General features: G+C 39.3%; 9 protein-coding genes and 5 long non-coding RNA genes across 30 annotated transcripts; 10 read left to right on the forward strand and 4 right to left on the reverse strand.

Annotated features, from left to right (window-relative positions):
* Positions 1-880: 880 nt before the first annotated feature.
* Positions 881-9,806, forward strand: gabpa (GA binding protein transcription factor subunit alpha). 3 transcript variants are annotated; one of them, XM_082509302.1, is made up of 10 exons: positions 881-2,390; positions 4,351-4,428; positions 4,520-4,664; positions 4,782-4,866; positions 4,959-5,183; positions 5,293-5,487; positions 5,576-5,632; positions 6,697-6,822; positions 7,216-7,408; positions 9,072-9,806. In XM_082509302.1, the coding sequence occupies exons 2-10, from the start codon at positions 4,352-4,354 to the stop codon at positions 9,292-9,294; spliced, it is 1,326 nt and encodes a 441-aa protein (XP_082365428.1). In that variant the 5' UTR covers positions 881-2,390; position 4,351; the 3' UTR covers positions 9,295-9,806. The 3 variants fall into 3 exon arrangements, with proteins under 3 accessions (XP_082365428.1, XP_082365429.1, XP_082365427.1); XM_082509303.1 differs by having other exon boundaries at positions 881-2,016; positions 4,348-4,428; XM_082509301.1 differs by having other exon boundaries at positions 882-2,016.
* Positions 9,807-9,861: 55 nt separating this feature from the next.
* appb (amyloid beta (A4) precursor protein b) lies at positions 9,862-27,548 on the reverse strand. Of its 2 annotated transcripts, XM_082509296.1 has the most exons (18): positions 27,353-27,547; positions 21,774-21,941; positions 21,556-21,685; positions 21,345-21,457; positions 20,898-21,088; positions 20,598-20,818; positions 20,249-20,416; positions 18,082-18,215; positions 17,595-17,669; positions 16,621-16,779; positions 16,297-16,425; positions 16,096-16,195; positions 14,337-14,404; positions 13,899-14,037; positions 13,745-13,798; positions 12,051-12,142; positions 11,815-11,961; positions 9,862-11,737 (listed from the first exon to the last, which is right to left on the reverse strand). In XM_082509296.1, exons 1-18 carry the CDS (start codon positions 27,410-27,412, stop codon positions 11,636-11,638), a joined length of 2,250 nt encoding a protein of 749 aa, XP_082365422.1. In that variant the 5' UTR covers positions 27,413-27,547; the 3' UTR covers positions 9,862-11,635. The 2 variants fall into 2 exon arrangements, with proteins under 2 accessions (XP_082365422.1, XP_082365423.1); XM_082509297.1 differs by lacking the exon at positions 20,249-20,416 and having other exon boundaries at positions 27,353-27,548.
* A 267-nt stretch (positions 27,549-27,815) lies between these two features.
* Positions 27,816-45,058, forward strand: LOC309691563 (uncharacterized protein). Of its 3 annotated transcripts, XR_014272051.1 has the most exons (9): positions 35,815-35,914; positions 36,410-36,623; positions 38,962-39,294; positions 39,376-39,642; positions 41,472-41,798; positions 41,880-42,146; positions 42,322-42,441; positions 42,612-43,037; positions 43,073-45,058. XR_014272051.1 is itself a non-coding variant. In XM_082509298.1 (8 exons), the coding sequence occupies exons 2-8, from the start codon at positions 36,530-36,532 to the stop codon at positions 42,680-42,682; spliced, it is 1,479 nt and encodes a 492-aa protein (XP_082365424.1). In that variant the 5' UTR covers positions 35,815-35,914; positions 36,410-36,529; the 3' UTR covers positions 42,683-45,058. The 3 variants fall into 3 exon arrangements, 2 of the variants coding, with proteins under 2 accessions (XP_082365425.1, XP_082365424.1); XM_082509298.1 differs by having other exon boundaries at positions 42,612-45,058; XM_082509299.1 differs by lacking the exons at positions 35,815-35,914; positions 36,410-36,623 and adding an exon at positions 27,816-28,051 and having other exon boundaries at positions 42,612-45,058.
* On the forward strand, positions 30,866-33,223 carry LOC309691566. The gene is made up of 4 exons (XR_014272052.1): positions 30,866-31,215; positions 31,297-31,563; positions 31,734-31,862; positions 32,035-33,223. It is a non-coding gene; the product is annotated as an uncharacterized lncRNA (long non-coding RNA).
* Positions 45,059-45,810: 752 nt separating the features above from the next.
* piga (phosphatidylinositol glycan anchor biosynthesis, class A) lies at positions 45,811-56,262 on the forward strand. The gene is made up of 7 exons (XM_082507733.1): positions 45,811-45,927; positions 47,097-47,579; positions 47,656-47,926; positions 50,407-50,539; positions 50,879-51,011; positions 54,422-54,628; positions 55,671-56,262. Exons 2-7 carry the CDS (start codon positions 47,133-47,135, stop codon positions 55,911-55,913), a joined length of 1,434 nt encoding a protein of 477 aa, XP_082363859.1. The 5' UTR covers positions 45,811-45,927; positions 47,097-47,132; the 3' UTR covers positions 55,914-56,262.
* A 106-nt stretch (positions 56,263-56,368) lies between these two features.
* On the forward strand, positions 56,369-72,696 carry asb11 (ankyrin repeat and SOCS box containing 11). Its single transcript, XM_082507734.1, has 7 exons — positions 56,369-57,134; positions 59,256-59,335; positions 59,437-59,544; positions 62,583-62,733; positions 62,815-62,949; positions 63,871-64,059; positions 71,000-72,696. The coding sequence occupies exons 1-7, from the start codon at positions 57,038-57,040 to the stop codon at positions 71,122-71,124; spliced, it is 885 nt and encodes a 294-aa protein (XP_082363860.1). The 5' UTR covers positions 56,369-57,037; the 3' UTR covers positions 71,125-72,696.
* LOC309690596 lies at positions 64,355-70,901 on the reverse strand. Of its 2 annotated transcripts, none has more exons than XR_014271763.1 (2): positions 70,193-70,901; positions 64,355-68,638 (listed from the first exon to the last, which is right to left on the reverse strand). It is a non-coding gene; the product is annotated as an uncharacterized lncRNA (long non-coding RNA). The 2 variants fall into 2 exon arrangements; XR_014271764.1 differs by lacking the exon at positions 70,193-70,901 and adding an exon at positions 69,081-69,183.
* A 297-nt stretch (positions 72,697-72,993) lies between the features above and the next one.
* Positions 72,994-78,049, forward strand: LOC309690818 (uncharacterized protein). 2 transcript variants are annotated; one of them, XM_082508196.1, is made up of 12 exons: positions 72,994-73,229; positions 73,550-73,742; positions 73,822-73,934; positions 74,487-74,796; positions 75,034-75,113; positions 75,249-75,304; positions 75,416-75,443; positions 75,531-75,550; positions 75,899-75,988; positions 76,085-76,395; positions 76,447-76,634; positions 76,972-78,049. In XM_082508196.1, exons 2-12 carry the CDS (start codon positions 73,550-73,552, stop codon positions 77,146-77,148), a joined length of 1,566 nt encoding a protein of 521 aa, XP_082364322.1. In that variant the 5' UTR covers positions 72,994-73,229; the 3' UTR covers positions 77,149-78,049. The 2 variants fall into 2 exon arrangements, with proteins under 2 accessions (XP_082364322.1, XP_082364323.1); XM_082508197.1 differs by having other exon boundaries at positions 76,337-76,395.
* A 131-nt stretch (positions 78,050-78,180) lies between these two features.
* On the reverse strand, positions 78,181-81,557 carry LOC309690819 (uncharacterized protein). Its single transcript, XM_082508198.1, has 5 exons — positions 81,344-81,557; positions 80,991-81,094; positions 79,858-80,599; positions 79,341-79,559; positions 78,181-78,694 (listed from the first exon to the last, which is right to left on the reverse strand). Exons 2-5 carry the CDS (start codon positions 81,085-81,087, stop codon positions 78,496-78,498), a joined length of 1,257 nt encoding a protein of 418 aa, XP_082364324.1. The 5' UTR covers positions 81,088-81,094; positions 81,344-81,557; the 3' UTR covers positions 78,181-78,495.
* Positions 81,558-85,254: 3,697 nt separating this feature from the next.
* Positions 85,255-90,148, reverse strand: LOC309690370 (gastrin-releasing peptide receptor-like; the record flags this gene model as incomplete). Its single annotated transcript, XM_082507412.1, has 3 exons — positions 85,255-85,929; positions 87,933-88,272; positions 89,730-90,148. The coding sequence occupies 3 exons, from the start codon at positions 90,146-90,148 to the stop codon at positions 85,615-85,617; spliced, it is 1,074 nt and encodes a 357-aa protein (XP_082363538.1). The 3' UTR covers positions 85,255-85,614.
* Positions 90,149-97,834: 7,686 nt separating this feature from the next.
* LOC309690592 lies at positions 97,835-103,046 on the forward strand. Its single transcript, XR_014271762.1, has 4 exons — positions 97,835-97,879; positions 99,871-99,902; positions 100,726-100,751; positions 101,998-103,046. It is a non-coding gene; the product is annotated as an uncharacterized lncRNA (long non-coding RNA).
* An 874-nt stretch (positions 103,047-103,920) lies between these two features.
* On the forward strand, positions 103,921-113,276 carry LOC309690591 (uncharacterized protein). Of its 10 annotated transcripts, none has more exons than XR_014271754.1 (7): positions 103,921-109,972; positions 110,103-110,219; positions 110,307-110,395; positions 110,477-110,686; positions 111,650-112,003; positions 112,185-112,321; positions 112,408-113,276. XR_014271754.1 is itself a non-coding variant. In XM_082507730.1 (3 exons), the coding sequence occupies exons 1-3, from the start codon at positions 103,943-103,945 to the stop codon at positions 110,310-110,312; spliced, it is 6,153 nt and encodes a 2,050-aa protein (XP_082363856.1). In that variant the 5' UTR covers positions 103,921-103,942; the 3' UTR covers positions 110,313-110,467. The 10 variants fall into 10 exon arrangements, 2 of the variants coding, with proteins under 2 accessions (XP_082363856.1, XP_082363855.1); XR_014271758.1 differs by having other exon boundaries at positions 103,923-109,972; positions 110,103-110,395; positions 112,408-112,630; positions 112,719-113,275; XR_014271759.1 differs by having other exon boundaries at positions 103,923-109,972; positions 110,103-110,395; positions 110,477-110,517; positions 110,588-110,686; positions 112,408-113,275.
* A 10,136-nt stretch (positions 113,277-123,412) lies between these two features.
* On the forward strand, positions 123,413-125,636 carry LOC309691319. The gene is made up of 3 exons (XR_014271955.1): positions 123,413-123,462; positions 124,451-124,479; positions 124,900-125,636. It is a non-coding gene; the product is annotated as an uncharacterized lncRNA (long non-coding RNA).
* Positions 125,637-134,051: 8,415 nt separating this feature from the next.
* On the forward strand, positions 134,052-134,973 carry LOC309691380. The gene is made up of 3 exons (XR_014271983.1): positions 134,052-134,553; positions 134,670-134,773; positions 134,878-134,973. It is a non-coding gene; the product is annotated as an uncharacterized lncRNA (long non-coding RNA).
* The last annotated feature ends 6,814 nt before the right edge of the window (positions 134,974-141,787 follow it).

Genomic DNA, 141,787 nt, shown 5'->3' on the forward strand with positions numbered 1-141,787 from the left:
ACTAATCAACTTAAACTTGTTTTAAATTCTGATAAAATAAGGTCTATATTATACACATGCTTATTTAAAAGTATCCAGCCAGTCCATATTGAAACAAAATGAAACTACTGATTCTTATGGATGTTTAAGACTCTGCCTGGATGCTAGTCTCATTTTTAAGACCTATGTGGAACACCTGTGAAGAAAATCAAAAGGAAAGATTGGATTCATATTTTGAAACAAATTCTGTTTTTCAATCATTAGTCATCACATAGCTTTACAAGTCACAATTTTGTCTCTGTGTTATTATGGTAATATTGCTAATATACATGCTTCTGCATCCATCTTCAAGTTTCTTGATTCAGTCTCACAGTTGTAATTTATCAAAGCAGAATCTTTTCTTATTCAACCTTGCTATAATATGAAAAGATGTGATGGTAGCATTGTGTGATGTTTATTTCCAAAGTTATACTGCAAAGATTGCCTGATTACCTCTACTCTTTGATTACTATTAAATCAAAAATTAGATTTAAATGGAACAAGCAACAAGTCTCTGATTTCATTGGATCTGCATCTGAATCCCTGTATTCTTTTTCTTTCTGTACACAAATGTTTTTGAAAAGGAGATCTCATTCTCAGTGCATCAACCTGTTTAAATGAAGGATTTAACAATAGTTCACATGTACGTGTGTGTATTTGTTTTCCTTAGAAATGGTTTAATAATTTACCGATTTAGCTTTCTTGATTACATTTTCATATTACATCATTAAAAAAACAAAATGATAAATTACTGCAACATCCAACGCCTTGAAATACATGAAAGTGATACACAAAACCGACTTGCAATGTTTTACAAATAAAATAAGGAAACATGAATGCTATGGACTTCATCAGAAGATATTTATTTAGTAATCTCTATATTTTACATGTCAAAACATTACAGGGAATCAAAAGGAAACATAACCACATGTTTAGTGGATAGATTGGCTGGTCCATTGCATTATGTTTGCAGCTCCTTTATGAAAAAAAAAGAAAAGCAAAAACACATGTAGGGTCTATACCCATCAAAGTAAATGGTAAATGGCCTGTATTTGTATAGCGCTTTTCTATAAAACTTTAATGATTTAGCTTTCCTATTAGTTATAATCCCATCAGTGATAATAATGCACATCAATATAGGCATGGACAAAAAACTGAAACTAGACCCTGAAAAGTTTATATATTTACTTATAATGTAGCACTTTTCACAGACAGACAGTCACAGTGTTTTGTACAAAATAAAAAGTAGGAATAACCAGAAATAAAAATATAATAGCAACTTAAAATGAAGTTTAAAGCAAAAAACCCCAACATGTTAGAAAAGAGAACACCAAAAAAAATGCGAGAATAACATAATCTTAGTAGAAATCTGCTTTTTACAGAGGTGGTGTGTGTCAAAGGCGGAAAATTCAGCCTACTCCTAAAAGGAAAAAGAAGTTGAGATAGAGGATCATGTGGGGATGCACACAGCTCATTTCTTTGCCCAGAGGAACTGTTGCAAATATTTGAAATAGCCCAGTACAAAACTTTTGCTTTTCACATGCTTTTCAGTACTGAAAACAGTCTGTAGCATACATTAAGGAGAAAAACTAAAAATCAGTTACGGGAGGGCATGGTTGCAGTAAAACTGATTAAATTTATGGTAACATTTTCAAGAGACTACCTTTATATTTACAGTTGGTCCTATTAAAAGGCAGTTTTATTTAGCCATTAATGCTATCTAGTCAGGATACATCTGGACTAGACATTTGTTCCTAAATTGCCACAAAGTTGGAGCTGAGAAAGGCACGTCCAGCTACTATTGAAACATTTAGCTGGCGGTTTTTCCACTACACAGACTTTAAGGTAACTACAGTCTCTCCGGTTAGTCTCCGCCCCTCCTCAGATTGAGTGTAGTTGGCTAAAAACTTGCATGATATCTCTCGACTGTGTGCATTTTTTTGCCGATTATCTTCCACAATAGAACATCAACATCTCTGAAGGTCTAAATTTTAAGAGGTATGATTATTTCAGAGACATATATGCTTGTTGTGAGGAAAATGTACCACACCGTCGTCACGTTTGTTGTATCTGGGGTGTTCCCGCTATTTTATGTAGCTCAAGCAGCAAAGCTAACCTAGCTAGCGTGTTGTTGATTCCTAGTCAGCCTGCTGGGAAGAGGCCGCCCACCTACGAGGCAGAAACCCACATTAGCCAACTTCCACAAAGGCTAGGCTAACGCTGGCTCCCTCGGACTTTTGCTTCCTCTTCGGCTTGAAAATAGAAATAACGTTGGTTGTTATAGCAGTCGCTAGTTAGCTGTTTTGCTAACAGCACAGTGGAGAAGCTGCGTACTGTCGCGGTGCTGATTACCGTCCAACCACAAACTCAGGGTGGGTATAATTCCATACGCGGTGAAACAGATTTTTTTAGTTCTTTCTTCTCCTTATTATCCATTTACACGTCTAAACGAGCGTTGTTTCAGTGTATCTCGGTCGCTTTCCTCTAAAACTTGTCGTTGGATCGATCATCGCTGCTCTCGGAAGTCTTGCAACGCTGTAAAACCTTAGCCAGGATTTCCGGCTCCTTTCCATTTGCCCTATGCTGTTTTGTTTCCGTTTATTCTATTTCCGTTTTAAAAGTTTTCTACGTGCAGAGTTAAAGTGTGCTTTAACAAAGATTTGCTGAAGTTACGAAGCACTCGGAGTTTATAGGATATTTTCACGGTTGTTTAGCACGCCGGGATCGATGGTTGTGTAATGCAGCTGCCTCGCCCCGCGTTGCTATATTGGAGCTAACTTGTTTTTTGTAGGCCTGCTTCACTGTACACGTGTAGCCTAACGCATAAATTTGAGTTTGGTGAATTTTTCCAACACGTTTTTTGGACGTGTAGTTATACGTGGTTACTATTTTCTGTAACTACTGGCCTACTAGTTGGCCTTTAGAAGCCACAGCCTCGCCCTCGAGTTGGCTAACGTTAGCAGTCACTGAACTGTTGTAGACGGCCAATGAGGAGTCGAGGCTGAGAGGCCTTTATGGTAGAAAACCCCCATCAAAGTGCCCTGTTTTATTTAACAGGCACAGTATGCTCTTTAAGTTACACGACAGTGAAGTCGTTATTGTTATTTACACTGTAGTATGTATTAGTTGTTTGTATTACTTCGATTAAAGAAATTACAACAGAAAGGTGTTATTGTAGTGATATTGCCCTGTTAATACCTAGTTTCATATTTATTTTTAAACTTTTTTAAAGAACGTAATTATTCGTTTAATAATTTATTAGTTTAAAAGATCTATTAAATATCGTTTTTCAAGTATGTTTTATTTTAGGAATTTATTAGAAGATTACAAGCTATATCAAAACAACCACTTTTATGTTTATTTTCACTTTATTTTTACTTAAATATTTTTAAGAAAGTAAGTTTAGAAATTTAGTAGAAGAATAAAAGATCAATTAAATATCCACTTTTATTTAGTTCTTTTTAACTTTAAATTAGTATTTTAAATGATTATTAGTTCTATCAAAAATCAACTTTTTTATTTATTTTTTTTTACAATTTTAGGTAAAAAATATTACTTGATTTATTTATTAGTTGATTAAAAAGATAAATTTTGTTTAATGATTTCATACTGTATTTGTTATAATTTTGTTTTACAAAACCAAAATTTGCTTGCACCAACTTTGGCTGTTTAATATAATTTTTGTGATTTAAAAATAAATTTAATTAATATTAGTCTTTACAAATGGGTTAATTAAATTCTGATTAAAATATATTTTTGTTTATGGATTGTCTAAAAGTAACTAAGGTAACAAAGACTCTTTCCCCATATAAATATATGTGGACCAGTCCTTCTTACATGTGTAGTGACCCCCAGAGGCCTACTTTGGAAAAAAAAATAATGGTGCATCTCATGTTATAAAGTTATTCCAAAAAACCCAAAACAAAAGCACATGCATTGATAAGTCAGTGCAGCATGGTGTTGTGTTGGTTAGCACCATCACCTGGGTTGGACTCCCGCCCAGCTGTGAACGTAAACTGGATAAGCAAGAGGAGATGGATGGATGGAATGCCATTAATAATCACTACAAACATCAATTTGATGTGCTGGATAGATTTTTGGGTTTTCTAATTAAAATTAGCTGTTTAATTTAACAGTGAGGAGGAGGATAGAAGCTAATTATAGTTTTAGTTTAATTTTAGCATTTTTTAAGTGATTAATTAGGTAGTGTGACCAGCTACCTAATTAAGAGTTTATTGGTTCTTTTCTTTTATGCTGATTATCTGGTTGACAGTAATTTTTGTTTAATGTGTCACTTTATATTCGTGTTGGTAAAACGTTATCTCCCAGCAGAATGTCTAAAAGTGAGCCAGAAGAGATGATAGAGATCGAGATAGATGAACGGGAGAAACAGGCATGCCTGGAAGAAGGGTGAGAGAGATGATTGCATAAATAAAACAATTAATTTGTTCATGCAGCAGCTGTGTTTTTACATTTCTGTCTCATGTTATTTGATTTGTAGTGTTGAGGAGCAGACCATCACTGCGTCAGACTTGATTCAGCAAGATATCGACATAAACGAACCAATTGGTAATCTGAAGAAGCTTTTGGAGCCTCGTATCCAAATCTCATTGGATGCTTATGAAATTTGTTTGCAGGACATTCAGGTAAGAATTAGATAATGACACCTTTCATAATCTGTTCATGATTAAATGATTTTTGTTTGGTCCTGGGTTGAACTGTTTCTCACTGCTGTCTCGCTTTATCTGTTCTTTTCCTCTTAGCTCCACCCTGATCACAGTCTCTTCGATCAGGGAGTAAAGACCGATGGCACAGTGCAGCTCAGCCTGCAGATAATAACCAAACCAGGTACCAAAAGCGTGACACATTTCATATCAAGTACTCAAGTTAGTAAAGAGAGAGTACATTTTAAAATGCATTGTTTTTACTTTTGTTTCTAGGAGAGGAGAGGTTGAACATCTTGGAGATTGTAAAGCCAGTAGAAACAGTTGAAGTAGTGATTGATCCAGATGCAGCAGGGGAAGAGGGTGCTCTGGTGGAGGAGGGACAGCTTATTGCTGTAGAGCGGTCTTCCCTGTCTGATGAGACCTCAGAGCAGGTTACACGTTGGGCCGCAGCTCTCGAAGGCTACCGGAAAGAGCAAGTCCGCCTGGGCATACCGTACGGTGAGGAATACTTGAATGAACTACCTTATTGTAGTGGAAAACAATCATTATTGTGCTAACAAACAAAGACACAAACACGGTTGGTAATGTGTGAGGTTTCTCTCCTCAGACCCTATGCTCTGGTCTGCTGATCAGGTGATCCACTGGGCTGTGTGGGTAATGAAAGAGTTTAACATTGATGAGATGGAAATAGGAAGCATTCACATCCAGGGGCGAGACCTCTGCACTTTCACTCAGGAGGAGTTCCTTCAGAAAGTGCCCAATGGAGAGATACTCTGGAGTCACCTGGAACTCCTTCGCAAATGTAGGTCTGACTCAAATGTTTGTTTCAGCTGATGGAATAAAATGTGTTTTCATGCCAAAATGAAACTAATATTTTGTGCTAATTTCAGACGTGTTGGCCAGCCAGGACCAGTCTGGAGGAGACGCCACCGTCACGATTGATCAGCGTAAGTGTTAGCGTGAAAAATCATCCAAAAGACAATTAAAATAACTGTTTACCTTACACTGAAGAACTCAAATGGATGAGTGATGAACAAATGTTCCCTCTAAGCTGCGCGTGTGCGCAATTGCGCACTGCTGGCACGGTCTCTGCGCACAGAAAATCTGCGTTGCGCACAAAATAAAATCTAACCTGAATTGAAATTAAAATTAATACTCTGACAATTCTCTTTTGCAGTGTTAGTCAGTAAGTGACTGTCTGCTCCCGTATGGAATTAGAACGATGTTCTGTAAATAGTTTGCAATGTTTATTTAAAAAAAAAAAAAAACCCCGCCTTGGCCGCATTTTTAGGTAAACAGCTGCAAAAAACTTTGTTTGCATAACTCTTTTTTTTGAAGAACTATATAATTAATTGCCCAACATTGGTCATTATATACTGTATTTTGCAGACAGAGTTACAGGACTCTGTCCCAGACCACTGACTCATAATACAAGTCAGCTTTATTAAAAAAAAAAAAAGAAGAAAGAAAATTTTGTTTTCAAAATTGGAGTTCCAATAGTGTTAACATACTAAACAGGTCATGGACAAGATTTATTTATTAATTTTCATTGTAAGTGGGCTAAAGCAGTTAATTAAAACCAGTCTAACATAAATGTAAATGCTGTAATTTGATTATTTTAATAAACCATGTAACTTGGATGGATTCGATGCTGGCGTGACCACAGTGTACAAGTCTGCTGTTGCTCACAGTGGTCCAAGGGACCGCTCAGGGAGTTTGTGTGTTCGCTCAGACACGTGAAAAATTAGAGGGAACATTGTGTTTTCAGTGAGAGACATTTCATCACCAACGTCCAGATAAAGATAATCAACTTTATTGTGCTATGTTTAAACTTTGTAAATTCCCTCGGTTGTTTGGGTTATCTTGTCTGATTATACATGACCATGCCCTCCACATAGTTCTGCTTGTTAAACTCTGGACAAAATCCATATATTTAACAGGAAGTTATTTATTAAATAGATTCAGATCCAAAACACATGTTAATGAAGAGTTTTCCCATCTGTTCCTCCAGCTGTGCAGATAATCCCAGCTCAAGTGAGCACACCCACTGCTATAAAGGTGTTGAAACAGAACCGTGGTCCCAGAGCACCTCGCATTTCAGGAGGGGAGGAGCGCAGCTCACCTGGGAACCGTACAGGTAGGACACACGCACACAGCCGCTCTCTAGGCAACTCACTTTTTGTAAAGTCAGAAAGTTTTCAAAAGTGTTCAGGGATAGTTTTGTCACCAATTTTAGGTTTTAGTTTTTAAATTTACAATCTGACAGTAATGTTGCTTTGCATTCAAACTGAAAATGCAACGTTTTTAGCCATTTTGTCTGACAAAACCTTCCTTAATGCGCTATTTTAGACTAAATAGTTGAATACATTTAGAATTGGCAGATTTAGTAATGGTACAAAATACTCCTATTACCATTTCTAATGTTATGTTCTAATCAGTTGTGGCTGTTAAATTGTCTTTTTATTACAGATACACACATTTTATTTGAATAATCTTTTTCAAATACTTTGTGTTGTTTTTCTGTTGTCAGGTAACAATGGTCAGATCCAGCTGTGGCAGTTTCTGCTCGAGCTGCTGACCGACAAGGACGCAAGAGACTGCATCTCCTGGGTAGGCGAGGAGGGAGAGTTCAAACTCAACCAGCCTGAGCTCGTGGCACAGAAATGGGGGCAACGCAAGAACAAGCCTACCATGAACTATGAGAAGCTCAGTCGAGCCCTCAGGTTTGTGTGTTTTTGTTTAATGGCAACTTTTTGTGGCACTCTATCTAAAGTTTGGAGCCAGACATAAGCCATTACCTCACAGGCACCGCAGACAAATGTCTGGTGCAGTGAGATTGACTTTAAACATGCTGCCAACTTTCCAGTACAAAGTCGATTTAGAGTGTAGCTGCAAGTTAGCAAGGCTTCCTCCTGCAGACGCAGACAGCAGTCTTCTTAAAACAGAATATTTCCAGTAGTAGGCCGATGATGCTGACTGTTTCCCTTATGTGGTAATAACAATAATAAAAACAATAGTACATTTTATTTTTTGGCGCCCTTCAAACACACCCTTTGCAAGCCTGAACATTACAGCTAAAAGGGGGATTTTCCTGTCAGTGTAGCTAGCCAAACAACGGAGAACCACTTACTGCTTAAGAGACAGAGTGAAAGTGGACAGTAGAGCCTTGATTTCTTAACAAAAATGTCATTGTTGCAGCCAGGGACAGCAGAAGAGTGATCCCCTTATTTTCAGTTTCAGTGCCCTTTTTTATTGAGTTATTGGGTTTTTTTGGGGTTTTTTATTAGTTAGCTAAAATAAACTACTGTAAGTCTATTAGCAGTAATTAACCAATTAACCTGGAGATGACACATTCTGTACTGACACAAGATGGCGCTCAAAACTTTAAACACTTATCTTAAATCCAGCTTCACAGACAGCGTGACATCTGTCAGGTTTTTGAGAGCAGGGCACCATGGTGTAAATGAGCCTTTATACATGTAGTGCAACATGCCCACTTTATAAATGAAATGGTCGTAGCTTAGTTATAGCAGGGTTTTGAGGTGCGATTTGAACTGTGTCAAAGAATTTAGGCGATAAAAGTGAAGTGGAAGTAAATTCCAAAGACAAAGTGCATCACACCTAAAGGCTCTGGCACTCATCGCTCAGCAGGAGAGCAGCTCAAGCTGAGCAAAGGGAAGGGGTGTAAGGATGAAGGAGGTCTGAAAGATATGGGGCTGCCAAGTCACCGAGAAGGAAAATCTTGCATTGGATATGCTGAGGAATAGGGAGCCAATGAAGCTGGATGAGAATGGCTGTAATATGGTCAGAGTTCTGTACCGTCTGGAGCTGATTAAGGAGATTTTCTGGGAGACCAGAGAGAGTGGTATTGCAGGAATCCAAATGGGAAGCAACCAGGACTTGAGTGCTGTGTTGAGAAAGAAGTCTAGAAATCTTAAGTGGGTGGTAGTAGGCCGAATGTGATGTGGACGATAAAGAGTATTGTTCAAGATGACTTTAAGACTTTTGACGCTTTGGGAAGTGTGGACCTGACAACCATCTTTAGAGACAACAAAATGGTTTATTTTGTGAAGTCAGGATAAGTTTTATTGCCATTGATATTTAGCTGATTGACTGTCACCCTAGTAGTGATGGCCTGTAGGCAGGAGTGACGATCCAAGATAGGAGGATATGAAGAGGAAGAAGAGAGGTTCTTTCTGCTACTAAGAGAACTTAGAACAAACCTGATTATTCTGATATTTTAAAATGTAAAGCTGCTGTAATATAAAAGAACGGATACACTGATGTATTGTCCATTATTCATTTGTTGAAAGCCATCTGCATATCTGTTGTCTCTCATCAGTTGATATACTTTGGTGTGATTCTGAGTTTTGTATTTTCATTCAGATACTACTACGACGGGGACATGATCTGCAAGGTGCAGGGAAAGCGCTTTGTCTACAAGTTTGTGTGTGACCTGAGGACTCTGATTGGCTACAGCGCTGCTGAGCTCAACAGCCTGGTGACCGAGTGCGAGCAGAAGAAACTGGCTCGCATGCAGATGCACGGCATCGGGCAGCCGATCACTACAGTGACCCTGGCCACCACGACGCTAGACAAGGACAGCTGAAGGTCGTCACATTATAGCGCTTGTCAGGTGTTGCGGACAAAACGTGCGCTCCACTGCTGATAAAAAAACGTCTCTCAGACACAGAAATGCAAAGCTGGTCTCTGATCAGCGTGGATTACCACCTTTATTATTGTCTTTACAGTTTGATTCAAGTTAGACTGAGACAGGTGAAGTTTTTTTTAGCTTTTCTGTTACTCTAACCAAGAGAAGAGTGTTCAGGATGAAGGGAGAATGTCTTTCTGATTACTGATTGTTGCGTGCATGTCATTGAATGCTTGAGTGTGACTGAAAAATCCAGTTAAGAGCTTTGTGTTGTGTGTTCCTTGTCTGTAGTTAGGACCATTTCCACTGTATATACCGGTATTTCATGTTTTTGATAGCCACAAGGGCAAGTGTATTTTCATATTTTCCATTTATAGAGGACCCGTTTTGTATTTTATTTAGTGTTTGTTCCCTGAATTATTGGACCCTTTTTGTCCACTGGGGGAATAAAGTGGCAAGCATTTTCTTAATAGCTGTGTGAGAAGTTTCTCTTTTTAAGACTCACATTGACAGACACCCAAATGCTTCTATGTACATTCAAAATTTTATTGATGGTATAGTGAGTGTAGAAAGCTTTTTCTAAGCAAATTGTTCATTTAACTACACACAGAGAAAGGTCACTGAATCAATGAGCAGAGGGACAAAGAGTTTGTTTCATCACTAGGCTCCAAAGATACCCAGAGTGAGCATCAATACAAATTGAAACATTTGCCTGATTAAGAGCTTCAGTCAGTGTCTATCCACGTGTGGGTGCAATGTGCAGGCGATATGTGTTGTATTTCTCATAGAAATGCACAATATGTCACATTCATGGTTAATAATTTAGAGAGAGGGCCATGTTTCCTCCTAATAAGTTACAGATTCGACAGGAGCTGAAATATTGAGCACAGGACAAACAGAAGCGCTGTACACGTATACATTGGTGATGTAGAAAAATAGAATGTGACATTTGGTGGAGGAATGTGTCCAGAGAGGAGAAAATGTCTGATTTCCCCACGCCCAAACAGTCCTATTTATGAAATGCTCACATACGACGTCCCAAAGTGCCGCAATGTACAATATTGCTGACACAGCAAGAAGGAGAGGATAAACATGAGGGAAGGGGGGTTGGGAAAGAAATGACTGGAAGTGGGAATGGAAGTGAAGGAAGGTGTCGTCATCTGAATTATTTACAGCAAAGACAGTGGAATGATAGGCTTTCATAAAAACTTTCCATCTTAAAAGGTTTGAACCTCGAGCCTCTTTCTAAGAAAAATCCAAAGTGCAGCGACAGTTGGCATCAGAGACTGTAACAGCAATATTTGGTGGCAATAATCAAAACTCCCAAAAATGACAAGAGTGCATAGAACGCAAACAAGTAACACAATCATCTTCCTTTCGGATACTATTACACTTCATATATTACATACATAGAGCTTTTTTTTCTGCCCATGCAGCTAACACAACAGTGAAGCATGGAGATGAGCAATAAAGAGCCAAGATTCAGTTAAAGCAAGTCTGTGACGACAAAGCAGACCGGATTCTGAATACTCGTTTTTTTCTTCATGTCACAAAGAAGACGCCAGAAATGTACAATCCTTCTAAAATATCTAGGGAGAGGACCCCCCCCCCCTTCCCCTCCTCGTCCTGAGGACCTTCACATACAGTATACTTTTAATCAGTCATCAATATTGCCATGCACTACATATACTTACAGCTAATCTCTGTCTTAATATATTACACGTTTAAAAAAAAAATGTTTTTCCTGCTTTTACATATTTTTGATTGTATATATTTATGTATTTTTTTCTTCATTTTTTTCTCATTTTTTGAAAAATAAACCTGAAACACTATTCGTGCGACGGGTCGATCTGAGAGCTCTCGTCGGACCGGTTTGAGGAGCAGTGAGGGAGTAATTGGTAAATTACAAGTTTCGGCTGTGGGTGTCTTACTGCCGTGATGTCGTATAAACAGTCGACGAGGGGTTTTCCAGTACAAATGCTATGAGAACTCCAGGGGCTGACTGAAATGTGTAGGTGTAACAGGATACCTTTGTCTAACTGGGCTGCTGGGTAATGCTTAGCTCTGTACAATCAAGGGATTTAAGGAGGCTTTGTTCCATATCAGTTTTCTTTGGCCCAAACCCCTGACAAAAATGTCTCCTTTCCTTACTTTCAAAGACACAAACCAGGCTATGCAGTCATCCTCGCACCCTTCACCTCCTGAACAGGGCGCTGAAGGTGCTGGGGCTGAGGGCAAAGGAGCTGAATGGAACAGAGCGCAGGCTGACACTGTGGGGGAAATGTTGTTGTGCAGCTTTTTAGTTCTGCATCTGCTCGAAGAATTTGTAGGTGGGATTCTCGTAGCCGTTCTGCTGCATCTTGGCCAGGTGACGCTCCTCTGGCGTCACAGCTGCATCCACCTTTGGACAAGAGGATGAGGAGTTACTAACACGCGAACCGTGTTTGATCTATGAGCACAAACTGGTGAGCCTTTTACCTCGATCACGCCGTGGTGAATTGAAGTGTACTGTTTCTTCCTCAGCATCACCAAGGTAATGACAATGACTGTTGCTATGACCACCCCACCAACCATCAGCCCGATAATGGCGCCTTTATTGGATCCAGCGTCATTAGCGAAAAACACCTGACATTAAAGAAAATAATAATAGTAAGTCAGTCATAAATCCCTGAAGGAGATGATATTTGATGACTGGGTTTGCTGGGTTTTCCTACCAGTTTTTCATGATAAACTTCATATCCAGCACTCTGCCTCTCTTCAGTGTCCATCCGCACTTCTGGCATCTCCTCCGGCTTCAGGGCAGACACTGAAACCACAGAATCAATCACCCAAATTAATCCCAGAAATCGAGCACATGGATTTCTGCATCTCTCCTAAAACAGAGAGAAACAGAAAATCATTTGCACCCACAGCCATCGACCTTTTAATTCTCATCCAAATAGCAGATGAGCTATTTAAGACATATGAATTTCCCTCTGGGATTTAAAAAAAAAAAAAAAAAAAAAAGATTCTTATCCTTAGTCTTATAGGAAATGAAGCAGTAGAAAGACATTTAGAGGTGAAATAAAACCCCAAACTGTCTTTTAATACACAAACAGCGGGAGGAGGTGATTTCATTTGACACTGGATTCCTGTAAAGTCCTCAGAGTACGTGGGATTATTTGCCCCCGTATTAATCTATCAAGTAGTTGAACAATTTTTGGTGGATCAAAGGACACTTAGAGTCTCATCGAAACCCAGGAGCCAACCACATCTCAAATGAATCTCGAAACTGGATATAGACCTGCCTTGTAATTTTGAGATGTTTTTTCATTTACATTTACAGGAAAGGATTACAACAGCTTTGTGCAGATGTTGCAACACTTTGATATGGACATATGCACACCACTTATTAATGTAACATTGTAGAGTATTTCAATCACTTTACTGCCCAGTATCTTGTTTGTGTGTGTTTAGTGTTATGAGAACATGTGTGCAGTAAGACTGCAAAACCACAATCAGCACCACAGCATGTGAGTCACGGTCTACTCTGTCTCACCCTCTTTATGGGAAATATGAGTTACTACCATAATGTCAGGAGTACAGGGTACCACCTTTTTTAAAATTTCTCAGATATTCTTCTCACCTCATGATCCCACCATCATTAGGTGTGAGTCTCCTGTCACACTGTGGTGCTCCGATTCTTGGTGATGATGTCGCTGCCGTTATGGAGCTCACTTAAGTTTATCTATGAGACACTTCTCTATCAAACACTAAATGGTTTTTTTCCCAAAAGGATCAAAAAGGCTACAACCTAATATTAAAGAAAGCCTGAAAGCTTTAGTGGAATTATAAAGACTCAGGAAACTGTAATAACTTATTGCTGTCTTTCAGCTCTCCAACTAACAGTTTAAAATCACTCATTTAAGGTTAGCTTTTCGCTCCTGATGCTTTTAGACGCCACTCTTCTTCCTCCTCTCATTTCCCTCATCCCTAAACCAATCGTGCCAGAACGCTTCCCCCTCCTTTAGCCTGGTTCTGCCAGAGGTCTCTTCATCATGTGTGTCCTCACAGGGGATTCTCTCTAATATATTAGGCTCTTTTTCATGTAGTATAAAGCACCTTATAATAACTGTTGTTGAACTGGTGCTTATTAAATAACAGGAATTGAGTGAAACTGAATATAGCCAGTGTTATATTATGTTCATACTCCCTGAGGTTTCTCTCTTCAGTCTCCTTCTCTCATCTGCTTAAGAGGAGCACAAGTTGCACCTGTGCTGCTGTTTCGACTGACTCTTAGCATGAGGTCTGGCAAGTGCAATGTTAGAAACGACCTGAATTTTGAAACCTGTCCTTAATATGCAGTAAATGTATACGAGTGAGGATGTAAGTATGTACTTGTGTTTCCGTTTGGACTTCACATACATACCAGGCCGTGTGGGGAGTCCTCTGTCTGGAATTGGACGAGCATCGACGGGTTCAACTACAGAAATACAGCGTGTAACAAAAATATTCAATATCAAACCACATTTTTTAAAAGTTAATAAAATTCAATTTATGTCACAAAATGTAGTGTGTGTTACCATGGTTCTCTGTGTTGGGCTGATTGAAGCTCTCAGGGTGAATGAACCCCAGCCCATCCAGGCCAGGGTCCATAGGAGCCGAGCTGTAGGCCTGATCAGGCATCAGAGCGTCGTTGCCATAACTCACCCTGCCATCCATCTGCAAACAATGAGGAATGTTAATCAGGATACGTGGCGTTTGGGTGGCTTTTTATTTATAACCCGATCAAATTATGATGTCTATGTGGAAAAGATCACTAATAAAACCTCATTTAAACAGGCGCAGTATCACAACATCATTTTCTTTGTTAATCGCTTTAATTACACTACTCCCATCACGTCAGTGGTTACAGTGACTTTGTTTTGTCATGTCAGTCTATGTGATTCCAATATTTATGCCAGAATGTCCACGTTCACAAAGAAGACTTTGCATTTGTGAGTTGGTGCAACTTGACTCACCCGACCATCGCTCTGCAGTGAAGAGACTTGCTGAAACAGCTCCGCCTGAACTCGCTGCATTATAATTGCTACAAAGAAAAGGAACAAAATGAGAATGAAGCAGATGGTTAAGTGATGACAAATCCGAGAAAGGAATGTGGCGGTTAGAGGGAAAAACAAATCAAGGCTACACAATAGCCTAAAGTGGTGAAAGTAATCATGGCGGAATGAAACTGCATTATCAGTGTTTTAGTGTCCTGTAATCAGTGGACTTCAAACACATGTTAAAAGCATCGCTTTAATTCACACTACAGGGAGTTAAAGGGTACTGAATAAGTGTGGTTTGGATGGTTGTTGCATAACACAGATTGTATAATCTCAAGTTTTCTATTTAATCAGGACAACATAAGATCTCAGAATCTCTTTTTACATATGCTGCCCAAAGTAGCAGCACATACATAACAACAGTTAAGTACATGCAATTAGAAAATAAACATACATAAAAACAGAGAAACAACCAAAATTTATAAACTTTGTTGTCAATAAAAAATGAATACCTCAGTAAAAGTAACTGGATAATGCTGGAAACAAAGGTAATAATACTCAGGCGAAACATTTGCATCCGAGGAATTTAAAAATTGCCTTAAATTCATGAAGTTAGAGCAGTCCCTCAAGTTTTAGTTGATTCTCACTTATTTCAGGAGGAAATTCCAAATTCCGCATGACCCTTTGGGACAGGTAGAGGGAATGAATCTTGGGACCTTGGGGCCTAAAAGACAAGCTTCCCACACTTTTTTTGATGAACGCAATTACACTTGTTTTCTTAATAACGGCCAAAACTGGTCTGATTCGATATGTAGCCATCTGTAGTGGACTACAACGGTGAAACAGGGGAACTGCAAAAAACCCGATGAAAGATGCAACATTTATTATCTGACTTTTCCACTCTCTTTTATGAGCTGAGACTCTGTCCGTTGAATATTACTGTCACTGTGGCTGGACTTATGCTTTGCCCTACACTAATGTTGAAAGGCATATTCACATTTCTGCCATTGTCAAATACAGGCTTTTGCAGTTACATATAATCTGTAGGAGTTGGTACACACCTCATGCTGTAACTGGCATATCTACATGAGATCTCCTCTGCTTCACCTTTCTTGGTTAAAACGCAAATCAAAACTAAGCTATCAGTCTTTCGATGAACCATGCTCGCCTTTATTTCTTTTTAATATTACATTCTGTTCCAGCATGGTCCCTTTGACCCATGCCTGAACAGCATGCCTTAGGAACGAATTGAGAAAGACTTTCTCCCAGCAGGTAAACTGCCCCGTCAAACAAACCAAACAAACAAACAACATAAAATATAAGTGAAAAACTTTAGTCATCGGCTTTCACAACAATTAAACAAACATGCTATTATGGTAATGGTAAATGGCAAATGGCCTGTATTTATATAGCGCTGGAAGGTTTTTCCCATTCTGAAGGCAACAAAACAGCCATTTAATAGGACTGTCAAAATAATCCCTTTATGTCTGCTGAGCACTTGTACCTCTTGCTGAGTGAGCAATCGCGTTTAGCATGTGAATAAAACAACAAGAATACTTTCATAGATTTCGCAACCTATGACCTAATTTTAATACCAACTGCCTAAAACCAGTGAGGCACTGGAAGCTACAAATGACATTTGGATGAATTCTCAGTAATAGATGTTTCGGGGATTTACTGTGATGAGTGTCCTCAACCTTTGACTTTTAAGAATAAGACATGAATAAACACATACCGACTTGGTTTTGGATCTCATTTGCCACACTTGGCACCTTGTAGAGCAGACCCAACGACTGATTCATCCTCTCATCAATGACACGAAGATGAGTCAACACCTGGAGATGAGAAAAAAAACCCACTTTGTGATTGTGTCTATTTTAAAAGCCGTAACTTATTTTTATGATGCTTAAAGACTTTGACTGTTTGATCCAGATACCTGAGGGCGGATCTGAGCAGCCTTCTTGGGATCGACTGTGCGGACATGCTCATAATGCTTCAGCGTGTGCTGCCTGTCCTTTTGCTCTGCGCGGATGTACTTTTTCAGCAGGCTCAAAACTTGACGGGGCTGGTGGTGGCACAGGGTTATGTAATAAGTGGAATTATAACACGTTGGATACGCTTCTTAAACATGTGCGCCTTGCTGATAAACAACCTCAAAAGACTCATTGATCGAAACTGTTTGGCACCAATTTAGAGTATTAAATCAATGTAGCGTTCCTGTTATTAGGATGTTGTTAGGTGTGTGGGGACGTGCACGTACCCGTGGAGGATTGGCCTGCAGGGCGCTTAGGTAATTTTCGAGAGCCCGGCGTCGGCGGCTGTTCAGCAGAGCTTCCACCCGGGCCATGTGGGTTTCCACCAGCTGCTGCCTCTCCCCCGCTGCCTCCTGCTCCAAAGCCTCCACCTTTATCTGGAAGTGCTGCAGATACAGTACTTTTTACACAGTCGGTATATGAACAAATACCCACACTGCATTACGGTAGAAACATGTGTTTGGAAAGAAGAGGTCTGTCTTATTTCCACCATTAAATACAATGATACACTTTCAACCTCAGGCCTGACAGATATATTGGCTAACAAGTATCACAGGCTGATATTGGCCATCATCATTTATTTATCTGAAATGTATTCTACAGGGTTAAAAATACTGACGACCTCCAATGCTACTCCTCAGCCTTCTTGAGTTATCACATTTACAAGATTTTCAGAAGACTTGACATGTGGACCTTGAGGTCAAGTATTTTAGTAGATGCACATATGGTATCAATTTTCAAATTTTACGTTGCCTCATTCTTGAATTGTCTTGTTCATAAACTTGGATGTCCATGCTGCTCGCCCAGCCACCCATCGGGATGACGACAGCACCCCATCGTCCTTTTACTGCTCAAGTGTAAGTTTAACCTCTCGCTGACCCTTTTCAGAATATCAGCTGACACATCGTCAATTACAATTATTAAATCTTATTTTTAGCTCCCCATCGCAAACTCCATGGACATTTAAATCCATTCAATTCATTAGGGTTAATTAAGATATAATAACTCACTTAACTGGCTTTAAATGTAATCTCCCTTATAAATGCACCCGTAACCAAGAAACTCTAAATTCTATTTCTCTTCAACTTTTGCCAAATTTGTCCTGGATAATATAAATCTCAGTTATGTAATGTATATGTATGTAATGTAACTCTTTTTGGCAATTAGACATTTACAGCAGACACTGTGGCCAGATTCCTACCTGGATGACTGCTTTCTTGTCTGCACGAGGCAGATTCTTGGCCTGCCTCTCAGCCTCCTCCCACTCCTTCATAACCTGAAGTGTCAGATTGAAAGAAAAAGCAAGACGTTTAAGCTTCTGTCATGGTCTACATCAGCGGTCCCCAACCCCCGGGCCTCGGACCGGTCCGTGAGTCATTTGGTACCGGGCCGCGAGAGTTGAGGCTCAGGTGTGAAATGTATGGTTTTCAGGGTTTTCAGCGTTATTTTGTTATCGTTTTTATCGTTAACTCGGTTTTCCTGGGTCTTTTTACGTGTGTCATCTTTTTTTGTTTTTCGGTACCGGTACTAGTTTTATTTTGTTGTATTTATCCGCGACACCTTAAAGGCCGGTCCGTGAAAATATTGTCGGGCATAAACTGGTCCGTGGCGCGAAAAAAGGTTGGAGACCGCTGGTCTACATCACATTGAGAGGAATGCTTACGATAAGAAAACACACAAACACACACCTGGGACATCTTTTCACGGTGTTTGGCTTCCAGGCTTTCTTTGGCCTTCTGGAAGTCTGTGTGTTCGCTGTCGTCACCGGGTGATTCCAGGTAGCGATCCACAGCGTCTGGAGGACTGGGGGCCATTGTTGGTACTGGATGAGAGTACGGGGAGATGGGAATTAAACACAGAGCAGTTGAAAGCAAACTGAGGTGCAGAACAGAGATAGACAGATGTTTAAATGCAGGAAAAACACTGAAATCGGTCAGCTGGAAACCCACAATGCATTCAGTTATAAACAATTCCACTTGTTTGATGAAAGGGTGGGTTAGGGACTTGAGAGATTAGGTACACACAGAAAATTAATGGAAATTCTATGTAAATATTTACATAAGAGATAAGCAGGATTTCAGGGGACAGAAAGTGAAGTGTTTCCCACAGTTTTGTGTGTCTGTTGAATGTGGGACCATGGAGATAAGGACTGCTCAGTCGGGATGAGGGCCGACTGTATCGCTGATGATTTCGCCGTGAGGAAACGGAAACCAGCTTAAAACTTAAAAGAGTGCATTCCCTTTTTCCACACACACCACCAACACACATCTGGTTAAGACACACCGATGGAATCTTCACTACTACAGAGCTGCAGGCACAATTTTTTTTTCTTTTACAAACACACACTGCAGTGTGAAGCATGCAGACACACACGGGTATAGAAACGCATGCAGACACAAGGTGGCATTCACCGTTGGGTCTTCACACTGTTATGACAGCGGTGCGGGTTAGAAATGATTCAATGAGTGATTAAATGGTTTGGAGGTGAACGACTGTGTCATGGCCACTCTGCACCATGGAAACTCTCCCGTTGGCCAGTAGGATTTAAAAAACTAAACTAAACAAAAAAAAACAAACAAAAAAAACAAAAACAAAACACTGCTGGCACTGAGTCACGCACTAATAAAACTGCAGTTTATCTTCATTTAATCCCTCGTTTATCATTCTAATTAAGCAGAATTAACCCTGTTTTAGTGATTTGCTTAAACCCACAGTGTCCAGAGGTTTCAGGGAGTAATCAGCCTATTTAAATAATGAAATTTATTTTTTTCATATTTCATATGTGGGTTTGACTTATAAGGGAGTTCTCATAAAGAGGTATCTGAATTGCAAAGAAGCAGTGAAATCACAGATCTGTGAAGCCTGCTGACACGTTAACAATATTACTTATATAATGTTAAAGTCACTTTTCAATGCAAATTAGTTTGATTTGTAGGATTTCACACATTAAAACTAACTAGGAAAATAGGATTTCCAAAAAAAAAAAAAAAAAAAAAAAAAAAATCTACATGCCACGTTATCTGTTGTTAACGCCAGCAAGGATGTATTTCAACATCGAGCTACCACAGGGTGAGTACACTATTGTGCAAGCTACACCTGTTAAGAACACAAAAGAATATTATTGAAAATTATGTAAACATTTGAGCTGCACTCTTAGCCAAAAACCCCACATGTGTTTGTTTAACGCTGTGTTTGAACCGTGTGTGCTACAGTGAAATCTATAACAAAGGCAGCAGCTAAACTCTCTCGAGGCAGGCGTTGCCGATTTGCAACTAACATTCTGATTACCCCACATACATATTTTATGAGTTTTTTTTACTCAGAAGTACCACTGCAGGACTTGGTTGTGCATTAGCAACAAAAGGTTTAATTTGAGCCTGAGAGGGTTAATGTTAGAGTTAGGGGGGGGGGGTTTCTCTTTTTACCTAAAAAACAAAATGAGCAATATTCCCCAGAGTGTCAGCAGTTATTTGGTACACTGTATGTGTGCCACATTTTCACTTTTGACTTTTGAAAGACTTTTTTTTCTCCGGTAGAACTAACAATGATTTGGTCCTTTTGAACTAGGTTTGCTCACAGCCTTGTAATGTTGTGGCCCTCTTTTTTCTTCTTCTTGTGTCTACTTTTGCTTTCCAATTCAAAAATACAGTTTCTATCTTGATGGAAAAAATGATGAAATGAATGAAACTACAGCCAGTTGTCAGTGCTCTGAAAGGTTAACAGGCCTCAGACGATAAGGTCAGTGAGAGACAGAAAGAACGAGCGAGCCAGAGAAACAGTCTGTAGCAGCCTGAGGACAGGAATCAGGCTCCTGATGTGGACACTTCAGGTTGTAGCTTCAGTCCCGGGACTTACACGAGCTGCTGCAGACAGCGAGGCAGTACTCCTCCGACTCAAAGTTATTCCTGTTGCCCCCACAGCCCCCAAACAAGAAGGGGGCGCAGCGGCCCGTCTCAGGCATGAAGTACCAACGCTCCAGCATGGCGTGACATGGGCCTGACTCAGCACGAGCCCAACAAACCGCTGAGACATGTACACATAGGCAAATTAAACATGAATGCAAAAGGTGAGGTTTGGAATTTTATGGGAGACAGAAGTAACTCAACATAGCGACACATGATGGAAATCAAACCATGAACAAAAAACAAACAAACAAAAAAACTTAAGGAGAGTGAGAAGAGGGCAGAACTGCTTCATTTCTCACCTCTAACGACCTCTTCAACTGACTCAGTGGTGGTGGTTGTCGTTGTTGTCATGGCGATGTTAGCGTTGGGCTCATCGCCATCTCGGTCATCCGTCATATCGACTTCCTCGTCATCTTCTTCTCCATCCCCGTTGTCATCCCTTTCAAACGTTTCCACCTCTTCTTCCACATCCTCGTCATCCTCCCTGGCGGCCAGCTGTATGTCCGTTGGGCGGGTCATGCTGCGGTCAGAACGGGTGGTTCAGCCTTTGTATCAACAGGCGTGCACAGAAACGAGTCAAAGTCCACCTGTGATCGTACCTGTTATCAGAGTATTCGCTCTCAGCTCCGCCCCACCACACATCGGATTCCTCCCCCTGAAGCTGTGCGCTGTCTGACTCCCGTTCAGCCCAGGCCGGGCAGCACACAAACTCCACCCCTCGAAAACGGTCTATACCACATGGCAGCAGCATCCCATAGTCGTGGAGATTCATGGAGCGGTCTCCGCAGTACTAATTTTAACAGCACACAGCATCCAAAATCAAACACCATAATGTTCAATCGGTTTAATCCTTATGAGAGCTAATTGCGGCAAACCCAGAAACCTGAACTATGGCTTACTGAATATAAACAGCACAGAAAAGGACAAGAATAACTCAGAAGAAAGTGCCAGGGAAGGCTGACAGCACTGAGTCATACAGTGGCGCTACCACAGAAACAGAAGGACAATGAGGGAAGCAAACAGACACAAAAAGCCACCCTCCTCACCTCTTTGGCTACAGTGTGCCAGTACAGGTGGCTCTCGCATTGATCCATACGCTCCTGGTGCAGAAACTTACACTTGTCGGGAACGAGCAGGGCGTCACTCACAAACTCTCCTACTGCAACAGAAATACACCTTTTTGCATGTATTGTACACTTTTAAAGATGCAACCATGCATAAACACACTCAGTAACAAAGGGACTAAAAAAAGCTCACCCAGACAGCGGTGTGGCACCACAATATGTGCATGACTGCGGCATTGCCTGCGGTCCTTCTTGCACCAGTTGGAGATACTGACAGGCTGGTTGGCCTCCACAACATTTGTAATCTGCAGCTCTGGGTACACCTGTGCAAACATGGGAGATTTGAATGTTATTGCTGCAATACTTCATACCTCTCTCTCTCTGCAGTGCTGTTTTACTCGGTTGAAATACCTCCTGGCAGTACTGCAGGATGCCCTCCTTGGTGCCAATGCAGCTCTTGGTACCAGAAGGGTCGGACTCCCATTTGCCGCTCTGCACATTGATGTGCATGTTGAGCTTCCCGCAGAACATGGCCACCTGGGGCTCGGTTAGCAAACCCACCGAGTCATCATCTGGCACCTGGACAGAGAAAAAGTATAAAACAGAACAATAACGAAAACTACCAAACTCCCTAAAGTATAGCTTATCCATAAATATCTCATCATGCAGCTTATACTGTATGTACCAAGTTCCTCTGAAGTCATTCTACTGCATACTTCAAATATAAAGTAGTGAGATTAGTAAGTCATAAAGATGAATGCTTTTAAATTCCTCAACAATACTACTGCCATAGAACAGCACATTTTTTGTTTTCTTAATCTGTCTGTCAAGTCTGGCTTTACTCCATTAGTTAAAGTACAATGGGAGTGTTCAGAAGGGAAAATAAAAGTAATCTACAAGGTATTAAATTCTAGCTACGAAAAAACCCCCATAAGGTATAAATAATGTCTTTCCATAGAACCGGGTTTGGCAGTCGATTTCATAGGATACTGCTATCAGCATATTTTTCCATCCTTTTTGTTTGGGACACAATTGGTGGAAGTCTCTATGTGTTTTCGCCTTTGTGAGGCCTTGATTTTCTGGCAGATAACACAAAAAAGCTGATGGTGCACACTGACAAAACGCTAGCCTCTGAGCCAACTGTTGGCAATTATTAAATGACTAATTCTGACATTATGATGCGTTTGCCTGTGAATAACAGCACATAATTAGACTCCTGTGAATATGCATGTCATAACCCATTGTTTCTAGTAGCTGTTCTGCCTGGTCTGCATTATGTTACCCAATTACTCACTTATTTATATTTCTAATTACATCTTCTTGGGGCATATCAACTGAGGATGTGTGTGGTTTAATATCTGCTGAAGGGCACATCATTCCACTCATAGCTATTCACCCCATATACTAGGTGGGTGTCTCGCTCCAAATATCTGTAGCATCAATACTAACGCTGGTACTAGTATTGGATCGATACGAGCGCAATAGGATCGATACTTTGTTTCTACCCTCCGAGTTCAGTATACAGCCCACTGAATTGTGTTAAAAAAATATTTTCTTTTGGAAATGTAAGAATAAAGCTCAAATATTAATTTTAAAAAATGTCTGAAACTTTTTGTGTTGACTGTCACATTTACTTTATTCCAGCTTATAGCACGTTTAAACAACAGAAGTTCACCCAAAGCACTTCAGAGAGGGGCAGATGTGCATTCCAGGTCTCACCCCAAAAAAGCAGTCTCAAACTACATGAAAAGCTGAAAGCTGTGAAAATCATGATTTAGTGGTCATCAAAATGTGTTCAAAAACCTTCTTGTGTCCTCTGTAGTTAAACCTAGTTTTTACCAACTAGGTCTAATCTCTAAAGCCAAGCCATACTTACCACATGAGGATCTTGAAAAACATATTCATGCCTTTGTCACATCTAGATTAGACTACTGCAACTCCCTATACACTGGTCTCCAATCTGCCCTTCTACATAGACTGCAACTTTCTCAAAATGCTGCGGCACGCCTCTTAAATGGAACTGGTAGGTTTGAGTCTATTACCCCAATTCTCTTTGACCTACAATGGCTTCCCATTAAATATCGCATTGATTTTAAAATCTTATTGCTTACTTTTAAAATAATAAAAAATATTGCACCTAGCTACCTTACTGATCTTCTCAGCCTCTATATTCCCAGGAGAGCACTGAGATCAACAGGCTTATTGCTCTTGGTGCAACCTAGGTCACAGCTAAAGACCAGAGGTGACCGTGCTTTCGCTCCAGTTGCACCTAACATCTGGAACAATCTACCTCAAGCTATTTGCGTGTCTGATTCGATCCAGACTTTTAAATCTCAATTGAAAACGTATCTATTTGGTTTAGCCTTCCTGGCTATCTAGAGTACGCTTCTTGTAAGTATACTCTCATGGAACCCCTTTTCTTCTGTTTTGTTGAACAATGTTTTGTATTGATTTTACCTTTGAAGTTTTATTTTGATATCTGCTTACCTTGTATGCTTAATTAATCAATGCTTTCTACCTGCTAGCTTATTTGCATTTGTATTTTGCTACTACCGGTACTTTTACTGGATTTTGTGAAGCACTTTGGTGTACCTCTGATTTTAAATTTGCTATACACATAAAACTGTATTGCATTGTACAATTTGCAGATTGATGATGCTTTAGATCATAAAGCAACCTCTTCTCGGTGAGAAGCCGGGGCTTGGGAGAGCCCGATTGTCCTGCGGAGACGTTTCCCATAAGGCTGGCCAACATGATAAACAATGGGCAGGGCTGTGAGTACTCAGACTGTGTTTACTGAACGCAACATGGATAAGATCTTGGAGAAGCTCATGGCTCTGCAATATGGATAAGATCTTGAGGTGACACTGCATCGGGAATTGAGAGACCTGGTGGCCAGTGATGGACATTAGACCAACTGCAAAATTGGATGCAGTTTGTTCGCACTGACCAAAACAACTACCATCTCACCTCATTCTGCCCCCTGGCACCAGCTGGATGCTCAAGGCAAAAGCTGATAGGAATAACAAAATTCTCCCTTAGATGACAAAACTGTTTTTGTGACTTTCTCCCACCTCCTTCAAGGCCACCCGTGTTGACCAAAGATTGTGGACTTTTGCCTAATCGAGTAAAGGGAGACTTCCTCTCGGCTGAACACGGAGAAAACACACACACACGCATATGGGCTCAAATTGTGGTCATAAATATTTTGTACTTTTAAATCAGGATTTGTATATGTAAAAAGAATTTGTGCGTGCGTAAAAAAGATTTGTTTCAAGTTACAAGTACGAATTTTGACCCTATTTTTCTTCCTTTCATCTGGTTGGTCAATGTCATGTCAATCACAAATTTAACTATCCAATCAGAGAATAGATGGGTTTGTCTGTCAGAGGGGCACTTTTTTGAACTGCAGGTCCTTGAAGGGTAATACAGTTGGAAGCTAGAGGATCTCTATGTAAATATCCGATAGAAGCTAGGTCCCCTAACTTTCAGTAGCTGTTGAAAGGATCAAGTTGTGGTATATCAGTGGTTAGAAATACCATTATTACTTTAGGATGAGTTTAACACAAAGTCAGGGCTGACCCGGCTGCTGAGCTCTGTGGGTTTTTGCAGCAGCTCTACCTGTACTAGATGCACCTGCTCCTTGTCGTTTCTATCTCTGACTCTGACGCTGTTGAAAAGGCTCTGGAGGTCCCTGTATTAAGCACATAAACCTGTGACACAAAACTCGGACCACCACAGACTGTTTTCCTTCGTGGTGATGAAGGAAAACGCTGTGCTGCACTGCTGGCATGTAAAAGGGCATTTATTCCCTTCAAGGACCTGAAGCTCCATAAAGCACCCCTCCAATAGCCAAACCCATCTGTTCTCTGATTGGATAGTTAAATTTGTGATTGACATGACATTGGACAAACAGAAGAAAAATAGGGTCAAAATTCATACTTGTAACTTGCAACTTGAATGCAGTTTCACACATATTTTTTTGGCTAAGCCCACACACAAATCTTTTTTTACGCACACACAAATTCTTTTTACACATACAAATCCTGATTTACAAGTACAAAATATTTCTAACCACAATTTGAGCCCATACACGCACACGTACGCATGTACACTGACACAGACCCACCCCCCGCTTCCCGCCCCCTCCCTTCTCAAACTGATTTCCTGTTGGAGCTCAGTCTGGGGGGAGTTCTCCTCCTTCTGGGTCGCTGCTCGTGTGGTCGACCGGCCAGTCAGCTGAACAGTTTTGCGTTCTTAAACGTCATGCTGCTCTGTTGTATCTTAATTGCCCCTTGGGGATAAATAAAGTCTCTCTGACTCTGATAAATCATGACACACTGCCTTCCCTGGTTAAAAGTATAGGCAACACTGGCCCTTGATTTACTTGGTATCACATTGATATCAAATTTGCGTTATCACAGCACTACCATATACTCCATTACTTATTTATGTCTTTCAAAGTGACGCTGCCTGTTTTCATATTTAAGCCTCAACCAGTTTTTCATAAAGCCGCATGTTACTAGTAAACCAATCCAAGATTACCCTAAAATAACTTAATGTATTTTGGTGCTGCAGGGCTTGTATATCATTTTCACATTACGACAAAACAAAACAAAACAAACAATAAAACAAAAATAGAGAAAGCGAAATCACTACAGCATAATAGGCTTGTGTGTGCTGGGGTAAACTAAACTGGCAAGAGAGTAAAACAATCCTCGGTATGCTTACCGTGACAAACCTCGTGGAAAATTATAATCTCTATATCGCCGGAGGCTTGGTGCGTAAAAGGCAGCACAATGCTGATTTCAACGTTACAAAACAAATGCAGCTCAAATGTCACGACAGACACGGGTATGGTGTCGATAGTGTGTACCGCATAATTTTGCTGTGGAGACATTTTCACTGCACCACACACAGGGGCTGGTGAGCCTGCAGCGTGAAAAACAACCCCTTCGCCGTGAATGTAACGTGACAATGAGGAAAAATGCACTAATTGATTTACAGGTGCCCATTCATCCTTTTTTCCAGCTGTCCTGGGCAACATATTCCTCTGTGGTCCATCAGAGGAACACCAAGCTGCAGGCGCCATCTTGCTTGTGTGAAACTAATAAGGCTGCATCCTTTTTCCATTCTCCTCAGCAGTTTCACCGCCCCGCAGCTCCGCTGGACCAGGCGGCCCAGCGCGATATTATCTACGCTATATAAAAATAAATAAATAAATAAAAGGCTGGTGTCACCGGACACAGCTGGGTTATTTACACACAACCCTTCTTGTTTTTCTAGAATGGTACTGGGTTTAAATCCGTCCAGGTATTTAACAGTGGACTTGACATTTACAGCTGTGTTGTCATTTTCTAGAAAAAAGCTAGCCACCGTTAGCTCCCTACACCCTTCTCGGTGCTATAACCCGGCGAAAGGCGTAGCGGTTAAACTGTTAATACTTCTCTTAACGTAAAAATCAAACATTAATGAGTAGTAGAAGAATGAAAAAAAAAACACTCCGTGATTAATAACATCCGACATGACAGGGCCAAGATACCAACCACTGACATCTAACGGTAGGCCGCGGTAGCATTGCTGACATTCCTGGTTTGGTGGTTTATTTTGCGCAGCGACTCTGTGTGTGTACACTGCAGGTCTGCGATTAAGGTGGATTCACAGGGCATATTTTCACCTCTGTTAAAAACAGAGGACATCCATTTATAGGATTAAAGGCTGCGTGGGCCGCTCACAAGCCCTTACATCGCGTTATCTTTGGCAGCAGCACCTTCTAATAGCTCTTATGTCATCCATTAGCAGCCACGCCGTGTTGTTATGACTCCATCTAATCTGCATATGTTATTTTTTAATAGTCGTTATGAAGATTAAACACGGTGTGTGTATGGAGAGGGGGTGTCGGGGTTAGTGTTTGACAGCTACGGTGGCATAAGAGTCTGGCCCAGGTAACGGTTAGCCGCCACAGGCTGCGGTTTCTCCGCTAAACTCACCTCGGATGAAAGCGTCAAGGTCGCCGCGAGTAACAGCAGAAACGCCGCGTGCTCCCCCATACCGTCCTCCCGGTGTCCAGCAGCGCCGTTATGTTCACGATTTGTCCGTTTGCACAAAGAGAAATGTCGGAATATGCGTCGACGCAGTCCTGATCCTGCTGATCCAGCTCCCGGTGACGGCGCGAGGCTGGAGGATGTGTTTGGATTGGTGGGAGCGGGCGGAGGGAGCGCGTGTGTGTGTGCGCACGCGCTTACATGTCATTGAGAACCTTTACAATAACAACTACAACATCACCCATTTCAAATAAGATTGTGTTGCATACATTTATGCTGCAAGTCTCTAATGTCCAAACCCACGAGTGTTTTAATATTCTTTGTCCTCAGTAGGTGGCGAGACTTTCGCCGCGTTAGTGATTGATTTCCTTTTATAGGCGTAGTGTGACGGTATTCCGGAGAGGACTTTCATTTCCCAATAACACGACGTCTAAGTGGAGTGGTTTGGCTCGAGGCGCACAGAAGTTACAGAGCTCTCGAAAATGTAGCATCAGAAAGTGTTGTCAGAAGGAGCAGATCAGGACAGCAGACTAACACAGATTATCAATCGCAATCTGGGAAGTACAGATTACCTCTAGCAGCAGTCCACCCGTGGAGGAATTATGCGTTTTTTCCTGCTCTCCGCGTTTTTTGTGGTGTCCGCAGGTAAGTCTTCATGCCAAGCAAAACATTTAAATGCAAAGAGATTTATGTCGTTCTCTTCTCATAAAAAGGGTACACATCAGAAATGCCAGTGTTGATTCTTCAATGTTAGCAAATCAGCACGACTTAGTGTTAAATTTATAACGCTAAGACCGGTGTAGAAATATTATTGGCACTGCTCAGTGTTAATCAATTAAGTAGGTCAGTCAATCTTCAACTTCAAAAGTGTTGATTTAACACAAAAAATCTTCACGATGTTTCTTGAGTGTTAATTCTGCATTATATTTGCTGTAAATGCTTAAAAGACCTTCATCTGTTAATCGGTTGTCCGTTCCCAGGTCACACTTTCATGTCAGCTTTTAACACAAAAGTAAACTCTTGAACTTAAGAAGTTAAGACTTAATGCTAGTCGTGAGTTTTATGCTTCCCTCCCTGTTTCAGCTCATAGCTGGGTTCCCTTGACCCCTCTTGGAGGTATTCAGCAACACACTCCCAGTTTGCTTGTTTATTCTGAGTCGCATCAACGGTCCATTAAGACATCTTTGGTCAAGATGTTATGAGACTTATTCTTGGGTGGAGCAATTCTATCACACTTACAATGATAGTGCTCCACATGTTTGCTTTATGTGCAAAGATCCCCAGTTTGATTGCAGGAGCTCACTCTTGGCAGCCTGGATCAGAAAATCCAGTGAAGAATTTGTGCCAAATCAAACACAGATCCGTCCACCTGGGGAGTAGCCAAAAGTACTAATGTGTGAACTAGATGAAGTTAAGACCACATTCAATGAGTAACCAAATCATAAATAGTTTAAACAATTCAATTACATGTTCTGCTACAGCAATTAAAAATACCACAGTGTAAGAGCTGTTTGAAAAGCTGTTCTTTTATAATCAAAACTGGATTAAAAAAGCTCACACACATTTTTTTTGTACACACATTATCACCTTATGAAAACTACATCATACAATTTCTAATAGTCTTATTAAGACAGTTACATAATCATGTTAATTTTCGCACAGCTCTTACCTAAAAATCAGAAAGGTGAATCACTTGCGTGGGTAGAAATGCAAAGCAATAAAATCTGTAGTGCGTGACATCCTAAAAGACGTATCAAGTCAGTTCAACCTTGACTCATTGACCCAGATTCCCAGACGTGGATTAAAACTAACTCTGAACTAAAAGACTAAAACATTTCTAGTTCATGCCTTAATCTGTGAAACTTAAGTTTTAAGACTTATGAAAGCTTTAGCTCTTCCTTTATCAAAGACATTGCAATCATTTTTTGTTTTTTTAAATCATACTTTTAGCTATGAGCTAAAGTGGGAGTAACTACTGGGCTGCTGTGGTAAAGTCTATTAGATTACTTAAGGTTCACATCTTTTAACACTCATAAAAGTTACACTTTGTTTTCCTTTTTAGCAGTGAATGTTCATAGAAAGTTTTTTCACTAATGTCACGTGATTGGAAATGTGTTCTTCTTCAACCGTAAACCACTGTTAAAACAACAAGGTCAAGTTCAGGTCTAACCTGTATAGGAAGGCAATCATTTGTTTTTAGTTCTTTCATTTTAGTATTTGTTTTAATTCAGTTTGTACGTAAGATTAAACAATCAATAATAAAAATCAAATTATGTGCTAAATGTGGTACAATTACATGTAGTTATATATATAAAACTCATACATTTTTAGTATTTAGTAATGACTAAACCTAATGCGAATCCTCAGAGATGCAATTTGAATGCACATATATACATTCTCCCCAAAAAATCTGAAACCTTTCTCATCAGAATCGAGAAATACTTTGATTAAAAGAATTTGATTATTTATAGATACAGAAACAAACACGCCTACTTTGTAAAATCCAGTAAAAAGTCACAGAAGACCTTTGCCTTGACTGTTTTAATTATTTTAGTTTATTGGAGATGACCTGAACTGTCAGGTCAGAGCTGTCTGTTTACATCGTCTGGTTATCATCAGCTCTTTCAGCTCTTTTCTTTCGATGTCTTTTCTTTATTCAATCTGAAGAAATGCAAACAAATTGAGGCTCAAATCTCTAACAAGGAGTGGTTGTGCAATCATGTATAGTTTCATGCCTAGAACATGTTGCTAAATTCCATGTAGCAATTGGCACAATAGAAGGGATTATAATTTGAATATAGAAATATTTAGGCAGTTATCACTTGAAGTGCAAAAGAACAACAGATGGAAAACATGAAACACACAAACAACTGTGCAGATGTACTGGAGATTTATCAGAAAGTGAAACAAGAGCAACAAAAGCAAACATGAGTGATTGTGTGGATGGTAAATAAAAATGTGGCGTTCCCGGGTGGATTGTTTTAAATGTACAGTTGTTAAATATGATGATTGTTAATATTTCACAGGGAGGAATGTACTCAGCTAAACATTACACAAGAACTACATGAAAACAACTAGTTTTAACTAGTAGTTAGTTATTTAGTTCGTTATACTCACTATAGCCTACATAAATATAACACTTTATTAAGCTATAGGCACTTGACTTTCTGCTCTTTTTGTACTATTGATGAACCCAAATCACTGAATTGTGTTTTTATGATTATGCCAGGTCTTTTAGAAGATAAAGCAAATCCTACATATCCTCACGAGAAATACTTTCATCTGAAAATGACTCTAACAGCAGAGCTGTAAAGCCCACAAGTTGTTCCTCAGTTTCTCTGTGATTATTGAACTTTTGAGAAGCAGCAAGTTCTGTTTTTTCCTATTTTGTCAAGTTTACTTTTGATAATTTAATGCAGCAGGAAAACTGACATTGTGATTCTCATAACTGGACTTATGATTGGTCATCTTTTCTGTTGCAGGTGAAGGCGTCACTGTTAAAGGCTTTGAGAAAGACGATGTGCTCCTGCCATGTGACTGCCCTAATAGAGATTTGAATAAGGACTTCAAGTGGCAAGTGGAAAAAGATGAGGAGAGAGGGGTGGAGGCAAAATTGATCTTCAGATATAATGATGGGACCTTAGATTTTAAAGACAACCTGTCACACCGATATGAAACATTTTTTCATAAGGACAGCAGTGATTGTTCTGTTCTATTAAAAAACATCACAAAAGAAGACCAGGGAAAATACAGTTGTCGTTTTTATTCTCCACAATACAAATATTTTTATGTGAATCTTGTGGTTTTTGGTAAGTCATCCATTGTGGATACCAACAGTATTTTAATACTCATGTAATTTCATAATTTTAACAAAAATCGTCTCTCACCAGGGACACATATTTTTCAGCACAAGAAGACTCTTCCAAATGGCGAAGACGTTTACCAATGTGTTGTAAAGCTTGACAGCTACAAAGAGCCTAACATTCAGTGGACTTTGAACAATGGAACGTGTCTGTCAAATTCAACCACGACTAACATCTCTACCACATACAGCCTGGATGAAGAAACTGACGTCCACTATTTTCACAGTAGACTCGAGACTGAAAGCAACTTCCTCTCAGAGCCTACATGTCAAGTCAATGTCACATGCCCATCTGGTAATTATTCATTTTAAATTGTTATTTCAGCAAAGATGGATCTGAGGTGTTGCCTGGTACTTTTAAAATAAAAGTGCTCTGATATTAAATGCAAAGATAGTAACACTTATTATACAGGTCACTGTGGAACATTTCATAATATCAATTATTATAATTTTTTTTATTTCCAGCGATGAGTTCAATGTCAGGACCCAAAGACCCCAACCCAGACCCCTATTTCAGGATATTGTGTAAAGGGGTCCCTGTTGTGTTGGTGCTTGGATTTTTGCTGATTTGGTGCCGTCGTGGAACGTCTCACAGTGAGTTTCGTAACGCCACGTGAACTGCATTACTGGTTAAACCAGAGTGACTCTGTTGCTCTTGCTGCAGCTTTTTTATCAGCCACTAACAGTTTTGCTAGTGTTTGTTGACATTTGGCTTTGTTACTGTGTCTCTCCAATAATTTAATCTTTCATTTTCTCTTTGTTAAAGATTTTCCGGTGAGGGAAGATGTGTAAAATAGTGACTTCTCTCAGACGAGCTCCAAAGTGAAAATGGGAGAGTACTTTCTTCTGAGCCAAAGGAGGTGATTACTCACTGCTGATGCAATAGTGGCTGTTTGCGAAATCTAGTTTTCATCTTTTGTTCCTGCTCATGGAAAGTACATCTATTTTGGAAGCTAAAGGAGGAGGAGACTATTCCATTCATCAGATTTCCTTGTAAACTCTGAATTATATATAACAGATGCTAAGTGCCATATTTACATATTTTATATATGTACCATAACTAGTTTACTCAACATTATTCTGACATTGCTGCACTAATCGGTTATGGGCTTTATTTTCCCTAAGTCTAATATTTGTACCAAAATATTTTCTCGTTGTTTATCTCAATGTACTTAAATACTAATTTGTTATGTATGAAATGTATATATTTTATTACCAAACGTAAGTTTCTGTGTAAAGGCTTCTTTTCTTTGATGACATGGAAAAATGTAATTTGTTCTTCTGTAACTGTCTTTTTGGTACATGGAGCACTGTGAATGTTTTTTTTTTTTTAATACTTGTTTTTTTTTTCACTTTTATAAACAAGTAGGTTTAGGGTAATGTGTATAATGTATAGTTAATAGAAAAAAAACCCATTCAGGTGCCATGCAAGAAATTTGTAAATGATGTTGCTTAACTCAACTGTGAAACATCACTGTACTAAGTCGCCGTGCAGCTCTTGCTTTTTGGGAATTAGTTCATCAGCCTTGAAACTGTGACCGCAGTCAGGACAGTACGCCAAAATTTGAAGAATGGAGTGTAATGAAATGTGAATGTGTGGCCTTTTTCAGCACCAAAAAGAAAAGTGTATAAACAAGAGTAAAACAAACATTTTTGTCTTGTTTTTTACAAAGTTGCTGATAATGTTTGTTTTTGTTTAACACCCTGTATAGTTTTGTATCCTGATATATTGACGTATGATTTTTAATGTCAATTCTAACATGTTTAATAACCACATACAATAAGGTTGAAGTGTTGTTCACACAATACTGACAATAGAAACTGAGTGTGATTTACATCCACACGATCTACCTGAGATCTGGTCAGATATTTTGCAACACCTTTCTATATTTTTTCAAGATTGATTTGTAAAATTAAATTCAGCAATAAAGTTTTTTAAAGTTGTTTTTTTTAAACTGCATGATGGGTAATTTTTGTCTATTTAAGAGCTTTCATTTCTCCTTTTTCTCTTTAATGAACACATGCACACCACATGCTTCAAGAAGAACACAGATCCTGTTTTTTTTTTTTGTCCGGTGTAGCACACTTTCAGAGTACTCCATCACATGAAAGTCCTGCATGGAAAACTGCAGGATCCACTGAAAATTGTTCTAGTTGTGACAAAGAAACATCATGCAGTGGATGCCTGCTGTAGCTAATGTACAGTCATGTGACACAATCACATCAGGACATAATAAAAAAAAAAGATGGTTCTAAAATGAAGTAAATAAAACCTCAGATATTAAACCGTTTCATTTTTAAGTAGACACTAAGATTCAAAAGATTGTATAACGAGTTTATCATTGTGACTTTATCAGTCTCTCACATCATGAAGAAATATTTGACCGTCTGTTTGTTGAAAATTGTTTCCATTCATTGAGGTTTGCAGGGAGTCATTCGTCCATGGCTCTTTTGAGGTCCTGCCACAGCCAGTGAGTCGAGATGAGGGCGGAACTTTCGACTGAGCCATTACAACATATTTATTCTTTTCTTTTTAAACCACTCCTTTCTAGATTTCCTCTTGTGTTTGGAATCAGATGGCCTCACATTTGACTCTAGTATATGGAGGAGTTCAAGGTGCCCAGGTTCTGTGGGTGCAAAGCAAGCTGAATTGATTGTCCCTCCATCACTGTACTTTTCACTGAGTATGAGGCGGTCAAACGTCTTCACTTTGGTCTTATCTATCCAAAGGACATTCCTCCAGAAGTCTTGTGGTTTCTTCAGGTGTGTGTCTGAGCACACCTGAATGCTCCAAACCAGCAAATTGCTCTAGTCTCTGCTCTCGCTCTCTGAGGCTCAGTTAATCTGTAGATACCACACGTCTATAGGTATCTACAGATTAACGGATAGTTGTAATGTGGGTCAGTTGTAACACTTCCAATTTCTCCAATCAGGGAAACATCAAGTTTCAAATGATGTGATTCATTCTATACATGCCCAATTCAGTTCTTCTATCACATGTGAAAAATGAGCAAATTTTGGCAAACACAGACAATTTAAGAAGAAGAAAAGTAATTTTTATGCCAAAAAGTAATTTTTAAAAAATGTATTTCAATTTCTAATAGCATTATCTACTTTGCAGTTAAACTCCATCCATTCCCTTCCGCTTGTCCTTTTCAGGGTCACAGGGGGCGCTGGAGCCTATCCCAGCTGTCATAGGGCGAGAGGCGGGGTACACCCTGGACAGGTCGCCAGTCTGTCGCAGGGCTAACACACAGAGACAGACAACCATTCGCGCTCACATTCACACCTAGTGGCAATTTGGATTAATCAATTAACCTATCCCCACAAGCTGCATGTCTTTGGACGGTGGGAGGAAGCCGGAGTACCCGGAGGGAACCCACGCAAACACGGGGAGAACATGCAAATTCTACACAGAAAACCCCAGCCTGATGATGGAATCGAACTCAGGACCTTCTATATGGTGATATATTCTGTGTAGGTCTTTAGTGCTAATGTTTTAGCAGTTGTCTGTAATATTAGTTAGTTCATGGCTATAGGAGTCTGGGTCAGCTGTAACAATAATGCAGATGTTACAACTTACCACACTATTACTTTAACTTATTTTAAACAAGTTAGGGCAATGACATCAGCAGAGAGAGGTTCACTGGTCACCTTTGTATATGCGGTTAATGCCATTGGCAACACAATTCCTCCAATGTTTGTGTTCCGACGCATACGTTATGCAGACCACTTTGTCAGAGATGGGCCAGTAGGAAGTATTGGTAGTGGAAATAAATCAGGGTGGGTGCAAGAAACAGATTTCCTCATCTTTCTGAAGCACTTTGCAAACCACACCAATGTAAGCCATGAAAAAAAGTAATTCTTCTCATGGACATTGCAATGGAATTGCACAACTACACAACTGATGCACAACTACATTTTTTCAGCTTCATTGTTATATTCAAAAGTTGGTGCAAGAGTTGTAGGTTACAATGCCCATTGAGCCAATGAGGCCAAACTCAAGGAAGACCAACCAAAATGAATGAAATATTCAATTGTTGAAAATTCCATAATTTGTCTTTTTTGGGGGTTGGAATATGTTCAAAAGCTAGATTTCTGCATTCTGACACACACACACACACACACACACACACACACACACACACACACACACACACACACAGAGAGCTACATAAATAGTTCTAAGTGTATTCTGGTGTTGAATAAAAAAGGTTAGATGTTAAGATTTTGTCAGAACCCTTATTTCATTGTGTTACATTTCATCCCAGCATATGTTACAACTAACCCAGACAATGGGGTTAGTTGTAATATTTCACTCTTTGTGTTTGAGACCACACCATGCAATAAGTAATTGTGCTGCAGAGAAAATAGCTGCACTATTTAATAGCAGAGACATGTAAATACTTTGCATTACATTTTGAATCCACTACCTTAAAAGAGCTCCAAGCTACAACCAGAAATGTCAAAAATGTTACAACTATCCCCGGTCTCTCCTAAAGATCTGGCGGTACACACCGTTAAACCACATGCCAGTTACTACGTTTCAAGTGATGTAGAGAACACCAGGAAGTAGCACAAGCGGCTAAGTGGCTAGCATGTAGAAATGAAACCACATCTGGAAAAAGACTGACTTTCCACCCTGGGTAAGGCAGTTTGGACTGGGAAAGTGGTCAGATGCTTTTTAAGGTTAAATGCGAAAGGGCGTTTGTCGCCATGATTTAAACATAACAGGTGTAAGCTTCAGTGCATTTACGCTTTAGAGGAGTTTGCTACCTCACATCAGCAAATCTGTACAAGTGTTTTGATTCGGCTGGTGTTATGGGTAGGAGTAGGAAACTTATACACATGGCAGTACTCACGGTTTGGGGTTGTCTATGAGCTGATATGGCACACTGTGCAAACATGTATGTGATGATATTCAGACTGCGCTGTAAAGGTTACTTTGGATGAATATGATAAAAGCAAAAGGTTTCTTCATATTCGAACTTTTTAAAATGTTACATAAAATGCAAAAACTCAGCTACAAATCTTCTGCAAAGTTTCCGATGTGCGGTTTTGTTGACAGTGTTTGAGAAGTGTTGACGTGTGGTGAGATTATTGGGTGTTGATAATGTTTTGGCCGCCCTATCAATGAACAGCAACCATGGTTCAGGACAGGTGGGCCCTAGCGGGGATTTGTGACCTTTCAAGTGCTTCGAGGTGCACGGAGAAGAGGATAAAAGTTAGAAGAGCAGACTAACACACATATTATAAATCACATGCTGGGAAGTACAGACTACCTCGAGCATCAGTCTACCCGTGGAGGAATCATGCGTTTTTTCCTTCTCTCCGCGTTTTTTGCGGTGTCTGCAGGTATGCACGTCTCCATGTCAGTCAAATTATTTAAATGCAAAGAGATATATGTCTTTTCCTGAAAATGTGCACAGAAATGCCAGTGTTGATTTTTCAATGTTAGAAAATCAGGACTACTTAGTGTTAAATTTCTAACCCTAACACAGTTGTAGAATATTGTTGACACTGCTCAGTATAAATCAATAAAGTCAGTCAATCTTTAAGTCAGTGTACAGTAAAAACTTGTCTTCTGTGACACGTAAATAAGAGAGGTTTGCAGAGCTGCTGGATTAAAAATATCTCACACATATTTTTTTGTACACACATTATTATCCTATGAAAACCACATCCAACCAATGTCAAATAATCTCCTATTAGTCTTATTAAGACAGTTGCATAATTATATTAACTTTGCACAGCTCTTATCTAATAGTCAAAACATTAAACACTTGAATGGGTAGAAATGCAAAGGAATACATTTTGTAACAAATGACATCCTAAAAGCCGTATCAAGGTTAGTTCAACCTTGACTCGTTCACCCAGTTTCTCAGATGTAGATTAAAGCTAACCCTGGACTAAAAGACTAACAGAGCTTCATTGCAAAACATTTCTAGTCCACGCCTTATCTGTGATAAAAAAAAATGGACTCATAAAATTTGCAAAACACAGCAGTGCACATTCTTTTCCTTTTTAGTGGCAAAACTTTCTATAGACATTTACCGCTAATGTCTCGTGATTGGAAATGTGTTCTTCATCAACCATATCATTCCACTAAACCACTGTTTAAACAGCCTAGAGTGTTTAAAAAGAAAAAGAAAAAAGGTTGAGTTCAAGTCTAACCTATATAGGAAGGCATAAAATTTGTGTTTAGTTCTTTCATTTTATTTTATTCAATTTTTTTATTAGTATTGATTGTTTAATCTTATGTGTTAAATGTGGCAAAGTTATATTCAATTCAAACTCATAGGCTTTTAGTATTCATTAATGTCCAAACTCGAGGTGTCAAACTCATTTTACACTGCAGGCCACAAAAAGCCCACTTTGGTGTCAGCGGGCTGGATCGGTGAAGTTTCCTATTCTGTCAGTGTAAAGAAGTTGCATATTTAACTGTTTTTCAATATAAAGAAAAAGCTCCTGTAACAAAGAAAGAAATCTGTCAGCATGACTCTTTGGAGTTAAATTATAAGAAATGTGTAAAATTACGTAAAGTTGTTTTTTGTTTTTGTTTTGTTTTTTTAACTGTGAGTGAATTTTGGTCTGAGAGTGACGGAACCTGCAGCTTAGGAATCTGTCAGATGTCATCTTTCAGCACCCGACGGCATGTCTGTGTACGTGCCCTCAAGTGAACGGGGGATTTGCACTTTGTGTTCACATTTAATCTGCACACAAAGAACTGTGCAGATGTACTGGAGATTTATCAGAAAGTGAAACAAGAGTAACAAACACAAACATGAGTGATTGTGTGAATGGTAAATGAAAAATGTGGAGTTGCCGGATGATTGTTTGAAATGTACAGTTGTGAAATATGCTGATTGTTAATATTTCACAGGGAGGAATGTACTAAGCTAAACATTACACAAGAACTAGGTGAAAACAACTAGTACAGCTTTAACTATTAGATACTTACTTAGTTTATTATACTCACTATAACCTACATAAATATAACAAACCAGCTCTGTAGTGTCAAAGAAATAAACTCCAGAAGTGAAACAGTAACTGGCAACTTACAGCAGACTGATGGCATTAACTCAAACACAGTTGATATGAAATCACAACAAACTTTTATTTTACTTGATTTATTATCATTTACATAACTGAATAACTTATTTCCTGCATTCTTTCATTTATTCACTCTTTCCACACTCTTCAATGAAAGAAAACAATATAAAGATATGTTTCTTGTTCTCTTTATTGGTATCTTTACTATTTTCCCCAAATGTTTCTGCCCAGATTTTTCAATAAATAAAATCGATGGTTGCAAATAAGAGGTCGGCCACTTCAGAACACTTGACTTTGTGCTGTTTTTGTACTATTGATGAACTCAAATCACTGAATTGTGTTTTTATGATTATGCCAAGTCTTTTAGAAGATACAGCAAATCCTACATATAATGCACAGTGGAGAGTCACTGGTTGGATTCCCACGAGAAATACTTTCATCTGAAAATGACTCTAACAGCAGAGCTGTAAAGCCCACAAGTTGTTCCTCAGTTTCTCTGTGATTATTGAACTTTTGAGAAGCAGCAAGTTCTGTGTTTTCCTATTTTGTCAAGTTTACTTTTGATAATTTAATGCAGCAGGAAAACTGACATTGTGATTCTTATAACTGGACTTATGATTGGTCATCTTTTCTGTTGCAGGTGAAAGGCTGTTAAAGGCTGTTAAAGGCTTTGAGAAAGACGATGTGCTCCTGCCATGTGACTGCCCTAATAGAGATTTGAATAAGGACTTCAAGTGGCAAGTGCAAGAAGATGAGGAGAGAGGGGTGGAGGCAAAATTGATCTTCAGATATAATGATGGGACCTTAGATTTTAAAGACAACCTGTCACACCGATATGAAACATTTTTTCATAAGGACAGCAGTAATTGTTCTGTTCTATTAAAAAACATCACAAAAGAAGACCAGGGAGAATATAGTTGTCGTTTTTATTCTCCACAATACAAACGTTTTTATGTGAATCTTGTGGTTTTTGGTAAGTCATCCATTGTGAATACCAACAGTATTTTAATACTCATGTAATTTCATAATTTTAACAAAAATCGTCTCTCACCAGGGACACATATTTTTCAGCACAGTGAGACTCGCCCAAATGGTGGAAACGTTTACCAATGTGTTGTAAAGCTTGACAGCTACAAAGAGCCTAACATTCAGTGGACTTTGAACAATGGAACGTGTCTGTCATATTCAACCACGACTAACATCTCTACCACATACAGCCTGGATGAAGAAACTGACGTCCACTATTTTCACAGTAGACTCGAGACTGAAAGCAACTTCCTCTCAGAGCCTAGATGTCAAGTCAATGTCACATGCCCATCTGGTAATTATTCATTTTAAATTGTTATTTCATCATCATTTCTGTCAAACGATGCTGTATGAAACGTTTCTCCCGGTTAGTATCATGGTTGCTAGGCAACCTGGGCAGCGCGACGAAGGCTAGACCGTCCCATTTCACAAGCCTCTCACTTCCGCACTTCTCGTACTTATAGTACACACCGTACTTCAAGCGTGCGGTCTCCACAGCCCTCGTCTCGGTAACAGCTTCGCCCCTTTGCTCTTTGCGGTCATCATCACTTCTGCTGTTATCAGTGTTATATCAGTGTTACCAGGCTTTCTATTTAAAGCTGGAGGCTGTGTGGGCTTAATGTGGTCAGACTTTTTATTCAAACGCTGCTACTAAATACGTTTCTATTGCAAGTCTGGTTTAAGTCGCAAATGTGGGTTTCCATGGTGACAGTGGCGCGCTACATCATCAAAGCAAAGAATTTGTGGCGATAATTTTTTTTTTTAATTATCGAATTCTTCGAAATACTCGATGAATGCTGCAGCCCTACTTTCTTTATTTAATCTGAAGAAATGCAAACAAAGTGAGGCTCAAATCTCTAACAAGGAGTGGTTGTGCAAACATATCTTAGTTTCATGCCTAAACCAGAACACGTTGCAAAATTCCATGCTGCAATTGTCACGATGGAAGGGATTATAATTTGAATATAGAAGTATTTAGGCAGTTATCACAGGAAGTGTAAAAGAATAACAGATGGAAAACATGAAGCACAAAGAACTGTGCAGATGTACTGGAGATTTATCAGAAAGTGAAACAAGAGTAACAAACACAAACATGAGTGATTGTGTGAATGGTAAATGAAAAATGTGGAGTTGCCGGATGATTGTTTGAAATGTACAGTTGTGAAATATGCTGATTGTTAATATTTCACAGGGAGGAATGTACTAAGCTAAACATTACACAAGAACTAGGTGAAAACAACTAGTACAGCTTTAACTATTAGTTACTTACTTAGTTTATTATACTCACTATAACCTACATAAATATAACAAACCACCTCTGTAGTGTCAAAGAAATAAACTCCAGAAGTGAAACAGTAACTGGCAACTTACAGCAGACTGATGGCATTAACTCAAACACAGTTGATATGAAATCACAACACACTTTTATTTTACTTGATTTATTATCATTTACATAACTGAATAACTTATTTCCTGCATTCTTTCATTTATTCACTCTTTCAACACTCTTCAATGAATGAAAACAATATAAAGATATGTTTCTTGTTCTCTTTATTGGTATCTTTACTATTTTCCCCAAATGTTTCTGCCCAGATTTTTCAATAAATAAAATCGATGGTTGCAAATAAGAGGTCAGCCACTTCAGAACACTTGACTTTGTGCTGTTTTCAAGGTTCTTTATTTGTCACATGCATAGTTATACAAGTATAACACACAGTGAAATGTAGCCTGACACGCTCCTCGACATGTGGAAAAAAATTGGGGGGGGGTGTAGGTGTAGGTGTAGTTTTTGTACTATTGATGAACTCAAATCACTGAATTGTGTTTTTATGATTATGCCAAGTCTTTTAGAAGATACAGCAAATCCTACATATAATGCACAGTGGAGAGTCACTGGTTGGATTCCCACGAGAAATACTTTCATCTGAAAATGACTCTAACAGCAGAGCTGTAAAGCCCACAAGTTGTTCCTCAGTTTCTCTGTGATTATTGAACTTTTGAGAAGCAGCAAGTTCTGTGTTTTCCTATTTTGTCAAGTTTACTTTTGATAATTTAATGCAGCAGGAAAACTGACATTGTGATTCTTATAACTGGACTTATGATTGGTCATCTTTTCTGTTGCAGGTGAAGGCGTCACTGTTAAAGGCTTTGAGAAAGACGATGTGCTCCTGCCATGTGACTGCCCTAATAGAGATTTGAATAAGGACTTCAAGTGGCAAGTGGAAAAAGATGAGGAGAGAGGGGTGGAGAGAAAATTGATCTTCAGATATAATGATGGGACCTTAGATTTTAAAGACAACCTGTCCCACCGATATGAAACATTTTTTCATAAGGACAGCAGTAATTGTTCTGTTCTATTAAAAAACATCACAAAAGAAGACCAGGGAAAATACAGTTGTCGTTTTTATTCTCCACTATACAGACGTTTTTTTGTGAATCTTGTGGTTTGTGGTAAGTTGTAATTTGTGATTACCAGCAATTTTTGAATACTCATGTAATTTCATAATTTTAACAAAAATCGTCTCTCACCAGGGACACATATTTGTCAGCACAGTGAGACTCGCCCAAATGGTGGAAACGTTTACCAATGTGTTGTAAAGCTTGACAGCTACAAAGAGCCTAACATTCAGTGGACTTTGAACAATGGAACGTGTCTGTCAAATTCAACCACGACTAACATCTCTACCACATACAGCCTGGATGAAGAAACTGACGTCCACTATTTTCACAGTAGACTCGAGACTGAAAGCAACTTCCTCTCAGAGCCTAGATGTCAAGTCAATGTCACATGCCCATCTGGTAATTATTCATTTTAAATTGTTATTTCAGCAAAGATTGATCTGAGGTGTTGCCTGGTACTTCTACTACAATAAATGTGCTGTGACATTAAATGCAAAGACGGTAATAGTCATGATACACACAACTGTGGAACATTTCATAATATCAGTTATTGTATTTTTTTTTCTTTTTCCAGGGAATTATCTATATTCATTAACCAGCCTGGACCCCCTTTTCAGGATATTATTTAAAGGGGTCCCTGTTGTGTTGGCGCTTGGATTTTTGCTGATTTGGTACTGTCGTGGAACGTCTCACAGTGAGTTTCCTTATGCTACATTTATTGCATTACTGGTCAAACCAGAGTGACTCTGTTGCTCTTGCTGCAGCTTTTTATCAGCCACTAACAGTTTTGCTAGTGTTTGTTGACATTTGACTTTGTTACTGTGTCTCTCCAATAATTTAATCTTTCATTTTCTCTTTGTGAAGGATTTCCCAGTGACAGAAATGTGCAAAATGGTGACTTCTCTCAGACAAAAACAAACTCAGACGAGCTTTAAGTGAGGATGTGAATGTACTTTATTCTGAACCAAAGGAGGTGATTAATCACTGCTGATGCAATAGTGGCTGTTTGCGAAATCTAGTTTTCATCTTTTGTTCCTGCTCATGGAAACTACATCTATTTTGGAAGCTAAAGGGGGAGGAGTCTATTCTCTGTATGCCATTTATCAGATTTCCTTGTAAAGAGTAAAGTCTGAGCTATACAGTAGCTTGCAAAAGTATTTGGCCCCCTTGAACTTTTCCACATTGTGTCACATTACAGCCACAAACATGAATCAATTTTATTGGAATTCCATGTGAAAGACCAACACAAAGTGGTGTACACGTGAGAAGTGGAACAAAAGTCATACATGAGTCCAAACATTTTTTACAAATAAATAACTGCAAAGTGGGGTGTGCGTAATTATTCAGCCCCCTGAGTCAATACTTTGTAGAACCACCTTTTGCTGCAATTACAGCTGCCAGTCTTTTAGGGTATGTCTCTACCAGCTTTGCACATCTAGAGACTGAAATCCTTGCCCATTCTTCTTTGCAAAAGCCTTGAACATCCCACGGAGCACTGTTCAAGCCATCATTCAGAAATGGAAGGAGTATGGCACAACTGTAAACCTACCAAGACAAGGCCGCCCACCTAAACTCACAGGCCGAACAAGGAGAGCGCTGATCAAAAATGCAGTCAAGAGGTCTATGGTGACTCTGGACGAGCTGCAGAGATCTACAGCTCAGGTGGGGGAATCTGTCCATAGGACAACTATTAGTCATGCACTGCACAAAGTTGGCCTTTATGGAAGAGTGGCAAGAAGAAAGCCATTGTTAACAGAAAACCATAAGAAGTCCCGTTTGCAGTTTGGCACAAGCCACGTGGGGGACACAGCAAACCTGTGGAAGACAGTGCTCTGGTCAGATGAGACCAGAATGGAACTTTTTGGCCAAAGTGCAAAACGCTATGTGTGGCGGAAAACTAACACTGCACATCACTCTGAACACACCATCCCCACTGTCAAATATGGTGGTGGCAGCATCATGCTCTGGGGGTGCTTCTCTTCAGCAGGGACAGGGAAGCTGGTCAGAGTTGATGGGAAGATGGATGGAGCCAAATACAGGGCAATCTTGGAAGAAAACCTCTTGGAGTCTGCAAAAGACTTGAGACTGGGGCGGAGGTTCACCTTCCAGCAGGACAACGACCCTAAACATAAAGCCAGAGCAACAATGGAACGGTTTAAAACAAAACATATCCATGTGTTAGAATGGCCCAGTCAAAGTCCAGATCTAAATCCAATCGAGAATCTGTGGCAAGATCTGACAACTGCTGTTCACAAATGCTGTCCATCTATTCTGACTGAGCTGGAGCTGTTTTGCAAAGAAGAATGGGCAAGGATTTCAGTCTCTAGATGTGCAAAGCTGGTAGAGACATACCCTAAAAGACTGGCAGCTGTAATTGCAGCAAAAGGTGGTTCTACAAAGTATTGACTCAGGGAGCTGAATAATTACGCACACCCCACTTTTCAGTTATTTATTTGTAAAAAATGTTTGGAATCATGTATGATTTTCATTCCACTCCTCACGTTTACACCACTTTGTACTGGTCTTTCACGTGGAATTCCAATAAAATTGACTCATGTTTGTGGCTGTAATGTGACAAAATGTGGAAAAGTTCAAGGGAGCCGAATACTTTTGCAAGCTACTGTATATATCAGATGCCAGGTTTTGTTTTTTGTTCTTGTTTTTTTTAACCTAACTTAAATAAGTAGGTTTAGGGTAATGTGTGTATAGGAAAAAACATTCAGGAGCCAAGTAAGAAATTTGCAAATGATGTTGCTTAACTGTGAAACATCACTGTACTACGTAGCCATGCAGCTCTGGTCCCTTTTTGGGAATTAGGTCAGCAGCCTTGAATCTGTGACTGCAGTCAGGACAGTATGCCAAAATTTGACGAATGGAGAAGTGTAATGAAATGTAAATGTGTGGCCCTTTTCTGCACCAAAAAGAAAATTATATCTAAAAAAAAAAAAGAGAGAGAGAGTAAAACAAACATTTTGTTCAGCAATAAAGTGTTTTTAAACTGCATGATTGGTAACTTTTATTTCCTTGTCAGATATTTCATTTCTCTTTAAAGAACCATGAACACTTGCACACCACATGCTTCAAGAAGAACACAGATCCTGTTTTTGCGTTGTTGTTGTTTTTTTGTCAAGTGTAGCACACTTTCAGTACTCCATCACATAAGAGTGATGCAAAACTGCAGTATCAACAAAAATGTTTTTGTTGTGACAAAGTAACAACATGCAGTAGATCTCTGCTGTAACTAATGTACAGTCATGCAACACAGGACATAATTTGAATGAAAAATGAAGTAAATAAAACCTCAGATATTACCTCAGTGTCATTTTTTATTGATTAAAAAATAAGCCAAATACAAAAGCATGTATATTAAATCAAGTACACACTATGATTCAAAAGATTGTATAGCCAGTTTTACTATTGTGGCTTTATCAGTCTTTCACATCACTGTGGAGAAATATTTGACCGTCTGTTTCCATTCACTGAGGTTTGCAGTCATTCGTGTGTGACTCTTTTGAGGTTCTGCCACAGCCAGTGAGTCGAGATGAGGGCTGAACTTTCTACTGTGCCATTACAACATATTTATTCTTTTCTTTTTAAGCCACTCGTTACTAGATTTTTCCTGATTCTTCACATACCAACCTGGTTTTGGATCACTGCTTCAGTCTGTCATTTGTATCAGTGTTTTGTATTTCACAGAATTTTATATATTTAAGGAAAATATTGCAAAACCTTAATTGTAAAGGCTTAGTCTATAAACAGCCGTAATTTAAGTTACCAGTTGATAATGCTGTGGAATAAAAGTGTGTAAGTAAATCGTCCCCATTACTTCACTTTATTGTGTGACTTTAACAATATTAAAACAACAACAGCAACAAAGCACAAAAAACATGCATGGTGATAATTTCTGGATTTAGCATTCGCACTTAAAGACGTTTATAACAAGTAAGTATGAAAGAAAAACGAATCTTAACCTTTGGTTTTATTTTACTTGTAAAAAAAAACAAAACCCTCAAAGTTTAAATGTCACATATAGTTTCACTTCCTTGCAGCATACGTCAGCTACCACGTTCCCAGTGACGTAGAAAACACCAGGAAGTAACACAGGCGGCTAAGTGGCTAGCTCGGGGCTAGCATGTAGAAATGAAATCAAATCTGGAAAAAGACTGACTTTCCACCCACGGTAAGGCAGGTTGGACTGTGAAAGCGGTTCGCTGCGATGCTTGTTAAGGTTAAATGCGAAGAGGTGTTTGTCTCCATGACGTTTATACATAATGCGAACAAGTGTAAAGCCTAAATGCACTGGAGCTTAGAGGAGTTTGCTACCTCACATCAGCAAATCCGTTCAAGTGTTTTATTTCGGTTTGTGTTAATGGGTAGAAGTAGGGAACTTATAGACATGGCAGTACTCTCGGTTTGGGGTTGTCTGTGAGCTGATATCGAACCTCCACACACTGTGCAAACATGTATGTGATGATATGGATACAAGCCTATTCAGACTGCGCTGCAAAGGTTACTTTGGATGACAATGACCAAGGCAAAGGGTCAAAAGGTTTCTTCTTTATTCCTACTTTTTAAATGTTAAATAAAATTGAACATCTCTGCTACAAATCGGCTGCAAAGTTTTAATGTGCGGCTTTGTTGACACTGTCAGAGAGGTGTCGACGTGTAGTGGTGAGATTTTTGTGTGTTTCTAATAAAAACAATGGAATCACATTTCAGGACAGGTGGACCCAGCAAAGTTTTCTGCCCTTACAAGTGTTTCCAAGGTGCAGGTAGAAGAGGATAAAAACTCAAGAAGTTAAAGCCACAGCAACACTTGCAGGTCAAAGACCAGTGTCAGAATGCCCATATTACTTTAGGCTTTGAACGTACCATGATTTTTAAAAAAATTATAAATATCAGTAGACTATACAATAGAATGCTTATAAAAAATATATTATCAATTGACCCCTCTATCCGTTTTCTTAACAACTTATCCAATTCAAGGTCACAGGACGCTGGTGCCCTTCATTGAGTGAGAATCTGGGTGCTCATGTAATAATATATCTATCGCCCTTTTTTTGTTAATATATTACTTTATAATACTTTTTTTCACCAACAATTCAGCTGATTCAGGTCAAATATATTTACTTTGAAAAATGATTAGCTTAAAAAGTCACTGATGGGAAGCCTCTTTTTTTTCCCAGTATTTTTTTAAATTATTAATCCTTTATTTATCCAGGTAAAAATCTCATTGAGATTCAAATCTCCTTTCCAAGACTTGGCATCATGGCAGCAAAAGTCAAAACCCATACAACACATAATCCATTAGAATTATACTTATTGTTAACTATTAACTATTTCTTTCAGCACTGATCAAGTACAGAGACACTCAAGAAGCATACCATGGGTCAGCGCCGGAAAGTGGCAGCAGGGAATAACCCTTCATCTCAGAGAAACTCTGGAGTTTCTGCACAGGCTGCCAGAGTCCACAGCAGGAAGCACAACATCTGCATGGTGTCTGACTTTTTCTATCCAAACATGGGGGGAGTAGAAAGTCACATTTACCAACTCTCCCAGTGCCTGATTGAAAAGGGGCACAAGGTGGTAATTGTCACTCACGCCTACGGCAGGAGGAAGGGTGTCCGGTACCTGACCAATGGCCTGAAGGTATACTACCTGCCCCTGCAAGTGATGTACAACCAGTCCACAGCCACCACCTGCTTCCACAGTCTCCCGCTGATGCGCTGTGTGTTTGTCAGGGAGCGCATCACCGTCGTGCATGCACACAGCTCCTTTTCTGCCATGGCCCATGATGCATTGTTCCACGCTAAGACCATGGGTCTTAACACAGTAGGTGATTCAGGTAATTTCCCGTGTTTCTAACATGATGCTGTTTAAATCGCTAAAGAGTGTTTGTCATTTGCAGGTTTTCACTGACCACTCGCTCTTTGGCTTTGCTGACCTCAGCTCTGTCCTGACCAACAAGCTCCTGACTGTGTCGCTGTGTGACACCAACCACATTGTGTGTGTGTCCTACACAAGTAAGGAGAACACAGTTCTACGCGCAGCACTCGACCCAGAGATAGTGTCCGTTATTCCCAACGCTGTCGATCCTACAGACTTCACACCAGACCCCTCCCAGCGACAAGATGACAGGATCACAATTGTTGTCATCAGCCGTCTCGTCTATCGGAAAGGTACTGAGAAATTTGTTTTAGACGCTGTTGCATCTACTTGAAGCAGCAAGGTGCTATGCTGAATAGGTCACAGTCCTTTGTTCAGGCCCTCACCCTAAAACAAGTAAAAAACACATTTTTGCTATAAATTCAGTTAATTTTAGTTCGTTTTGTGAACACTCATTACAGTTTTAGTTAGTTTTCCTTTTTTTGTTTTTATTTTTATTTCCGTTAACGAAAATGTTTTTTCACTTCTAGTTTTCGTTATTTCGTTAGTTTTCGTTAACGATAATAACCTTGGAGCCACCCAACTTTATTTTTCAAGTAGCTTAAAACTTAGGATATCTTGGTATGGTGTGTAGTGTGTCCTTACATTTGAGGAAACTGGAGAAGTGGAGGACAAAAGAATAAGTGACAGTCTTTAAAAATCTGTCTACAGCAGATGAAGAGTACCTGAAAGTGATGTGCTTAAGAAACAGGAAAAAATCCAACAGATCTGATACAGTAAGAGAGAGATGCACCTGGACCATCAGCTGATCCATGTACCTACCATTCACTGAAAACTTATCAAAAATAATGTCAGTGGAAGAGTACCAAATTACACAAGAACTGGACTGCAAATGAGTGTCAGCAGCTCTTATGGGTGAAGGATCCAAATTTGACATTTTTAGTTAAAATCATTGTTATTATGTGTGAAGACGATCGTGGCTCAAGAGTTGGGAGGTCGCCTTGTTATCGGAAGGTTGCCGGTTCGAGCCCCGGCTTGGACAGTCTCGGTCGTTGTGTCCTTGGGCAAGACACTTCACCCATTGCCTACTGGTGGTGGTCAGAGGGCCCGGTGGCGCCAGTGTCCGGCAGCCTCGCCTCTGTCAGTGCGCCCCAGGGTGGCTGTGGCTACAATGTAGCTTGCCATCACCAGTGTGTGAATGTGTGTGTGAATGGGTGGATGACTGGATATGTAAAGCGCTTTGGGGTCCTTAGGGACTAGTAAAGCGCTATATAAATACAGGCCATTTACCATTTACCAAGACGGGCAGGAGAGAGAAACAGTCATTTGTAAAACATGCTGGAAGCTCTGCTAGTTCAGGAAAAGCATCCCTGGAAAGAAAAATGTGCAATCAAACCTGGGCTTAAAGGGCACAGTATATGTAGCTCTGTTTCACTTAATAGTTTTAGAGCTACAGAAATAAAAATTCAAGTGGGGTTCCTCAAGGATCAGTTCTCGGTCCATTACTCTTTAATTCTTAGTGCTCCCACTTGGCACTTTCATAAAAAATCATAATACATCCTGTCAGTCTTGCATAGATGATACAGTTGCTCCTATCATTTACTTCTGTTCATAAACCAGTGAGCTTCGTTGATGACATTAACTTCTGGATTTCTCAAAATGTTTTAGAACTGAACAGAGACGAATCAGAATCAGGCTGCAGATGTGGCCGCGCCAAAAAGAAAACAGTGAAAGTATACACGTCAGGGACAAGGGGAGGAAAAAAAAGAACTCTACTCAAACTGGGCTCCTTACTGGGAGACCAGTTTGAGGACAGTAAAAAAACACCAGCACAAAAAAGCACATGAATATTCACATCTTACACCATGTAAAAGGACGTGACATGCAACGGGGGAGGGTATGGGGTAAGGAATGATCCGGTGCAGACAGCAGTCGTCTTGTCCTGCAGTCGCTGGACAGACCTGCTGTCTACATCAGGTGGGTAGCAAGCATCTGGGGTGTCTGGAATGGTGTAGGGTAATGAGTGTACATCTGTGTCAGTGTACGTGTGTGTGTGTGTGTGTGTGTGTGCGTATCCTGTGTTCACCCGCTTAAGCAAAAGTCAACAGTCTAAACACAGTCCCGTCATCAGGGAAGAATTTGTTGTTCCGGAGCGGCATGAGTGAGGCAGATGGTTGTTTGGGTTAATGTGAACAACTGCATCCAATTTTAATGCAGAATTACCTGAAAAATCCTTTTATTGGTTCATAAAACTCACACTGGTTTGGCCTCCCAGTGCAATAAGTTACACTACACCTAGACCTCTCAGGTTATCAGGCGTAGATCTTTTAACTGTTCTCAGAAGAAGATCAAAGCATGCCAAGAAAACTTACCGTTACTGTAGATGTGTTCTTTGGAACATTGGAACAAGGTGCCTGCTGACCCAAGATGGCTTGCATCTGTGCCGACAAACAAAAGCACGGGCTTATTGTGTGTGTGTGTGTGTGTGTGTGTGTGTGTGTGTGTGTGTGTGTGTGTGTGTGTGTGTGTGTGTGTGAGAAACTTGGACTTTATCTCTTTGTAAAGTTTGTTGTTTTCACTGTCTTAAGACATTATAGACTTACTCTTATTTTGATGTATTTACCTTCTATGTTAAGAACCTCAAGGTTACATGTAATGAAATGTACTATGTAACTAAAATAGCCATTGCCTTTGCTTTCCATATGAAGTTCAGTAGAGAACTGCATCACTCTAATAGTGGAAGGAAGTCTTCACTTTCTTTCCTTCTTTGCAGGAATTGATCTTCTTGGTGGAATAATCCCGGAGCTTTGTCTCAAACATCCTTACCTCCACTTCCTGATTGGCGGAGAGGGACCAAAGAGAATTGTTCTGGAGGAAGTGAGGGAGAAATACCAACTACATGACAGGTACTGCTGGATGCGCTTATTTCCTGAGATAATGATGTCGGCATCTTTCAGGATCTATTAAAGCATGTCTAAGTATTTGTATATTAAATCGTGTCTGTGTTACAGCTTTAGTTTACTTTTCTTACCACAGGAGCAAATCTCATATAAAGAAACTTTCTGTAGTATATTAAAGAACCAACACTGTTATAGAATTTAATTAACTGGAATTTACTGCCATTGTTTTGTGTTTCCTTTACGTTTATTCAACACCTGGAAATGATTGTAGATTAGTAGATAAACCCAGGGTCAATCACTGGGTTCCTGAGTAAAGGTGCTACCACTGTGTTTTGATCTGCACAGGGTACGTCTGCTGGGCGCTCTGGAGCACAAAGATGTGCGTGGGGTTTTGGTTCAAGGCCACATCTTCCTCAACACGTCGCTCACTGAAGCGTTCTGCATGGCCATTGTGGAAGGAGCCAGCTGTGGACTGCAGGTTTGCTGCAGTTTCTGTTCCTCCAGCCATAAACCACGTTAAGTTCCACTGTGATGGGGTTAGCTGCTGTCTGACAGATCTGTCATTGATACACAAGGTCAATGATATGAAGTCCGGTAGCAGTGACTCTCGGTGTCAGGATTTCCTTATTTCACTTTAAGTGAAACAGCTTTTTTGAGATAAACACACCAAACATTTGAGAATATTTCTTTAATACAAATGGGAGAGGGCACATCTTGCTGCTACAAACATGCCACAACCTGAAGGATGGTTTAACCAGATTAGCTACATGATGTTATTAGATTGTGGGGGTAAACTTGTACATGCTTGTCATTACATGGTGCAATATTTCCCTCTAGCTTTATCATAGTATCAATTTTAACATCTTGTTTACTTACCATTTAGCGTGCCAATCTCTTAAGATAATGACATCTTCTGATGCACAACCAGTCATTTTATTGGAAACAGGCCAATATTTGACCTAAGTTGCCCCCAGTAGTCATCCGAGGGGCGACAGATCTAACACTGAATCTTTAGACCTTAAGCTCAGTTCATGTCACAAATCTAAGCAAAGAAAATGCAGATAAACTTTTAGTTTTTTATAGAATATATAATAATGTAATAATGAAAATTAGACTTTATCAAGACGAGGCACTTTCAGATCACAGAAGCAGCTCTGTGAAAGCCCATTCGGCCAAGCGGAGCCGGCACAACTCAGTTGAAGATGCTGAAGTGTTCTTGTGGCAGATTCGCCGTGGGCGTGTGCAGCTCATCTCATACCGCTGCTTAAAAAAAACTGAAGTACATGAGGGAGACGTGGGAGAGGGAGGATAGACCTTTATGTAAGAGCGGCAAATGCCAGACAGCAGCTAACCGCATCACAGTGGAACTTAATGTGGTTTATCGCTGGAGGAACAGAAACTGGAAATGTCATTCTTGTTATTTCGTGACGTTAGACCTACAGATGGAAAAAAGTAACCTGAGAATCCATGAGAGAATCCTCTTACCTCCAGGTTATTTCCAAAAGAAATTACATTGGGAGCTTAATTTCTTTTGGGATGAAAATGCCTTCGAGCTAACAAACAGGCCCGTTTGTTATTCTTTCCTACTAGAGGGAATCCTCAGGTTTCATAACTATGGGGAAAAAAACGGGGAAACACACGCAGGTGGCATTTAATAACGTAATTTCTTCTTACTTTCTTAGTCAGACTGTATGATGAGTTATACCCTTTTCTGCAGATTCTTACACAGATATGCGTACAGAGATTACACAAAAAATAATTGCTTATGGGAAGACGCAATGAGTAACCACTCTTTATCTGTGATTTATTGGGACACGTAGGTTGGACATAAAGTTGAACATAAGTTGAACTGTGCCATAACACAGGGCAAGAAAGGAGACAAGCACAATGCAGCAACTTATAGTGTAAAGTGTGAATGCTGTTGGAAGAAGAAGACCAGACACCAGCGAGGGAGGATAAGAAGGACAGACGCAACAACATTGTCATCCCCTATGTAGCCGGTGTATCAGAAAAACTCAGGAGAGTTTTCTCCAAGCATGACATCCCGGTGCATTTCAGACCCAGCAACACGCTCAGACAGAAACTGGTTCACCCGAAAGACAAAACGCCAAAACACAGACTTAACAATGTGGTGTATGCTGTACAGTGCAGCGAGGAATGCCCAGACCTCTACATTGGAGAGACCAAACAGCCACTTCACAAGCGCATGGCACAACACAGAAGAGCCACCTCCACGGGACAAGACTCAGCAGTCCATCTGCATCTTAAGGATAAAGGACACTCTTTCGAGGATGCCAATGTTCACATTTTGGACAGAGAGGACAGATGGTTTGAAAGAGGAGTGAAAGAAGCCATCTATGTCCACTGTGAGCGACCATCTTTGAACAGAGGCGGGGGTTTACGACACCAACTCTCTGCCATCTATAATCCAGTTTTGAGATCCCTTCCCAGACGCCTTAACGCCCACTCACATCCTGGGCCATCTGATCTCAGGAATTCGCATGATAAGGTGGGGCCAGGTTTCACAATGAACACACCCGAAACTCTGGCTGGGACCCACACCCAGTTTCACACCTTGGCTCAGGCGATTAGAGGATCATCAGGGGGTCCTTTTGTCCCTCTGTGGGGGGTTACTCCCACTAGGTTTATATCTGGGACTCTCCACCATTTGACCTTAGAACTGAAGAAGCCTCTCGGATGAGAGGTGAAACGTCTTCAAGCAACTTAAAGAAGTCCAGACGCTTTTCTTTGCAAGGTCCTTTGACTACGATGACCTGGATGACTGAGAACCTTCACAGACAATGCTGTTGGATGTGTATATTTACAAAAATACCTATATACACATTTATCTTTAACACCTTGAGCTCAATCAATAATTAATCTATCAATAAAAATGTTTTTAAAGACAATTCAGATTGTAAACATGGAATTCTTTACTCTAACTTTATTTTGTTAGTAATATTCCAGTAAAGTGGAGTTTATTTGGGAAGCTTTTGGATGTTGATTGCTGTCATATAAACTTACCAGACACTTTATTAGGTACACCTCGCAGGTACAGGGTTAGACACTGTTTTGCCTTCAGAACTGCCTAAATTCTTCATGGCACAGAAATGGATGGTGGACGTGCAGCTGTCATGATAGCATCACACAGCTGGACATCCACAACGGGAACCTCCCTTTTCTTCAAATCTCAAAGCTCAGTCCACTTGAGCTAATTGTGATGTTCAAGAAACCAGTTCGAGATGATTTGAGCTTTGTGATACTGTGTGTTATCCTACTGGAAGCACCCATGATAAGGTGGGCATGCTGTGGTCATGAAGTAATTGACATGATTACCAACAGTACTCAGTTAAGATCAGTGCTCAGCTGGTCCTCAGGGGCCAAGAAAATACCCCGACATTAGTCTGCACTGTTGATGCAAGGCAGGATACAGGTTCTCTGACCTCTGGCATCAACAAGGCATTTTCTCCCGGAGAACTCCAGAGCACGGAATATTTTCCTCTTTTTGGCTGATCAGATATTTGCTATAACAAGCAGCTGAACAGGTGTACCTAATAAAGTGGCTAGCATTTCATTTTCCATGACTCCTAATCTTTATAACTTTGTACATCTTTGACTGAAATTGTCACGTTACCATAGTGATATGAAAGTGGGTACACCCTGACATCACTGTTTGAGGTTCCAGGTACAGCAGAGCTTCCTTTTTCAGGTGTCCACAGAGCTGTGGTGCTAGTTTTAGCTTGAGGCCAAACACACACAGTGGAATTTTGCTAATAATCATTCCATGACATATTTTATACTTCAGGAAAACTTCTGTTTTTCTGTTCTCTCTTTTTTGCGTGTGTGTATGTGTTTGTCAGCATCTGTTTTTTGTCTCTGTTTTCTTAGGTGGTTAGCACTCGTGTGGGAGGCATTCCAGAGGTGTTACCTGAGGGTTTGATTACCCTGTGTGAACCCACCGTCCGTTCATTGTGCGCCGGTCTGGAAGCGGTCATCGCTCGGCAACGATTGGGCAACGTCCCGTCGCCTGCTTCCAATCACATGCGCGTGCGAAACCTCTACACCTGGAGGAATGTTGCGGAGAGGACCGAGAAAGTAGGTTCCCCAAAGACACCCACACTGGACCGTGTGCATGTAACAGCTTGTTTTACATTTTTGAAGAAAATGCTATCAAAGCATAACATTTTATTGTGGAAAATAAGAGACACAGGTGTGCCCTTTCATCACAAGGACATTTTCATAAATTGAAAACAGCAACTACTCTGAATCTTGATCAGATAACTCATTGGACGACTGCACCATCAGATAAGGCGTCCAGATTACCAGACTTTGCGTAAACATGTTTTCTCTAAACATTTCCCACAGTATCTGATTTCCAAAAAACTCTCTCTCTTGCATCGTGCTTAGAAACTTGTGAGGTAAGAGATAAAAAGCTGAGGCACATCAAATTTATCTTGAGTGTCCTTTTTTTCTTTAATTGTACAACATGCTCAAACACATCTAACCTGGAGACGAGCTTTGCTCATTCATTATTTCTTATGGTTATTTTTGTGCCGGTGCAACTACGCTACCAAATATGCTCTTGAAAGGTACAGGAAAACCTCTGCTGTATGCAAATTCCTGTATGAAACTCTCTCTCTTTCTCAAGCTTGACAGTCATGCAAGGCAGCTAGACCTGACAGTTGTGTTTAGTTTTTTGGTATTTTCTAAGTGCTTGGCATTGCTCCATGGCTCTGTTAAACAATGGCATACCTTTAAAAAAAAAAAAAGCTAGCAGTGTGTTAAAGTGCACTCTGAAGTCAATGTCAGTTTGTAAGCAGAGCCCGGCCTGTGAAACATCGCGGCACATTCAGGTACAACCTGTGAACTCTCAAAACTTGTATTCAAATAGCCAGAAATGTTTTTAACATACAGAAGTTTCTGCAATCAGCCATTTTTTCTTCTTCTTTCACAGCATTTTTAAAAAATAAACACAGCAAAACAACAACAACAAAAGTCTATATCAGTATTTAGAATTTCTAAAACAAATCCAAATCTAATCCTAAAAAATGTATTCCAGTTTATGTCTAGGTGGTGGTTTTTACATGTTTAACTACTGAAGGACACTCAGGTGATCAATGTGTTTTTTCCCTGTCAGGTGTACGACAGGGTGGTCGGAGAGGAAGTTCTTCCCCTGGACAGACGGTTACGGAGGCTGAGGGCTCACTGCGGCCCCGTCGCTGGCTCCATCTTTGCGTTTGTGGCCGTGCTGGACTTCCTCTTCCTGCTGCTCCTGCAGTGGCTGATGCCTGATGGGGTCATGGATCTCGCCGTCGACGCCACAGGCCCTCAGCGACAGTGGAGACAGGAAAAGAGCCATAAAAATGAGGCTTACTCCTGATGTGCCACAGAGAGCAACAGAAACAGAAAGTTGATGACAGTGACCTCTCAGCACCTCTGCCTCTCTTCAAACTGCTTATATAAGTTTCCTATGTGATCTTCATGGTGCGGGCTAACATTTTGTTTACATTTACTCACCAAAAGGGAGTTGGTGGAAGAGACTTTTTTAAATAACTGGAATTTGTTGCACACCTTGCGAATTTATAAGCACTTTTTGAAAATGTAAAGATGACATTGAACAGAGAGGGTAAAGGGCTGGCTGCTTGTAAGCTCACAGGGAAACAAAGCTACTGTAACTTATCGAGAGACCTCAAAGTTTGTTTTTTAAATAAAATCCACTGTTTTGTGAAGCGTGTCAGAGCATGTTTGAATGCCGTAGTGCAGCGGTGTACACGCTCCTACCTACTGCGGTACATTTGTGAATGAGGAAGCGTCTAAAAGTAGCTTTCATGATTGACACTCCTTTGAAACCTGAGAGCTTTTTTTTCTTTTCTTCAAATGATAAGTAAACTTTCAGAAAACCCAACGTGGGAACCAAAGTGTACTTTCTAATATATATGGCATGTGCTATGTTCTCACATGTAATTTTTGCAGATCCTGGAGAGGCATCAAACAAATATTTGTTTTGTAGATGAATCTGATTGTAAGGAAGAGTGCCAAAAAAAATCACACTTGTGAAAAAGGAGCTGATAAATAGGTGTCGCTCTTCAGGGTCAGCGACGGGGATTTGCAAGACAGAAACAAACATCATATCAAGAAGTTCAGCATGTGTTCAATGTTAAGACAACATGTTCCTGTTGGAGCTAGGGACTTTTTTTGTTAGTTTAAGGCATTTCATTTAGTTCATGTGGCAGTAATATATTTAAGGGTCTTATGGGGCTTGTCCTGGTCTGTGTGTCTTTAAGTGCTTTGTTGAAGACACCTCATGATCATTCTAGCAGCTATTGTAATGTAATGCATATACCGTTAACTCTGGCCATCCACTGGGGTGAGAGTGGGTGGAAGGTGGTAATGTGGGGGAGGTGACCAAGGGCCCAGATAAGAGAGTGAGGAAGGCCGGATTCAGGTTTGTGTATCTGGCTGGGTGAAGGAGGTGAAGGAATCTGCTGCTGTTTCGTTTTCACCATGGCTGCTGTGCAAACAGACGTTTCCCTGTGGTCGCAACCTTGGGAGAGGCCTTTGTCCATCTACGGAGGGTTGGTGTGTAACTCGCTGATGGCCGGTGAGTTTAATGTTTGTATGGTTTTTTTGCATCAGTGTTTCCAGGCCTAAAAGCTGTCCATGTGAAGTCTGATGCTGCTGTAGACAATAAAATCTGGGATGAAACCGGTTTAGCATTTTAGGGTTGGGGGTCATGTTGAGAAACCAGAAGTCATAGCTGGACTGGCTAGCTGGATCAGTCCAGGCAGTCCAGGTGGGCCGATGGTAATTTTTGGTTTAAATGGGCCGATGTTTTGTTGTTGTTGTCTCCCCCCCCTAACCGTGTAAACAGTGACAGGTGGCGGATTGGATAGATGCTGGCAGACGTGTAAAAATAACTCAATTGTTTGGTAGTGGCTATGGTGGAGCTTTCACAGATTCAGTAAAATTAGCAAGTGGTGGAAGCCAGCAGGTGGATGGGGGGAAGGGGAGGTGGAGAGACCCAAGGCGGCTGTCAGGTGAAATGAGCTTCAGGTAAGAAGTTATGACCTGCAGTCTGTCTGGGTCAGATATAAACCAAGTTTAGGTGCAGTTTATTTTTGTTGTGCTAACTTTTTACAGTCAGTGACGATAACTCATACTGTGTACTAGCTAGCATGACGGAGTTTCTATACAGTTGGGTGGGTGCTATGATGTTACTGATAGTGAACTTTATTTTATTCAAGGTTAGTTAGTAGAGTTGCCTACCGTCCTGTAAAAAAACGGAATCCTCTGGTATTCAGAGTTAATATTACATGTTTTGTATTGAGCTGAAAATAAACGCGATTTGTCCCGTACTTCAGCTACAATAAAAAAAGAGCCGCCTCTTCTTCTCTCATTCTCCCCCTCCCTCTCTCTCCTGCTGCTACTTCAATCATGAAACTGATCAATGATCAGCTGATCTGCTTTTCTCTCTTGCTTGTTTATCTCCCGCTTTGCGCCAGAAAGAGGAAACTAGCGGGGGTCGCGTTAAACAGCAGAAGCGCCTTTAAACTTGATCAGCTGTTGTTAGAATTTATTTAATATTACTTTCTAGTATCAGCTGATGTTTGTTGGAGCCACAGCAGTAAAAGCTGCTGGTCATGATGTCGGTTTGGTTATCTGGTGAGAGGGAAACATGAAGATGAAACCAGGAGATGTCCTTACTGAATCATCAGAGCTGTCAACAGGTTTACCTTTTAGGTGACATGAATGGGTTGAAGGAAAGCTATGAACTGTTTCTGAGAGACAAATAACACCAGGATCCTTTTTTTATGTAGCTGACAGCTGGTAACTGTGCAGGGGCTTTTGCCATGGGGCCAGGTAGGGCATTAACAGGGAAAGGGGGGCACAAAGAAATACTTTTCTTTGTTATTCTCATTTAAAATTTCTAGCTTTTAACAAATAATTATCCGAATCTTACAACCAAAGTTTTCATCTGATGTCAAATTTATAGAAATCCATTATTGTACGCAGTAAGTTTTTTTTCAGGGTCCCAACACAATTTCCTCAGAAGAAAGTACTGTACATGATGCCAATATTTTCCCACATTTTCTAGATACTGTACTAGTACTTTGTGTAAAATGCCATCAAAAAGTCAGTTAAGTTTTATTCTTTCTCACTTGTCTTTCTGTCTCCTTTCACTTTTAAAAGGTTGCCATGTTAGAAAGAATATTTTGCCCTGCCATGCTGTTTATTGATGTGGTAAATAAATAGTTTATGAAAATATCACTAAATCTGTCATTTATTATTTTTAATATTCAGTAATGGTCATGTCTCACCTCTAGTCTTCTCTGTCTTAATTTCAGGTTTCCACCATATGTTGTAGATAGTTCAGGAAGTTAACTCAACCAAGCAGTCTTTGGGTTTCGGCTAAGTACTGTTTAGAATACCAGAATAAGGAGGATGGTGTAGGTTTAAGTTTATTAGATTGATACATATATACCAACAAGACTGTGTACATCACTGTCACAACAACGTTTGTTTTCATTCAAAGGCTTTATGGTTTTTCCTATAATACCTGGTGGGCCGGTCTCTAGTCAAAATGCCTGGGCTGATTTTTTTTTTTTTTGTCCCAGTCCAGCCCTGCCAGAAGTGTGTATGTATGTGGATGAGGTTACAGTGGTCTTGGTCTTTGTGCTTTCTGAATGTGGAAACATAACTAATTTGATTCTCTGTGTCTCAGACTTCTGGTCTGACAGAACTCCGCTCCATGAAGCGGCCTTTCAGGGCAGACTCCTCCACCTCAGGGCCCTTATCGCTCAGGTAATCTTAAATCTTGATTTGTACGTCGAGTACTTACAGTCTACAACCCGAAGACTTCTTGAAAAGAAGTCAAATGAAAATCCTCTGATCTCTCCCTGCAGGGCTTCCATGTTGACACAGTCACCATGGACGGGGTCACGCCGCTCCACGAGGCTTGCCTCGGGGCTCGTTACGCTTGTGCCAAGTTTCTTCTGGATAATGGAGCAAATGTAAGAAGGAACAGATACATTTTTCTGTCATCAAAGAAACCCACAAGTTTTATTTTGCTTATCCTTTTTGAACTTGATGCTTGATGGAGATTATAGATCATTTGGCTATTGCCCAAAACAAATGTGAGGCCAGGCATACATTTGATTTATGTGACGTGAGATAATTAGGTCATCGCTCACTCTTGGTATTTCTTTCTTAGACAAACAAAGACTTGGAAAATGATTCTGTTTAACTTGTCTAGCATTAAGGTTTCATCAAAAGGAAAAACCCACAGAAGTATAAGAACGTCATATCGTAAACCCTCCTTTGTTGTGCTAGCATGGTCTCAAACACGTTTCAGAACCTCAAAACTTTGAAATTATGTACAGATGCACCCTAAAGAGGTTACAGAAAAGGCTACATTTTTAAAAAATATATTAAATTAAGAGCATTTGGGTTGGAATGCAGGCATTTAAAGTCTTTTTTTCCAAATAAAGATTATTTTTGCACTCATAAGATGAATTACTTTATCTGATATTTTGTATTTAGTGATAAGAATTTATGTACCGTCTCATTGCTTTGATCATACATGAAAGTGGATCCCTTCACTTTTGGTTTGAAAAGTATTTGATGGATTGAAACTCAATCCTAAACTTCACATACACTAATAAAACACTGGGGGTTGGGGGAATCTAACAATTCGTTTTATCATTGTTAAGTTGATATAAAAGACTTTGGCTTGTGTCACAAGAGAGCAAACCCAGCAAATGGACTTTAGGCCTTCATGTATTAAAAACAACCCCTATATTTAAAATTATATTAGCTTGTCCAGCTAAATAATCAGAATATTAGTGAGGGCTTATGTGTAAGTGCCCCAATAACCTCATGGATGGATGGATGTTATAAAAATGGCTGTAATTTTTAAATAGTTAATGCAGTTCTTTTGGTAAACCAATTAATTTACAGCTGAAAAAATCTGCACCTCAGTTGCTTGATTTGATTGGTTTGAGCATCGTACTCACTTTCCTGTAAATTTCACTACAGGATGCCTGAAATTGTGCAGTTCAAAAAGAGCTGAGCTCATTTGCGAACTCACAGATTCTCCCGCTTTAACACAGATTTTTGTTTTCACACGTTTTAAACCACATCTGGTGTTGTTGCTGAAGAGTTTAGATTTTACTGGAGAAAGGTCAGAGCTGAAATCTGCATGCAAAGAGGCCTTCAGTTGTTGGTTGTCTCGTGTGTTTGCTCTGTTTGAGCATTTGTGTATGTTTGTGTCACTGTTACGTTTCGGTGTTGTCAGTGTGTTGTTTTTGGCGTGACTGTTATGTGTTTCCTGTTTACTTTGAAAGTCTGTGTTATCTTAGTGTTTTCAGTTTACGTTTCCCTGTCTCGTCAGTTCTGATTTGCCCCAGCTGTGTTTCCCTCCTGTTGTCCATTTTCCTGATTGCTCCCTCTATGTATTTAAACCAGGGGTGCCCAATCCCGGTCCTCGAGAGCTACCGTCCTGCAGCTTTTAGATGCATCCCTACTCCAACACAGCTGAATCAAATGGTTTGATTACCTCTTCAGCATGCCATCGTGTTTGGCAAAGGCCTGATAACAAGCCATTCATTTGATTCAGCTGTGTTGGAGTAGGGATGCATCTAAAAGCTGCAGGATAGTAGCTCTCGAGGACTGGGATTGGGCAGCCCTGATTTAAACCCTGTGTTTCAGTGTGTCATGTTCGCGATTTCCCCCGTGTTGTAAATAGTTTGGTGTTTTGTTGTAAATAAATAGTTTGTTGTAAATAGCTGTAAATAGATTTGTCGATACTTTCGTTTTGGGATTTTGGTGGTGAGCTTTAGTGGGGTTTTTTTGTGTGTGTGTTTTTTTTTTTTGTGTTTTTTTGTTTTTTTTTTCCTTTATTTTTACTTTTTTTCGTGTTGCACTCCGGTTGCCTAGGCCGGGGTGTAACATATGGGGGCTCGTCCGGGATTGCCTTCGCTGGGGGGTCCGGGGACCGCCCCAGCCTTCATTCGCCTTCGCTGAAGGGTCCGAGGGACCACTCCAGCCTTCATCCGCCTTTGCTAGATGGTCCGTGGGACCGCTCCATCCTTCGTCGTCTGCTGGAGGGTCGGTGGGGCCGCTCCAGCCGTCATCAGCTTCGTCTGCCTTCGCTTCAGCCGTCCGTCTCCGCTGGAGGGTCCGAGGGACCGCTCCAGCCTTCATCCGCCTTCGCTGGAGGGTCCGTGGGACCGCTCCAGCCTCCGTCGTCTGCTGGAGGGTCAGTGGGACCGCTCCAGCCTTCATCAGCTTCGTCTGCCTTCGCTGAGGGGAGGGTCCGTGGGACCGCCCCAGCCTTTGTCGTCGCTGGAGGGTCCGTGGGACCGCTCCAGCCTTCATCCGCCTTCGCTGGAGGGTCCGTGGGACTGCTCCAGCCTTCGTCGTCTGCTGGAGGGTCAGTGGGACCGCTCCAGCCTTCATCGGCTTCGTCTGTCTGGATCAAACTTTTCACTTGGTGTTAAATGTTTGATTTTTGGTTGGGGGGAACTGTTACGTTTCGGTGTTGTCAGTGTGTTGTTTTTGGCGTGACTGTTATGTGTTTCCTGTTTACTTTGAAAGTCTGTGTTATCTTAGTGTTTTCAGTTTACGTTTCCCTGTCTCGTCAGTTCTAATTTGCCCCAGCTGTGTTTCCCTCCTGTTGTCCATTTTCCTGATTGCTCCCTCTATGTATTTAAACCCTGTGTTTCAGTGTGTCATGTTCGCGATCTCCCCCGTGTTGTAAATAGTTTGGTGTTTTGTTGTAAGTAAATAGTTTGTTGTAAATAGCTGTAAATAGATTTGTCGATACTTTCGTTTTGGGATTTTGGTGGTGAGCTTTAGTGGGGGTTTTTTGTGTGTTGTGTGTGTGTGTTGTGTTTTTTTTTTTTTTTTTTTTTTTTTTTTTCTCCTTTTACTTTTTTTCGTGTTGCACTCCAGTTGCCTAGGCCGGGGTGTAACAGTCACATGCATGAATAAATAAATGAGGTACACTCCGTTCTTTTGGATGCATTTCCTCACAAACATCATTCTCAAGGCAATGGCAGTGTCAACAGATGGCGCCACACCTCTCTTCAATTCCTGCAGCAGCGGGAGCGCTGCCTGCCTCAAGCTCATCCTGCAGCACAGTGCCTCCATCCACACCACCTACCAGCTGGCATCTCCAATCCATGAGGCTGCCAAGAAAGGTACACAAAGGTATCCATTTACAAGAAATTTCTGGTTATGAATGTGGACTACATGTCAGCATTTGTCATCTTCTCCTCCAGATCACAGAGAGTGCCTGGAGCTGCTGCTGGCCCGTGGAGCTCAGATTGATCTGGAGCTGCCTGACGTTGGGACGCCACTCTACTCTGCCTGCATGGCCCGGGCTGCAGCCTGCGTAGAGGTGCTGCTGTATTCAGGTAATATAAGTCAGGAATAATCACCAGTCACACCTTTGCTTTTTGTTTGTTTCAGTCATGAAAATTAAGGCACTTCAAGGCCCAGTCTGTATAATAGTCTGAAGTTTTTTTTAATGAAAAACTCCACTCTTTTAATTACACAAACCAGTCTATCAAACAGTTGTTTCAGCAAACACAGTAACAGCTCTTTTATTTGCTGTATACAGTTGTAAAAGAAAGAAAGAATCAGATTTAAAAAAAACAACTTCTTGATTCTTAAACTGAGTCAGAGGTGCAATGATTAGTTAATTATTTCATTTAGTGTTTTCTCAAACGAGAGGATTTCTTCCTTTGACATAACTTAGTTGTGAAGCTTTTCTTCTGTGCCGCCTTTCATCTTTGGGACTTAAATGCTCAAACTAGACTGCATATCTTCGAGTTTGGCTCTGCTTATCAGACAAACCGAGGCACTTGAAGGTGTCAGTTGACATTTAACACGTCTGTCTTGGATTTTGCACATTTGAAACGATAATCGCCGAGCAAAGGTGAACCAACAGGACAGAACCGTTCGTTCCAGCCATATAATATTTAAATACAGCTGACATTTTTTGTTTCTGCTGGGCTCTGAGTTACTTTTAGTGGCACGCTCTGCAGTTTCTCTCTATCGCTTTCCATCGAAGCAGAAACTCGGTGTCACAGTTCACATCAGCACACGTTTAAAAGCTTTTCTAATCAATCCAACCTGTCAGACGTAACAGCCAGTCTCAAAACTATTCAGAGCTGTGCTTTGGATTTATTTTTGAAAACTTTTTTATTAGTAGCTAATATATAACGACGTGCTGCTTTAACAATAAATCACTTACAACACACGGATGGGTTTTAATCAGAATTGTGTGATTTGCGTGCTGTTATGTGTTGAACTCTGTTTGCATGTTTGAGCAGGAGCAGATGTTCAGATCGGATGCGGGCCGGACAGTCCTCTGCATGCTGCAGTTTTGGGGGGAGGAGCTGACGTTGTGCATCTTCTCCTGGACTTTGGAGCTGATGGGTGTCGCAGGAACGCCGAGGCGAAGACTCCTCTTGATCTGTCGAAGCCAAACAGCTCAGTGAGAGCTGCACTGCTGAGCAGAGGTGTGTTATTGTCCTGTCATTATTTCATATTGTTATTATTGTTTTACATTGTTTCTTTTTAATGGTATTTTTATATTGTTAAGCACTTTGTGCAGCATCGTCTGTGTGGAAATGTCCTATATGAAGGAAATTGCCTTCCCGGGTTTCCTCCGTGGCGTGAGCGATAAGCAGAGTTCTGTCCTTTCCTTCTAAGATTCCTAATTATTTAAAGTAACACTCAGGTATGCCATTCAGCTGGGTTAGTTACGACGTCGGGAGCAGCTTGGGAGAACAAGGAAACACAGACTGCTTCAGGTTGTCTTCCCAAATCGACTCAAAGGTTTATTTGATACACAGCAGTTTATATAGATGAAAAAAAGGTTCGTGTGTCAGCTTTCCCAGTTCAAACCGGTACAGACTAAATAAGGAAACGTCTTCCTGCCTTGTGAACAAAGAAGTATCCTGTGTGTAGTTTATCAGCTCAGCTACAATTTATGATCATCCCAGCAAAATACACTCCTAGACATAAAATACAGAGTTCTTTCATTAGTGAATTCTGAAACAAACCACCTAGCCTTTAACGAGCCTTTTCCAGGAGATAAAGAAAAAGGGAGGATGGGAGTAAGGAAGTGGTCTCATCTCTGTGGTATTTTCGACCTTGGGGTACCAGCTTGTGAGTCCTACACATTAATTCTTGGGTCACAGAGAAAGAGAAAAACAACTAGTAGATCGGCCTTATTGAGTAACAGTTTTCCTGTATAAAACAATATCCTGTAAATGCTTACCGTGGTATCAAAATACCTAACAGTTCCCCTCTTTTATTATTTTTAAAAAATAATAACTCAAATAGAAAGGAAAAATCACAAATGTAATAACATAATATAAAAGCAAATCATAAAATGTAATAGTTCACAACCTAATGTTCAATATACACATCAGGAACATCATTGGTAACATCTGACACATAATCTGGGTCAATTTGTGCCAATTGCAAATACATTGAAGTAGCTGTACTAGCAGCTATACGGGTTATCATTGAAAATGTGGCTTGCAGAAATGTGAACAGGGTTGCACTTTACAATATGAAATAGTAAATAAAAATCCTAAGGTTAATGCAGTAGATATGATTAATAACCTAAATATATAAAAAAGACAGTTCTTCAGTCGTCTTCTGGCCTGGTCCCAGGTTCGAGAGACATTGAATAAGCGTCGTATGATGACAATGGGCATTTCATTTTCTCCATTATCAGGATGAAATGAGTCTGGCTTTATCAGGTTAGACATCATGTGGTACTTTTGGCTTTCTGTTCCTGCTGGATGTTTGAGTACCTTGTCGTTGTTCTTTCAGACGTTGTGTGTTAATCAGTGATTGTGTGTGTGTGTAAATTGGATCCTGGCGCTGGCTCGCCGGAGATGTCATCTACCCGTGTGTTTATTTGCTCTAGTTCCGGGCGCTGGCTCGCCGGAGATGTCGTCTGCTTGATCCGACGCCTGAGATGGTCCGATTGGGCTGGTCTTAACCCTGCTGGCATGAATCCACTGAGGTTGTCCGTCTGTGAGGATGCTGGTTCTTCGTCACTGCCAGTAAAGCCTGGGGGCTGGAAAACGCGGCCTCCCAGAGTGTCCTTGGTTTTAGTGGCTTCTCCAACATGCGTCTCCTTGTCTCCACTGGTGGAACTGTGGAGGGGAAAAGCTGAGAGAGACAAACTTTCTGATAGTTATTATTCAGTTTTTCTACCAGGTTGTGAACATCAGTGGACAATGCAATATACATCACCTTCTACTAGCGGTGCCCCTCTGGAAGCTGACCATGGTCTTGGAAATAGTCTTATTTCAAATGGAAATAATTTGGTTACTGCAGATTGAGTCATTCTAATCTCACACAGGACTTAAGTAAGTAATTTGACCCAGGTCATTAAAGTTTTAGCACACTTTTGAATTACTTCTGATGTGAATGAAGGTCCTCTATCACTGTTAATTTGGTGAGGTATTCCGAATCTGGGTATTATTTCATTGCTCAACTTTTGACAGACTACTTCTGCAGTTTCTTTTGAGGTTGGATAAGCTTCTACTCATTTACTAAATTGATCCACTATTACCAGTAAGTACTTGATGCTTCCTTGTGCTGGCATATGTGTGAAATCAATTTGTAATGTATGAAATGGAAAATCTGGTTGTGGTAAATGCTGATGTTTCGCTTTTGATTTTCCTACATTAGTTCGTGCACATGTTAGACAGGTTGCTAATATGCGTTTTACTGCGTGTGATGTTTTCTCAATTACAAATCTTGATTTTATTGCCCCTATTACCCCTCTTTGTCCGACATGACTCACACAGTGAAAATGTCGGGCAAGGACTGGCATCAGGGAATATGGGAGGGCAATCAAACCCTTAAGATTTTGTATAGGCCATCTCTGTCATCTAAGGTACAGTCATTATTCTCCCAATAGGTGTAATCACATGCAGAGGCTTGCTCTTGTATGAATTTTAAATCAACATTTGTTCCTAAATAGTCTGGGAGTTTAAGTGGCAGCTGTAGGGGCACAGATAATACTTCCTGCGGAGGTGGGAGCTGTGATGCAGCTGCAGCCTTGGCTGTCACGTCTGCTAAGGCATTACTTGTTGCTTCGTCTGTGTCAGCTGTACTGTGTCCTTTCGTTTTTACAACTGCAACGGCCGATGGCAGCTGTATAGCCTGAAAAAGTCTTTGAACAAAATCAGAATTTAGCAATTTATTTTCCATCAGCAGATCTAAATCCTCTCTGTCTCCACAATGTGCCAAAGTCATGCACAACGCCAAATGCATAGCGGCTGTGTGCGTAAATTGTCACATGCTTATCCAAATGTAGCTCACAGGCGCGTATTAAAGCCATGAGCTCTGCTTTTTTTGTGCTGAGTGAAATGGTAATGAGTGAGCCTCTAGTATGATGTCAGGCAATGTCACCACTGAATAGCCACAAAGAAATGAGTTGTCATTCGGCCTTGAACAGGACCCGTCCACATAAACCGTGGCTGAGTCTGAGATAGGTGTTTGCTCTAAATCTGGACGTGGTGCTGTGGATTCCTGTATACGTGTCATGCAGTCATGAACGTCAAGCCTGTCTGAGCCATCCTGTCGGTCAGAAGAACACAGCATAGGATCAATAAATGTGCTGGCGAATTGGGTGTGCTGCTCGCTTTTATGGTGAGATTTGCATATGTTGTGTAGTTATGTTTGCTAGAATGGTCGTGACCTGGTGATTGGTGTATAGAATAGTGTCATGTTAGAGTGTGAGCTTCTCGCAGTCCCTTATCATGATAGAGCAAGCTGCTACTGCCCTCAGGCAGGCCGGCATTCCTGAACAATTCAGGCAGCACCTTTGAGTGGCGGAGGTCAGCACTCCCTGTAATGCATTGAAAGAGACAGTCATTTCTGTGGATCACAGTATTCGAGGAGGCTTGTCTTTTTTACAACAGTCACGCAGAATGTGGTCATGAAAAGAACAGTCTGGTATCCACTGTCTGCAATAGTTCACCATGCCTAAGAAGGACGACATTTCCTTCTGTGTAGTGGGACGAGGGACGGAGGTCACAGCTTTGACCCTGTCTGCAGTCATGGAACGTTTTCCGTGAGACAGTGTGAATCCCAAATATTGAACAGAAGTCTGACAGTACTGCATTTTCTTTGCATATGCTTTGTGGCCAGTCTTTTGGAGGTGCTGGAGAAGCATGTGTGTAGCAGTTTGACATAGTTTTTCACTTTCAGCACAGAGGAGGAGGTCATCCACATGTGGATCAGGGTGCGGCCCTGGAGGAGTGAAGCACCATTGAGAAAGCAGCAGAGCTGTCTATCATGCCTTGGGGCAAACGAGTCCAAGTGTACTGCTTATTTCTATGTGTGAATGCAAATAACGGCTGTGTGTCACAGGTACTGAGAAAAAGGAGTGGAGCATAAATCCACCACGGTAAAATGTGTATGCAATGCATGTCAATATGCTGTGAACATCTGAAACGAGAGGTGGCAGAGGAATGTTGACTGCATTAATTTGCCTTAAGTCTTGTATGAAACGCCATACGCCAGGTTTGTTAGGCTTTGGCACAGGATTGACAGGAGTGTGGGCTTTATTACTCCTGTAGTCAATAAATCTCCTATCATGACATCTAGGACTGCGGCTTTTTCCGTGGAAATGGGATGCTGCTTGACATATACTGCTTGTTGTGTTTTAATAGGTGTACGTGATAAAGTGTACAGTCAATAAATCCTATATCATTCTCACTTTTTGACCATAATGTCATATTCTGGTATTCAGCTGGCAATGTAACTGCAGAAATAGTACAGTCGATAGGGTAGGTTAGATCTATGTGACGACATGGTGTAGTTATATCATAACCTATGTCTGAGTTATGTGACAAAATCACTGTTTGACCTTCACTTGTGTGAGCAGTTATCATGTTGTTGAACAGTGTGAGAGAAACAAAAGTGTGGCTCCCAGTCATGGGATTACCTGTTAGTGGCGTCTGTACACGTTTTTTTTTGGCACAGTGTGTGACATAGAGTACCGGACAAAAAGGATGTTGAGTTCATTCTCTGCTGAGGGTCCAGCTGACACAGAGGATGTTCCTTCTCCATCATGTCGGTACATAGGGCAGAGAAAACATAAGCTGTTATCAGTGTCAGCAAACATTTCACCCTTTATGTTAAATTAAATACACAAATTCATTTTTGCTCTGGGTGTCTGCGGCTGCTGGAAAACTGAGCTAAATTTGCACCTCTAGCTTGTCCAACAGTGCATAAAGCGTTTTATGAATACTAGGATAGATTCATCAGGCTTCTGTTTACACATAGTTACTGCATTTAAGTCAATTTTGTCTCTGGACATTGTTAGCAGGAATTTCTTTAGATTCTTAAAGAAATCGGCGACTTTGTCATTATTTACCCTCCTTTTGTCCATAGCGGTAACATTTGATGCATCACGTCGCGGCATTCTATCATATATTTTCTACAGGACTTTTTAAGCAGACTACTTTTCTTATCACAAATGATATTCAACATTTCTACTGACCTGTTTTCTGGCGATAATCGTTCGGGATAAGGCTCCGAAAAGAAATTAGAATGCATTGAACTTCTTAAGTTGTAAACAAAGTCAGTCACATAAGCACTCCCGCATGTTCTGGATACGTGATCATGGACGTCTTCACCGATTCGTGGACGTAGGTTACACGTAACCGGAAATGGGAGTTGTACTGAGCCGTTATTTGAGACTTTATTTTGTATTTTATTAATTTTTGGTTTTACAGGTACTTTAGATTTTTTTTATCGGACCTGTCTGTGGTCTTTGAATAATTCTGACCCATGTTCAGTGATTTCCAGAGGGGTTTACACGCTAGGAGGATTTATGTTAGTATTTTCGCTGCGGCACAGCTGAGGTCACTTTAAATTTATTGCTAGCAATTTTTTGTTTGTGTGAGCAACTCTCACTTAGCGAGCAACTTCTCGCTTAACGAGCAACTTCTCGTAAAACAACAGGCAACTTCCTGTGTCTTTCTGCTTTTAATTTACTGCTTTTAACCCTTGTATGGTAATCGGGTCTGTGAGACCCGTTTTCAGTTTTCTTTCGTTTTTTTTTTTTTTTTAACAAAATTAAATTTAATTATTTACTAGCTTTCTGTGAGTGAGCAACTTCTCACTTTTTAACGTACGTTTCAAGATAACAGGCAACTCCCTGTGTCACTCTTTGATGAGCAACTTCTCACTTAACGAGAAGTATTTAAGACAACAGGCAACTTTCTGTGTCACTTTTTCTGAGTGAGCAACTTCTCACTTTTTAACGTACGTTTAATTAAACAATTAATTATTATTATTATTATTATTTTTTAAACAAAATTAAAATATTCAAGACAACAGGCAACTTCCTGTGTCCACCAACACCACACAAGGGTTAATTTACTTTATTCGGGGACTGAGGAAGTCAGTCAGTGTATCTCTCTGGATCACTAAGTGAAACTTCGTCAGCATATCCCGTTTTTTTATGGATTCGGGGACTGAGGAAGTCAGTCAGTGTATCTCTCTGGATCACTAAGTGAAACTTCGTCAGCATATCCCGTTTTTTTATGGATCGATCACTGAGAGAGGTATAATATGGTCTCTATATAAATATGAAAGACACATATTTACCTTCTGTCAGTAATCCCACTTCTGACACCAAAATTGAAGGAAATTGCCTTCCCGGGTTTCCTCCGTGGCGTGAGCGATAAGCAGAGTTCTGTCCTTTCCTTCTAAGATTCCTAATTATTTAAAGTAACACTCAGGTATGCCATTCAGCTGGGTTAGTTACGACGTTGGGAGCAGCTTGGGAGAACAAGGAAACACAGACTGCTTCAGGTTGTCTTCCCAAATCGACTCAAAGGTTTATTTGATACACAGCAGTTTATATAGATGAAAAAAAGGTTCGTGTGTCAGCTTTCCCAGTTCAAACCGGTACAGACTAAATAAGGAAACGTCTTCCTGCCTTGTGAACAAAGAAGTATCCTGTGTGTAGTTTATCAGCTCAGCTACAATTTATGATCATCCCAGCAAAATACACTCCTAGACATAAAATACAGAGTTCTTTCATTAGTGAATTCTGAAACAAACCACCTAGCCTTTAACGAGCCTTTTCCAGGAGATAAAGAAAAAGGGAGGATGGGAGTAAGGAAGTGGTCTCATCTCTGTGGTATTTTCGACCTTGGGGTACCAGCTTGTGAGTCCTACACATTAATTCTTGGGTCACAGAGAAAGAGAAAAACAACTAGTAGATCGGCCTTATTGAGTAACAGTTTTCCTGTATAAAACAATATCCTGTAAATGCTTACCGTGGTATCAAAATACCTAACACTATATAAATAACTTTGACCTTGACCTTTGACCTTTGACCTTTTTGCACTTACATAGAGGACCCTCACTTCCTTTTATTAACAGCTGTGATCTGCCTCCTGTTCCCAGGTCCCTGCTCTCTGTCTCAGCTCTGTCGCTTACGTATTCGTCGAAGTCTCGGAAAGAGTCGTCTGCACAGGGCCTCGAGCCTCTTTGTCCCTCACAGTATCAAGGACTTCCTCCTCTACCAATGACACATCTCTGCCGTCCTTTGCTTCTTTTTTTTTTTCTTTTTTTTGCTTCGCCATTCAAGAAGAAAGGATAAAAGGCGTCCACATTCAGAGAGTTTTCATCCATAGCTTCATAATTAAGATGCTTTTAGTATTATAATAACAGCTTTCTGAGAACTGCTCAATGAAATCTTTTGGATACAAGGGAGGGACGCTTCAGGATAAGCTCTGTTCATCCTGCAGGGACTTTAATGTATCAGGTTTTTGTATTTTTGTACTTTCTTTTCAGCGCTCATGAATTTTACATGATTCCAAAGTGTTTTTAAAGTTGAACATCGCCAATTTTACACATCAAAGTCTTTTATGTTTGGGAGTACTTGTGCATATATTAAAAATAAGTTGTATAAAAACTAGCTCCACAGGAAGCTTTGTGGATGTCATTTGAATAAGCATCAGCTGGGGGTGAAAACTGCAGATCAGACCTTTTTGTAGCAACCACAGACTGTGTGCCTATGAGTACAACACAGGAGAATTCACACCACTAATGTTAGAGAGTTGCATTCTGGGTAATGCAGGTGGCAAGTTTTGGAAAAAAACAAAATCTTATGTTAAAATTCTTTTTCTCATAAATGTTTCTAATGGTTTTGTAAACTTTGAATGTGGCCTGTTTTGTTCACATTTCTGTGTTTTTATTTGTGGAATCTTTCGTATTGCCGTTAGTACACGGGCCGAGGTGGTCATCACACATCGTCTCTCTGACATCACACAGAGTAAGACTGGTGTTTCTGAGCACCTCACAGGATGCTTTATAACTGCTTTAATTCTTCGTGATGCTGATTCAAAAAGGCGCCTGAAACATTCCTCATACAGTTTGGTCAGTGTTGATATGACAGCATCACACAGCTGCTGCTGATGCTTCGACTGCGCATCCATGACATAAGTCTTGCGTTACACCACATCCCATAGGTGCTCTGCTGGATTGCGATCTGGTGACTGTAGAAACTGTTTGGTCACAGTGAACCTGTTGTCATGTTCAAAAAACTAGTCTGAGATGATCTGAGCTTTGTGATATGGAGCATTAGGACAGTAACTAACTGAACTAAATCAAATAATACAATATATTACAAGGTTACAAAATAGCCCGAATAAACACAAAACACTGTAGTTATACATTTTCCAGTATATTACACATAATTAAATAGTTGAAGTTGAGGTGCTTCATATCATGTTGGCTTTATTTCTTCTGTAGAGGATGTGCTGCGGTGTGTATTTGTGTGCTTTAGATGGAGGAATTGTACTGCAAGTTAGCCACAGGCAGAAATGATTTCCTTTGTCGGTCAGTGGTGCATTTAGGGTAATCCAAGTCTTTCACTGACTGTGCTCCTGTGACTGGACCTCATGGAGTGGCTGGGAGGTACTGTCTGGCATTGTCCTTATCTTGGACAACAATACTCAGATATGCTGCAGTACGGTGGCCCCTAGAGACAAAGCACGTACAAAATACAAAACACATGCAAAATCCAAAGCACATGCAAAATACAAAACACATGCAAAACCCATAGCACATGCAAAATACAAAACACAAAATACAAAACACATGCAAAATACAAAACACATGCAAAAGACAAAACACATGCAAAATACAAAACACATACAAAATCCAAAGCACATGCAAAATACAAAACACATGCAAAAGACAAAACACATACAAAATCCAAAGCACATGCAAAAGACAAAACACATGCAAAATACAAAACACATGCAAAATCCAAAGCACATGCAAAAGACAAAACACATGCAAAAGACAAAACACATGCAAAAGAGAAAACACATGCAAAATCCAAAGCACATGCAAAAGACAAAACACATGCAAAATACAAAACACATGCAAAAGACAAAACACTTGCAAAATACAAAACACTTGCAAAATACAAAACACATGCAAAAGAGAAAACACATGCAAAATACAAAACACATGCAAAATCCAAAGCACAACGGAAGTGCTCCAGGACGCTAGGGGCAGTGTTGAGCTAGATTTGCAAAATAAACGGCAATTTTGTTGAAAACACAGGGAGATGGATACCAGCGGAAAACACCATCAAGGATAGTCACCACGCCTCATAATAAAGGTAATGTGCAAACTGTTGTTAGTTTGATTGTTTGTTTTTATTAATATGAACGCTTGGTTTATGCTTTGCTCATAGACAACTGGTTTTAAAAAATGGATAAAAGTATGAAAACGTAATGTTTTAGCGATTTCTGTCCTTTGCTAAACATCCAAAGTAGCATGCTGTGCACTTTATATACATATATATAATGAAAGTTAAGATAAAATATGTAATCTCCTGTGCATTCAGGAGTCTTAATGTAAGATGTGAAATACTTGTATTTTCTGTGGGTTGTAGTGAATCTTAATTTTGTAAAACATTTGATGGGGTCATTTTTACAGATGTACTGTCCCTTCTGTGGACACCTCTTGGCAGACAGTCCTGCCTTTTGTAATCTATGTGGTAAAAACATCAAGTTTTTAAAGGACATCACCAGCACTGTGTCGAGAAATCCTGCCCTTAGTGAAGAGGCAGCAGCTCTTCCATCTACCAGTTCCAGCATCCTGACTGGCACAACTATACAGTCTACACAGGGTAAAAAACATATTTGTATTAAATAAATCTTGTTAACTGTCCCTTCCCTAAAATTATAACTTTTTTTTTCTGTTTATAGCTGGGAAATCATTAGTGGAGTCATTCATAAAATTTCGGGATGTGAAAGAAAGGGAAAGAAAGGCATTTTTTTCAAAGAAACACCAGGAACAGAAGGAACAGAAACCAGTGAAGGTATGTCATAAACTTGAACGTGGAAGTTGACCACTTTTGTTGCTAATACAAAATCCAAATTACCTTTAGCACTGCCAAGGCATCACTGTAAACTTCCATATGCATATGAAAGGAACTGTATATATTGCAAGGGTGGCTAACTATGTCCTCTACAGCTATGGACCCCCCCGTACTATCTCTGTTTAATTTACTTTCAGGCTGATTGCTGTTCATTGCCTGTATATGGTGTGTTCAGCTAATCACAACCTTGGACATTAGTGTTGCTCGGGGAACGTCGAAGAAACTAGAAACGATCTAGTTGCCGCTCTTGGGGGTTGTAGTTCACCACTGATACAGGGCTTACAATTTTTAACCTGATCTGAATTTCTTAATTGTCAGCCTTTGGTCAACAGTCCTTCAATAATATATGCCCCCTGTTAAAACTATATTTAGTCGCTAATGTTGTCTTTTGAGTCATAGCACAGCTGGAGCACAACTACAGATCAGAAATAAAATGGAAGACCATATAGGAACAAAGATGTAAAAACATGTTATTGTTAATCTCATTTCTAGATACAGATTGGCATCATGAGAAGGACCAGTGATGGTATAAGACCTGTTCGAGGAAAGTCACTTCCGGTTGATGTTCATTCTCACTGGTCAACTGAGCAAATCTTGTCTGCCAGCGTGAAAAAACATAAGGACTTTAACCAGGCCATGGCCGATGGACCCTATGTACTGCTATACCCTGATGCAAGGGAAGTTAGCACAATTCCTGGAACCAACACCCCTTTCACCATCCAAAAATACAAGGATGCCATAGGGAAGGCCTATCAAAGAGTAACTCTCTACATTTGTAACCATGATGACTTCTTTAATACTGGTAAGTGATTTTGATAAAGCAGTGACAATCATAAAGTTTAGATATTAAAAATAATTCAAGATTTTTCCAAAAAATGTTAATCAGAGAGTGACATGATTTTGCCACAGATTTTAAATATATTTAATTTGTGCTGCATAGCCAAAGTGTTGTATATGTTTGCTAATTGTTAGATATACCTTTCAATACATACATATATTTAAATTAGACTGTATTTTTTGAATCATTGAATATTTGCAGATTGCAACACAGAGTGTGAATCTGAAGAGGACAATGAAGTTCAAGTAAAAGTAGTAGAAAGCCCACTGTCGGACACTGTGGTTAGTCTTTTTTTTTTTTAACGGTGTTTTGTGTGTGTGTGTGTGTGTGTGTGTGTGTGTTTGTATACACCAATATAATCAAGAAAAGTTTAAAGTTTTAAAAAGTGCTGTTAATCTTATTTTACTACTTATCAGGTATGGGATTTTCCAGATAATCACAGCACGCCGGAAAGAGCACCTTCAAGAAATAGGTAAGTTTTGTATTGTGGAGAATACAGTGCGGCGACCGTGAATAGGGTGGAGCCAAAATACATTCTTGTGTATTATATTGTAAATTCTGAAATAATTTAAATTCTTTACAGGGGGTCAAACTTGCAAACTTCTTCTGAAGTAAGACTCTGAAAAATGTCATTAATAATTATCATACAGGCTACAAACATAAATTATATTAACTGTTCATATATTTTTGATATTTAGACTCAAGGTCCCTGCTACAGGTATGTTTTGGACACAGAAATTTGTGTATTGACACACTAGACCAGTGGTTCTTAACCTTGTTGGAGGTACCGAACCCCACCAGTTTCAGATGCGCATTCACTGAACCCCTCTTTAGTGAAAAAAAAAATAAATTCAAATTCAAGACATAGATATGTTTTTATTGGTGCACAAAATGAGCCGTGCATGTCATGGTGGAGGCTCTGCCGAACCCCTGAGACCGACTCACCGAACCCCTAGGGTTTGATCGAACCCAGGTTAAGAACCACTGCACTAGACCAATAAAATATTAGTTAACTTTAGATTTTAAGAAATGTTCTACTTTTCCCACTAAATGTTTTTCATTGCAGCACATACACAAGTGTTTATGCACCGATTGTAATTGATAGTGACTCAGACAAAGAAGTTCTCATCGAAAAGGATGAGAGTGAAACACAAAGGTAAGTATACATTTAAATGTGAGAATGTAAATATGATAAAAGTGAGTAATAACATCCTCATTTTATGTGATATTTAATAATTTTTTTATGTTCTAGTACAAATGGCCTGTCTGCTGCAGAAGTACTCGAAGAGCTGGCGTCTAAGACAATAAAAACATCTGTCAGCAGATTTAATATAAACAGGGCAAATGTTTGGGATGGAGCATCTCGGGGCTTTAGACGTGTGTCTTACAACCCAACTGATGATATACTTGTGAAGTTCAGCGATGATGCAGGACAGCGTGAAGATGGAATGGATAATGGTGGTCCTAAACGTGAATTTTTGACATTATTAATGAAATGCCTTAGATCGCGACGAATCTTTGATGGACCTGAGGACAGCAAATTTCTTACATTTGACAGCGCTGGTGAGAAATTTAAAGCATTATTTTAGCATAACTAAATAAATCCATTACCAGCTGCAAGAGAGGATGAATATTTCCTTACTGGCAGAATGATTGCCACATCATTGGTACATGGTGGTCCAGGGCCTGCCTTCCTCTCCAAGACACTCTACCAGCATCTGATTGGGACAACAAAGTCTGATGTGGTGGAGGTCACGATTGAAGATGTAACTGATGAAGCTACAAAAGCTTTTCTGTTGGAAGTATGTTGATTTAAATATTCGATTGTAAAACTACAATTTCCTTTGTTATCACAAAGCTTGATGTGTTAATTGCACATTGGACTGTAACGCTGTGCTCCATAGTAGTTGTAATTTTAATCAACATGCTAAGTGTACCAATGTTTGTTAATTATGAACAAAGATAAATGTTTGACTTTAAGTAGAGGAGTAGAAAACAATACCAGAATAACATGCTTTAAAATATAGACCAAACATTGAAGTGCACTAGTAATTATATTTAAAATGATTTTGATGTGAACGTCATGGACAACAACCTTGTGATACTGCAATTTTCTTTTTTTTATTATGTAAACACTAGATATCCAATGCTGCAACGCTGAAGGAACTCCATGGGTGCATTGAAATGCATTGCAGCTTATTGCAGACAGCTGGCTGCTATGTATTTCCGGACTCTTTAGATGGTAAAGGCAACATCATTAAGGACTACCTTAAGTGGTACATCATATACCGCAACCACTTCTCAATCCAAAGGTAACATATTTGTAAGTATTTGGACTGATACTAAATAATGGGGCAATGTAGCTACAGTATTTTAATAATAGTTTTTTAACAAAATTGTTTTTTAAACCATAAGCAACACTATAATGAATTGATAACAAACCACAGCTACAGAAGCCGCCTATTCTTTTGACCAAATTTTTTTTCGAATAATATGTATGTTTCTGCTTAATTTTACAGTTTTGCATCTTCCCTTTTTACTTATAGTTTCCATGGCTAATTATACTTTGAGCCTAATGTTTGCAAAAAGTTTTTGAGTTATCATGCATGTGCTTTACTCAGTATGGAAAAAATCATGTGAAGCTGCGAGGACAGAGATCAAATTTCAAACTTTTAAACACTTATTCTATTAGAATTCTTGTTACTTATCAGTCCCCGCATAAAACTGGATAAAGCTGCAAACACAAGTTCAGCCAGTGACCATGTTTAGGCAGGTACTTTAAAAAAATGCAGTGCAAATTTGATTTTTGCAGGTGGTTTGATCTTTTACATTATTGATTTTATTGAGAATAAACCGTACTGTAACGTTCACAAGAACCAGACGGTTGGGGTCTCAGTTTGTCCGTTTATTCGGCACATAAGCCAGCGGGTTGTTAACTCAGGGGGAAGCGCTCTCGAACTACACCTCTCTTCAGCCTGGCACACACACAGAACAACCAGGTCACCCCACCCCTTCCTGTACACCACCCTCACTACTTCCTGCAGCCCAACCAAACATGAATCTTAAAGGAACAACAACAGTGTGCAGAGAAAAACCAACATGTCACTGTCCAGTAACACTTAACCATCGTTACAGTACTGTACTGACTGAAAATGCATTTGCAACATTGTGGCTGAAGTAACTTAAGCTCCAGTTTCCAACATTCACTTGCTGATGAATAGAAATGCAGATGGTAAAATATAAATTCGGAAGGTGGCATGGTGGAGCAATGGATAAAACATCAGACTGGGATTCAGAAGGTAGCACGTTCGATGAGAGCCCACACACCAGATGTGTCCTTGAGTAAGACAGCCAGCACTAACTCACTGCTCACCCCAAGGGTGATGGGTTAAATGCTGAGATCTAATTTCCCCCTAGGATCAATAAAGTCTGTAAGAGCCAAAGTCAATGTTTATGTTTTTCCTTTTTTGTTTTGGTGGCACAGGTGTATAGCTTTACCTGCGTCTCAGGTGATGGTATGTGGGTGTGGTCACAGTCTATTTACCTGATGTCGGTGTTCGCAGCAGGTGTGTGTTTTTTTTTGCCTTAACAAAAGTGCAGGTGGTGCATTATTATAACCACAAAGTGGAATCCACAGTTCTGGGATGTGTGGGAACCTTGGCATTACAACCCAGCAAGTCCTTTTAGTCTGATGTAGTTCTCCACACAAGATTCCAATGTCTGTGATGAACTGAAGCCACTGTTTAGTCCTTCAAAATATTCCTGTAGGTGAGGGTCTCCACAGAAATCGGGAGTTGAACTCATCCTGAACTGGCTCAGCTCTTGATGTCCAACTGCAAGGCCACAGTCGCGTCCACCAAACCTAAAAGTTTGTACAAGGAAAATTTTTACTATTAAAATACTAAGAAAACGCTACAACATCCTTGTCTCTGTAGGGGGGGGAAATTATGCTTAAAGTGAACATATGCTTTTACTTAAGCCCACTGGCTGTATTATGGCATTGAATAGACTAGAAGGTGGTCAGAGTTCCTGTAACTACCTGTCTTGAACAATTGACTTGCTGAAAACATTGGCAGATTTTTGTCATGTATTTAAGGAGATAATATAAAACGGCTTTTCATAAATTTTAGCACTGGAATCAACATGTGAAAAAAGTAGACCTATTTAGTCCAAATTTTGGGTGGTACAAACACTGTGGTGTCTGTTTTTTATGACCATACAGTAAAAGAAGACTATATGATCAAGTGCATAGATCAGTGCGCCCCAGGGTGACTGTGGCTACAATATAGCTTGCCATCACCAGTGTGTGAATGTGTGTGTGAATGGGTGGATGACTGTTTGTGTAAAGCGCTTTGGGGTCCTTAGGGACTAGTAAAGCGCTATACAAATACAGGACATTTACCATTTAGAGATTAAAAGGTGCTAAAAAAAATGTCATTTTTGTGATTTCTACTTAAATTACAGACTTTTGATTTTTCACATTTTAAATTGACAAGAGTGATACAAACCTATGAGGCAGGTAATACATCACATCCGGTTTACCAGATGGACAGCGTGACTGGCTAACTGGACGGATCAGGTGCGTGTTCCACTTTCTTTTGCATTCATCCAGATCCCTCTGAAGCACAGCCATGAAAATGAAGCGCACCAAGCACATGTGTTCATGACTACCATTAAAGAGGTGCATTTCCTTCATGTCACTCAAAAGGTCCATCCAGAACTGTGTTCTAGAAGAGACAAAAACATACCATCAGTTCAAAATCACTATCCTTCAAAGCCTCACTATTTCTTACGTTTATGAAACTGTTTCTTGAGTTGATGTAAAGTGCGTGCATTTTGGATTTCTATTCATCTCACTTTCTTTATTGACAGTTTAAATTTTCTATCTTATACTTGGCTACACATTGAAGCTATAAAGGAAAGGTGGTGTAATACAAATCAAGGCTTCTGCATCACAGACTATATATTACAGCCACACTTTTATTTGCTTAATATAGTTGTTTCTTGAAAAATTTTAAAACCTACCGCTGTTTTCTGAAGTACGACCACCAGCTTTCAATTCTTTGATTTGTTATTGAAGATCCATACATATGACTGGCAGCTCCTGCAAAAAAATCCTGATGAGATGACCGTAAGGCACAATGCATTGCTGCCATCGTCCCATTTTCAGTGCCGCAGTATGTGCGAAGTCGCACTGGTATGACTCCAAACTCTGAAGCACACTGAACGTAGTGTTGAGCTATGACTTCTGGGTTGCTGTTAGTTGCTCCGCAAACCAACCATAATATCTTCCGCGAATAGCCATCAATACAACCACTGATAGTCAAACCATATGGCTTTAATTTGTCATATCCATCAACATGCCAAGTGTGGTTTGGTCCAGGTGAATCGTAAACTCTTCGTAAAAACTTTTTCTTTGAGCGCTTTTGGACTCCAGATGGGTCGAGCTCTGCCATCATCACCATTACATCATGCCTTTTCACAGAAAGATGGTGTTTCTGACGCAGTGTCTGCCACATTGAACGGTATCCATAATGTTGACCAGGTCCCTTCAGCTCTTCTATTATTGCAGCACAAATCAAGGCCTGAGTTGAGTAATGTTTTTTGCGGGACAGTGATAAACTTCTTAATCTACTTTTAAGTGTGGTCAGACTGATCTTCTGTTTATGTTTTGAGGCCAAAATGTCCAATGTTTCATTATAGGAGTAACCGTCTCTGAAATATTTCTGAATGAGGTCTTCAATGGAAATGTTTTCTTGAATTGATCCTTATAAACAGAAAAAAAATAAGATGGGAAATGGTAAAATAGATCATCAGACAAGAAATGTGCAGTTTTAAATAACAATGACATTTAAAAACCAATGTATTGTCTCATTATTAAACGAAATTAATATGTTGCTTCTTTGGGCCTCAGTAAATTCAAGACAAATAAAGTCTACAACTATAACCCTAACCTGGACGACTAAGAATCTTCACAGATATATACCTTACTGGTTTAAATGATTGCAAAATAATGTGTATGCAATTTATATAACATAAAAATAATATAGTAAATAAGGACTGCATTCAAATGTAAATAAACTGTAAACAGCCAAATGGCAGCTTTGTGAACTGGTTCAGACAACCTTTTTTATATATGTTATTTGTGAAATACTTACTGTTGTTGACAAACGCCAAAAACTCAATATGTTTGCCACATGAACCGCAGAACTTGACAACTTCTCTCACGTTATGGCCACAATATGGACAAAACATTCTTACCCTGAAACAAACAGCATTTTTCTTTTAAAATGGAGTATTAAAACGGAAAAGGGCAGACCTAAGCTAAAGTGTATATACACAGACGCATTTCCAACACAACAGCTACGTTGCTAGCGTAAAACTGAACTTCCAAAACACAACTACCTAGATAACTTAAATTACACAATTGAGAGCATATGTGTATTAGTTGTTGATTTATACACAAACACTAATATATATTCAAATAATTAAAAAAAAAAGGTTCATTTACCTTTTACTGCCACACACCAAATCCGGTCATTAGAAACTTCATGGCTTATGTAGCCACTAGGTAACAAAAACTCAACACTGCCCCTAGCGTCCTGGAGCACTTCCGTTGTGCTTTGTATTTTGCATGTGTTTTGTCTTTTGCATGTGTTTTGTCTTTTGCATGTGCTTTGGATTTTGTATGTGTTTTGTATTTTGCATGTGTTTTGTATTTTGCATGTGTTTTGTATTTTGCATGTGTTTTGTATTTTGTATGTGTTTTGTCTTTTGCATGTGTTTTGTATTTTGCATGTGTTTTGTCTTTTGTATGTGTTTTGTCTTTTGTATGTGTTTTGTCTTTTGCATGTGTTTTGTCTTTTGCATGTGTTTTGTCTTTTGCATGTGTTTTGTCTTTTGCATGTGTTTTGTCTTTTGCATGTGTTTTGTCTTTTGCATGTGTTTTGTATTTTGTAAGTGTTTTGTATTTTGTAAGTGTTTTGTCTTTTGCATGTGTTTTGTCTTTTGCATGTGTTTTGTATTTTGTAAGTGTTTTGTATTTTGCATGTGCTATGGGTTTTGCATGTGTTTTGTATTTTGCATGTGCTTTGGATTTTGCATGTGTTTTGTATTTTGTACGTGCTTTGTCTCTAGGGGCCACCGTACTGCAGGATGTTGGTACCAACAAGCCCAAGAAAATATCCGCGCACCAATAATCCCCAGCAGCCTTAATCAATGATACATCATCTGAATGTTGCAGCAGAATTCCCATCAGTCCAGGAAACATTTTTTAAATCTTCTGTTGTCCAGTTTTGATGATCTTGAGTCAATTCTAGCTTGATGTGTTCTCCTGCTGCTGTTGCTCGTCTGCTACATTTCACTGTGGATTCAAGGATGTTCTGCATTTCTTTGTCTTCTCTGAGTCACTGTTGCCTTCCTATCAGCTTGAAACTGTCTGATTATTCACCTCTGAAATCACCGAGACATTTTCCCCAAGAGAACTGCTGCTCCGTGGATATTTTATCCTTTTCATTCAATTCTCTCAGCTGGAAATTCAACACAGCATCTTGACCATTCCTACATGGATAAATGTACTGATTTGCTGCAATGTGACTGGCTCATTAGATATTTCTGTTAAAGAGCAGTTGAAAATAAAGTGGGCGGTGAGTGTATTTATGTCACAAGACGCACCTCAGACACCATCTTGAAGAGAACTAAGCTTCTGGAGACAAACTGTTTTATGCTTGATTACGACTGAGCTGCGTGTGAATGATACATTTGTGTACTTGCACGTGCTGTGGCTCAAAATAAGAGTTTAATAATGAGGGGCAGAGAAATAAAAACAAAATATACTGAAGGAAAACAGCAGCTGCAGTAAAGGATCCAAATAACTGAGGGTTAGAGTGTGTTTTGTGGCGGATGTTGCTCAGGGGGAATTAATTTTCTGACTTCAAATGTCACTCTGAAAGGTCACCTCTGCAAAGACCTGAAAGAACTTGTTGGAACAGATTTAACTTGACGTGTCTTCACCGAGACGGCAAAGAAAAACCTCAGCCTTCAGAAAAGGCTTTGTAAGGGCTGTATATAGCATGTACCGCTCATTTGTAAAGGTGTGTATTATAATGAGTCTCCTGCTGCTCAGTTTGAAACTCAGCACTTACCATCAAACTCCTGATATAAAATTAGGCCTTAATTCATTGCTGATTCATTCAGAGATTACAAAAAACCTCAATCGGGCAATTAAATAAAATTATTACCAACAAGATGATTTTATGTCTCAGTTCTGAGCTCCGTTCGGTCGAGTCGCTCGTTAGGAAAAGGTCACACAAGCAGCTCAGGGAAAGACTTTGTACTGCGATACAGACGAACTCATCCCCAGGTTTTATATTTATTTAGGTTTAATGAAATGCAAAAAAAAGGTTGCTTAAAAAGGAGAACTGGAGATATTAATACAGCAAAATGTTGAGAAACAAGGCATCCGTTATTTCTAAGTTGATGCTGGACTAATAAGGCCATTTTATGTTTGTTTATTCTTCACATTTTTACCACAGTACATTAATTTTTGTTGGGATTGACATTCTTACCCCGACAAAGGACGACACAGAGCAGTTGAGGTTATATTTCGTGACTAAAAATTAGTCACAAAATAAAAATTTAATTGAATATTCGTCCAAATAAAAGAAATGAAACAACAACTTCTGGTTGCTTTAAATGGCTGCAGCATTACATTAAAAGAAAAAGAAGGCTGTTGGGTTCATCTTCAAACACGTTACTCTGAAGCAACAAATATCTGCTGAATGTAACTGATACACTGCACAGCTGTACACAAGCAATCAACACTTCACTACCTCACATTACTGCACACACAATGTGTGATATCTCACAGTTTTAATAATGGGATTAAAAAAAACAGCCAATAAATGTGGCTTAATGTTTCTCTGCAGTACACTGAAGCGCACAAGTTACTGCGTTCAGCTTGAAGATTTTTACAGCTTATGAACTTTCAAATGTCACAGGCGATCGCTCCTCCGCTGACATTTTTCCTTAAAAATGGCATACTGTAGATATAAACAAACAACAAAATAAATATTGAGCCATTTCATGCATAGTTCACAACGCAAGTGGGAGTGGAACACGTCATTTAATGCAACAGAAAACTATACAATATACAACAACGCCCAGTTTTATTTCGCATGGTTTGTGGTTTTACATCTGCAAAGATTTGAGATAAACATCTGCATCATGTTTTTAAAGAAGACTTCATATAACTTTTTTATATTATAGGTTGACAGATGTTCATATTCAAATGCACTCATTGACCACCTTATTAAGGGTTCACAAATATCTAATTAGCCCATCACATGGAAGTGACTCGATGCATTTAGGGATGTAGATATGATCAAGACGACCTCCTTAAGTTCAAACCGAGCATCTCAATGTGGAAGAGATGTGATTTAAGTGACTTTGAACGTGATATTGTTTGTTTCAAAAAATGCTGATCTCCTTGGATTTATTCCCATTAAACTCTCTTAAGGGTTTACAGAGAATGGTCTGAAAAATAAAAAATATCCAACGAGCTGCAGTTCTCTGGGTGAAAATGTCTTATTGATTTCAGGGGTCAAAGGAGAATAGTCAGGCTCATTTAAGTTAATAGGAAGGCATTATTAATTCAAATAACTCATTACAGCCCAGGTCTGCAGAAGAGCATCTCTGGATAGGCTACAGCAGCAGAAGACCACACTAGGTGCCACTCCTGTCAGCTAAGGACAGGAAACTGAGGCTGGTTCAATGGGTTCTAATTTCTGCTGGACCCTTTGACTAGTAGGATCAGAAATTGGCATAAACATGAGCATAAGAATGCATCCTGTGTTGTATCAATTGTTCAGGCTGCTGGTGGTTTAATGGCGTGGGCGATTTTTCCCTTAAAACCACCAGGGCATCATTTAAACACTCAAGCCTACCTGAGTATTGTTGCTTAACATGTCAATCCTATTATGACACCATGTATCTATCACTGATGGCTGCTTCCAGCAGGATAGCACACCATGTCACAAAGCTCAGATCATCTCAGGTGTTTTCTTGAACATGACAATGAGATCACGGTACTCACATGGCCTCCACAGTCACCAGATCTTAATCCAGCAGCTTTGGGATGTGTTAGAACATCATGGATGTGCACCTGATCTGCAGCAACTCTGTGATGTTGTTGTATCATTGTGAAGAGAAATCTCTGAAAATTCTTACTAGTATCTTTTTCCATCAAACTTGGTTTAACTCAGTACTAGTATGGTGTACATAACAAAGTTGCTCGTGAGTGTATGTTTTTTTTTTTGCCTTTCTATTTTTGTGCAGCGCTGAGATCAACTCATCATACATTTCCTCATACAGTAACATATGGCAGGCACAGCCTGCAACACTAAGCAGTGGTTTTAGTTTATCCATAACATCTGCTTGTATTTTAACAGATATGATTTATACAGTTACATTTTGGTAACCCTGACCACATGTAAGGCCAAAACAAAAGTTTTCAAAGTTTTGAAACTTGAAAAGTTTTAAATGTGTTCTTTGTTTTCTGATTGTCTAGAATTGGGAGAACAATGTATGAAGAACCAAAATTACATATTCTGACTGTTCAAACTTTGGTTTGGGGTCATCACGACAACTTAGACCTCAGAGGATCTTTAATTCATTAAATTCAGGTACTATTATGATATAATAATTTTCTATCATGTTACTGAACTTAAAAGTGGCTCAAATCCTGCCAAAGCATGGGCGTGAAGTTCATGAACACCGATTGGTTCAGACGGTCGTTACATTTGTGCTCCTGCTGCTCTGGCTGCGCAGCTCTGTGGGAGCGGAGCAGCACAGAAGCTGCTTTTTGAAGTGTTTCCTGAAGCGTTTGCTCATCAGGTACAGAGCAAATGGGTTCACACAGGAGTTGGTGAAGGCCAAGATGCGAGCGCACACGCTGGCGATGAAGTGGCCCAGCGACGTGTCCACCTGGTTGTAGTGGTAGGAGCGGTACAGGTAGATCACATGACTCGGGAGCCAGCAGAACGCAAACAAGCCGACAAACACAAGCACAGTTTTAGCCAGACGCTTCCTGGACCTGATCTGACAGGAGAGGAGAGAGAGGAGACAGTAAGTTCTGCATCAAATGGATGGATGGGTGGAGCTTTAGGTCTGAAAAGTAGAGCCAAATGATTCTATGCAATGGCCAGCAGGGGGCGACTCCTCTGGTTTAAAAGAGAAGTTTGCCTGTATAGAAGTCTGTGAGGAGATTACCTAACTTTGCCCTGAAATTATAACCTCGGTGAACACTTTCCTGATAAAGTTTTGGCCTCAGTCGCTTGTTTAAGGTGTTTTTGAGTCTTTCATGATATATACTTTATAAATGAGGATCTAATTTAGAGTAAAAGAAGCAATAAAGCAAGGTGTGCTGTAGAGAATCATTTGGCATTAACAGTTTGACTTGTGGAGAAATTATTGTTCAGTGAAGCTATCACATTCGCAGTATGTGCGTGGCCTGTCTACATGCAGAAACTGTATGTTGTCATATGGGCACAGTGTCAGAAATATGTGGTGCAGCTGGTCTGTAGATACTCCAGGTTGTGCTGCTGCTGGTCCATCAGTCAGCTGAGGAGAAGAGTGAAAGACAAAGTGTTCACTCCTGCCTCTGTCTCTGTTTTTCATGCTGTATTTTGTTTGACTGCATCACAGCAAGACGGTCCTGGGTTTGAATCCACCATCTGGTCGGGACCTTTCTGTGTGGAGTGGGTAGAACCCACGCAGACATGAGACACAGTTTATCCCTGTGTCTGCGTGGGTTCTCACAGGTACTCCTGCTTCCTCTCACAGTCCAAAGACATGCAGTTAGTGAGGTTGGTTTACTTGGTGATTCTAAATTGCTCATAAGAGTGAATGTGAGAGTGAATGGTTGTCTGTCTCTCAGGCCGGTGATCTGTCCAGGGTGTACCCCGCCCCTCGCCCTATAGTATCAGGGATAGACTGCAGCACCCTGGTAGAGTAAGAACTGGATCAACACAAGCCTGAATAGAAAAAAAAAATTTTGTTCACATTTCTGGTGAACTCTGCTGTTGCTCCCATCCCTGTCACCCCGATATGTTGACTAATCACAGCATCATCCATGCTGAGCAACATTTGGGATTTTTGAGTACATTTGCGTTGGTTGAAAACCCTCTGAATAGGCTCTATGTACGCAAATACATATGAATATTGGACACAGTCACTGTAGCATAAATGGATCATGAATGTGAAGTTGTCACACTTGGTTTCACAAAACTAGGATGGCAAAGGCCAGAACTTTTAAATTGAAGCTTCAAAACAGGACTTTACTAAGCAATTAACCCAGTGTGTAACACCATTACAAAGGCCTCATTAGACATAAAAGTCTACAGTCCAAGGTTGTGTTTGTGTTTTTGTGAACTGAAGGGAAGTTTTCACTTTGGCAGATAAAAAAGTGAATTTCTTTTTCTTTTTCTAAATTTGCACTAAACCTTAATTTTCAACTATAATTTGCAGTTAATCAGGGGTTCAGGGACTCCTTTACTGGGAGACGTTACCAGGCAACCAGATGAGTAAAAGAAGAAAAAACCTAAATTTGAGAATTCGGAGTATTATGATAGACGAGTAAGATGACCTGATGGTTAGTGTGAATCATGTCCACAGTTTCTTTCTCTTTGTCTCTGTTGGCTTTGAAATAAAGACAAATTAGTCCACCTCTAATCGCCTTTCAGCCAACTAACTGACCTCTGACTGATCCTTGGGCTCCCAGTGCAGGTTAGTTTCTGGGTTTTTGGAGTAGGAATGAAACTTTAATGGACAGTGGGGATCAGTAGGGTCCCAGCAACAAATGCTCCAGCTCCTGAAGATGTTAATCTGGATAAAATGTGCCAATTAAAGTGAATTAAGACTTTGGATACAGCTGTTACCCCTGCACCCAGTGGTAAGCTAATTAATTGTGTGAAGCCCTGTGAGTCCCATGTCTAATCTTCTCAGATCAGAACAGAATGATCCTCAAAAAGAAAATAAAAAACAGCAAAAGGATGAATCTATTCTGCATTTCAGAGCAGAATAAGAAGAGCTCGGGGTCTGACCTGCTTCTGAAAGTGCAGGTGTCCCTCGGCGGGGATGTCCGCGGAGCTTCTGACCAGACTGCGAGCGATGAAGCAGTAGTAGACAGATATGATGAAGAGGGGCATGATGTAGAAGATGAGGAATGAGGCGGTGGAGTGGAGCTCCCCCGCGTGAGGGTAAGGGGCGCAGGTCACAAACGTCTCATTGGTGTGGCTGGTGGTGAAGGTGTGCAGGTCGGAGAAGACGGCTTCGGGCACAGCCAGAGTCACCGAGAGCAGCCAGATCATCCCTGCGCGTAAACCGATGCTCAGAGCAGCACTGGACTTGTTGATGTCCAGCGGTTTGACGATAGCCTTGTACCTAGAGGAAGAAACAGCATTTGTGAATGAAGACGAGCTCAGTGCAGTTTCTTCATTACGCATGCAATCAAAAACAACCACAAAAAAAAAAAAGAGAAACGATTATCTCATGGCAGGCACGGTTGATTTTTTTCTAATCAAACCAAATTATCTCTCTGTGGCAGAGAAAATTAAAGCAGGCTTTGAATGAAAGGAAGCAGAAGATGAGAAAAGCTCCTGTGGCGGAAGTCAGAATGCTAATTACAGCTGGTGTTAAATACTCCAACTGTGGCTCAGTGTTTTCCTACAAGATATCTTAATAGCAGCAAAGCAGTGAACAAACAGAAAAACACTTTGATGGCTACGCTGCAATCAGCTTGATTAACTGTCACGATCTTCCTGTGTCTTTATTAAATTTGCAGGATAATTAAACACACTGGAAACTAAAAGCGTCCTCGACATATTTTCAGACATTTGCTTCACTTCAATTTTCACCCGGAACCCGTTTTTGATCTTAGTTCAGCACAGTGACTAATAATCCTCGGACGTGGACTCATCTATGCACGTGTGAAGTCAATATCTCAAAAAACAACAACAAAAAAACAAACAAAAAAACCAAACAAAAAAACCAAACAAAGTAAACCCTTTTGGCAACTACAGGAGAATGAAATAATATTTTTTAATGATTGGTTTAACCAACAAGAAAATGTTTTCTTTGTACTGAATTCATGATTTTCTGGGGCAACAAAGTCATTGTTTAATTCTCAAAGATCTGAGAAGAGTCTGACAGACAGATATTTTTCCATTTTTCTGCTCAGATCATTCTTTTTTCTTTTTCGCCTCTGACTCTGTGCAGGGGTACGGGCCCCCAAGTGTGAAGCTTTATTTATATTTAATCAATCTATACAAATAATAGCGCACTTAGTATTCCAACAAGAGCCTGATGTTTATCGGGTTCCTCTAAAATCTCATTTAAACCAACAGAACCGATTCTTCATTTAACCCAGAGGATTCAGAGACACTGCAGTGGTGCATGCTTGTTGTTGCATGTGGGAAAATATGAACACTGAGCGTGAGATTAATAGAGATTAGCTCAGGTTGCTTTCTAAATATAGATTTGTTTTTTCAAATATGTTAAACCATATACTGTTTTCATTTATTAAACAAATTGTTATTTATAAAATTCCTGCAGCATTTTAAAACATAAATCGAAAGAAAAAAAAACATCTGCCTGGCACTGATTCTAAGAGCTATTTACAAAGAGGAGTTAACTGAACTACACAAACAGTCAAATAATCAAAATATTTTTTTGGATGCAATTTGACTGTTTTAAAATTAGACTTTCTACATCTTGTGTCTACAATGCTGGAGCCATGCGTAAAAGCGCATTTCCCTCCATCATTTGTAAGCATATTATCCTGCCGTTAACACAACAGCACAAAGAGTTATAGTAGCTCAGACTGGCTGTGTGACAAGTACCGGTCAGCGGAGAGAGCAGTGAGAGTGAACACGGAGACTCCCACAGAGGTGAGCTGGATGAAAGGGATCAGTTTGCATCCGACGCGGCCGAAGAGCCACTCGTCCACCAAGTACCGGCTGGCGTCCACCGGCGCGCAGGTCACCAGTAGCAGCAGGTCCCCCAGAGCCAGACTGGATAGGAATAAGTTGGGCACCGTCCGCATGGACCTCACCAACAGACACGTCTTCATTAAAGTGACATTTCCAATCAGCCCCACGATGATGATGATCCCGTAGATAGCAGCGATGCCGATACCAGGGAGCCAGATGCTGAAGTGGTGCTGCTGCTCTCCTGCGGACTCCCAAAATACCCTGGAAACATTCAGGAGCAGAAGTGTGCTGTCCTCTGGGGTTAACAAGAACGACTCCTCCAGCGACATATCGGTGGTCTTCAGTCTACTATTTCAGTCCTAATAATCATGCCTTTGTTGGCTGCTTTTATAAACGATACCTCCCTGCTCACGCGTGCGTCACAGGCTTAAAGAATGGTGGGTATAGTGTGATCTGACAGAACACTTGTGTTAAAGGCACTTAAAATCAACATATTCCTCCCTCAGAGGCTGGGAGGGCTATTTACATGTTTACATACACATGCTTTCTAAGTAGGAATCCAAGAATATGATTGATATGAAGGAATCAGCCTTTCAGTGAAGGCTGACACCAAAGGAGTGCGTAAAATTGAGGTTACGCTGCGCATTTGGTAACAGAATGATATCAAGATGCCTTAAAGATCAGTATAACTCACGACTTAACATCAACATAAAGAGATTTCACATATGCCATCAAGTGGATTTTTTCTAATCATACTGGTTAACAATTGACTTCTATTGGATGTGCTGTGGAATTCAATATGAAGCTATTAAAAACGTTAGGTTGGACAGCACTTGTAAAAGGAAAATGAATTATGTAGCTCAGCTACACAATATTTCGCCATTTTGTACTCAGCATAAATGATCTTTATTGAACATAACATGCTCTGTATATTGCTTATGTTCATGTGTGATGTTTTTCAGGAGGCGGCGATGTATGCCAATAACTCATACACCTACGTCTCAACAGCTTCTTGTCACTTGGTCACTGTTTACATTAAAAGACGCAATAAAGCAGTAAAACTACTTATATTCTGTAACAAAGGCAACCTGGCTGTGTGCACTGAGATTTATTTCAAATTTCCACAACAAATGTGATGACAGAACTGGGATCCCATCTGGAGTCTGAGATGGGCAGTGACTGGTTATTCTGGAAAAGCTTTGTGAGCCTCTGCCTTGGAAAGTTAAGAGATGAAGAGATCTTACCTTTTTTTTTTTTTACCCCAGACCAGCTCCACAAGGATCTCCAGGAATGGACTGTGTTGTTCTCAGAGGTGAGATATCTGAAAATAATTGCTGTAATTTTTAAAAATATATATTTTCTTAGGTCGCCCTAAGGTTTACTGCTGTTGTGACTGTTTCTCTTGGTTGAGAGTCTAGATTTGTGTTGAAAACACTGTAGTAGAGATGAAGACCAGACTAGGAATTTGTGAGCAGGGGAAATAAGTATGGTAAAGAAAAGCCAGTGGATTACATGGCTCCAAATGTGGTTTCATGTGCAGGAATAATATGGAGATGGAGCAGTGCTATACATGTTCGGTTAAAACATTTTAGGTTTCCACAAGGAGAAACATTTAGCAGGACATATCTAATAGGTTCTTAAATGACCTGGCCACAGCAGACCACATACCTTTGGCTACGACATTTAGTGTTGTGAGTCTGTCTATACTGACAAGTTACAAAAAAGGGGGAAAAAGGGAAATGAAAGTACAGTTTACAGACCGATAAAGGCACCATTGATGTACCATTTGATGCCAAAAACATTAAATGGGAGAATCAAAGTCACAATACTGATTTAGGCTTTAATGATGGTGCTGAACCATTCTTTCAAAAAAGGACTAAAACCATATAATCATATCCCTGGATCTGAACTCTATATAGTCTGAAGAAGCTTTTAAAAAGTGGCTTTTATCAGGTAAAGCTCGATACGGACCAGAGTATGAACACAAGAAATGTGCGAATGCAAGATTTAAATGTGCAGGGTGCTTTATTAAAAGAAATGAGCATGCCATGAGGGCAAACTCCATGCACAAAAAGCTGCTGCAGAATAATTTGTATGAATTTTGGAAAGAGGCTGTTAACAATAGTAAGAGGCCTCTGGCAGCCAGTCCTGATGGGATTTCTGGGGCTGAAAATGTTGTTGAAATGTGGAGAAAAGCTTTGTAGGGAATTTCCTAACTGTGTTAAAAGCGATAAGTTTAATGTTGGTGAGGTTTCTAACAATGAGTGTGTTGTTAGGCGGGATGAAGTGTGCTGTGCTGTTGAGAACTTGGCAGGGAACAAAGCATGGAGCCCTGATCTGTGCAGAAGAATCTCAGCATTACTCACATTGTATTGTTAATGCGTGGCGTCCTACCAGACTACATGTTAACTGTTCTGTTGGTACCAAATAGAACATTTTCACAGACAAAACTGGTTAAGTAAAATCCAGCCCAGAAAACTACAGGCCAGTTGCTCTGACTAGCATGCTGTCAAGGCTTCGAGAATATAAAACCACTAATATTCAGCTTGGTTTCAAAAATAAACACAGCACTGATGTGTGCATACAGGCTCTGAAAGAAGTTCTTCTAATACACAGCAGCTAAGACAGCACTATTGATTCAATTAAAAGCATTTTGTTGTATTATTCATGGTAAACTAGTACCAGTTACAAGGATGCTACTTACATCAAACTAAGCAAATCTGATGGGGTTAGAAAACTCTGGGGTTCATTGAGGTGGGATATTGTCTGTCAGCTGTTCAGTTCAGCTTATTAGTGTGAATGCTTGAAAAGCATTCACAGTATTGTTCTTCTAATCTTTATTATTGTGTGGATGCTTTAAGCATCCACACTATTGAGTTCCTGTTTCTCTTTATTCTTTATACTTTATTATTATTCCAGTTGCTTCCGTACACTTTTTGGCACTTAACTACTTCCACAATTTTTAGCCGATTTTCACCGTTCAAATTTTAAACTATTCTGCTATTTTTGCTCTTTCTTGCTATGATTTTTGCTATTTTTAACTATTATACTTTTTAAAATATTCCACTTTTTTCCTTTAATTTGTCCCATTGAAATGAATGGGAAACTTCTGCAATTCTGCTAAAATTTGCTTGTTTTTGAAACTTAACTACTTCCTCATATTTTCACCTAGAACAACCATTCAAACTTTAAAATGTTCATAAATTATTGGGCTATTCAGGTATGATTCAGCTTTTTTAAATCTTTTACTGTTTTACTTTTATGCCTCTTAAAGTTTTGAGTTGCAAAATTGTGATTTTTCACAAAATACATGCGTTGTTATGGTTGCTATGCTCTTGGCTTCCAGTGTGTCACTGAAGGTTTTGCAGTCTTCTCTTCATGTCCGAACAACTGTTTGCTACTTGCTCAATTTTCACTCAACTTCCACAAATTATACATCAAAACGTAGGTATTTTTGCTGGCTTTCAGGAAATGTCACTATCATTGTTGTGGGATTTATAGAATTTTCGCAAATCTCCTCAGACCAACACAATGTCAGAAAACTCTCCATATAAAGTCAATGGAGAGCTTGTTCAAAATCACCGCTGGATTTCTGTAATGAGAGGCATATTCGAATCGTCATATCTCCTTAACGAAGCAAAGTTAAGACATGAGGCTTGTCCCCGAATATCTTCAGACACCCCTGACGCTCACAATTCAAGAATTTCTTTCTCACCTATTACCGTTCTGAAATGAGTTGGACTTGTTTGAGGGTAGGAAATTTGTCCTTCGCTCAGATTTCTTCAGATTTCAAACTGTGGAAATGAACCACTTTTTTCTCTCGTCATAACTTTTTGTTGGATTTCCACAGAGACCTGAAAATTTCTATGACTGTTCACCAAAGCCTGCTGTCTCTTACGGTGAAAGAATGATATCGATACTCCAAATAGATTTAGAGTTAGAAAGCGTTGTTTGAGGGCAAGTCAAGGCAGTTTTTGCTTCGCTCTGCTCAGTTATGGTGCATTAGAAGTCTAATATCTTTAATAATTCATATTTTAATGATAAATTGTTAACACTGGAAGATTCCCCCATCTCTTCTGAACAAAACGGTGTAAGAATGACCGCTCTAGCCCCTACGGTTAGGAAATTATGGTCATTTGTTTGAGGGGAGTCCTCACTATGAGAAATAGGCTGCAATAATCCTGTGCCTCTCTGTCCTGCGTGTGTAAAAAGATGCACCTGTTTTGGCGGGAAAACGTAAACAGCCACTCTGATTGGTGGATTTAAATTCGGCAGCTCTCTCCCTCTGTGTGTGTGTGTGTGTGTGTGTGTGTGTGTGTGTGTGTGTGTGTGTGTGTGTGTGTGTGTGTGTGTAGTGGGAGAGAGAGGACCCTGCCCTTATTTGGCAGCATGTCATTGTAGGATTTAAATTGAATATAGTTAGACTGGTTGACTGGATTAGAGCCTGTGTTTGTGTGTCCCTCTGTGCATTTGTGTTCCAATATGCCTCCATATTTGTAATTTTGTAAGTTATTACTATTCTGCTAAATCATACTATTTCTGCTTTTCATAGGATTTGTGCCTAATATAGTATTTCTGCTTTTTATAGGATTTGTGCCTAATATAGTATTTCTGCTTTTTATAGGATTTGTGCTTAATATAGTATTTCTACTAAATTATAGTATTTCTGCTTTTTATAGTATTTGTGCTAAAACATAGTATTTCTACTAAATGTAGTATTTCTGCTTTTTATACTATTTGTGCTAAATTATAATATTTCTGCTTTTTATACTATTTGTGCTAAATTATAATATTTCTGCTTTTTATACTATTTGTGCTAAAACATAGTATTTCTACTAAATGTAGTATTTATGCTTAATCATACTATTTCTGCTTTTTATAGGATTTGTGCCTAATATAGTATTTCTGCTTATTATAGGATTTGTGCTTAATATAGTATTTCTGCTAAATTATAGTATTTCTGCTTTTTATAGTATTTGTGCTAAAACATAGTATTTCTACTAAATGTAGTATTTATGCTTAATCATAGTATTTCTATATATTTCTGCCAGGTCCCCAGGCAGCCAATCCTCTGTGAGGACTTAGACATTCAAATTTTCAAATCAGGGCCTGCACGGTTTCCCAGCCAATCATATATGTGTCCTGAGGCATTCAAATTTGCATATTGGGGCCTTCATGGCTTCTAAGCCAGCCAATCATATCTGAGGGCTGAGGAATTCAAATCCACAAATCAGGGCCTGCACGGCTTCCCAGGCAGCCAATCATATATGTGGCCTCAGGCATTCAAATTTGCATATTGGGGGAATTCGTGGCTTCTAAGTCAACAAGTCATCCATGTCGTATATCTCTAAAAATTCACATTTTAATGATAAATTGTTAACACTGGAAGATTCCCCCATCTCTTCTGAACAAAACGGTGTAAGAATGACCGCTCTAGCCCCTACGGTTTGGAAATTATGGTCATTTGTTTGAGGGGAGTCCTCACTATGAGAAATAGGCTGCAATAATCCTGTGCCTCTCTCTGCTGCGTGTGTAAAAAGATGCACCTGTTTTGGCGGGAAAAAGTACACAGGCTCTCTGATTGGTGGATTCAAATTTAGCAGCTCCCAGGCTGACCTAGAAACTTACTTCTCTCTCCCTGTGCATTTTTTTGCTGATTTTTTCATTTAACAAGTATATTTGAGGGACCCTCAGCATGTTCAGCATTTTTTCAGCTGTCCATTTTGCTTTTCCAATTTTTCTGTTTAACTTATTACTATTGTGCTAAATCATACTGTTTCTGCTATTTCATAAGATTTGTGCTTAATATAGTATTTCTGCTTTTAATAGGATTTGTGCTTAATATAGTATTTCTGCTTTTTATAGAATTTGTGCTTAATATAGTATTTCTGCTTTTTATAGAATTTGTGCTTAATATAGTATTTCTGCTAAATTATAGGATTTGTGCCTAATATAGTATTTCTGCTTTTTATAGTATTTGTGCTAAAACATAGTATTTCTACTAAATGTAGTATTTATGCTTAATCATAGTATTTCTATATATTTCTGCCAGGTCCCCAGGCAGCCAATCCTCTGTGAGGACTTAGACATTCAAATTTTCAAATCAGGGCCTGCACGGTTTCCCAGCCAATCATATATGTGTCCTGAGGCATTCAAATTTGCATATTGGGGCCTTCGTGGCTTCTAAGCCAGCCAATCATATCTGAGGGCTGAGGAATTCAAATCCACAAATCAGGGCCTGCACAGCTTCCCAGCCAGCCAATCATGTATGTGGGCTCCAGGCATTCAAATTTGCATATTGGGGAATTCGTGGCTTCTAAGTCAACAAGTCATCCATGTCATATATCTCTAAAAAATCATATTTTAATGATAAATTGTCAACACTTGAAGATTCCCCCATCTCTTCTGAACAAAACGGTGTAAGAATGACCCTTCTAGCCCCTACGGTTAGGAAATTATGGTCATTTGTTTGAGGGGAGTCGTCACTATGAGAAATAGACTGCAAAAATCCTGTGTGTCTCTGTGCTGCGTGTGTAAACAGAAGCACCTGTTTTGGCGGGAAAAAGTGCACAGGCTCTCTGATTGGTGGATTCAAATTCAGCAGCTCCCAGGCTGACCTAGAAACTTACTTCTCTCTCCCTGTGTGTGTGTGTGTGTGTGTGTGTGTGTGTGTGTGTGTGTGTGTGTGACAGAGAGAGAGAGAGAGAGAGAGAAAGGCTTTCAATGGGATGACCTCATTTCTATATATTTCTGCCAGGCAGCCAATCCTCTGTGCGGACTCAGACACATATCACATATCAGGGCCTGCACGGCTTCCCAGTCAGCCAATCATATCTGAGGTCTTCCGTTTCCTCTCTCGTCATATCTCAGTGACGGTTGTACAAAGAGCAATGAAAATCGCAGTCAAAGTACACCAAAGTCCACTGATTCAGCCAGTAGAAGAATTATGCTTCTAGTCCACCTAGTGTTTGAGTTACACAACGTTTTGTAACTGCAAAAAATGGGGTTTTCCGCCTCTGACCGCGATCTAAATCTGACTCCTCATCACCCTGTTTTTCAAAGTGGCTCCTCTCTTTCCAAGTGGCGCAGTTGGTAATGACACGGGTCTGCAAACCAAAGGTCGTGGGTTCGATTCCACCTTGGTCAACATGTTTTTTTTCCCCTACAAATTAATACACTGTCACAGACCAGTAATTCATATTCATCATTTATTACAATTCTGCAAACTTTTATGATTTTACCAGCTTCTGTTATCTTATACTATTTCTCCTAAATTCTTGTATTTTTGAGAAGTTATCATGTTTCTGGTAAGTTACAATATTTCTGCTAAGTTCTGCTATTGTATTTCTGCCAAGTATTATGTTTCCTCTAAGATATTGCAGTTCTGCGAAGTTATTACATTTTAGCAAAGTTCCTTTGCTTCTGCAAAGTTTTTACAATTTCTGCAACTTTTCAGCTTTTTCAGCTAGTTTTAGCAGACAGCTTCAGCTTTAAAGCAATTCAGAATTCATGATTACAACCAATATGTAGTAGAATAAAAGAAACAAATGTGCAATGAACATATCAGGAGTCCCTGTTAAAAAGTCTCATAGCAGTGGGGTTAAGGGACCTCCTGAACCTCTTGAGTCCTGCAGTGGAGTGAGATGAACCTCTGCAGCTCCTACTGTGAGGATGCTTAGGCGATCACCAACACCAGCTCCTTGGTGTTGGTGTTCAGCAGAAGACTGTTCTTATTACTGCAGTCAGTTAAATAAATCTATCATAATAAAGTACATTTTAACATAATGACCTTGTGTTTATTTATGTCTTTTAACCATTATTTCAAATTCAAAGAATCCTGTTTTAAACATTTATTAAACTTATAGAATTAAATTTCTGCTAGTTGCTTTTTGTTGCAAAAAAATCTAGTATAATAATATTTAAATTTACATATATTTTTTCACGTTTTCCATGCCAATTTTGTGTAATTGCGGAGTTTCCCACTACCCGTGAATGCCTCTTTTTTTAACGTCTTTGCCTGACTCCTGAATCTCCGTCCACTCTCAGCTCGATCCCCACCGGTAAGCGCTGCTTCTCTGTCTCTCTTTTCTGAAATGAAATGTCTATAAGCTGTATGAGGGATTTACCCAGTTGTTGTTAGTGACTTATGAAGCCAGTCGAAGTATAAGTCATGTTAAAGTAACACAATGGCTGCTTTTTTAGTGAAACGTTGTAATTTTACTATTTAAAAGGAGTGTTTGGTATGCTAGCCCTAAGTGCTAACGCCTAGCCTAGCTGCTATAGGCCCAGTGTGAAATTAATATGGTTCATTTGATTGTTTATTACAGTTATTGTGTTGTATTTGGTTCATTCGGTGTGTTAGTGTTTCTGAGTCTGTTAGGGAAGCTGAAGTTAGTTCTCTTCACAAATCAGTCAGTTAAAACGGCCTCATTCTTTCGGTTGTAAGGTAATGAGCCGTCATTTTAGAACCACTGATTAGCTGCTGAAGCAGCAGGGTCGGCAACTTCAAAGGAGCCATTTTACCGCCATTAGCTGTGTCCCAAAACGTCGGCTGCATCTTTCGGAGGACCCAGCCTTCGCGGTCTACGTGGACCGAGAAGGCTGTGAAACTGGACGGTCTAGCCTTCAGATTTGCGTCACCGCTGTCTCGCTGGAGTTTAATAAACTCGGCCGTCTGCTCCTTGCTATTTAAAATATAACAGGACACTGGCGTAAATTCTCGACCGTTTAACGTTTATTGAGCTATGTGAAAATCCCGGAGGAACCCACCGGATGGATTAATAAAGCTTTATTTAATCTAATAATCTAATAACTTTGATCTCAGCCAAACCGATTTACTCCATAACAAATAAAACACAGAAAAAGGCAAACAATTACATTTTTAAGTTATCAGAGTGACTTGTATATCATGTTTAACCTGAGTAGCGAAAGAGCGGGGGTCTGAACCCCCCTCCCGGCTTGCCATCGAGCCGGTGGGTGACAGACGTCTCTGAAAACGTCGGCACACTTTTGCAAATATGCGATGTCTTGATAAACCAAGCAGATATTTGCAATTTACACCGCTACTTTCTCGCCTAAAAATATGTTAAAAGTTTATGAAATGAAGGACTCATTTGTCGGCCGCATTTGAGACAGCCTTTGTCGACTGGCTGTGACATAATCGGCCTTCAAATGCGGCCTCCGGAGGATGCAGCCGACATTTTGGGACACAGCTTCTGACTGAAAGCCGGGAGAAGAAGAGTCACGTGCCTGTACCGGTGTGTTTTTGTGCTGTGGGTTAATTAACAGAAGGGAGAGAGAGAGTGAGGATGAAACACATAATATAAGAATAATAACATCTCTTAACAAGAAGTTTTTTTTAATTAGGTAATTTTAGTTTTTTAGTTAAATTTTAAGAACTGTTTAACAAACACTTGTTTGTGCAGGTTGTTTTTTTTTTAAATAAACAGAACTGCAGGTGAAGGTTTTAACTTCTCACTTTGTGAAAAACTAACGAAATATAAAAAACGTCCACCTTCAAATAAATAAAATGCAGCAGTGCACCATTAATATTATAAATATGATATGTAGATATTTAAAACAACAGCATATTAAATGATACTGTGTGCAGGTGATAATATTTTTAGGAAGCAGAATTTGAATGCAGACGAACTCAAATGTTGAAGCCTACAAAAATATCATCCAAGCTTTCATTTATGATTGTTCATGCTTTGAAATTGTGATGTCAGAATTTGATAAAGTGTGCAGAGCTAGGTGTAGTAAATCATTGCTTATTAAATCTACTGTGTTATCTAATAGCACCAAACTAATAGAGCTATCACATAACTGAGAAACGTGTGTGGCTTATTACAAATGGATGAAACCACATTTTACCTTAATGAAGACGTAATCTTTAATAAGGTGTAGAAAAAAGAGGTGAGTTGTTTGTTGCTGTGGTAAACAAAGAAGTGTACTGAATCTTTTGTACTACACAGAGTGATGCAGTATTGACTGTGATGCTGATTTGAGTTGTCTTATTCTGTGTTTTTGTGCTTTGTCTTTTGTTACACAGAGTGAAAGAGATCTTTGGTTTTGCCTTTGCTGGTAAGTAAACAGTGATTGTAACTGAAGCAGTATGAACCTGGCATTGCGTAGCACATTTGGCAACTTACATACAGTAGTCTGACTTTTTGTGATATGTTTCCATTTACTGATTGGCAAAAACACAAAGTCATAATGAAAAACTAAGAGAACCAGAGGTGTGAGTGGACATTGTTAGGTACATTACAGCCAGTGTGTCTAATTAGTTTATCACTTATTTGGTGAATATAATGTGTTTTAAAATTAAATAGAAAAGTTGCCAAAAAGGTACACTGCAAAATACATAAATATTCCTAGCAACGGGTACAATGAGAGGACTTTTTAGTGTAAAAATTTAAGACATTTAATTTTAATTACAAAACATGGTGCATCTCTGCTATTGTAACATGTCAATATTTATTTTAAGATTTACATATTCATATCAGACATGATGAGGTTTTCTGTTGCTTCTGATTTATATAATTACTTTGTATCTAACATTTTTAAAAGTTTTGGTTTTCACACTTTACTAGTACTGACCTGTTGTAGAAAATGTTGGAGCCACAAAGCTTCTGTGTAGGAAATATTTGGTATATCCTGCACTTGTGCCAACAAATATTGGTGGCTATTCTTTGTATTTCTGTAGTAAAGAATGCTTTTATTACACTTGCTATAGCCATGTGAGACGCTGCAGTTCATTTATCTCCTCTTTAGACTACAGTAAGCTCATAAAGCCTTAAATAAATTTACTAGTTAATTTATGTCACAGTAAATTGGATTGTGTGTGAAGAGGCTCAACAGTCTGAATCATCAAACAGTGATCTGATGAATTGTTTCCTTTCTCTAGACTGCTGATCTGATCGTCTCAGTCTGGTAAGTAAAGGTTTGTCTGAGGTGCAGTTCTGGGAAATGTTTCTCATTATAGGAGATTCAGTTTAGTGCAGTGAGTCAGCACAGCTCTTGGGAATAATCAGATCATAGAAAAGTCTATGTAAACATTTCCAGACTTACAGATCTCTCTTATCATCATAGTACATTTTTAATTAGGCCCTAATATCGGCCATGCTAAGTTTATTGTAGATTTAGTGGAGTGTGTATTAAACATGCCCCAAATTTGACTGAAAAATGTAGAAACTGCTGTTTAGGAGTCATCTGTCTCCAAATTTTTCATTTTGCCAAAAGTCATACTGAGTAAATTATTTTTTACTTTTATGTTAACTGCTCCCCAGACATTATGATATACTGTTGTACCAGGTAAGTACACACAGAAACGGGAATTTGAGACCTTTGGGCATTTAGGATCATGTGAGTTGAGTGCATGTGAAGTGTTTAAAGCAGGTGGTCTGAAACTGTCTGCTCTGACTTCATTGTGTGGGTTTAGCTTGACCATATAATGTTTATAGTAAGTTACTATAGCACCATATCTTGGTTTACAGACTCTGTTTGTTTTTATTGTGTTAATAGAATGCGAAAATGTCCTTAGAAATGTTCCACCACCATATGATAAACATTTTTATTCAGTTGAATCTAATAATGTACTGTACGACTCTTCAGTGTGTAATGATATATATGTTCTGTATTTTTCGGACTGTAAGGCGCACTAAATTCTAAGGCACATTAAGCCAAACAAAACAGATAAGTCAAACTTTATTCAACTCATTTACAATAACTCTCAAAATTGTTCAGTTGTAAGACATAAAATACAGAACAATACACTTACTTTTCAGGATTTATGGACTGATGAATGTGGATTGATCAGTTTGAAATCTGCTACATAAGCATGGCTCTCAACAGGTGCCAGGCCCTTATACACACACACCATATTATGTTGAAGCACAGTACGAATTACTCTACGAGGGTGCTGACTATGGTAGCCATGCTCCGACGATACATCAAGTGGTGCTGCTTTGTAGCTTACCAAAGTCATACTAAAACATTTGACAGAGTGCCGTGTACCACATAGAATTGGTTTGAAATCAGTAAGCACAACCATACATAAGGTGCACTGTCTATTTTTGAGAAAATTAAAGGCTTTTAAATGTGCCTTATAGTCTGAAAAATAGGGTAAAGCCAGGTTTATTGGAAGTGTGTCTAATTCCACTTTCTTTCTGTCTTACAGGTGACCTGCTGCAGAAAACCCTCTCCCTCTATCATTAACAAGCCATTAACAAGCAAATTCAGTCTGTCCTATCACTCTCCCTCTCCCTGCTCCATCTTTTTTGACAAGGGATTCTATCTTCTATCATTTCTCCGCCATGTACTCTATCTAATTTTGACAAGCATAAGCCCTAGTTTGACAAGAAACCAAGTTTGACAACAAACCAAGGTTGACAACAAACCAAGTTTTTGGAAATTGAAGTTACCGCAACTTCGACGATCTGTTTTCAGAAATCTGAGAGATCTCTGCTCTCACTGCTCCTTCTTTCCTGTCGTTAAACTCTCTCATATCCACTCATTTTACTGGAAATTACAAGTAAGAAGTTGAATATACAGTACAGTAGAAGTCACTGTAGAAACTATTTACACAGCCCTAAATTTGTCATTTTAATTTTGCATTACACTTTGGAATAAACATTGATTGGCTGTTTGGCTTACAGGTGCAATTACTTTGAGAAATTATATAAAATATACACCTCTTAAAGGTTTATTTGTAATAAGACAATCTGGTTATTTTGTAATATATACATTCAGACTGCTCTATTTAGATAAATATTAAATTAGATTCAAATACATTTTTCAAGTCTGTTTCACTGGCTATAACATTTGACTACAAGTTTAAACTATTATTATTTAAGGACAAACCCTTTTTTTGTCACTCAGTGTAAGTATTCAGTTACAATTGTCATCTAGAGGCTGCCCTGAGAACCCAGACTTCCTGTTTCCTGACTGCTGCAGAACATCCAGCTGAAGAATCCTCATCGCCTGTCATCTGATCACTACACCACCACAGCTCCTTATATTTGCTTTAGATTTTAGATATCTGAAAGATTTACACAAAGTCTACTTTAAAACTAAGAGTTTTATTATAGCCTGTTGATTGATTGTTGAGATTTATTCTGCATATTACTTCACAGAAGTATAGACCTATTCATTAACCAGTCTGGTTAAAAAAAAAAAAAGTATAATATACAGTTTTTGAAAAAGCTACAATAAAACTTTTTAAAGATCTTTCCATAACTTTTATATTGAGTTTGTATTTAAGTCAGCCTTTTACATCAATTAAACAGTTATAAGAACACTTTACCATTTGTATAGTTTTACATTTATCCATTTAATAGAAACTTGAGGAGTTTTTCAGTGTTTACAGGTTGATTTTTGTATACATTTGTGTATAAATACATATAAGGTCCAGTTTGTACTTGCACAAAATGCCAAGGAAAGGTCAAAGGTCACAGTCCCAGAAGCTTAGATGGCAAAAGCAGAAGGAACAGGTAAATCTTTCTCAGACCGGTGAGCAGGTAAAGGTGTCTGTTACAAGTATTCCCAGTCCAGAAGTGCAGCTCAGCGTTCAGACAGCCGCAGTGTCTTATGCAGATGTGGTAAAGAGAGGTGTTTGCTCATCATTGGTGCCAAATGCTAAAGTACAGCAGGTAATCCAAACTGAACCCCAGCTAACTGTGCAAACGCAGCATGATGGAGAAGCTCCAGGACCGTCTCATGTACAGGTTACAAACAGTGAAAGTCGTCCACAAGTGAGTAGCATCTGTGCATCCCGAAGCCAGGCCAATGCTAAGTATGGAAAGTACCGGAATCAGCAATGCATGGCGAACAGTTTGGTTTTCCTGTCATTCTTACACGAGGATGAATTCATTACCAGAGCAGATCTTAACCGTGTGTTGGACAAAGGCCATGCCGTGTATTCAGATGCCAGAAAGAGGTTTGTGAACAGCGTGTTTCTAGCCTGTGATGAACTTCCCACTGTGATCATCAGCCGCAGACACGAGTATCAAGTCGACATGTCTCAGTTTGCTCTTTACGGCACATTTGACGGTACAGATCATCTTCCGAGCCTTGAACAGGGACTACAGTGTTTGGCTTCAGACATTTGCTATGCTTTGCTAGTCATGGGAGGAACCGCCATTGCAGTTTCCAGGCTGACTTCAGGTGAATACGCATATTTTGATCCTCACCCACGTAAGTCTACAGGAATGCCATTGTCGCTAAGTGTAAGTGGTGGAACTGCAGTTATGTTAAAATTCACACGTCTTAACGACATGATTGACAGGATCAAACGTTTGTACCGAATGTGTAGCATCGCACCAACCTGTACCTATGAGCTACAGCCTGTTGAGTTCCACAGTGAAAACGTTGCTGACCAAAGAAATGCTGATGAAAACAGACAAACAGCTACAACTGTTCCAGCACCAGCTTTAAATGAACCTAAATTTGAAACCCCCAAATCCACTGAGAAAACACAGAAAACTGTGGCCGACACTTTAGCTACTGAAGTGATGTCATCCAGAGTGGATTATTCAAATGAGCCAGCTGCTGAGCTGAACAATTCTGATTATTTAGAAATAGAAACCTCTGCATCTTCTGTAAGAGACACTCAGGTAACAAAAGATTCTGTTCCTCTGAATGATTTAAACACTGCCTCCTGTTTAACTATGACAACAGATGAACTCTCACATAAACTGTTGAAGCATAATAAACAGCAAAGGAGAAAGATTAGGAGACGACTGTTGGTCCAAGAAAAACTACCACAGAGAAGGGAAAATCAGAAAAAGAAAGAAAGACAGATGTACGCTTTTGATGAAAGCTTTAAGGCAAAGAAAAAAGATTCTAGCAGAAAGTCTCATGATCCTGATCACAGACAGAAGAAGAGTGTGTACAAAAATAATCTGTGTAAACTCAATGCTACATATAGAGAGAAACAGAGAGAACATTTTAGAAAAATCTATAGAGATAGTGCTAAAATTAGAGAGAGAAAAAGAGAACGTGTCATAAGGATGTATAAAGAAGATTCTTCATTCAGAGAAAAGCAGAAGGAACGTATAACAAGAACATATAGAGAATCTCCCATTTTTCGAGAAAAGCAGAAGGAACGTATAACAAGAACATATAGAGAATCTCCCATTTTTCGAGAAAAGCAGAAGGAACGTATGAGAAAAACATATAAAGAATCTTATAGACAATCTCCTATATTCAAAGAACAGCAGAAGGAACGTATAAGAAGAAATTACAGAACTTGTGCTGGATTCAGAGAGAAACATAAAGCTTACATGAGGTCATATGTTTCTAACCTATATAAAGAAAGTGTAGAATTTAGACAGAAAAAAAAATGTTACATCACTAAACGTTATGGAGAAGAGAGACAATTTCAGCAGCAACACAAGGACAATATGAGAGAACGAATGAGAGTAAAATATTGGAACAGTATTTCTTTTAGACAGATGCATAATATCAGATGTGCAATGAAAATAAAAAGAAAATATCGTCAGATGCATCGACCAGCTGACAGTTTACAGTGTCATCCAGAGAACACTTTAATGAATGAGGCCATATCTCGTTTCAGATCCAACATTAAGTCAGCACCATCTTATGTTTGTACTGTTTGTCTAAAAGCTTCTTTTCCTAATCAGGTGAAAATCTGCAAAAGAGAAAATTACTCAAAACACCAAATTGTAGCTCAGCAGTGTCTAACTGGTAAATTTGTTCATGTGTGTGACGAAGCATGTCATGATCACTGCAGCTTTCCTGTTGAGAGAAAAAAGGAGTATATCTGTCACACGTGTCACAGTTCCCTCAAAAGTGGACGCATGCCCAGGCTTGCTGCTGTTAATGGTTTAGAACTGCAGGATATTCCAGCTGAACTGTGCGATCTCAACATTCTGGAGAGACATCTGATTGCCAAATGCATACCATTTGCTAAGATTATTCCACTTCCAAAGGGCAGACAGAGACTCATACGTGGTAATGTGGTGTGTGTACCATCTGAAGTCCAACAAACAGTTGACAGTTTACCGAGGATCAGAAGCCAATCACAGATCATGAGGATAAAGCTGAAAAGACGACTGTGCTACAAAGGCCATCAGCTGTTCCAGACTGTCACCTGGTCTAAACTCATTCAAGCCCTGCGTAAACTCAAACAAATTCATCCACAGTACACAGATATTATTATCAGAGATGATGCATTGCTTTGTGATCCAACGTTACCTGATGATGACAGCAGTGATGAAGCCAGCATGGGAAGTGATGATTATGATGAAGCAGATTTAATGGAAATTGACAACTATGAAAAAGATGCCCTTTTGTGCGAAAGTGAGTCTGAAAGTGACCAAGCTATTAATATGCAATCCTGTGATGAACAACCAGAGGAACAAAATCCAGATGAACCAGAAAGTGATTTGAACAATGGAGGTTTTGCTCTAGAAAGTTGTCTGCAGCCTGTAGACATTTCAGAAGAGATTCTCTGTTTCACTGATAACACATATTGTGTGGCTCCTGCAGAAAGAAACAATCCTGTTAGCTTCTTCAGAACTCCTCATTTGGAAGCCATGGCATTTCCTGTGCAGTTTCCTACCGGTCAGAATACACTGGATGAAAAGAGACTTCTTAAACTCACACCAAGTGCTTACTTCAAGTCAAGGCTTTTCAACATTGATGCAAGATTTGCTAAAGACACAAATTACCTGTTTTTCTCACAGTTTGTCACTGAAATACATTTGGCTAATTCCAGCATGACAATACAGCTAAGGAAAGGTAAAACTATGACCAAAGATGGACGCAAAATCACATCGGGAATGTTACAAAGTAAGACAGAAGTAGAGAAGCTGGTAAGAAATAAAGATGCAATCAGATTTATGCAGCCACTCAGAGGAACTCCAGCTTACTGGCAGAAAACTACCAGAGATCTATTCAGCATGGTTCGCCAAATAGGAACACCTCAGTTCTTTGTCACTTTCTCTGCTGCTGAGATGAGATGGCCTGAAGTGATTCAAGCAATAAAGAGACAGCAAGGTGAAGAGGTTGATTTTGAAGCCCTGGACTGGTTAGAAAAGTGTGAAATTCTAAGATCAAATCCAGTAACCACCATGCGGATGTTTGATAAGCGTGTTGAGGCTTTGTTCAGAGATTTGCTTTTTTCTCCTGCACAGCCCCTTGGTGAGATCATTGATTACTTTTACAGAGTTGAGTTCCAGCACAGAGGTAGTCCGCATATACACATGTTGCTGTGGATTCGAGAAAAGGTAGAAGCAGATGTGGATGATGACCAAACTGTCTGTGACTTTGTGGACAGATACATCTCAGCTCAACTCCCTGATCCAGAAAAACAACCTGAACTGCACAAAAAAGTCTCTGAACTACAAAAGCACAGCAAGAACCACACAAAGACATGCTTTAAGAGTGTGAACTCTGGTTGTAGATTTGGGTTTCCAAAACCACCATCCACAAGAACAATGATTGTGAGACAGGATGAGGATTCAGACACTGAAGCTGCAAAAGCCAAACTCAGACCTTTGTTGAACCTGCTGAAGGAACCTGAAGCTGCTTCCCTCACCATAGAGCAGATTCTGTCACGATGCAACTTGACAATGAATGAGTATGAACAATGCCTCCAGAACATAAACAAGAAAACAGCTCTGATTCTGAAACGTGACCCAAAGGACTGTTGGATCAACAATTACAACCCAGACCTGCTTGAAGCCTGGAACTCTAATTTAGATGTCTCATTCATTTTGAATGCCTATTCATGTGTAGAATACCTCTGTAAATATATAACAAAGAAAGAATCTGGCCTCTCTGAATACCTGAAGACAGTTATCGATAACTCTGATAAGAACACCGTCAATGAATGTGATGAAATGAGAGCTGTGATGCAGGCTTACTCAAAAAAGAGAGAGATCAGCGCACAGGAGTGTGTGACTCGAGTCTGTGGCCTAAAAATGAAAAAATGTTCCCGCAGTGTTGTATTTGTACCAACAGATGATAACCCAGTAAAAATGAGTCGGCCCATGAGCTTCCTGGAAAGCACAACACATGACAGCTGTAATATTTGGATGACAAGTTTGAGTGATAAATACAAATGCAGACCTGAGACCCCAGAATATGAGGAAATGTCGCTGGCTGATTTTGCTGCCCTGTGCCGGTTGGTGAGTGGTCCAAATGAAGGAAAAGATGTGCTTCCTCTTCTAAACCAGCTTGGATTTGTACAAAGGCGAAAGAATGATAAACCAGCTATAATCAGGTATTACCACTGTTCACAGGAAAAAGATCCTGAGCAATATTATGGTCGACTGTTGAGACTTTACCTTCCACACAGATCAGAGCAGGAACTGAAACCACAATGTTTCCAAACCTATCAGTCCTTCTACAACTCGGGTTTTGTGCGACTTCCATGTTCAGACCACAGTGAGTCTGTGAAACGGATTGTGAAAAGAAATAAAGACAAGTATGAGAAGAACTCTGAGGATATTGAGAGTGCACTGGAAGAGTTTGAACAAAATAGGGATGTTGTGATCGATGAATGGTGTAATCTTGCTCCTGAATCTGAAGTTGTGAGGCTGCAATGTGATGAGAATCTTCCTGAGAGACATTCTGATGATGAGAACGAACAGGAGAATGTTCCCGACTACAGTCGTCAGTCTGATGCTGTAACAGAGATCAGAGCCATCAGAGAACAACCTGCAGTAGATCCAGCCGTGGTACGTGTAATGTATCAGAATCTGAACCAGAAGCAGGCCTGCGTGTTCTATACTATAAGAGACTGGTGTATTCAGCGAGTTTGTGGTTTGAACCCAGATCCATTTTTCTTCTATATCAACGGTGGTGCAGGAACTGGAAAGTCACATCTGATTAAATGTATTCACTCTGAAGCATCAAAGATCCTGAGCAGACTGCCTGCTAATGCAGAAGAAGCTGACATATCAAATCCAACTGTTTTACTGACTTCATTTACCGGTACAGCAGCTTTTTCTATCAATGGCTCTACATTACATTCTCTACTGAAACTACCCAGGAGTCTGAAACCACCCATTCAAGGACTTGGTAACCAACTGGATGAAGTCAGATCTGAGCTGATGAATGCAGAAATTATTGTTATTGATGAGATTTCAATGGTTTCAAAACCCCTTTTTGCCTATGTGGATGCAAGACTGAAACAAATCAAAGGCACTCAGAGACCTTTTGGTGGAATGTCAGTTTTAGCTGTTGGAGATTTTTACCAGCTGCCACCAGTGCGACAGTCTAAACCTCTCTGCGTTTACGATCCAGAACAGATTGACCTATGGCAGGAACATTTTCAGATGATCACTCTAACCGAGATCATGCGTCAGAAAGATGATGTGGCCTTTGCAGAGATGCTGAACAGGATTAGAGTGAAAGAAAAGACGGATGAGCTTTCTCAGTGCGACAGAGATTTGTTGTCACAGGCTGTGACTGCACCAGAAGAATGTCCAACTGAGGTCTTACACATTTATGCCACCAACAAGAATGTGGAATCCCATAACACAGATACCCTGAAGAAGCTTCATTCAAACATCATAATCATCACTGCAGACGATTTCCAGAAGGATAAACGTACAGGCAGAATGGAACGAAGAGACAAACCATTTACAGGTGGGAGAAATGATTTACCTGACACTCTGAATGTTGCTGAAGGAGCTCGAGTCATGCTGACCAGAAACTTGGACACACTAAACGGTTTAGTCAACGGTGCTTTTGGTATACTGGTAAAGGTGGTGAGATCTGAAAATGATGGACACATAATCAAACTGGGGCTCAGAATGGACAACCGGCAGCCTATGAGACACAACCGCAGTGCTAATGCAGCATCTGATGATCTGGTTTACATTGAGAGAGCAGAGGAGAGTCTGAAGTTTAAAGGAGCGGTACGCAGACAGTTTCCTGTAAAGCTAGCATTTGCCTGCACAATTCACAAAACTCAGGGTCTTACAACACAGACAGCTGTAGTTTCAATGAAGAACATTTTTGAACCAGGTATGGCTTATGTTGCTCTCAGCAGGGTGACGTCTCTCAGTGGACTCTATTTGCAGGACTTGGATGAGAAAAAGATTTACTCCAATCCCGAGGTAACTGCAGCACTCCAAACCATGAGACAAGCCAGCGTTGAGGAAATGATGCCTCTTCTTCAGGTCAGAGAAACAGCCAGCAGACTTGACACTCTTACACTGATCCATCACAATACGGAGGGTTTGCCATCTCACATCAGTGACATCAAGAGTCATCATGAAATGTGTTTAGCAGATGTTTTGTGTCTCACAGAGTCTCACCTCCAAGGCTCCTTTGTTGCAGACAGTCTTCATTTGGATGGCTACACCATGTTCAAACGCAACAGACATGTGTCCTACACAAACTTTCCTCACATGGCCAGCAGAAGTGGTGGTGGAGTTGTTGTGTATTTGAGGAATCATTTTCAGGTTCAGGTAAAACAGTATCTGCATAATGTCACTGATCTTGAGTTTTTAGTGTTGAAGGTTCAGGCTCCATTCCCTGCACTCATTGCTGTTGTGTACAGACCCCCTGACTACAGTTTGACACCATTCATGCAAAACCTGGTAAGTCTTTTAGATTCCCTTGAAATAATGGACTGTCACCCAATCATTGTGTGTGGAGATTTTAATGAGAACCACTTGCAGAGTGGAAGAAAACAGATTCTGGAGCAGTTTCAGTCGAGAGGGTATTCACAGCTGATCACTTCTGCCACTACAGACAAGAACACCCTGCTTGACCTCATTTTTATTTCTCAGCCAGATCAATGTCTCCATTCCGGTGTTCTGAGATCATACTACAGTTACCACAACCCTGTGTTTTGTGTCCTGTCCTCGAGCCAATCATGAAGTCGTCTGGTGAGTTTTGAAACAATTACAGATCATGTTTGTTACAGAGTTTACTGATTGTAGAGTATGAAAAATATTTTTCATTGGAAAAAATTGTCTTCCCTACTCTGTCTGTAAGAAGACCCTTTCTTATTGCAATGTTATTAATCATGTCACCAAATCATGGCTGTACTTCATGCAGAGCCGGGAGATCTGCTTTCTGTTATCATGCACCTCAGATCTGAAATATACTGCATTAAACGGACATAATTTATTTTTTATTCTCATGTTTTAAATGACTAAATCTACTTATACATTTTTTCAGGGATGTTAATTGTCATCTCCTTTTTTGATACTTTTTTTACTCTGACGTATGTATCTCAACAAACGAGATCTTCCCCTCCAAGATGCTTTCAAATATGAAATAGTAAATAAATAAATCACAGATAAATGCAGGTATTTATTATGGGTCACATGAATAAATACAGACAATTATATTTTCTTGATTATAGTAAATTTTGTAGAATCAAATGTTTTTTGGATGAATGAGGTTTTGCTTATCATGTTTTACAGGTAAAAAATGTTAAAAGTTTTAAACTATCTTTAGGCTACCAGAGATGTCTATAATTATACATTATGTAGAGAAAAACATTTTCACAGCTTACAGAATTTGTATAAAAACTGATTTAGAAGTACATGGAAAGTTTCTGCATCAATTTTCTGACTTGAACTTTATCCGGGTGGGTTTGGGTTTGGGTGGATAAAGGCCAAGTCAGAATTCTCTGAGCAGCTGGAAAAAGCTGCTAATAAACAAAGACATCAGAAAGCGGGGGCTTTAGGTGTAGCCCCCGCTTTCTGACGCACTAATTAGATTTAGTAACTGACACCCCATACCAGCATTATATAGACACTTGGGGGCTGAGATGGGTGGGTGGGGAGGGGGGGTGGGTGGTGTTAAAAGCACTTTATGTTTTGTAGATGTATTTTTTTCAGACAGGGCACACACAGTCCTGTTTCCTTTGTGGGAAAACCTTCAAACTTCACCATCCTCAGCTGAAACAACAACATCTTAACACCATCTTCATGAACTGCTGAGCCAAACCTGATCCATCAGTGCTGGACTGCACAGATAACTACATGCCACACAGAGACTGCTGTTTTATGAACTGCCATACCAGTATGTCTTCAATGGAGAAGATGACACACCCATCACCTGACCTCCTGCCTGATCTGGAGACCATCATGATGCTGCCACACTACACACCTCTGAGACCATGAATGATGACTCCTACTGAGGAAACTGTATTTCCTGTCAGAGATGCTCAGTGATCCTCAGAGCAGAGAGAGGTATGATTCTTTATCTTTGATAAAAAATGTCAGTGTTTTTAATTCAATTAATTAATTAAAATCCTGTTTAGTGCATAAATAATTCCACACTTAAATGATTATACTTGTTGACACTTTTTGAGTTTTAATTCACATTATGGATTACAAATCTATGCTTTTTCTACTCTGTCTCTCTGTGCAGGTATTGCTGTCTTCTGAGTTCTTCAGTGTCCCAACTGAGACATTCAAACCTCATTGCAGAGCTCATGTCTTTCCTCACCATCATGTGAGTGTGAGATTGCTCTGGATTCTGGTTATGTGGCCTGCAGCACCTATAAGGTATTTCAACATTGTTCATTGCATAACTTATTTGTAGTTTTTAGGCCTTAACACAAATAAAATGTTCCTTTTTCTGTATTTTTTAGAACAAGCTCATCCAGTGTGCCTGCATTCCAGCTTCTTAGACTCTACTCAAGTGGACAGAGTATCAGTGTTTGGCCACTCTTACAGACACCGACTTCTGTCAACTCACTGCTACTGATCAGGCACCTGACTCCAGGAAGACAGAGGGCTGCAAGCCTGTCATCGTTTCCAGTGTGGCTTTGTATTCTTGGGGTAGCATCAGATTTTTCCCACAAATATTCAAAGGTAACACTTATTTTAAGCGTAGTTATTAAGTCAAAAGTCTTCCCTTGTGTTAATTTTATTTTTTTTATTTGTTTTTGTTTTCTTTTAGATTTATGTGCAGTGATCGGATGTGGTGGAGCTTTGTTAACTGTGTGGAAAACATCTGTTTGTGATGATATTTACAATGAGGCTTTAAGGTGACAGTTTCCATGTAATTTCAATCCTTTTACTAAGCAAAAACATGTTTGCAATTAACATATTTTTTTTCAGTTTTGTCTTTTGGATTTATGGTTAACATTCCTCTGTGACAGCAAATACTAAACTGGTCCAAGTAACCAGCATATCATTGGTCAAAGGCAAAAAGGACCACATGTCACGCTAGCAATGAATTATTGACTGTGTTTGTGTCACCAGATTTAACAAACAATATCAGACATATGAAACTGAACTCTGGATTAATGTGCAGATTTTTTTTGTGTTTTTTTTATTGTTGAATAATTATTTTGTAGAACAAACCCAATCTATTTACCCAAACAATGTAACTTGTTTGGGTAAATAGTGGATTAATATATCTAAGTCTATAAGTATAGCAAGCTGAATTCATACAGACACACAGCTCTAAATCCTGGATTGTAGGATGTACAAAAATGATCATGTGATTATTATGGACATTTAAATAACAATATCTATTGAACCATTACATGTATTCTTTTTAGAAATTACACAATCTCAAAATGTGAAAAAAGAAAGTGTTTAAGAGAAAAAATAATGTGTGTTTGTATGAATCCTGCCTTAGTATGGGGTGTCAGTAACTACATTAGTATAGAGTAGGTCTAACAGTGGTTTTCCACATCTGCTCTAATACAGCGGTCCCCAAACTTTTTTGCGCCATGGACCGGTTTATGCCCGACAATATTTTCATGGACCGGCCTTTAAGGTGTCGCGGATAAATATAACAAAATAAAACTAGTACCGGTACCGAAAAAAAGAAAATTTATTCATAACACACGTCAAAAGACCCAGGAAAACCGAGTTAACGATAAAAACGATAACAAAATAACGCTGAAAACCGATAAAAACCCTGAAAACGATACATTTCACACCTGAGCCTCATCTCTCGCGGCCTGGTACCAAACGACTCACGGACCGGTACCGGTCCGAGGCCCGGGGGTTGGGGACCGCTGCTGTAATATATATAGATAATGGGTCAGACATATAAAGTCATTTTGAAAAGTTCATAAAGGTCATTTATATGTGTTCCTCTTTATCATTTTATATCAGGTCAAACAGCTGACTTGAGTTTTGATCAGAGTAGAACCATAACATTCATGCTAATGGTTCTACTGTTTACAGTTACTTTATGATGGATTTCACCCTGGTCACAGCACTATGTGAAAAGCTGTTAGAGGTAAAGTTAAGCCAATTAATACCTCATCATAAGTCACTCTCTAACGCAAAGCAGTGATTATTTTTCACTGTAATTTATTCCACAACGATGTTCTTTATTTGATCCTTGTTTCTTTAAATATGCAAATCGATTGTTCAGCTGTGTGACTCTCCACACCTCAAATATATCACAATGTGGACTTCATTTTGACAGTATTTTGTAGATTGGTACCATATTTATCATCAAATCAGGAAACTGTAAACTAATTGAAAAAATTAAGCTTATGAAAATTTTAATGTGGCATAGGAACATGTTGTTTATCCTTGCCAAATGGTATTTACACAAAACTCCAGCAAATCAGAGGATATATTTTTGTCTCTCACTTGCTATATATGTGTATATTTTTGCAGTTAATAGCCTATCATGTGTCTGCGCATCTTAGGGCCATAAACATAAACATGGCAAACAAGGATATGTTCACAATTCCAACAGATGCTTCAATTGTTTGTATAGATTTTAGATCAATTTGATTTGCATTTTCTATTAATATTTTTCTGTTTGTCCCAAATGGTATTTTTATTTCTTTATGCCATTATTGTAATCATTGGAAACAACTGAGTAAATATTTTGTATCATATGTTTCTAAAAATATTTGAATGTTCTACTTTTCTACTACTGGTTTTCTACTTTCTAAACTTTCTGCCACTTTTTGGCATTTCAATAACATTATTTTTGGGTGTTTTAATCTCTGACCGCAGCATCTTGTGCATTTATTACCTAAATGTTGTTTGTGTGGGTCTTGCCTTTGTTATGTTTTTTTTGCCATTTTTAGATTTCACCAGCTGTGCAAACTCGCAATTTTACCTTGGTTTTGTTCCACATTAGTTTATCTGCCGGCACGTTTTCTTCCTTTTCTTATGTTTTTGGTAATTTTTCACAGTTAAACAAGTAACTTTGAGGTTACTTCAGCATTTTCAGCTGTTATCTGTTGACAGTTTTGCCTAATTATTACATTTCTGCAAATTTCTAGCAGTTCTGATAAGTTGTAATATTTCTGCAAAGTTTTTAATTTTCTACTAAATTATATTATTCCTGCTAGGTTACACTACTTTTGTTTGTTATGTTATGTTAAGTTATGTTATTCTAAATTATTGCATTTCTGCTAAGTTATTACATTTTTCTTAACTTGATATTGTTCTGCAAAGTTATTAAAATTTCAGCAACTTTTTAAACACTGACTTTGATTTCTTCAGCTTCTTCAGCTATTTTCAACTATTTTCAGCAGACAGCTTCAGCTTTACAGTTTCCTCTAAGTGATTGCAGTTCTGCTAAGTTATTACATTTTAGCAAAGTTCTTTTGCTTCTGCAAAGTTTTTACAATTTCTGCAACTTTTCAGCTTTTTCAGCTACTTTTTGCAGACAGCTTCAGCTTTAAGCATCCACACTGCATTTTCGCAGGAAATGCAAATTTTTCTAGTTATTAGTGTGAATGCTTGAAAAGCATTCACAGTATTGTTCTTCTAATCTTTATTAGTGTGAATGCTTGAAAAGCATTCACAGTATTGTTATTCGAATCTTTATTATTATTATTATTATTATATTTTATTTTTCCGTACGTTTTTTATAATCCTACTCCTTCAAAACCGTTCAACTTAGAAAAACCATTCAAACACCGTTAGATTCCTATTCTTTTGGACAACACTGCTTCTATTTTTCATATTTTTAACATTTATATTTTTAATTTTATTCAACTTTATTCAACAAAAATTTATAATGTATTTCAATGGGGAGACCCTTCAAATCCTCATTCAACTTACTCATTTTTAAACTCTTACTACTTCCACATACATTGACATAGAGCCACCATTCAAACTTTAAAACGAAGACAAGACATTCAACTATTCAACTTGTATTTATCTTTTCAATATCTATTATACTTTTTCTTCAGTTCCAGTTTAAGTTTCATGATGTTTTTTCACCCGTTTCAGAGTTTATAATGGGTGTGTATGGGACGGAATGTTGGGGCTAGAGTGAGACAGCTCAACTGCTAGAGTGAGAGGAGCAAAAAAATTAATCTTAAAATCCTTTTTAAAACTGCTGCTGTGTCCACAGCGTTTGCTCTACAGGTATGATTTTACCCTCAAAACGTAGCCATGGCTGTCCTCTTTCATCCAATGTGTTTACTATTGTACTAGGTGTTATGGTTCTTTCATAAATGTCACCAATGCACAGCCTCCTCCCTCCAACTCTTCCATAGACTCTAATGTTAAAATGGCTCAGAAGGTTCGTTTGAAAATCAGAAGAGCATGGTGTCTTTCCACTGTCACCACGTCCATATAATAAGCTCCACAGGCATGAAAACTGAGAATTAGGTAGACTAGACATTGCTGTCGCTCACGGTGAAAGAATTTTGTCAATACGACTTTTACTTTTCATTTGGGAGCAATTTGTTTGGGCCTGACTTTTCTGTTCATTTTAAGCAGCAAAAGTGAGGTGCATGTCTGTGTCGTGTGTATGGAGCCATTGGGTGCAGTCACTATAGCAACCAGGCTCACACCTGCCTGCTTAACGAGCTCTCTCTCTCACTCTGCCAAGATTCATCTTAAACACTTCTCTTTCAACTGCTGCTGTCTCCACAGTGTCACAGCCATCATTTTACCCTCAAAACGTCGCCATCGTTGTTCTCTTTCCAACATCTTGTCTTTCAAAGCTCAGAGATGTAAACTTTTTAAACTGTGTGGATCCAAGTGGAGGGATCACATTTTAGTCATTCAGTGATTCAAAGAATATGACCTTTTAATATTCTTTCAGATGTTTTCTGACTCTAAATGTTCTTTTCTCATTTCTTAGGTTTTTCTAATTTACAATTAAAACATTTTCAGCTTTTTTCCAACTTCTTCTTCTGTGTAACCTTCAGCTTTTAGCAGTTCAGCACTGTTGTTTTCAGGTTAAATTCAGGTTGTTGTTTTTTTTTTTTATCTCATTCAAAATTTTTAACTCAAAATTCAGCAATTAATTCATTTCAGTCCATACATTCAGATTCAAGCATTCACACTGCAGTTTCTTCAGAAAATGCACTTTCTAGTTAGTGTGAATGCTTGAAAAGCATTCACAGTATTGTTCTTCTAATCTTTATTATTAGTGTGAATGCTTGAAAAGCATTCACAGTATTGTTCTTCTAATCTTTATTATTATATTTAGTGTGAATGCTTGAAAAGCATTCACAGTATTGTTCTTCTAATCTTTATTATTATTTTTTCCTATTCCGTACGTTTTTCGCCGACTATCTCCTTCAAAACCGTTCAACTTAGAAAAACCATTCAAACACCATTAGATTCCTCTTCTTTTGGAATGGTGTGCTTCTACTTTTCTCATTTTTAACATTTATATTTTTAATTTTATTCAACTTTATTCAACAAAAATTTCCCATGTATTTCAATGGGGAGACCCTTCAAATTCTCATTCAACTTACTCATTTTTAAACTCTTACTACTTCAACATACGTTCACATAGAGCCACCATTCAAACTTTAAAACGAAGACAAGACATTCAACTATTCAACTTGTATTTATCTTTTCAATATCTATTATACTTTTTCTTCAGTTCCAGTTTAAGTTTCATGATGTTTTTTCACCCGTTTCAGAGTTTATAATGGGTGTGTATGGGACGGAATGTTGGGGCTAGAGTGAGGCAGCTCAACTGCTAGAGTGAGAGGAGCAAAAAAATTAATCTTAAAATCTTTTTTAAAACTGCTGCTGTGTCCGCAACGTTTGCTCTACAGGTATGATTTTACCCTCAAAACGTAGCCATGGCTGTCCTCTTTCATCCAATGTGTTTACTATTGTACTAGGTGTTATGGTTCTTTCATAAATGTCACCAATGCACAGCCTCCTCCCTCCAACTCTTCCATAGACTCTAATGTTAAAATGGCTCAGAAGGTTCGTTTGAAAATCAGAAGAGCATGGTGTCTTTCCACTGTCACCACGTCCATATAATAAACTCCACAGACATGAAAACTGAGAATTTGGTAGACTAGACATTGCTGTCGCTCACAGTGAAAGAATTTTGTCAATACGACTTTTACTTTTCATTTGGGAACGATTTGTTTCGGCCTGACTTTTCTGTTCATTTTAAGCAGCAAAAGTGAGGTGCATGTCTGTGTCCGTGTGTATGGAGCCATTGGGTGCGGTCACTATAGCAACCAGGCTCACACCTGCCTGCTTAACGAGCTCTCTCTGCCACTCTGCCAAAATTCATCTTAAACACTTCTCTTTCAACTGCTGCTGTGTCCACAGTGTTAAAGCCATCATTTTACCCTCAAAACGTCGCCATCGTTGTTCTTTTTCCAACATCTTGTCTTTCAAAGCTCAGAGATGTAAACTTTTTAAACTGTGTGGGTCCAAGTGGAGGGATCACATTTTAGTCATTCAGTGATTCAAAGAATATGACCTTTTAATATTCTTTCAGATGTTTTCTGACTCTAAATGTTCTTTTCTCATTTCTTAGGTTTTTCTAATTTACAATTAAAACATTTTCAGCTTTTTTCCAACTTCTTTTTCTGTGTAACCTTCAGCTTTTAGCAGTTCAGCACTTTTGTTTTCAGGTTAAATTCGGGTTTTTTTTTTTTATCTCATTCAAGATTTTTAACTTAAATTGAGTAATTAATTCATTTCAGTGCATACATTCAGATTCAAGCATTCACACTGCAGTTTCTTCAGAAAATGCACTTTCTAGTTTATTCTGTATTCCGTACGTTTTTTGAAAGCCTACTCCTTCAAAACCGTTCAACTTAGAAAAACCATTCAAACATCGTTAGATTCCTATTATTTTGGACAACATTGCTTCTATTTTTCTCATTTTTAACATTTATATTTTTAATTTTATTCAACTTTATTCAACAAAAATTTCCCATGTATTTCAATGGGGAGACCCTTCAAATTCTCATTCAACTTACTCATTTTTAAACTCTTACTACTTCAACATACGTTCACATAGAGCCACCATTCAAACTTTAAAACGAAGACAAGATATTCAACTATTCAACTTGTATTTATCTTTTCAATATCTATTATACTTTTTCTTCAGTTCCAGTTTAAGTTTCATGATGTTTTTTCACCCGTTTCAGAGTTTATAATGGGTGTGTATGGGACGGAATGTTGGGGCTAGAGTGAGGCAGCTCAACTGCTAGAGTGAGAGGAGCAAAAAAATTAATCTTAAAATCTTTTTTAAAACTGCTGCTGTGTCCTCAGCGTTTGCTCTACAGGTATGATTTTACCCTCAAAACGTAGCCATGGCTGTCCTCTTTCATCCAATGTGTTTACTATTGTCCTAGGTGTTACGGTTCTTTCATAAATGTCACCAATGCACAGCCTCCTCCTTCCAACTCTTCCATAGACTCTAATGTTAAAATGGCTCAGAAGGTTCGTTTGAAAATCAGAAGAGCATGGTGTCTTTCCACTGTCACCACGTCCATATAATAAACTCCACAGGCATGAAAACTGAGAATTAGGTAGACTAGACATTGCTGTCACTCACGGTGAAAGAATTTTGTCAATACGACTTTTACTTTTCATTTGGGAACGATTTGTTTCGGCCTGACTTTTCTGTTCATTTTAAGCAGCAAAAGTGAGGTGCATGTCTGTGTCCGTGTGTATGGAGCCATTGGGTGCGGTCACTATAGCAACCAGGCTCACACCTGCCTGCTTAACGAGCTCTGCCTGCCACTGTACCAAGATTCATCTTAAGCACTTCTCTTTCAACTGCTGCTGTGTCCACAGTGTTACAGCCATCATTTTACCCTCAAATTGTCGCCATTATTGTTCTCTTTCCAACACCGTATCTTTCAAAGCTCAGGCATTTAAACTTTTTAAACTGTGTGGATCAAAGTGGAGGGATCACATTTGAGTCATTCAGTGATTCAAAGAATATGACCTTTTAATATTCATTCAGATGTTTTCTGACTCTAAATGTTCTTTTCTCATTTCTTAGGGTTTTCTAATTTACATTTAAAACATTTTCAGTTTTTTTCCAACTCCTCCTTCTGTGTAACCTTCAGCTTTTAGCAGTTCAGCACCTTTGTTTTCAGGTTAAATTCGTTTTTTTTTTGTTTGTTTTTTTAATCTCATTCAATATTTTTAACTCAAAATTCAGCAATTAATTCATTTCAGTGCATACATTCAGATTCAAGCATTCACACTGCAGTTTCTTCAGAAAATGCACTTTCTAGTTATATTTTATTCTGTATTCCGTACGTTTTTTGAAAGCCTACTCCTTCAAAACCGTTCAACTTAGAAAAACCATTCAAACATCGTTAGATTCCTATTATTTTGGACAACATTGCTTCTATTTTTCTCATTTTTAACATTTATATTTTTAATTTTATTCAACTTTATTCAACAAAAATTTCCCATGTATTTCAATGGGGAGACCCTTCAAATTCTCATTCAACTTACTCATTTTTAAACTCTTACTACTTCAACATACGTTCACATAGAGCCACCATTCAAACTTTAAAACGAAGACAAGACATTCAACTATTCAACTTGTATTTATCTTTTCAATATCTATTATACTTTTTCTTCAGTTCCAGTTTAAGTTTCATGATGTTTTTTCACCCGTTTCAGAGTTTATAATGGGTGTGTATGGGACGGAATGTTGGGGCTAGAGTGAGGCAGCTCAACTGCTAGAGTGAGAGGAGCAAAAAAATTAATCTTAAAATCTTTTTTAAAACTGCTGCTGTGTCCTCAGCGTTTGCTCTACAGGTATGATTTTACCCTCAAAACGTAGCCATGGCTGTCCTCTTTCATCCAATGTGTTTACTATTGTCCTAGGTGTTACGGTTCTTTCATAAATGTCACCAATGCACAGCCTCCTCCTTCCAACTCTTCCATAGACTCTAATGTTAAAATGGCTCAGAAGGTTCGTTTGAAAATCAGAAGAGCATGGTGTCTTTCCACTGTCACCACGTCCATATAATAAACTCCACAGGCATGAAAACTGAGAATTTGGTAGACTAGACATTGCTGTCGCTCACGGTGAAAGAATTTTGTCAGTACGACATGTACTTTTCATTTGGGAACGATTTGTTTCGGCCTGACTTTTCTGTTCATTTTAAGGAGCAAAAGTGAGGCGCATGTCTGTGTACGTGTGTATGGAGCCATTGGGTGCAGTCACTATAGCAACCAGGCTCACACCTGCCTGCTTAACGAGCTCTGCCTGCCACTGTACCAAGATTCATCTTAAACACTTCTCTTTCAACTGCTGCTGTGTCCACAGTGTTACAGCCATCATTTTACCCTCAAAATGTCGCCATTATTGTTCTCTTTCCAACACAGTGTCTTTCAAAGCTCAGACATTTAAACTTTTTAAACTGTGTGGATCAAAGTGGAGGGATCACATTTTCTTCATTCAGTGATTCAAAGAATATGACCTTTTAATATTCATTCAGATGTTTTCTGACTCTAAATGTTCTTTTCTCATTTCTTAGGGTTTTCTAATTTACATTTAAAACATTTTCAGCTTTTTTCCAACTTCTGCTTCTGTGTAACCTTCAGCTTTTAGCAGTTCAGCACCTTTGTTTTCAGGTTAAATTTGGTTTTTTTTTTTTTTTTTTATTTCATTCAATATTTTTAACTCAAAATTCAGCAATTAATTCATTTCAGTGCATACATTCAGATTCAAGCATTCACACTGCAGTTTCTTCAGAAAATGCACTTTCTAGTTAGTGTGAATGCTTGAAAAGCATTCACAGTATTGTTCTTCGAATCTTTATTCTATTTTATTATTATCTATTCCGTACGTTTTTTGTAATCTATCTCCTTCAAAACCGTTCAACTTAGAAAAACCATTCAAACACCATTAGATTCCTATTCTTTTGGACATGACTGCTTCTACTTTTCTCATTTTTAACATTTATATTTTTAATTTTATTCAACTTTATTCAACAAAAATTTCCCATGTATTTCAATGGGGAGACCCTTCAAATTCTCATTCAACTTACTCATTTTTAAACTCCTACTACTTCCACATACGTTGACATAGAGCCACCATTCAAACTTTAAAACGAAGACAAGACATTCAACTATTCAACTTGTATTTATCTTTTCAATATCTATTATACTTTTTCTTCAGTTCCAGTTTAAGTTTCATGATGTTTTTTCAGCCGTTTCAGAGTTTATAATGGGTGTGTATGGGATGGAATGTTGGGGCTAGAGTGAGACAGCTCAACTGCTAGAGTGAGAGGAGCAAAAAAATTAATCTTAAAATCTTTTTTAAAACTGCTGCTGTGTCCGCAGCGTTTGCTCTACAGGTATGATTTTACCCTCAAAACGTAGCCATCGCTGTCCTCTTTCATCCAATGTGTTTACTATTGTACTAGGTGTTATGGTTCTTTCGTAAATGTCACCAATGCACAGCCTCCTCCCTCCAACTCTTCCATAGACTCTAATGTTAAAACGGCTCAGAAGGTTCGTTTGAAAATCAGAAGAGCATGGTGTCTTTCCACTGTCACCACGTCCATATAATAAACTCCACAGGCATGAAAACTGAGAATTCAGTAGACTAGACATTGCTGTCACTCACGGTGAAAGAATTTCGTCAATACGACTTGTACTTTTCATATGGGAACGATTTGTTTCGGCCTGACTTTTCTGTTCATTTTAAGCAGCAAAAGTGAGGTGCATGTCTGTGTCGTGTGTATGGAGCCATTGGGTGCAGTCACTATAGCAACCAGGCTCACACCTGCCTGCTTAACAAGCTCTCTCTCACTCTGCCAAGATTAAATCAAAAATGTGTGTTATATCTAAGCAGTTGTAGTAAGATTAACTTTTTCAATAGGTACAATAAGACAGGTTTGACAGGCTTTTGCCACAGATTAACAGTATGTCAGTAGTTAGTATAGGCTAACTGAATAGAGCCCTGAATTATTGCCCTGTTAAATTCAAGTTGATTGTGTATTGGTGGACTTGTCTTCTCCACACAGGTTTTTCAGATCTGGGCAGTTTGAGTCAGTTGATGACTTTAAAATAATCTTTTCTGACTGGATAATTAAAGCTCACAGCATCTACCTGTCTGTAGTGTATTTTCCCACATTTTAAATAATCTAATCTCATTTAATGTCTCTGTTTTTAGTCTGTCTAGTTTATCTCCCCACAAATACGCTCAAAGTAGTCTTAAAATAAAATCCATAAAACAGTTCAAGATGATGACTTTTTATTTGCTCATTTAATGCCAGTTGCCCTCTTTCCTGAGTATAAGCGAATGAGTGACATAAAGAGAAAAAGTACCAATTTGTATGCTGGTGAGTCTTGTGTATTTTTTTCTCTGTCTCTCTATGACAGAGAAATATATATGCTCATTATTGATGTTCAAACTGATGCTCAAATTTCCAAGCACCACCTGAACGCCTCATCAGTCTTTAACTAATCACTACACCAACGGTTGTCATTCCGCTTTGCTCTCTGCTGTGGTAAGTACAATACACTCAGTACAGCACTGTTTTAATTTTATGATGGTAAAAATACATGTTTGACATTTAAACTCACATATCAAGTCTTTTTAAAGTTCAACAGAGTTCAAAGAATAAAGAAAGCAAAAAAAGAATAACCTTTGCTACCATTTATATAGGTTTATGACTTTTGCTGTTAGCAGCAGTGCTAACGCTAGCTTCAATGCTAATGCTAGCTATAGTGCTAACATTAGCCTTAGCAGTTGTTAACTGACAAAAAGAATATTCTTGTGATATTCCTGTGATATTTATTGGCGGTCAGTGAGACAAAAGTAACAAATGAGATTTATTATTGCCATTGTGCCTCAGTTTTAACAGTAAGAGTACTTCATGACTTTTGCTGTTAGTAGCAGGAATGCTAACGCTAGCTTCAATGCTAACGCTAGCTTCAATGCTAATGCTAGCTATAGTGCTAACACTAGCCTTAGCAGTTGTTAACTGACAAAAAGAATATTCCTGTGATATTCCTGTGATATTTATTGGCGGTCAGTGAGACAAAAGTAACAAATGAGATTTATTATTGCCATTGTGCCTCAGTTTTAACAGTAAGAGTACTTCATGACTTTTGCTGTTAGTAGCAGTGCTAATGCTAGCTTCGATGCTAATGCTAGCATCAATGCTAACGCTAGCTATAGTGCCAACACTAGCCTTAGCAGTTTTTAACTGACAAAAAGAATATTCCTGTGATATTCCTGTGATATTTATTGGCGGTCAGTGAGACAAAAGTAACAAATGAGCTTTATTATTGCCATTGTGCCTCAGTTTTAACAGTAAGAGTGCTAGTTCTACCAGCAGTGCTAACACTAACTGAAGTGCTAACGCTAGCATTCCTGCTAGCGTTAGCACTTCTATAAGTTCAGTGTATCATGTCGTGTGGGCTTTGTTTTTTTGTTAGTCTGATAACACTGTACAGACAACTAACATGTTATTTCTCGTCTTACACTTTCAGGAACTTGACTCACATCTGTGCTTTGCCTGGTAGGTGTGCACATACTGTTAGAGAAGTACACCAAAATAAAAAAAAAAGAGTCTGACTAATATAAGCTTTAAAGTGATGGGTTCAAACTTTGTGCTAGACCTTTTAAATACATTTTTATAATAAATACACATAAGTTCAGCTTAACAATTGGGCTAAAATATTTTTTTCGTACATTTTTGCACATTACATGTGATTAGTTAACAATTCACTCAATCATATTTGTATTTAAAAATATTATTGCTGAATTTAATTAAATATTTATTCTTTTAAAAAGTGCCCAATTATGCAACTTTTTGCACGTGGCAGCCGACGGCAGTATATTTATTTTGTCCTTTTTCAGTAGTCACAATTAGTTTATACAATTACCATGTGATATCATTTTAATAAAATTATTATTTTTTCTTGTTTTTTGTTCACAGTGTGCAGAAGAAGAACAAGGACCAGATCTCCAGTCTTCTCTCTCACATCCCAACCCCCCAACCCCTCTATCCTCTGTCCTGCTCCACCTGTTGTCTCTGCCTTCTTTCCATCTGTATTTCACTCTGTGGTTTGTGAGAAATTTTGCCAAACCAAGAATCTTATTGCGGTTTGATTTAAAGCCGTGTCTCTCCTGCTCTGTCTGTTCTCTCTGCTAAATTTTCTCTCTACCTGTTTTTCACTCTTGGCTTGCTGCTGAAAAACGCCAAGCCAATAAAGCAATAAAGAGTGCATATTTTGCCTCAACCTATGAACAAACTGAACAAACAAAGAAAACTCTGCGGTTTGATTTAAAGCCGTGTCTCTCCTGCTCTGTCTGTTCTCTCTTCTAAATTTTCTCTCTACCTGTTTTTCACTCTTGGCTTGCTGCTGAAAAACGCCAAGCCATTAAAGCAATAAAGAGTGCATATATTGCCTCTACCTGAGAACAAACTGAACAAACAAAGAAAACTCTAATTCACGGTTTGATTGTGATTTCCCAGCCGTGTCTCTCCTGCTCTGTCTGTTCTCTCTTCTAAAGTTTCTCTCTACCTGTTTTTCATTCTGGGCTTGCTGCTAAGTTGTGCCAAGCCAATAAAGAGAGTGCATATTATTCTCTCGACTGACGAACAAACTGTCAAACAAACAAAGACATCTGTTTCTGAGAAATAAAAACTGAAATATAAAGACAAAGAAAACATCTGCTGTGTGCCACTCTTATTTTTCAAATACATTTTCTAAAGACTAACAGAAACACTTAAAGGTGTGTAAAAATGCCAAAAAAGCAGAAAAAGTCACAAGCTGCAAAACAACGCTGGAAGAAGTTCCATGAGTTTCAAAAAGTACCAACATGTGAACAAGCTGAGTGTGATTTTCCTCAGAGCTCTGCAGAAGACTTTGTGTCTGCAAAGACCAATGCTGATGGTGTCAAACAGGCAGGTCAACATGTTCCTGCACATGTACAACAGATATCCTATGCAGATGCTGTGAAGACTGGATTGCAGCATGAATTTAATGAACATCTGGTAAACCACAGAGACCAACATGAGGTTTCAAGTGCCCCACAGGTGGGTTATGCTGATATTGTGAAAAGAGGCCGTCACAGTGATGTGGCAGGACCATCTCATGCAGAAAAAGTGAACTTTGAAAACCAGCCCTCTGTAACACATGTCTGTGCATCTCACAGCCAGGCACATCCTAAATATGGAGACTCCAGAAACAAGCAGTGCACATGTAACTCACTCACATTTCTTGGATTCCTTCATGAGAATGAAAACATGTCTACAGTTGACCTTAATCTGGTCTTGGATAAAGGTGATGTGATGTACAAAGAGGCCAAGAAAAGATTTCCTAAAAATATTCATTTGGCAACCGATGAGCTGCCAGACAAAGTTGATGCTCGCAGGTCTATGTATCATATCAACATGACACAGCTTTCCCGGTATGGGACATTTGAAGAACCTTTAGAAGAAGCAGTAGATACCTTTCTCAGCTTAGAAGCAGGACTGAGCTGCCTGTTGTCAGATGTGCAGTATGCCTTACTGATTATGAGTGGATTGTGTATTGCAGTGTTCAGATCCACATCAGGCAAATATGGGTTCTTTGACCCACACCCCAGAACACCCAGTGGTCTTCCTCTAGCACTATGGTCACGTAATCGTGGTACAGCTGTGATGCTGAAATTCACACTCCTCAGTGACATGATTAAGAGGCTCCAAGATTCTTATGAAATGATGGAGATATCACCTTCTTGTACCTATGAACTGAAGCCTGTGCAATTCTACAGTATGAGCACAGTCAACCTGAGTGATAGTATCACAGACACAGTCTGCAGACCAACAGCTGCCACTACTGTGGCACCTACTGACTCTGATACAACTGTTGATGAAGCAAACTCCTCTACTCCAAGGAGAAACACAACCACTGATCTGACTGAGAACATCTTTTGTCAAATGTCCATTTGTACACCACTGGTGAAACAAAAAGAAGTCCACATGACTCAGTTCACATCATATGAAGATCAGAATGAACCTCCTAATATACCCACTGAAGAACTATGCAGTGAATTAAATTTGCTTCCATCAAATGATGTTTTTTCATGTCAATCAAATGCTGCAATAAACAATGTTGCTGCCTGTGACCTTTCTGATATAGTTTTACAAAAACTGAAAAAAGTTAATAAACAACAAAGGCACAAAATGAAAAGAAGATTAATGGCATCAGAGAAACCCAGAAATCAGAGAAAAGAAAACCAAAAAAGGAAAGAACGACAAAAGTATGCTTCAAATAAAGATTACAAAGAAAAGAAAAAATCTTGCACAAGCGAGGCATATAAAAACAATCCTGAAGTTAGACAGAAAAAACAACAGTATATGAAAAGATGTTACCATGCGAATGCTGAATTCAGAAAGAAAAAACAACAGTATGTTAAAAGACGTTACTGTGAGAATGCAGAATTCAGACAGAAACAACAACAGTATGTTAAAAGACGTTACTGTGAGAATGCAGCAGAATTCAGACAGAAACAACAACAGTATGTTAAAAGACGTTACTGTGAGAATGCAGAATTCAGACAGAAACAACAACAGTATGTTAAAAGACGTTACTGTGAGAATGCAGAATTCAGACAGAAACAACAACAGTATGTTAAAAGACGTTACTGTGAGAATGCTAAAGTTAGACAAAAACAAAAACAATATATAAAAAGACGTTACTATGAGAATACTGATTTCAGAGAGGAGAAAAAAGCTACATCACTAAAAGGTATCGAGAAAACTTTGAATTCAGAGAGAGACAGAGACAACTGATGAAACAACTAATGCGAGACAGGTATCAAAGTAATCTTGCATTCAGGATTATGCACAACATGAGATGTGCCATGAAAATAAAAAGGAAATACAGATGGGTGAACAGACAAACCCAAGAGAGTGACAACAGTGTGATCAACGAGGCCATATCTGTGTTCAAATCACAAATCAAAGCTGGACCATCATACCCATGTACTGTCTGTTTCAAGGCTTCATTTCCAAACCAAGTGCGACCCTGCACAAGGTCAAAGTATGTCAAAAACCCACATGTGGTTGCAACATGTTTGACTGGAAGATTTGTTCATGTTTGTGATGAAAACTGCAGAAATGAGCAGTGCAATGTTCCCGATGAGAGAAAGAGAGAGTGGATTTGTCACACCTGCCACGATCATCTTAAAAATGGATCCATGCCAGCACTTGCTGTTGCCAATAAACTGGATCTTGCTGATACTCCACCTGAACTGTCTGATCTCAACATACTGGAGAGACATCTCATAGCCAAGTGCATACCATTTGCCAAGATCATTCCTCTTCCCAAAGGCAGACAAAGAGCAATTAGAGGAAATGTGGTCTGTGTCCCATCCGAGGTACAGGAAACTGTTGAAGCATTGCCTCGATTGAGAATTAATTCTCAGGTCATGAGAATAAAACTGAAGAGACGCTTGTCTTACAAAGGTCATCAGCTGTTTCAGACTGTAAGCTGGTCTAAACTTGTGCAAGCACTGCATAAACTCAAGCAGATTCACCCACAGTATAAGGATGTGAGCATCAGAGATGATGCTGAGCTGTGTGATCCAACACTTCCTGATGATGATGATGATGATGATGATGATGATGAAAACATGAATGAGGACGATTATGATGAGGCTGATTTAATGGAAATTGACAGCTGTGAGAAAAATGCACTGAGTGAAGCACAAAATAAAAATGAACAGGACATTGACACGTTACCCTGTGATGGTGAACAATCGCATGAACAGATGAGAGATGATTCAGAGCAAGCAGATGGACTGACTAATGGTGGTTTTGCACTCGAGTCCTGTTTGCAGCCCCCTGATGTGGCTGAGGAGATATTATGTTTCAGTGAAGGAATCTACTCTGTTGCTCCTGCAGAGAGAAACAATCCAATAAGTTTTTTCAAAACACCTAAACTGGAGGCCATGGCCTTCCCTGTGCAGTTTCCTACAGGCCAAAACACACTTGATGAAAGAAGGCTGATCAAAGTATCCCCCAGTGGGTATTTCAAATCAAGACTTTTCTGCATTGATGATCGTTTTGCCAAAGACACAAACTATTTGTTCTTTGCACAGTTTGTGACTGAAATACACTTGGCTACATCCAGCATGACAGTACAGTTAAGGAAGGCAAAGCCTCTGACCAGAGATGGTAGAAAAATAACCTCAGGCATGTTACAAGATAAACATGAGGTGGAGAAACTGGTGCGAAATAAAGATGCAGTGAGATTCATGCAGCCTCTGAGAGGAACCCCAGCCTATTGGGAGAAAACAACAAGAGATCTTTTTGCCATGATCAGACAGTTGGGAACTCCCACGTTCTTTTGCACATTTTCAGCTGCTGAAATGCGCTGGCCTGAAGTGATCGAGGCAATAACAAGGCAGCAAGGTGAACAAGTGAATTTTGAAGGACTCGACTGGTCAGCAAAGTGTGACATCCTGAGAAGCAATCCTGTCACAACAATGCGCATGTTTGACAAGAGAGTTGAAGCATTATTCAGAGATTTACTCTTATCTCCCGCAGAGCCACTTGGCAAAGTCATTGACTACTTTTACAGAGTTGAGTTTCAGCACAGAGGAAGCCCACACATACACTGCCTCCTGTGGGTAGAAGGTGCTCCTGTGTTTGAGGAGGATGATGAGCAAACTGTTCTTGATTTTATAAACAAATACATCACAGCTCAGCTGCCTGATCCACATAAACAACCTGAACTGTACAAAAAAGTAACAGAAGTGCAAAAACACAGTAAGAACCACACAAAGACGTGCTTTAGGAGTTTAAGCTCCGGGTGCCGTTTTGGTTTTCCCAAACCACCCTGCAATGAGACAATGATCACAAGACCCAGTGAGGATGATGCACTGGAAGTAGAAACGGCAAAGAACAAGCTCAGACCACTGAACCAGCTGCTGAATGAACCTGAAACTGCTTCCATGAGTTTAGAGCAGCTCTTGGAAAGATGCAAGTTGACACATGCAGAATATGAGAGATACCTGAATAAAATGAACATGAGGAGTACGATCATACTAAAGCGTGATCCAAAAGACTCTTGGATAAACGGCTATAATCCACATCTGCTTGAAGCCTGGAACAGTAATATTGACATAAGCTTTGTTTTAGATGCTTTTGGTGCTGCAAATTATTTAATGAAATATATATCAAAAAAAGAGGGCGGGCTATCTGAGTACCTGAAAACTGTCATTGAGAACTCCCATAAAGACAGTGTAAATGAGTGCGATGAAATGAGAGCCGTCATGCAGGCATATTCAAAGAAGCGAGAGATCAGTGCACAGGAGTGTGTTGCTCGTGCATGTGGTCTTCACATGAAGCAATGCTCACGTGCTGTAATATTCATTCCAACTGATGATAATCCTGTGAAAATGAGTCGTCCCCTGTCAGTTCTGGACAACACAACACCTGAGTCTTCCAATGTTTGGATGACATCTTTGAATGACAAATACAAAGCCAGACCTGAAACACCAGAGTATGAGGAGATGTGCATGGCAGACTTTGCTGCTACTTGCAGGATTGTCTATGGCCAACAGAAAAAAGGTAAAGATGTTTTGCCCCTTCTCAATGAGATGGGGTTTGTGCAAAGGCGCAAAAACAATAAGCCTGCTATCATCAGATTTCACCGCTGCTCACAAGAAAAACATCCAGAGCAATATTACGGAAGACTGCTTAAACTGTACCTTCCTCATCGTTCAGACCACGAACTGAAAACACCATCGTTGCCAACCTATCAGGCTTTCTATGGTGCTGGCTGTGTACAGCTGCCAGGTACTGACCGTCTTGAGTACGTGCAACACATTGTCAAAAGAAACAGAGAAAAATATGAGAAAAACAGTGAGGAGATCGAGAGCGCTGTTGAGGAATATGAGCAGAACAGAGGTGTGACTGACGAATGGTGTAATCTGGCACCTGAATCAGATCTCGTAAGGTTGCCACTTGTTGAACAAGAAAGAGAGCGAGACAATGAAAATGAACAGGAAGATGTGCCCGACTACAGCCGTCAGGCTGATGCTTCAACAGAAGTCAGAGCCATCAGGGAACCCCCTGCTATTGATCCCACATTGTTACGTCAGATGTTTCAGAATCTGAACAAGAAGCAAGCCTGCATATTTTATGCAGTTAGAGACTGGTGCATTAAAAGAGTCTGTGCTCTAAATCCAGAGCAGTTTTTCTTTTATATTAATGGTGGTGCTGGAACAGGAAAATCACATCTTATCAAATGCATCTACTCAGAAGCATCTAAGATACTGAGCAAAGTGCCCAGATATGCAGACGACGTTGACATATCAAAACCCACTGTCCTGTTAACTGCTTTCACTGGGACTGCAGCTTTTAACATTTCTGGAACAACACTGCATTCTCTTCTCAAGCTGCCTAGAAGCTTAAAACCTCCCATTCAGGGACTTGGCAATCAGCTGGATGAAGTCAGATCAGAACTTTTGAATGCTGAAATAATCGTCATTGACGAAGTGTCTATGGTGTCAAGACATCTGTTTGCATATGTAGATGCAAGACTCAAACAGATCAAAGGGACTCGGAGACCCTTTGGAGGCATGTCAGTCATTGCTGTCGGAGACTTCTATCAGCTACCCCCAGTGCGACAGTCTAAACCTCTCTGTGTGCACGACCCGTCTGAGATCGACCTGTGGCGGGAGCATTTTCAGATGATCACTCTGACTGAGATTATGCGTCAGAAAGATGATGTTGTCTTTGCAGAGATGCTGAACAGAATTCGTGTGAAAGGAAAGTTGGATGAGCTTTGCGAAGCAGATAGAAATTTGTTGTCACAGGCCATAACTGAACCAGCCCTTTGTCCAACTGATGCGTTGCACATTTTTGCAACTAATAAAGAAGTGGATGCACACAACTCTGCAACACTGGCTCTGCTCCACACTCATATCATTGACATCCATGCAGATGATTATAGAAAAGATCCTAGAACTGGCAGAATGGCACTTCAAGACAGACCATTGAAAGGAGGTAAAAACGAGTTACCAGACACACTGAAAGTTGCAGAAGGAGCTCGTGTCATGCTCACCAGAAACATTGACATACAAAATGGTTTGGTTAATGGAGCTTTTGGAATACTACTTAGAGTAGTTCACTCTGAAAACGACCAACACATCATCAAGCTTGGACTTAAAATGGATAATGAGACATCTGGAAAGAATAACCGCACACCAGCAGACGACATGGTGTACATTGAGAGAGCAGAGGAGAATCTGAAGCAGAAAGGAGTGGTACGAAGACAGTTCCCAGTGAAGCTGGCCTTTGCATGTACAATACATAAGGTACAGGGTATGACAACTACATCAGCTGTTGTCTCTCTTAAGAGCATTTTTGAGCCCGGCATGGCCTACGTAGCTGTCAGTAGAGTGACGTCTCTCAGTGGACTGTATCTTCTTGATATGGAAGAGAAAAAAATATTCACCAACCCAGAAATCACTGCAGCGCTTGAGAACATGAGACAAGCCAACCTTGATGACATGATGCCTCTTCTACACGTGAGGCAAACACTGAGCAGGTCAGAGGTTTTCACCATTGTTCATCATAATACAGAGGGACTGCCAGCTCACATTAATGACATCAAAAGTCACCATGAATTGTGTCTAGCAGATGTTTTGTGCCTAACAGAAACACACCTGCGGGGCTCTTTTGTCGCAGAGAGTCTCCACTTGGAAAATTACAATTTGTTCAAACGCAACAGACACCTGTCCTACACAAACTTTCCCCAGATGGCAAACAGAAGTGGTGGTGGAGTTGCTGTTTATGTGAAAAGTGACATTCAAGTGCATGAAAAACAGTACATCCATAATGTAACTGACCTTGAATTTCTGGCTTTAAAGGTTGAAGCACCAGTCAGTGCTCTGATTGCAGTTGTATACAGACCTCCAGACTACACTCTGAGGCCATTCCTGAAAAACCTGGTAAGCCTATTAGACTCATTGGAGATCATGGACTGTCATCCCATCATAGTTTGTGGTGATTTTAATGAGAATGTTTTATCCAGTGCAAACAAACCAATCCTGGAGCTGTTTGAGTCTAGGGGATACGCACAGGTCATCACTGCCCCTACCACAGAGAAGAACACACTGCTTGACCTAATTTTCATTTCTCAGTCAGATCGATGTCTCCATTCTGGAGTCATGAAGACATACCATAGTTACCATGACCCAGTATACTGTGTATTGTCCTGTGATGATTCATGATCTAGATCTTTGAATACAGTAAGTAATATCTATATTTTTGAATGACTTAAGAAAGTAGAGCGATATTTAAAAGTTGACGCCCTGCATTGCAGTATAATGTTTGATGACAATTTTATTTATTACAGAAAATCTAAAATTCACTAACAGTAACCTATAAATGTCAGAAAAATCAAATATAGCAGTTTAAAATGAATAGTGTAGGCATATCCTCTCTGCAGCCAGGCTTCAACATCCTGCCAGGCTGCCCCAGTCTCACTGTGGCTGGGAGGGAGGGAGGGTGGACCAGAGGATTGCCCACACAAAACATAAATGTTCAACAGCTTCTTCATTGTTTCTGAGAGAACAATAATGACTAAAGGTTGCTTTTTAAAAAAACAAACAAACAAACAAACAAACAAACAAACCTAATTACAGCAATAATGACAGTTAAGCCACTTTATGTGTGCCTCTATTTTGAAATACTATTTACAAAAATATTATTATTTTGGTTTGTTATAAACTTTAAACTTTTTCAAAAGTACACAATTATATTTTTGGACAAATTTTTCTATGAAACATAAATTTTTATGAGCTTTTATCATGTTTCTGGCCAGTGCAATCATCAGGGTGGGTCTGGGTTGATAACTGCACATTTCTGGCCAGAAATGTTTCAGCAGTGTTACATATGTAGTGCATATGTTACACTTGCTTTCTGTTACCAGATGATACCCTACATTTGTATAGACATTTGATGGTGTGAGGTTGGGGAGTTGAGTGGGAGGGGGGGGAGGGGGGGGGGGGGAGGGTACGGTGGGAGTTGAGGGGGGGGGGGGTTCCTTTCCTGTTAGGTTTCCTTTTTTTTTTCTTTTTTTTTTTTTTAAGCAAGACACAGTCCTCCTGTGTCTTCTCCAATCTTCACATGTAAAATCCAACAATGTGAAGCACATAGCAGCCAGAAACTGTAATGCCACAGATCAGAGAAACTTCATCATCACCATCTTCATCGCCATACGATCAGAGCGTGAGACTTCACATCTGGAGCACAGGAGAGATTCTGTGATAAGTCTTCCTTCTAGCTTGTCCCACAAGCAGTCGGTGAGATTTACTAACAACAAAAAGGGTTAATGACATTATTTCCATGAAAACATGTATTCATTCTTTGTGAAGTGTTTAAATTGTGTTTTCACTTGACCTTAGGAGTGTTAGAGTGTATTGTAATGTCTGTACTCAGGTGTTTCCCTCTGTGATCCATCCCCTTCAGAGCCGAGACACTCAGGACTGAACAGACTGCACAGTTTCTGTGACTGAGCCTCCAAAACACCTTCTTTGAAACCACTCATGATAGAAGGGCTTCATATTTGCAGCAGCACTACTACAGGTATTCAGTTTATTACAGGATGTGTTTGTTTCTTAGGACCAGCTCTGAGTGCACACTACCTAACATATACACCTTTCTGTTTATTACAAACCAACTACTCTGGATCATACGGCCAGTTGGCAGGAATGTTGCTGCAGGAAAACATCCCTGGAGATCACCATCATTGTCAGACTGACTGTGCCTCCTCTGTGCAGTGTCAAGATCCTCCCTAAATGAGTGTGTAAGTTAACATTTTCATTATTTTATTCCCTTTGACAAGACAAGTATCACTGATATTTACATTTACAACTACATATGTTCCCGTTTTCTGCTCTTCTTTTAAAGTCCTCAGCTATCCTGCTTCTGTGCTGCTTGCCACACATCAAACACTGGCCGGATGACAGGGAGGATCCACTCTGAAGTCACTGGACGTGATGAGGATCATATGGGACTTCATAGTTTCACAGAAACGTTGTGCTCTGTGATTACAGGTTTTAAATGGACATAATGACTGCCTCTCTCTGATCAACAGGCTAAAGGATTGTTGTCATTGTTAGTGCTCTGTACAATGTATGCTTATTTAGTATTTCATCACAGAGCAAACCTTTATTTATTTAACATATTTTTATTTTGTTTTAATGTTGAATTAACTGTGGGGATTTTTTTAAGTGGGCACTCGGGATGTCATATGACCAGAAATGTGGTAACTGGAATTCAACGTTATGGAAGAAAAAATCTGTTAAGAACAAAACACACACAAAACCCCCCAAGAAAATTCAAATTCATTCCATGTAATCCAATCTAAAACATTTTAAACTGCTGAACAGCAACACAAACAGTGTTAAAAAACAGTGTTAACAGAATGATTATGATGATTTTGTACCAAAGTTTCAGGTCACATGGCACACCTAGTGTGTAGTGTGGGGTATCAGCTGGTAAGTATAGGTTTTTTTTTCATATTTGTGTACTTAGAGTTTAGATAGATAAAGCCTTGTGTATAATAATTAGTCATAACCACAACTCAAAGTCAGGGACTAACTAATTTTGGGACTTTGTGTCTGAGCCCAGGTTAAAACAATGTGTAAAAAAGCATTTAGTGGCATGGCTGAACAATGCTGTATTGATACTTATTTATCCATGTTCACAAAAAGGACTAATGTGTTTATTTGATTATTTGCACGTGTTAAACTGTGTCACCACCTTAGGCTTTCATTTGAGTTTACTCAAAAATCTCTATACAGTTCTCTTTTACCACTGTGTGGACTCTGTTTACATTAAAACATAAAGAAGAATGAGTAATAAAAAGATGTGTAGACAGATTAAGTAGGACGATAGAAACAGCTGTTCAGCCATGTTCTAAGAAACCAACACAATTTAAAGGTTCAGGATTGTGGTTTTAAAAGTTGAATTTTCATGTATTTCATATCTTGCTTATTATTTTTTATTTAGTTATTTAATTTAGTTATTTTTATTTATTCTACTAGTCCTTTTCAGAAAGAAGCTGTAAAATATGACTTAAGATTTTTATGTTATTTTCTATGACATACAAAACAAATTGATGTATGTAATACTATTAAACATGATATACACATGTGTATATGTCTGAAAAACATTATGCTGTATATTAAAGTTTGCATTTTCTCCAGAATTTTTGTTCATCTTTTAAGTTCATTTCAGTTAGAAGAATTTGAACTTTTAATATTCATTCAGAGATTTTCTGACTCTAAATTTTCTTTTGTCATTACTCATTTTTTTATTATTTACATTTTAAACATGTTTAGCTTTTTTCCAACTTCTTCTGTGTGAACATCAGCTTTCAAAAGTTCTGCACTTTTGTTTTCACTTTAAAAATTCTGTATTTTCCAGCTCATTCAGAATTTTTAACTTAACATTCAGCAATTAATTCATTTCAGTGCATACATTCAGATTCAAGCATTCACACTGCAGTTTCTTCAGAAAATGCACTTTCTAGTTATTAGTGTGAATGCTTGAAAAGCATTCACAGTATTGTTCTTCTAATCTTTATTCTATTTTATTCTGTATTCCGTACGTTTTTTGTACTCCTACTCCTTCAAAACCGTTCAACTTAGAAAAACCATTCAAACACCATTAGATTCCCCTTCTTTTGGACATGACTGCTTCTATTTTTCTCATTTTTAACATTTATATTTTTAATTTTATTCAACTTTATTCAACAAAAATTTCCCAAAATTTCCCATGTATTTCAATGGGGAGACCCTTCAAATTCTCATTCAACTTATTCATTTTTAAACTCTTACTACTTCCACATACATTGACATAGAGCCACCATTCAAACTTTAAAACGAAGACAAGACATTCAACTATTCAACTTGTATTTATCTTTTCAATATCTATTATACTTTTTCTTCAGTTCCAGTTTAAGTTTCATGATGTTTTTTCACCCGTTTCAGAGTTTATAATGGGTGTGTATGGGACGGAATGTTGGGGCTAGAGTGAGGCAGCTCAACTGCTAGAGTGAGAGGAGCAAAAAAATTAATCTTAAAATCTTTTTTAAAACTGCTGCTGTGTCCGCAGTGTTTGCTCTACAGGTATGATTTTACCCTCAAAACGTAGCCATCGCTGTCCTCTTTCATCCAATGTGTTTACTATTGTACTAGGTGTTATGGTTCTTTCATAAATGTCACCAATGCGCAGCCTCCTCCCTCCAACTCTTCCATAGACTCTAATGTTAAAATGGCTCAGAAGGTTCGTTTGAAAATCAGAAGAGCATGGTGTCTTTCCACTGTCACCACGTCCATATAAGAAACTCCACAGGCATGAAAACTGAGAATTCAGTAGACTAGAAGCTGCTGTCGCTCACGGTGAAAGAATTTCGTCAATACGACTTGTACTTTTCATATGGGAACGATTTGTTTCGGCCTGACTTTTCTGTTCATTTTAAGCAGCAAAAGTGAGGTGCATGTCTGTGTCGTGTGTATGGAGCCATTGTCACTATAGCAACCAGGCTCACACCTGCCTGCTTAACGAGCTCTCTCTCACTCTGCCAAGGTTAAACCTAAAAATGTTAGATTGTAGTAAGATTAACTTTTTCAAAAGTACAATAAGACAGATTTGACAGGGTTTTGCCACAGATTAATAGTTTGTCACTAGTTAGTATATGCCAACTAAGTAGAGCATTGTGATTGGCACAAAGGTTTTTCAGATCTGGGCAGTTGGAGTCAGTTGATGACTTCAAAATCATCCTTTCTGACTGGATAATTAAAGCTCTCAGCATCTATCGGTCTGTAGTTAATTTCCCCACCTTTTAACTAACGTTTAACTAACCTAATCTCATTTAATGTCTCTGTTTATAGTCTGTATAGTTTATCTCCCCACGAATACACTCAAAGTAGTCTTAAAATAAAACCCACAAAACAGTTCAAGATTTAATACTTTTTATTTGCTCATTTAATGCCAGTTGCCCTGTTTTTCTGTATGTCACTCATTCGCTTATACTTGGGCAAAAAGGACCAATTTTTACACTAGTATAGTGTATTTTTTCCCTCTATCTCTCTATGTCTGTCACACACAGAGACCAACACACAGACATGTATATGCTCATTATTGCTGTTCAAACTGATGGTCAAATTTCCAAGCACCACCTGAACGCCTCATCTGTTTTTAACCTATCACTGGACCAACTGTCGTCATTCCGCTTTGCTCTCTGCTGTGGTAAGTACAGTACACTCAGTACTGCAGTGTTTTATTTTTATGATGGAAAAAATACATGTTTGACATTTAAACTCACATATCAAGTCCAACAGAGTTAAAAACAATTCAAAGAAGAAAGAAAGAAAAAAGAATAACCTTCGCTATCATTTATATACGTTTATTACGTTTTGCTGTTAGCAGCAGTGCTAACGCTAGCTTCAATGCTAATGCTAGCAACAATGCTAACGCTAGCTATAGTGCTAACACTAGCCTTAGCAGTTGTTAACTGACAAAAATAATATTCCTGTGATATTTCTTGCCGGTCAGTGAGACAAAAGTAAGAAATGAGCTTTATTATTGCCATTGTGGCTCAGTTTTAACAGTAAGAGTGCTAGCTCTTTTGCTCATTGCTAACGCTAGCTGCAATGCTAACGCTAGCTGCAATGCTAACGCTAGCTGCATTGCTAACACTAACTGAAGTGCTAATGCTAGCCGGAATGCTAGCGCTAGCAGCAATGCTAAGGCTAGTAACAGTCTAACAGTAGCCTTACATAAGTGGCAATACTTCAGTTAACTAGTTTGAATTGTAAAATGACTGCTGTATCAGTTGGTGTGCTATATTACTCTATAATTACCCTGCTGACTAGAAGTTCAGTGTATCATGTCGTGTGGGCTTTGTATTTCTGTTAGTCTGATAACACTGTACAGACAACTAATGTATTATTTCTCGTTTCTTTCAGGAACCTGACTGACACTGTGCTTTGCCTGGTAGGTGTGCACATACTGTAAGAGAAGTAGACCAAAATAAAAAAATAATATGACTAATATAAGCTGTAAAGTGATGGGTTCAAACTTTGTGCTAGACCTTTTAAACACAATTTTATAATAAATACACATAAGTGCAGCTTAACAATTGGGCTAAAATATTTTTTTCGTACATTTTTGTAGTCACACTACATGTGATTAATTAATGATTCACTCAATCATATTTGTATTTAAAAATATTATTGCTGAATTTAATTAAATATTTATTCTTTTAAAAAGTGCCCAATTATGCAACTTTTTGCACATGGCAGCCGACAACAGTTTAGCTTGAATATTTGTTTTGTCCTTTTGCAGTAGTCACATTTAGTTCATACAATTACCATGTGATATAATTTTAATAAAATTATTATTTTTTTCTTGTTTTTTGTTCAGAGTGTGTAGAAGAAGAAGAACAAGGACCAGATCTCCAGTCTTCTCTCTCACATCCCAACCCCCCAACCCCTCTATCCTCTGCCCTGCTCCACCTATTGTCTCTGCCTTCTTTCCATCTGTATTTCACTCTGTGGTTTGTGAGAAATTTTGCCAAACCAACAATCCTTTTGCGGTTTGATTTAAAGCCGTGTCTCTCCTGCTCTGTCTGTTCTCTCTGCTAAATTTTCTCTCTACCTGTTTTTCACTCTTGGCTTGCTGCTGAAAAACGCCAAGCCAACAAAGCAATAAAGAGTGCATATTTTGCCTCAACCTATGAACAAACTGAACAAACAAAGAAAAATCTGCGGTTTGATTTAAAGCCGTGTCTCTCCTGCTCTGTCTGTTCTCACTGCTAAATTTTCTCTCTACCTGTTTTTCACTCTTGGCTTGCTGCTGAAAAACGCCAAGCCATTAAAGCAATAAAGAGTGCATATATTGCCTCTACCTGAGAACAAACTGAACAAACAAAGAAAACTAATTCACGGTTTGATTGTGATTTCCCAGCCGTGTCTCTCCTGCTCTGCCTGTTCTCTCTTCTAAATTTTCTCTCTACCTGTTTTTCACTCTTGGCTTGCTGCTGAAAAATGCCAAGCCAATAAAGAGAGTGCATAATATTCTCTCAACTGAAGAACAAACTGTCAAACGAAAGACAACTGTTTAAGACAAATAAAAACTGAAATATAAAAACAAAGACAACATCTCCTGGTGTGTGCCACTCTTGTGAACATATTTTCTAGAGACTAAGAAACACTTGCAGGTGTGTGAAAATGCCAAGGAAGCAGAAAAAGTCACAAGCTGCAAAACAACGCTGGAAAAAGTTTCATGAGTTTCACAAAGTACCAACATGTGAACAAGCTGAGTTTGATTTTCCTCAGAGCTCTGCAGAAGACAGTGTGTCTACAAAGATCAATTCTGACAGTGTCAAACAGGCAGGTCAACATGTTCCTGCACATGTACAACAGGTATCTTATGCTGATGCTGTAAAGAGTGGACTGCAGCATGAATTTAATGAACAACATGAGGTGTCATGTAACCCACAGGTGGGTTATGCTGATTTTTTGAAAAGAGGCTGTCACAGTGATGTGGCAGGACCATCTCATGCAGAAAGAGTGAACCTTGAAAACCAGCCCTCTGTTATACATGTCTGTGCATCTCGCAGCCAGGCTCATCCTAAATATGGAGACTCTAGAAACAAGCAGTGCACATGTAACTCACTCACATTTCTTGCTTTCCTTCATGAGAATGAAAACATGACTACAGCTGACCTTAATCTGGTCTTGGATAAAGGTGATGTGATGTACAAAGAGGCCAAGAAAAGATTTCCTAAAAATATTCATTTGGCTACCGATGAGCTGCCAGACAAAGTTGATGCTCGCAGGTCTATGTATCATGTCGACATGACACAGCCTTCCCGGTATGGGACATTTGAAGAACCTCCAGAGGAGGCAGTAGATACCTTTCTCAGCTTAGAAGCAGGACTGAGCTGCCTGTTGTCAGATGTGCAGTATGCCTTACTGATTATGAGTGGATTGTGTATCGCAGTGTTCAGATCCACATCAGGCAAATATGGTTTCTTTGACCCACACTCCAGAACACCCAGTGGTCTTCCTCTACTACTACAGTCACGTAATCGTGGTACAGCTGTGATGCTGAAATTCACACTCCTCAGTGACATGATTAAGAGGCTACAAGATTCTTATGAAATGATGGAGATATCACCCTCTTGTAACTATGAACTGAAGCCTGTGCAGTTCTACAGTATGAGCACAGTCAACCTGAGTGATACTATCACAGACACAGTCTGCAGACCAACAGCTGCCACTGCTGTGGCACCTACTCACTCTGATACAACTGTTGATGAAGCAAACTCCTCTACTCCAAGGAGAAACACAACCACTGATCCGACTGAAAATATCTTTTGTCAAATGTCCATTTGTACGCCACTGGTGAAACAAAAAGAAGTCCACGTGACTCAATTCACATCATATGAAGATCAGAATGAACCTCCTAATATACCCACTGAACAACTATGCAGTGAATTAAGTTTCCTTCCATCAAGTGATGCTTTTTCATGTCAATCAAATGCTGCAATAAAAAATGTTGCTGCCTGTGACCTTTCTGATATAGTTTTACAAAAACTGAAAAAAGTTAATAAACAACAAAGGCACAAAATGAAAAGAAGATTAATGGCATCAGAGAAACCCAGAAATCAGAGAAAAGAAAACCAAAAAAGGAAAGAACGACAAAAGTATGCTTCAAATAAAAATTACAAAGAAAAGAAAAAATCTTGCACAAGCGAGGCATATAAAAACAATCCTGAAGTTAGACAGAAAAAACAACAGTATAT

This window comes from Aulonocara stuartgranti (genome assembly GCF_965226115.1).
Source record: "Aulonocara stuartgranti genome assembly, chromosome: 16".
NCBI classification, from domain to species: Eukaryota; Metazoa; Chordata; class Actinopteri; order Cichliformes; family Cichlidae; genus Aulonocara; species Aulonocara stuartgranti.

Bases quoted from the DNA above. Each gene is read 5' to 3' on its own strand.
- LOC309690819 (XM_082508198.1), bottom strand. From the start codon at position 81,087: ATGTTTTGTCCATATTGTGGCCATAACGTGAGAGAAGTTGTCAAGTTC. The intron at 79,560-79,857 runs GTAGGTTTTAAA...TGTCTCTTCTAG, and splicing joins TCGTACTTCAGAAAACAGCG to AACACAGTTCTGGATGGACC. The intron at 78,695-79,340 runs GTTTGTATCACT...ACAAACTTTTAG, and splicing joins ATGTATTACCTGCCTCATAG to GTTTGGTGGACGCGACTGTG.
- piga (XM_082507733.1), top strand. From the start codon at position 47,133: ATGGGTCAGCGCCGGAAAGTGGCAGCAGGGAATAACCCTTCATCTCAG. The intron at 50,540-50,878 runs GTACTGCTGGAT...TGATCTGCACAG, and splicing joins AAATACCAACTACATGACAG to GGTACGTCTGCTGGGCGCTC. The intron at 51,012-54,421 runs GTTTGCTGCAGT...CTGTTTTCTTAG, and splicing joins GAGCCAGCTGTGGACTGCAG to GTGGTTAGCACTCGTGTGGG.
- LOC309691563 (XM_082509298.1), top strand. From the start codon at position 36,530: ATGCTGGGAAGTACAGACTACCTCGAGCATCAGTCTACCCGTGGAGGA. The intron at 36,624-38,961 runs GTATGCACGTCT...TTTCTGTTGCAG, and splicing joins GTTTTTTGCGGTGTCTGCAG to GTGAAAGGCTGTTAAAGGCT. The intron at 42,442-42,611 runs GTGAGTTTCCTT...CTCTTTGTGAAG, and splicing joins CTGTCGTGGAACGTCTCACA to GATTTCCCAGTGACAGAAAT.
- LOC309690818 (XM_082508196.1), top strand. From the start codon at position 73,550: ATGTACTGTCCCTTCTGTGGACACCTCTTGGCAGACAGTCCTGCCTTT. The intron at 74,797-75,033 runs GTAAGTGATTTT...GAATATTTGCAG, and splicing joins TGATGACTTCTTTAATACTG to ATTGCAACACAGAGTGTGAA. The intron at 75,305-75,415 runs GTAAGTTTTGTA...AATTCTTTACAG, and splicing joins AGAGCACCTTCAAGAAATAG to GGGGTCAAACTTGCAAACTT.
- appb (XM_082509296.1), bottom strand. From the start codon at position 27,412: ATGGGGGAGCACGCGGCGTTTCTGCTGTTACTCGCGGCGACCTTGACG. The intron at 18,216-20,248 runs GTAAGTCCCGGG...ACTCTCATCCAG, and splicing joins CGCTGTCTGCAGCAGCTCGT to TACCAACAATGGCCCCCAGT. The intron at 14,038-14,336 runs GTGAGTCAAGTT...CATTGTTTGCAG, and splicing joins CACTGCAGAGCGATGGTCGG to ATGGATGGCAGGGTGAGTTA.
- LOC309690591 (XM_082507729.1), top strand. From the start codon at position 103,943: ATGGGAGGAACCGCCATTGCAGTTTCCAGGCTGACTTCAGGTGAATAC. The intron at 109,973-110,102 runs GTCAGAGAAACA...TGTGTCTCACAG, and splicing joins AAATGATGCCTCTTCTTCAG to AGTCTCACCTCCAAGGCTCC.
- gabpa (XM_082509302.1), top strand. From the start codon at position 4,352: ATGTCTAAAAGTGAGCCAGAAGAGATGATAGAGATCGAGATAGATGAA. The intron at 4,665-4,781 runs GTAAGAATTAGA...TTTTCCTCTTAG, and splicing joins TTTGTTTGCAGGACATTCAG to CTCCACCCTGATCACAGTCT. The intron at 7,409-9,071 runs GTTTGTGTGTTT...ATTTTCATTCAG, and splicing joins AAGCTCAGTCGAGCCCTCAG to ATACTACTACGACGGGGACA.
- asb11 (XM_082507734.1), top strand. From the start codon at position 57,038: ATGGCTGCTGTGCAAACAGACGTTTCCCTGTGGTCGCAACCTTGGGAG. The intron at 57,135-59,255 runs GTGAGTTTAATG...TCTGTGTCTCAG, and splicing joins GTGTAACTCGCTGATGGCCG to ACTTCTGGTCTGACAGAACT. The intron at 59,336-59,436 runs GTAATCTTAAAT...CTCTCCCTGCAG, and splicing joins TCAGGGCCCTTATCGCTCAG to GGCTTCCATGTTGACACAGT.